This window comes from Oryctolagus cuniculus, chromosome 8, assembly GCF_051225735.1.
Source record: "Oryctolagus cuniculus isolate XC-2025 breed Fujian yellow rabbit chromosome 8, ASM5122573v1, whole genome shotgun sequence".
Classification (NCBI taxonomy): Eukaryota; Metazoa; Chordata; class Mammalia; order Lagomorpha; family Leporidae; genus Oryctolagus; species Oryctolagus cuniculus.
The window spans coordinates 22,054,244-22,196,804 of record NC_142874.1 but is presented as its reverse complement, the minus strand read 5'-3'; the positions used below and the strand labels follow the sequence as shown (position 1 = coordinate 22,196,804).

The 142,561-nt window shown below is 49.4% G+C and overlaps 1 protein-coding gene across 28 annotated transcripts; it reads left to right on the top strand.

Annotated features, from left to right (window-relative positions):
• The first annotated feature begins 25,129 nt into the window (after positions 1-25,129).
• LOC149124908 (rho GTPase-activating protein 20-like) lies at positions 25,130-107,293 on the top strand. Of its 28 annotated transcripts, none has more exons than XM_089302028.1 (18): positions 25,130-25,196; positions 54,133-54,244; positions 55,424-55,576; positions 57,333-57,527; positions 59,508-59,600; positions 67,575-67,739; positions 71,428-71,571; positions 74,032-74,073; positions 75,265-75,349; positions 81,768-81,845; positions 83,992-84,058; positions 89,274-89,453; positions 93,252-93,388; positions 94,615-94,776; positions 98,535-98,641; positions 99,432-99,627; positions 99,968-100,118; positions 106,849-107,012. In XM_089302028.1, exons 7-18 carry the CDS (start codon positions 71,546-71,548, stop codon positions 106,995-106,997), a joined length of 1,380 nt encoding a protein of 459 aa, XP_089158154.1. In that variant the 5' UTR covers positions 25,130-25,196; positions 54,133-54,244; positions 55,424-55,576; positions 57,333-57,527; positions 59,508-59,600; positions 67,575-67,739; positions 71,428-71,545; the 3' UTR covers positions 106,998-107,012. The 28 variants fall into 28 exon arrangements, 18 of the variants coding, with proteins under 18 accessions (XP_089158154.1, XP_089158152.1, XP_089158155.1 ...); XM_089302026.1 differs by having other exon boundaries at positions 25,182-25,298; XM_089302029.1 differs by lacking the exon at positions 25,130-25,196 and adding an exon at positions 25,483-25,597.
• Positions 107,294-142,561: the final 35,268 nt, after the last annotated feature.

The following is a 142,561-nucleotide window of genomic DNA, read 5'->3' as shown; positions in this document are numbered from 1 at the left end:
ATAGAGATTTGGGGCTGGCACTCTTTGGGATATCTTCCTTAGGAAGCACAAATATTGTTCTTTGGGGGCTGACAAAAAAGGGGAAAGAAAGGATTTCAAATGTGTGTTCTAACAATCAGTAGTGTTCCTGTAAGGTAGGCTGTGTGTTTTTTTTTTTTTTATTTTTCTCCACAAAGAAACCTTTTATTTAAGGAATACAGACTTTATGAATTTATAAGTACAATTTTAGGAATATAGTGATTCTTCCTACCATATCTACCCTCCCACTCACTTTCCCACTCCTTCTTCTCCCTCCTCTGCCTTTCCCAGGCCCATTCTCCACTAAGTTCCATTTATGATTAATTTTATACACAGAATATCAACTCTGTACTAAGTAAAGAGTTCAACAATTTGCATGGTGAAAAAAAAAAAAAAACCAAAAAACAAAAAAGCAAAGCAAACAGAAAACAATCAAGATAAGGGCTACTCAAAGTCATTGCATCTTGAAGTTAATTCCACTTTTCCTTTTTTTATTAATTTAATTAACTTTAACAAAGCACCCAAGAATTATACCTCTTTTGGGAACACTTAGATATGGTGATAATACAACTCTTTGAGGACAGAGGTCCTGCATGGGAAGTAAGTGCACAGTGACTCCTGTTGTAAATTTAATAATTAACATTCTTATGTGTGAGGTCAGTGATCACCTGAGGATCTTGACATGAACAGCCTAGGCTCTGGAAGCCTTTTGAGTCCACAGACTCCATCACTATTTAGACAGGGCCATAAGCAAAGTGGAAGTTTTCTCCTCCCTTCAGAGAAAAGTACATCTTTATTTGATGGCCACTTCTTTCCACTGGGGTCTCATGCACTGTAATCCTTCATGTAGGACATTTTTTGCCACAGTATCTTGGCTTTCCATTCCTGAAATGCTCTCGTGGGCTTTTCAAGCCAGACCAGAATGCTGTAAGGGCTGATTCTGAGATCAGAGTGCTATTTAAAGTAATTGTCATTCCATGAGTCTGCTGTGTGGACTGCTTCCCATGTTGGAACATTCCCTCCTTTTTAATTCTATCTATTATTAATACCAGACCATTAACACTTAAGATGGTATTTTTACCACCCAGCTTAAGGGGACTTACTTTAAAGTGTTTAAAGCTTAAGGGGCAAGTTTTTAAACTGTATTCTTAGAAGTAGCTCTGTAGGAATTAATGCAGAACTATACAGCTTTACAGTTACAAACTTCATATACTTCATATTTACAGGAACATGGTGATTCTTCCCACCATGCCTACTTTCCCACTCATACTCCCAATCTTGTTTCCTCCTCCCCCTCTTATTTTAACTCTTATATTTTACGGAGATCTATTTTTAGTTGACTTTCTACACACATGTTTAACTCTATGTTGATGGAAGTATTCAACAAATAGTATTAAAAAAGAAAAAAAACCAAAACTGTTCCTCAACTGTCAAGACAAGTCATTGCTTCTCAGAGTGTCAATTTCACTTCTACAGAGTGGGTGGGCTGTGTTTTGAGAAGGATCAGAAATTTAAGAAATCACCTGTGTTATTTGGTGCTGAGTTGTAAAGGTTGGAATATACCGCAGCCAAGTAAAGTCATGGAGTAATTAAAGGAAACAGGTGTATTTACTGCTTTTAATACTTTTTAAGGAATTCTCTTACTATTTCCTATGATGGTCGACTGAATTCATGTATTGCTTTTAAGTCAATGAATCAAGGAATTTTGCTATTTGGATATGGTCAGAAAATAATTGGATTTTTGGATTTAGCGTACTTGCATATAAATTCTATAAAAATGGGAGACTTCAAAAAGCTCTGGAAGAATGGAATTAAATGATGTGTTTCCATTAGAAATCCATGTCCTGTTTTTTTCATAATACTTATTTTTCATTAATTTCTGGGAGACTTCCCATAGGCATGAATTTCAACTTACATTTTACTTCAATTTTTACTAACTTTTTAAAAGTTTGTTAAGATTTATTCATGGAAAATAAATGAGGGCAATGTCAAAATGAATTTGTGGTTGATCCCTCCCCTAAGTTGGAGGCTTAATCGATTAGTTTCATTTAAAAGCAAAAAACTGCTATATCACAAGTTCAAGAAAATATAGTGAAAGCTTCCATCTGCACTGATTTAGCAACTTTTAAATGGCATTGACCCAAATCCACAAGCAACTGAGGCCCTCGCAGTTAATATCGTTCCTGCCTGGGAGAACACCTGTTGAACAACAGAAGCCAGGAGACGTTAGAGTCCTTGATTGGAGGTCACAGAGCTCAGATTTTCCAAGCTTCAATCCATAGCTTTACTGTACTTAGTGAGAGCAGGGTCTGTGCCATCCTGCTGTTTCACTAACTTATGATTGCACAAAGACTGAAGTACATACAAAGAGAAACTTCTGTCTTGATGTAATAAAGACTCTCAGAAACTGATAGGCACAGTAGTCCTGGCTGGATACAAAACTGTGTGTAGCTTTGCTTTGGTGTAGGAGGGGAGTTGAGGAGTAGGTGAAACCAAAAGGCTAGGGAGTGGACTTCAGTGTGTTGTGTACCTAGTACTTACTGCTGTTCTGATACTGACAGGGACTGTTTAAAAACTCAGTGCACATTGTGTTCTCTAAAAGCTAGTTTGCAAAGAATTGATATTGAGATGGATGTTTAATATGCTATATTTGCTTTGAGAATGTCAGTACATAGTGAATGTTTATATAATCCTTGGGGAAGAACTTTGCCAGGAAGTCTGATCAATAAAGACAGCTAATATAAATAACCTAGATCATAGATTTGCAGATGTGTGTGTGTGTATGGGTGTATGGGTGTGTGTGTGTATTTTGGGGGTTGGGTAGAGAAATCAGAGAAAGATGGCTTCATTAATCAATTTTGACTATTTACACAGTTCAGATTAGAAATTGCTCCTTTTTTGTTGATGAAAAGAAACAATTTATGTTTTCTTCACTTTATCTCATGAAAGAGAAGGGAAATGTAGTCTGTTGCTTGTGTCTGCAGGCAGAGCCCCTACATTTAGAAAACAGGCCATGCTGAGTCCTCTCCCCTAATCTATATCTCATACACATCTACATTACCTTAGAATCTTGATCTTATAGTGCTCACCATATTTGTAATAGCTTAACTAATATTTTTTAAAAATATTTATTTATAATCATATATTTGTAAAGATTTATTTTATTTATTTGAAAGAGTTACAGAAATAGGTAGAGACACAGAAAGAGAGATCTTCCATCCACCAATTCATTCCTCAAATGGTTGCAATGGCTGGAGCAGGGCTGATCTGAAGGCAGGAGCCAGGAGCTTCTTCTGGATCTCCCACATGGGTGCAGGGACCCAAGGACTTGGCCATCTTCCACTGCTTTCCCAGGTGCATTAGCAGGGAGCTGAAAGAAAAGTGGAGCAGCTGGGACTCAAACTGACACCCATATGGGATGCTGGCATCTTAGGGGCAGCTTTACCTGCTACACCATAGTGCTGGCCCCAATCCATTTTCTTGATTAGGTGGCTCATTATGTGTTGTACACTAGCCTCGACCACCTCCACCACTGCCAGTGTAGAAAATGGTGGTGTCAGCTATTCAAACTTGTCTATGCAGAATTGGCTTCAAGCTTGCGTTATAACTGTGTTCTTGTGCCAAATTTCTGCTATCATTATCATTATTAGTGAGAACCAAACCATTTTATAAATACTAAGAAAGAACTGAAACTTCACTGTGTTTTTCCAGTGTGGTAAAATAATGAATTATTTAGATGGCTTAATATAAAGTGTAGAATGAGTTTCCAAGCTTTGAATATGGTGCACTTTTTTATATTCCCACCATGGGAAAAAGTTCTGTAGATGCTGCGAGCTGAGGGGTTTTTTCTCCTCATTGTTTCTTCATGTTGTGAGCAAGAAGCCCAGTGTTTTATGCTCCCTTGCAGGCTGTGCAGCTGCAGATAATTAACACTATGTCTAGATCAGTGTTTCTGGCACCAATCGATGCTGCTGATATTAAAGAGAAAGATTTGGCATAATACAACAGAGAGGGTAAGGCTCAAGAAGTTGTAGGACAAAACTAGCCATGTTAATTTCTGCTTCATTTACACTGAAGAAAAAAAAATCAATAAGGAAATGCTTTTGGCCTCCTAAGAAGGCATTGCACAACAAGAAATGATAATATTTATCTAAAATGCTTCTTATCAATGATAGGTACCAAAAGAAATGGTTCCAAAATATCTCATGTACTTTTTGTGATTCATATTTTTAATAACCATATTAATTGAAAATTGAAATGTTTTTGTGGTTATTAACTGTGTAACTGTGTTATTTGCACTTCTATTGTTCTAATCTTGGAATATTTGAGGTGAGAAGAGTCAAACATGGGGGGTTTCCAAGATGGCGGAATAGCAACTGGACTGTCTGAATCACAAGGGGCAAAACTAATGTTTAAAAAGGGTTAAGGGGGCAGCACTGTGACATAGCAGGTAAAGATGCCACCTGCAGTGCCAGCATCCCATACGGGCTCTCGGATTCAAGTCCTGGCTGCTCCACTCCCAATCCAGCTCTCTGCTCTGGCCTGGGAAAACGGAAGATGGCCCAAGTCCTTGGGCCCCTGTACCCGTGTGGGAGACCCAAAAGAAGCTCCCAGCTCCTGGCTTCAGATCAGCCCTGCTCTGATCACTGCAGCCATTTTAGGAATGAACTGGCAGAAAATAGAGGAAGATACAAAAAAATGGAAAAATCTTTCATGTTGATGGATTGGAAGAATCAATATAATCAGATGTCCATGCTACAGAAAGCAATTTACAGATTCAATGTGATACCAAACAAAATACCAAGGGCATTCTTCTCAGGTATAGAAAAAACTTTGTTGAAATACGTATGGAAACACAGGAGACCCCCAAATAGCTAAAGCAATCTTATACAACAAAAACAAAGCCAGAGACAGCACACTACCAGATTTCAAGACATACTACACAGCAGTTATTATCAAATTAGCCTGGTATTGGTACAAAAATAGAAGGGTAGAAGAATGGAACAGAATAGAAACACCTGAAATCAATCCAAGCATCTACAAATTACTTATCTTTGACAAAGGAACTAAAATCAACCCCTGGGCAAGGACAGACTCTTCAACAAATGGTGCGGGGAAAACTGTATTGCCGTATGCAGAAGCATGAAGCAAGACCCCTACCTTACACCTTTCACCAAAATCCATTCAAAATGGATTGACTACCTAAATCTATGACCTGACACCATCAAATTATTAGAGAACATTGGGGAAACCCTACAAGACATTGGCATAGACAAAGAGTTCTTGTAAAGACTCCAGAGGCACAGACAGAGTCAACAAGTGGGATTATATCAAACTGAAAAGCTTCTGCACTGCAAAAGAAACAATCAGCAAGTGAAGAGACAGCTGACAGAATGGGAGAAAATATTTGCAAACTGTAAAATTGATAAAGGTTTAATAACCAGAATATACAAAGAGATCAAGATACTCAGCAACAATTAAACAAACAGCCCAATTAAGAAATGGGCAAGGCCGGTGCCGCGGCTTACTGGGCTAATCTTCTGCCTTGCGGCACCGGCACACCGGATTCTAGTCCCGGTCGGGGCACTGGATTCTGTCCTGGTTGCCCCTCTTCCAGGCCAGCTCTCTGCTGTGGCCAGGGAGTGCAGTGGAGGATGGCCCAAGTACTTGGGCCCTACACCCCATGGGAGCCCAGGAGAAGTACCTGGCTCCTGCCTTTGGATCAGCATGGTGCACTGGCTGCAGTGCACCGGCTGTGGCAGCCATTGGAGGGTGAACTAACGGCAAAGGAAGACCTTTCTCCCTGTCTCTCACTGTCCACTCTGCCTGTCAAAAAAAAAAAAAAAAAAAGAAAAGAAAGAAAAGAAAGAAATGGGAAAAGGACTTAAACAGACATTTTTCAAAAGAGGAAATCCAAATGGCCAACAGATACATGAAAAAATGTTCAGGATCACTAGCCATCAGGGAAATGCAAGTCAAAACCATAATGAAGTTTCACCTCACTCCAGTTAAAGTGGCTTTCATACAGAAATCAACAAACAACAAATGCTTGTGAGGATGTGGAAGAAAAGGTACCCTAACCCACTGTTGGTGGGAATGTAAACTGGTCAAGCCATTATGGAATACAGAGTGGAGATATCTCAGAGATCTGAATATAGACCTTCCACATGACCCAGTCATCCCACTCCTGGGAATCTACCCAAGGGAAATTAAATCAGCATATAAAAGAGCTATCTGTACCACAATGTTTATTGCAGTTCAGTTCACAATAACAAAGACATGGAATCAAACCAAATACCCATCAACTCAAGAAATTATGGGCTATTTACACCATGGAATACTACACAGCAGAAAAAAAAACCTGAAGTTCAGTTATTTGCAAGAAAATGAATGAAACTGGAAAACATCACACTTAGTGAATATATATAATATATATATATATAATATATATATATAATATATATATAATATATATAATATCAAATTGTAATGAACTGTTATAGTTGGCCTTGATGTAGTATTTTATTTAAAGCTATGTCTTCCTTTTCTTAATTTTTTATTTTTTTTGAAGATCTTATTTATATGAAATTCAGGGAGGGCTGGAGGGAGGGAGAGAGGGGGGGAGAGAGAGAGAGAGAGAGAGAGAGAATCGCTATCGAGAGGTCTTCCATCTGCTGGTCTGCTACCCAATTGGCTGCAATGGGCAGGCCTGAGCGGATCTGAAGCCAGGAGCCAGGAGCCTCCCCGGGGTGTACCGCATGGGTGCAGGGGCCCAAGGATTTGGGCCCTCTTCTGCAGAGAGCTGCACCGGAAGTGGAGCAGCCGGGACTCGAACCTGCGCCCATGTGGATGCAGGCGCTGCGGGCGGTGGCTTTACCCGCTCCCCCACAGCGCCGGCCCCTCCTGGGAGCCTTTCCCCGTGGGATCCAGCTGTCTGCTGCCATGCCTGGGAAAGCAGAGGGAGACGGCCCAAGGACTCAGGCCCCTGAACCCAGAGTGGAGCACCGGATACAGTCCCGGGCTTCTACTTCGGCCTGGCCCGGTCCCGGCCTTAGTAGCCACCTGGGGGTTGAACCCCCAGAGGGACGATCCGTGAGAGAGAGCAAGAGGCAAGAGGGCTCGCGATGCCCGGTGCTCTGCTTCTCTCCCCAAGCGGCTCCAACGGCCAGCGCCGGGCCAGGCAGAAGCCAGGAGGCTTGACCTCCATTCAGGGCGCCCAGGAGGCCGGGAGGCGTGGTCCCTGGGTCACAGGCTGGAGAGGCCGCCCCGCCTGCAGCCCTGGGGCTTCGGATGCTGGACACGGCCGGCAGCGCAGAGGTGCGTCCCGCGGCGCCACGGCGGCCGCCCATGGGGAGTACGCCTGCGCCCGGCGCTGTGACCCGGAAGTGGCCCCTTGTGCCCCGGAAGTGGCCCCTTGTGCCCCGGAAGTGGCCCCTTGTGGCCCGCGGCGCTCAGGTAGGAGTCCTCGCGGGTCCCGTCCGCTGCTGCCGGAGAGCCCGCGCGAGCCGTCGGGAGCCGTCCTGGACGCTGCCGGCGGAGCCTGCGGGAGACCCAGCGCCCCCGGGGTCAGGCCGGGCTCAGAGAGGCTGCGGCCTGAGGCTGCCGCGCCGTTTCCCGGGCGCGGTTCTCTTCTTCGGCCCTTCGTGGAAGCAGCGGCCTTCGCGGGCCCCTGTGCCGCCAGCAGACCGGGCCCCCTTGGCGGTGAGTGATGCGGGGGCTGTTGGGGTTTCCCGCTGCGAGTCTTCGCTGCCGGCGCGTGCCTGTTGCTCTCGGGTCCCGAAGGCGCGGGTGGAGTCGTGGTCTTGCTGTGCGGACGGTCGGTCGGGAACTTTCCCCAGTCCCACTGTGCGAGCAGCTGTGCCAGAGCAGAGGGGCTCCGTCTCCTCCTGGAGCGACCCCGCGTTCCCGTCTGTTTGCGTTTTGATGGCCCAGCCGCCCTGCTCAAGACCCCCGAGACTGCTGACGGGGAGGAATAAGAGCGAAAACGCTCGTCTGTTTCCTGGTCTAGGAGGACAGTTTCCGGTTAACTGGCATTTGGTGTGATGTTAGCGCTCGGTGGGTTTTCAGTGAGAGGCCATTGTCAAGCCGAGGTTTAGCTTCTGTTCCTGATTTGATGATTCCTTTTTTTTTTTTTTTTAATATCGCCAAAGCGGTGGGAGTTTTTGTGAAATAGGTTTTCTGTGTCTATAGGGATACTTTGTGGGCTTTCCCCATGTTTATTCTGTTCTGTGATATATTGATTGTGTATGGTAGCCATCCTTGCATTCCTGGAGTTGCACCCAGCGTGCTAAGCTTTGGTTGTGCTTCAGGAGCGCGTTTGGTAATATTTTGTTAAGGAATGTGACAGCGCAGTCATGGCAGATACGTATGTGCCGTTTTCTTTATGATGCATTTGTTTTGGATGTTGGGAAAATGTTGGTCCGAAGGGATGAGATGGAAGATTTTTCCCCTTCATCTCCTTTTTGGAAGGGTTTGCAAATCACGGGTTTTAACTATCCTTCCCACAGGAGTTCTGTGTTAATAGGCTAGGTGATGCATATAGTATCAAGTTCGATATAAACTCTAGTAGTTGGCCGTGATGTAGTATTTTATTTATAGCTATGTCTTCCTTTTTTTTTTTTTTATAAAGTTCTTATTTGTTTATTTGAAATTCAGAGTTACATGCAGAGAGAGAGAAAGAGAAAGTAAGTCTTTCATCTGCTGGTCCTCTCCAAATTAGCGCAATGATGGGAGCTGAGCAGATCCGGAGCCAGTATTCAGGAGCCAGGGGCCCGGTGGCAGGTTCTCAGAATGGAGCACCAGATAAAGTCCCTGGCTTCTGTTTCAGCCTGGCCCAGCACTGGCCTTTGTAGCCACCTGGGAGGAGGGCGAACCACCAGATGGGCAATCACTGAGAGAGAGCAAGAGTGCTTGCGATGCCCCATGCACTGCTTCTCTCCCCAAGTGGCTTCAAAGGCCAGCGCCGGGCCAGGCAGAAGCCAGGAGGCAAGAACTCCATTCAGGACTCCCAGGAGGGAAGGAGGCAGGATCCAAGTACCTGGGCCATCAGCGGCTGCCTCCCTGGTTCCCAACCTGGAGTAGCGGGATTGGAATCGGCTCTTGGGCACCCCACACTGGACGTAGCAGCATGCAGATGTGTCCCATGGTGCCATGGCAGCTGCCTGTGGGGAGTGAATTTGCGCCCTGCGCTGTGACCAGGAATTGTACCCGTAGGTACATCTCCTGCTCAGCCATCCTCAGATGGAAGTCTGCTCCTCATCTGTTCCTGCCCAAAAGCCTGTTCAAGTCTTGAGGAGCCGTCCTCGATGCTGCTTGCGGAGCCTGAGTGAGACCCAGTGCCTCCGGGGTCAGGCCTGAATCAGAGACACTGCAGCCCGGGACAGCCGCATCAGTTACCTTGCCCTTCTGGAAATGTGTAGGCGCGGGCCTCTTCTTGGGCAGCTTCTGGAAGTCTACCCCTCGGGCCTCGGCTCCTGTTCCAGAGGAGCAGAAACGCTCTTTGGTGAGTTGGGCGCGATGGCCTTGCTGTCGTCACGGGGTAGGTGGGGCCTGGGGTGCAGATAGCAGGCAAGGGGTGTGCATGTGAGGGGTGGAGGGGAGAGGAGGAGGAGAGAGGCGGCCAAGGGAGATTCGGGAGGAGAGAGGAAGGGGGGAGAAGGAAAAGGTGGCGTGAAGGTGGGGTGGCGTGGAAGGAAGGGGAAGGAAGGCGTGTGGGGCAGCGTCGAGGGAGGGCGAGTGTGACAGGAGTGCCGGTGGGCGGGTGGAGGCGGGGGTTGGGAGAGGAAGAACTTTTCCCACGGCCCGGGTTCCGTTTTGGGGGTTTCCTGGCCCTGGCCGGAATCAGTCTTGGCCGCATCCGTGAGAAGCGGCCTTGACTCCCGGCCTCTCTTCTCTGGGTGGTTCTGAACCGTAATGTGTGTGCGGGAAAACTGGCCTGGGGCACTCGAATTAACTTGCACGTAATCCGGTGAATTTTCACAGACTGCACACAAGGACTAGAAAGCAGAAGCTTAGAGAAACCCCAGGAATCCCTTTGTGCTCTGTTCCAGCCTGTCCAAGGTTCTGACACCTCATGGTAAGTACTGGATTGTTTTTTCTTTTTAAAGACTGGTGTGAAAGGCAGAGTTACTGATGAGGCAGTGGTGGAGAGAGAGTCAGTGTATGGGTTCACACCCCAGGTGGCTACGATGTCCTGGGGCTGCGCCAGGCTGAAGCAGAAGCCAGGTACTTTATCCAGGACTCCAGTGTGGGTTCGGGTGCCCAAGTCCTTGGGCCTCTTGCTCTGCTTTCCTGGGCTTGTTAGCAGCCAGCTGGATCACGAGTGCAACCACCTGGGCATTTGGGGGTGGGGGCGGGCCGAGCCGTGGCAGAGTGGATGAAGCTGCTGCCTGAAGTAGCAGCATCCCATATGGGTGGTGGTTCAAGTCCCAGCACCTCCACTTCCGTCCCAGCACCTCCGCTTCCATTCCAGCTCTGCTGTGGCCCGGCCCAGCAGTAGAAGAGTACCCAAGTCCTTGGTCTCCTGCAACTGTTTGGGAATCCTGGAGGAAGCTGCAGGCTCCTGCTTCAAATCTGCTCAGGCTGAAAATGGAGAGGAGTGGAGAAAGTTTACAGGTGGCACTGATGGCTTGATGGAAATGAAGGAGTGAGAATGATGCTAGGGTTTGACTTGAGCTGCTGGTGAAATGGTGGGTCAGTTATTGCAGGGGAAGATAGGGGGCCAGAGCAAGAGGTTTCATGGGGAAATCAGCAGTTTGGTTTTGATACATTGAGTTTCCTGTGTGTGTGGTTGTGGTTGTGTAAGGACAGATGTTGATGGAATGGTATGACTTTATTTTAGACGACTGGGATAGATTTAAATCCAGAGTGAATTTCTGGGAGCAGCTATTGCAGTTATGTAGGTGACACGATGAGACTCTGAACTGGGACAGTGGCTGTGCAGGGGGAGGATGTGCAAGGTCTGTGTGAAATAGGACCAGTTGGCCTTAGTGACAGTTCAGTTGTAGCTACTGGTACAACTTAACCAATTGAACTTAGGTAACATTGGTGGTTCAGGATAACTCTTAGTTCTAATGCTTGGTGATTAGTGGTGCCGGCCTGTCAGGAGAAGGAAGAAGGGAGTGAGTGAGCTCAGCCCAGGAGGTGTGGAGTTTTCCGCCTGTGGGCTCTCACAGGGAAGACACTGACAGGGAAGACACCTGGCAGCCTGCCTGGGCTGTGAGCATGGAAAGGGAGACTCACTGCTCCTAGGATGTCAGATGTGTGTATGATTGCTTTGGAACCTTAAGAGTTGCTGCTTTAGCTTCAGACTTAGTAATCTGGGGTTGCATTGAGAAAAACAGCATTGAAAGAAATGCTCCCAAAGGAAATTAGATATTGCATTCTAGGATCACAACACAGTTAGTGCTTTATGATCCACTTGTTCTGCAATCTTCTACTCTAAAGAAATAAAAATGCAAACAAACATTCACGTGCAAAGATGTTTAAAGTCACCTTAGTTGTAATGAAGAATGGGATAAATGCACAGAAGGTAATCCTCCATGTTAGCATGCTCATTCTAGTGAAGGGGTTATGGTGGCTTTTATCCTCTCCTCTTTGAATGATTGTGATTTACAGTTTTTCAAACCTGAGCATGTCTTCCTTTCTGATGAGGGAGGAAAAATGAAGTTAGGAATAATATATACATGGAAAAGAATAATATATAAGTAAGTAGCAAATTCTGCTGCATCCATAGAGTAAAATGTTAGAAAGCTTTTAGTTTTTTAAGATTGTATGGATGTAAGTAGGTATGTATGTATTTGAGAGGCAGAGTTACAGACAGTGAGAGGGAGAGACAGAGAGAAAGGCCTTCCGTCTGGTGGTTCACTCCCCAAATGGCCACAACGGCTGGAGCTGTGCCGATCCGAAGCCAGGAGCCAGGAGCTTCTTCCTGTCTCCGGCATGACTGCAGGGGCCCAAGGACTTGAGCCATCTTCCCCTGCTTTCCCAGGCCATAGCAGAGAGCTGGATTGGAAGAGGAGCAGCTGGGACTAGAACCGGCACCCACATGGGATGCAGGCGCTGCAGGCAGAGGATTAACCCACCCACCCACAACGGCAGCCCCGAAAGCTATTTCTTTTGTTATGAAAAGTTTTTAAGTAGGTGGGTAAATGCTTATAAAGTGTTAAGGATCACCTCTTAGTTGAGCCTGTGATTATATGAGCATATACGTCTTCTGTTGGCAAGCTGGCATCAAAAGGGGTTTTCGTGGGATTGATTTTGAATACTTGTTTTCTTATTTTCCAAAATAGTTTTAAATACATTTATTTTCCTTTTTCTTTTTTAATAGATTTTTTGACCTCTCTTTTAACTTGAAAAATTTTGTTCTATTCCTGTTGATGCTACCATTTGAGAAACTACACATATGCTCTACTGTACCAACATACACACATACTTCAGTTTTTCAACTTCTATTTAATAACTATAAATTTCCAAAGCACAATGTTTGGATTATAGCGGCTTTTCCCCCAGTAACATCCATCCCACCCGCAACCATCCCATCCCCCACTCCTTCTCCCATCCCATTCTTCATCAAAATTCATTTGCAATTCTCTTCATGTATAGAAGATCAAATTAGTATATACTAAGTAAAGATTCCAACAGACTGCACCCACACAGACACACAAAGTATAGAGTACTGTTTGAGTAGTAGTTTTAGCATTCATTCACAGAGTACAACACATTAAGGACAGAGATGTTACATGGGGAGTAAGTGCACAGTGACTCCTGTTGTTGATTTAACAATGGACACTCTTATTGATGACGTCAGTAATCACCAGAGGTTCTTGTCATGAGCTGCCAAGGCTATGGAAGTTCCTCTGGAGTTCACCAACTCTGATCTTATTTAGACAAGGCCAGAGTCAAAGTGGAAGTTCTCTCCTCCCTTCAGAGAAAAGTACCTCCTTCTTTGCTGGCCTGTTCTTTCCTCTGGGATCTCACTCACAGCATTCTTAAATTTAGGTCATTTTTTTCTTTTGCCAGAGTGTCTTGACTTCCCATGCCTGAAATACTCTCATGGGCTTTTTAGCCAGATCCGAATGCCTTAGGGGCTGATTCGGAGGCCAGAGTGCTGTTTAGGGCTTTGGCCATTCTATGAGTCTGCTGTGTATCCTGCTTCCCATGTTGGATTGTTTTCTCCTTTTTAATTCTATCAGTTAGTAGAAGCAGACAGTAGACTTGTTTATGTGATCCCTTTGACATTTAATCCTCTCATTATGATCAATTATGAACTGAAACTGATCACTTTAGACTAGTAAGATGGCACTGGTACATGCCACATTGATGGGATTGAATTGGAATCCCCTGGCACGTTTCTAGCTCTACCATTAAGGGTAAGTCTGAGTGAGCATGTGCCGAACTGTACATCTCCTCCCTCTCTTATTCCCACTCTTATATTTAACAGGGATCACTTTTCAGTTGAATTTAAACACCTAAGAATAATTGTGTGTAAATTAAAGAGTTCAGCCAATGGTAATAAGTAGAACAAACAAATACTAAAAGGAATAAAGTAGTAAGGTGTTCCTGGACAGTCAGGACAAGGGCTGATCAAGTCATTGTTTCTCATCTGAGATATTTCTATCACCAAACATTTTCTACCAGTGATATTCAACCTTTTTTTTTTTTTTAAGATGTATTTATTTATTCATGTGAAAGGCAGAATTACAGAGAGGCAGAGGCAGACAGAGAGGTCTTCCATCTGCTGGTTCACTCCCCAGATGGCCACAATGGTCAGAGCTATGCCGATTCAAAGGCGGGAGCCAGGACCTTCTGGGTCTCCCATGTGGGTGCAGGGGACCAAGGACTTGAGCCATCTTTTGCTGCTTTCCCAGGCCACAGTAGAGAGCTGGATCGGAAGTGGGGCATATGGGATTCGAACCGGCACCCATATGGGATGCCGATGCTGCAGGTGGCAGCTGTATCTGCTACGCCACAGCGCCAGCCCCTCAACCTCTATCGTTTTTACCTTCAGCTTTTGGAACGTTTTCGGCCGTCATTACTTCCAATATTGCCCCTGTTCCTTCCTTTCTTCTAGTATTCCTGCTTTGTGTGTGTCATACCTTTGTAATTGTCCCATAATCTTAGGCATTCCATTAGCGTTTTCCCCATTTCTTTCTTTGGTTTTTAGTTTAGGAAGTTTTTATCGATACACACCCGCTCACGGATTGTCTTCTCTCTAGTGTCTAGTCTGATAATGAGCCCCTCCAAGACATTCTTCGTTTCTGTCTCAGTGGTTGTTTTGATCTGGCGGCCCCTTTTGATTCTTTGAGAGTTTCCATCTATCTGTGTGCATTATTCACGTGGTCCTGTATATCGTCCAATTTTTCTATTACAGTTGTTTTAATAACCCAGTCAGACAGCTCCAGAATCTTTGCCATGGTAGGGCCTGATTTTGATGCTTGCTTGGTCTCTTCAGACTGCATTTTTCTTGCTTTAACTTTTTTTTTTTCTGAAAGCTGGACACAATGTATCAGGTAATAGAAAGCAAAGTAAGCAGGTCACTTAGTGTGAGGTTTATGTTCCTCTGGGTGGGAGTTAGGCTATTTAATGTTTGCTTTGCTGTAGTTATCAGAGGTTTCATTTTCCTTTTGGGCCTTTATTTTGGTGTCTCACACTCTTTTTTGGGGTTTCCCTAGAAATTCCTTCTTAAATAGAACCTGTGTCTGGTATAGATCTGGAGCCCGGGTGATGTGCTAAAGTATTGAAGGAAGAAAGCATGTATAATCTTAGGATTGAATATTTGGTTTCATTGGCCTACACCCCTAGCCTGTAGCTTTCACAATACTTTTCTAGCCTTTTTCTTTGCTCTTTTATCCCCTGTGTAAGACAGCAAGTCTTCCAGGGGCAGGAGTTGGTTAATTGCCCTTCCCCAAGGTCGATTAGGCTCTAAGGTAGAGTGGTCTCCTTGTTCTCAAGTGGAGAACATATAGGCAGGGCTATTTAAAAATGATGGCCTTTCCTCTCCCCTGCGGTCTGTATATGTATGTGTGGTGTACATGGCCCGTAATTTCTTTCTTCAGTCTTCAGGAGAGCGGCATTTTGGTTGATTGCCTATCTTTGCTGTTGTGAAATGAGCTGCAGTAAATATGACTCTTCCATATGCTGATTTCCTTTCCCTTGCCTATATTCCCCGGGGTGGAACGGCTGGTTTGTCTATATTCAGGTTTCTGAGGTTTCTCATACTGTCTCCCACAGTGGCTATACCAGTTTACATTCCCACCAACAGCGGAGCAGGCCGCCTTTCCCCCCCTGACATCCTCAAGGCTGTTGTAGTATTGCTGTGCATTTCCCTGATGGCTAGTGACCCTGAGCATTTTTGCATGTGTTTGTTGGCCATTTGGATTTCCTTTCTTGAACCATGCCTGCGGAAGTCCTTGGCCCGTTTCTTGAGTGGGTGGTTTGTTTTGCTGCTGTTGAGTTTCTTGAAAACCTCTGGTAGTGAATCCTTTACCAGCTGCATACTTTGCAGATAATTTCTCCCATTCTGTTAGTTGCCTCTGCGCTTTGCCGAGTGTTTTGCTTGCAGTGCAGAAGCTTCTCAATTTGGTTTTTTGCTTTTTGCCCTCTTCTATTCCTTTCTTTAATCTGTTGTGATTCTCAGCTAGTGGACATCCTTGGTTGAAATGGTCCCCAGAGCCTGTATTTTCTTTGTAGCTATGTGGACGGGATTGGTCCTAGACGTTCTTTCTGAGCCACGGCACTGTCTGCGTATACAAAGGCTGTTGATTTTCTATCCTGCCACTTTACCAAACTCTACTCTGAGTTTCGATAGTCTCTCAGTGGAGTCGTGTGGATCTCCTCTGTATGGAATCATGTCCTCTGCCAATAGTGATAGTTTGACTTCCTCCCTCCCAATTTGTATCTAAGGTTGAGAAAGGAGAGAAAAAGTACCAACGTGATAACGGGCACGTAGAAAATGCCAAGAGGGACCTCAGACGCTACATTTACGTATTCTATCGTGCTTTGTGGAAGACACGGTTTGTCCTAGTTCAAGCATGCTCCATCCATTAAATGCAGGCCTAGACTGTGGAGGGCGGAGGTTGGGGAGCAGACCTGTGTTCAGTGGAGAACTCTGTAGATCACAGGTGTCTCAAGTCCCTGTGCGAGTGGGTACCCAAGTGTCTGAATAAATAAACTACATTGATTTCCTCATGCGTAAGTCATAGATAATACCACACGGAATGTTTCTAAGGTAGAAGAGAAAGAATGGGTACCAACACCTTTTTTTTTTTTTTTTTTTTGACAGGCAGAGTGGACAGTGAGAGAGAGAGAGAGAGAGAAAGGTCTTCCTTTGCCATTGGTTCACCCTCCAGTGGCCGCCGCTGATCCAAAGGCAGGAGCCAGGTACTTATCCTGGTCTCCCATGCGGGTATAGGGCCCAAGGACTCGGGCCATCCTCTACTGCACTCCTGGGCCATAGCAGAGAGCTGGCCTGGAAGAGGGAGCAACCGGGACAGAATCCGGCACCCTGACCGGGACTAGAACCTGGTGTGCTGGCGCCACTAGGTGGAGGATTAGCCTAGTGTGCGCGCGTTGCCTGCCACCAACACCTTTTCTAAGAGTGAGTTAAATTCCTTTTCAAATTCTATGTTAATAGGGTAGGTAATGTATATAATATCAAATTGTAATGAACTGTAATAGTTGGCCTTGATGTAGTATTTTATTTAAAGCTATGTCTTCCTTTTCTTAATTTTTTATTTTTTTTGAAGATCTTATTTATATGAAATTCAGGGAGGGCTGGAGGGAGGGAGAGAGAGGGGGAGAGAGAGAGAGAGAGAGAGAATCGCTATCGAGAGGTCTTCCATCTGCTGGTCTGCTACCCAATTGGCTGCAATGGGCAGGCCTGAGCGGATCTGAAGCCAGGAGCCAGGAGCCTCCCCGGGGTGTACCGCATGGGTGCAGGGGCCCAAGGATTTGGGCCCTCTTCTGCAGAGAGCTGCACCGGAAGTGGAGCAGCTGGTACTCGAACCTGCGCCCATGTGGATGCAGGCGCTGCGGGCGGTGGCTTTACCCGCTCCCCCACAGCGCCGGCCCCTCCTGGGAGCCTTTCCCCGTGGGATCCAGCTGTCTGCTGCCATGCCTGGGAAAGCAGAGGGAGACGGCCCAAGGACTCAGGCCCCTGAACCCAGAGTGGAGCACCGGATACAGTCCCGGGCTTCTGCTTCGGCCTGGCCCGGTCCCGGCCTTAGTAGCCACCTGGGGGTTGAACCCCCAGAGGGACGATCCGTGAGAGAGAGCAAGAGGCAAGAAGGGCTCGCGATGCCCGGTGCTCTGCTTCTCTCCCCAAGCGGCTCCAACGGCCAGCGCCGGGCCAGGCAGAAGCCAGGAGGCTTGACCTCCATTCAGGGCGCCCAGGAGGCCGGGAGGCGTGGTCCCTGGGTCACAGGCTGGAGAGGCCGCCCCGCCTGCAGCCCTGGGGCTTCGGATGCTGGACGCGGCAGGCAGCGCGGAGGTGCGTCCCGCGGCGCCACGGCGGCCGCCCATGGGGAGTGCGCCTGCGCCCGGCGCTGTGCCCCGGAAGTGGCCCCTTGTGCCCCGGAAGTGGCCCCTTGTGGCCCGCGGCGCTCAGGTAGGAGTCCTCGCGGGTCCCGTCCGCTGCCGCCGGAGAGCCCGCGCGAGCCGTCGGGAGCCGTCCTGGATGCTGCCGGCGGAGCCTGCGGGAGACCCAGCGTCCCCGGGGTCAGGCCGGGCTCAGAGAGGCTGCGGCCCGAGGCTGCCGCGCCGTTTCCCGGGCGCGGTTCTCTTCTTCGGCCCTTCGTGGAAGCAGCGGCCTTCGCGGGCCCCCGTGCCGCCAGCAGACCGGGCCCCCTTGGCGGTGAGTGATGCGGGGGCTGTTGGGGTTTCCCGCTGCGAGTCTTCGCTGCCGGCGCGTGCCTGTTGCTCTCGGGTCCCGAAGGCGCGGGTGGAGTCGTGGTCTTGCTGTGCGGACGGTCGGTCTGGAACTTTCCCCAGTCCCACTGTGCGAGCAGCTGTGCCAGAGCAGAGGGGCTCCGTCTCCTCCTGGAGCGGCCCCGCGTTCCCGTCTGTTTGCGTTTTGATGGCCCAGCCGCCCTGCTCGAGACCCCCCGAGACTGCTGACGGGGAGGAATAAGAGCGAAAACGCTCGTCTGTTTCCTGGTCTAGGAGGACAGTTTCCGGTTAACTGATATTTGGTGTGATGTTAGCGCTCTGTGGGTTTTCAGTGAGAGGCCATTGTCAAGCCGAGGTTTACCTTCTGTTCCTGATTTGATGATTCCTTTTTTTTTTTTTTTAATATCGCCAAAGCGGTGGGAGTTTTTGTGAAATAGGTTTTCTGTGTCTATAGGGATACTTTGTGGGCTTTCCCCATGTTTATTCTGTTCTGTGATATATTGATTGTGTATGGTAGCCATCCTTGCATTCCTGGAGTTGCACCCAGCATGCTAAGCTTTGGTTGTGCTTCAGGAGCGCGTTTGGTAATATTTTGTTAAGGAATGTGACAGCGCAGTCATGACAGATACGTATGTGCCGTTTTCTTTATGATGCATTTGTTTTGGATGTTGGGAAAATGTTGGTCCGAAGGGATGAGATGGAAGATTTTTCCCCTTCATCTCCTTTTTGGAAGGGTTTGCAAATCACGGGTTTTAACTATCCTTCCCACAGGAGTTCTGTGTTAATAGGCTAGGTGATGCATATAGTATCAAGTTCGATATAAACTCTAGTAGTTGGCCGTGATGTAGTATTTTATTTATAGCTATGTCTTCCCCCCCCTTTTTTTATATAAAGTTCTTATTTGTTTATTTGAAATTCAGAGTTATATGCAGAGAGAGAGAGAGAGAAAGAAAAAGTAAGTCTTCCATCTGCTGGTCCTCTGCAAATTGGCTCAATGATGGGGGCTGAGCAGATCCGGAGCCAGTATTCAGGAGCCAGGGGCCTGGTGGCAGGTTCTCAGAATGGGGCACCAGATAAAGTCCCTGGCTTCTGTTTCAGCCTGGCCCAGCCCTGGCCTTTGTAGCCACCTGGGAGGGGGGCGAACCACCAGATGGGCAATCACTGAGAGAGAGCAAGAGTGCTTGCGATGCCCCATGCACTGCTTCTCTCCCCAGGCGGCTTCAAAGGCCAGCGCTGGGCCAGGCAGAAGCCAGGAGGCAAGGACTCCTTTCAGGACTCCCAGGAGGGAAGGAGGCAGGATCCAAGTACCTGGGCCATCAGCGGCTGCCTCCCTGGTTCCCAACCTGGAGTAGCGGGACTGGAATCGGCTCTTGGGCGCCCCACACTGGACGTAGCAGCATGCAGATGTGTCCCATGGTGCCATGGCAGCTGCCTGTGGGGAGTGAATTTGCGCCCTGCGCTGTGACCAGGAATTGTACCCGTAGGTACATCTCCTGCTCAGCCATCCTCAGATGGAAGTCTGCTCCTCATCTGTTCCTGCCCAAAAGCCTGTTCAAGTCTTGAGGAGCCGTCCTCGATGCTGCTTGCGGAGCCTGAGTGAGACCCAGTGCCTCTGGGGTCAGGCCTGAATCAGAGACACTGCAGCCCGAGACAGCCACATCAGTTACCTTGCCCTTCTGGAAATGTGTAGGCGCGGGCCTCTTCTTGGGCAGCTTCTGGAAGTCTACCCCTCGGGCCTCGGCTCCTGTTCCAGAGGAGCAGAAACGCTCTTTGGTGAGTTGGGCGCGATGGCCTTGCTGTCGTCACGGGGTAGGTGGGGCCTGGGGTGCAGATAGCAGGCAAGGGGTGTGCATGTGAGGGGTGGAGGGGAGAGGAGGAGGAGAGAGGTGGCCAAGGGAGATTCGGGAGGAGAGAGGAAGGGGGGAGAAGGAAAAGGTGGCGTGAAGGTGGGGTGGCGTGGAAGGAAGGGGAAGGAAGGCGTGTGGGGCAGCGTCGAGGGAGGGCGAGTGTGACAGGAGTGCCGGTGGGCGGGTGGAGGCGGGGGTTGGGAGAGGAAGAACTTTTCCCATGGCCCGGGTTCCGTTTTGGGGGTTTCCTGGCCCTGGCCGGAATCAGTCTTGGCCGCGTCCGTGAGAAGCGGCCTTGACTCCCGGCCTCTCTTCTCTGGGTGGTTCTGAACCGTAATGTGTGTGCGGGAACACTGGCCTGGGGCACTCGAATCAACTCGAGGTGATCGTACTGCTGTGGCTTGAACCGACGTCTCTATGAGACTACCTGCCAAAGCAGTGTCTCCATCCTCAGCCTCTACCATGGGATCTACATCTCCGTTTGCATTGCCTCTTAGACACACACTTGAGTGTTGCAGGTACCGCAGACTTCCTGTTCCATTCAAACCTGCTCCACACATTGCACTGATCTCTGTATTGGCGGCTCCATCTGACTTGCCTTCCAAGTTGGCAAGCTTGGCAGCACCCTCTTTACCAGCATCTGTCTCCTAGTAGTCACCGAATCTATGTCAGTGGTGGCTCAGGTCCTACACAAGCCCTCAGGCCGAGGCTGCCTGCTGCCAAGTCTCATTGCTCTCTGGATTCTTTCTTCCAGGCTTTTCTGCTTCAGGCCTGCATACCACCTGCATTTCCCTAGAAAGCACAGGGGACTGTCTGATCTTTTCTCATCTCCTCTTGCATACTTTCAAAAGCCCTAATTCCTTAGGGGGGCATTCCAAAGCCTTGTTCTCAGGTCTGTTCACAGCTTCCTTTTCCAAGCTGCACAGCCCCTGCTTCTGTCATGCCAGACTTGCCACTGCTCTGCAGATAGGCAGCCACTACTTGATGTTCCTCAGTGTTTTCAGCTTGAGAAAGTCGTAGCCATGTTTCAAAATATCCAACTCAAGGGTCTTCCTTCTCTGTGATACTTTTCTCTCATCCTCCCAGGCAGGGATACGTTTCCAGAACTTGCATAACACACTGCTTATCTTCGTAAAGCGCTTAACCCATTTTATCAGCATGTATTTGCTAAATACCTGTATCTCATAGAAGACTGTGAGCTTGTCCAGGGCAGGCCTTTTCTCTCTGCTTTCATTCCTGTAGTCCCTGGTACACAGTTGGTATTCAGCCTATGCAGAACTAACAATACACTCACTGGTGGGTCTTGGGACAGGAACTGATGGTTTATGAAGGGTCTGGTCTCAATAACAAGGGCACGAGGGCCAAGGAAGGAGACAGCAACAGAATCAGCATTCTTGAAGCACTTTCACTTGTCAGGGTTCTTAGTGTACCATCGTCTCATTTCTAAATAACAGCACAAGGAGGGAAAGCAAGAGTTTTATTTAATTATACCACATTGTACTGTTTAATCCTCTTCAAAGCTCTGTGAGGAAGGCACTGCTGATCCCCTTTGAAATAGGAGGCTAAAGGAGGTGGGGACCTGCCCTAGGCCATATATCAAAAACAGTAAAGCCCCAGTTTAAAACCTGCTCTGCTGTGTCCCTCCTGGGGTTGGAACCCCAGGTTCCAGTAGTTCTAGAGGTGGCGTATCAGAGAGGTGTAGCTCATAAAAACCAGTGGTACTTTTCTTTTGGGCTTGTCTTTGTATGGAGCAGAACCACAGGGACTTGTCCTATGTTACTAAGGACCCTTCTTAATAACTCTGTGGCCTCATGCTGTGATTTGTTAATATAGGTCCTGTGTCCTGGTTCCCACCAGTGGTCATCTTTCTTTGAGCTATCGGAGGAGTCTGAGGTGGGCATCTTGCCACCCGGGGACTGGAACTGACTTTTGAGAGGGACCCTTAGGTATGAAAGGAGATTTGCTGGTAGGGTTAAGACCAGAGGGTTTGAGGGGTCCACAAGGTCCCTGGCGATTAGTCTTTGTTTCTTATTTCTTTACTTTTGAGAGGGACCCTTAGGTATGAAAGGAGATTTGCTGGTAGGGTTAAGACCAGAGGGTTTGAGGGGTCCACAAGGTCCCTGGCGATTAGTCTTTGTTTCTTATTTCTTTATTTCAAAGGAAGAGAGAAATATTTCATCCCTTAGTTTCCTTCCCTAGTGCCCACAACAGCTGGAACTGTATCTGAAGCCAGGGCCTGGGAACTCAATCCAAGTCTCCTGTGTGAGTGGCAGGGATGTAAGTACTTGAGCCTTCACCTGCTGCCTCCCAGGGTGGATTAGCAGGAAGCTGGAATCAGGACTTCAGCCAGGACTTGATCCTGGGCACTCTAACATGGGCTGTGGGGATTCCAGCAGTGGCTTAGCCACTATACCAGAAGCCATTCCTTGATTAGTCTTCCGTTCCCTCCTTCACAGGGTGGCTGGCTGCTTGGGAGGGGTTTGCATCACCACTGCTAACAGGGCCTGCTGCATAATTTTGTGAGCGCCTTGTTCCTAAGGCAGGGATAAAGTGCCACTAAAGGTACTAAGTCATAAAGCTCTTTCCTTTCTCCCGCATACCTCCTTGGCTCAGCCTCATGTTCTTTGGACTCGCTTACAAACCGAGGATTTTGAGTCACCACCAGCAGAGGTTTACACCCAGTGAAGGCCCTTCTGAGTACCAGCGCTGTGTGTTGGCTCCTTTGTGACCATGTAGGCTGCGCCCGTGAGGTTGGCCTTGGCTGCTGAGTATAATCCATTGGCTGTGACTGTATAAGATTACATTGTATTCCAACATAAGCGGTTGCTATTTTGTATGATAATTCTGATATTTCACCATTAAAGCAATGCTGCAGGGAGCAACGTGGATTATCCATACCAGAGCATTCCTGGAACTGTTTTGATGACTTGTGTTAGTTCAGAATCAATAGGTCATTGCTAGCATTCTGCAGTAGGCAATGGCATTGCAGGCCAGCTCTCTCCCTAGCACAAGGCTGACCGCGTTGAAATTTACACAGGTGTTGAACAGATCTCCGCACCTGCAGTGTGGAAAAGACTAGAGCAGTGCCCTCTTGTGCCTGACTGCCCTTCTTTCTGCCTCTTTGCTTTGTACATTATTAAATGTGCTCTCAAACCTCTAGGACTCACAGCTGAAAATAAAGTAGGTTGGTGGACAGTCACAGACAGCACTGTCCACTCACCAGGCCCAGGTTGTTTCTCCTTAAGCACTGTACCAGATGCCCTACTCCACCCATTAATAACTCTTGTCCTTTCCGAGTTGTTAGCTGTGTCATAAAATTTCTAGATTTCTGAGGGGTTTTGTAAATCTTAAAGTAGAAGATAAGAACTTTTGCTGCCAGTGTTTTGGCTTAGCTGGTAAAGCCGCCCCCCATGATACCAGCGTCCCATATGGACGCTGATTCAGATTCCCAGATCCACTTCCAATCCAGCTCTCTGCTAATGCACTTGGGAGGGCAGCACAAGATAGCCCCAGTGCTTGGGCTCCTGCACCCACGTGGGAAAGCCAGAAGAGGCTCCTGGCCATTGTGGCCATCTGGGGAGTGAACTAGTGTATGGAAGACCTCTCTCTTTCTCTTTCTCTTTCTCTCCCTCTCTTTCTGTAACTGTGCCTTTAAAATAAATAAAATGTTTTTTTTTTTTAAAAAAGAACCTTTAACCATTCAAAGAAAGCCTCAAGTAGAAAGAAGAAGAATCTTGCAGACCCACAGTACTCACTGACCTAAAATCTTGCCTGAAATTCTTGTTGAAGTTTGCTGATATTTATAATTTCTGATGATTATAATTTCTGATGATCATCAGAAATGACACATACTGACTTGTGTGAAGTGAGCTAGTAGATATTCTTGGCCTGTGTAAAAGTCACGTCTGCTAGTTTTACAAGATGTAACTGCTATGCTCCTGAGCTACTCGAGAGCTGTTGGGTAGAGATGTTATTACTGGCAGAGTCGTCACACTGCACAGCCCCCGTGGGCATCGTTACGCCCTGTGACTGGCATTTCCAGGGCTAGTGCTGTGCACACTGGGGAGGCCTTACCCACAGGTGGTGTGGTGTCTGCACAATGTCTGCATGATGGTTCTCCCTCATTTGGATGGCTGGTAGGGTTCTGTTAGTACACAGCCCCTCAACTTGTGACTTTTCAAAATTGCTCAAGCACGCGTTTTTGAGTCACCTCGGAGGGGAACAGTTGGGGCCCTGGGGGATTGATTGCCCACTGTTCTAGAGACTAGAACAGACCTACCCTTGCCTCCTGGAACTTTCTCTGAGTTAGAAACCTCTTAGAGTTATTATAAATCCTTGAAATATTTTATTTCATGGTGTATCTTTAAGCAGAGGTATCTTACAATTAGTGCAGCAATCATAGACTTATTTTTATTATATTTTTATTAAGTAGGAGGGAGGAAAGCATTGTTGGTCAGCGCACATGGTGCTTAACGTGGAATCTGGAGGTGGAGATGGTGTTTTCTTACTTCAGAGTTTGTGATTTCCAACTCTTGCCAAGGGTAAACACTAGAATTAGGTCTAGGCTGTGGTTCTAGCTGGTATGCCTCTGTTTCCGATTTCATCTCGCTTCTGCTTGGCATCAAGATTTCCAGCTTTCCAAGGCTGGCCACAAATTCAAATCAAGTGTCTAAACCAGTAGTTAGAGGAAAAGATCCCGCAGTGGTAATGGTACTGCTAAATGAATTATTTGTTGTATATCAGACTCCTCATCACCTAGTTGAAATATCTTTGTGTTTTCTTGTTTTCTGCAATAAAAGTCATTCAGACTTACCGAAACTATACATTTGCATTCCTTCCACATGTGAGACAGTCTTTTTCTAAATCATTGGGCTTCTAAATTCCTGTGGGTAGGGGCTAGTGTTGTGCAGTGGGTCAAGCCACCACCCGTAATGCCAGCATCCCATACTTGTTTTCTTTCTGTAATCCAGTCGTTGAAAAACAAAACCACTCCCAATGCATGAGTCCTATAAAAGCAGTTTCACTTTATTTGAACACTCTAGGGAGAAAATCAGAGGAGTATGTACTGTACCTAAAGAGAAAAACTGTCAAATTTTAAATCGAATGGTGGAATAAATTCCATGGCAAAAGTGAAGCAAACAGCTGACCCGCAGCCCCACCGCACTGGAGCCTGGCCTCGCTGTCTACTTGGTACAGACAGCAGGAGCTCCGGAGAAGCCTGGAGCCACATCCCGTGTGCAAGCCTGTGTGGGCTTGGTCTTTGTTTTCTGATTGGTTGGTGCCTGAAGGGAATCCAATCAGAATTGACGCATGCTGTCGAATACCGAGTTTATAAAAAGGGTGCTCAGTGTTGCTGTTTCCCTTTTCTCTTCTTAGCATCCAGCGTCGTGGAGTTCTTTGTTGGAACATGTGCTGAGCACTGGCGCCAAGCCTTCGAACAAGGAGGTGAGCAGCCAAGAGCAACACCTGCAGGAAGGGCTGGGCTGCTGGTGTCGGAGGAGTGGCAGTAGGTTCCACAGGACCCTCAGGTTTGTCCCTCCTCGCCTGGTGAGTCTTCTTGAAATGTTTGTGCGTATCATATGCCGGCCCTGGCCACAGGCAGGGGACACTTGGGCCTTCAGGAGCCAGGGGAAAGGAAGGATAAATTGTGTATTATATTGTATGTTGTAAATTGAATGCTGTATATTCAATTTGTATTATATATTATAAATTTCATGTCACATGTTCTAAATAGGCTTTACATTGTATATCGTAAAATGTGTATGTGCTCGGAGGTATCACATACGGTTCCAGAAGGAATGGGCCTACCTGGCTGAATTGTCATGCCAGGATGGGTGAACCAGCAGGTGAGTCATCTTCTGTCGGGTGGGCACTTACAATGCCCAGCGACTGCGTTAATTTCCAGGTTTCTTGTGTTATTTTCTGGATTTATAGTTCTGCTTGGTGGATAGGAGCTGAGAAAACGGATCTAGTCATCCAGAAAGGAAGTTCCTGCTCACAGGCTTTGACTCCTGTTTTTCCTAATTTGCTAAGCTAGTTTATCTCAGTTTACATGGAAGGTTCTGCAACACAGCAGTGATAGCATTGACTGGGAAACCCCCCAAAATGGTTGTATATCGATGTCATTGCCCCACTGAATTGTAATTCTGCCTCTGTGATATCCAGTGTTGCCCTAATTTTATGAAAAAGTTCTTTAGCAAGATATTGTTAGATTGTCTTAACGAATGCGGCTATATGGGGAGACATACGATGTAAACTTCACATATCCCAGTCATATTATTACATTAGCTAGGACTGTGGGGACTCTGTTTATCATCAGAGGCAAGTAGATCAGAGGATGGCACCGAAAGTTTGAGAAGGAAGCATTATTCCCTAAGTATATTTGTTGCAGGTATAAAACTATAAGGTTCTGAATAACTCAATACAGGTTCTTTTTATTTCTAAGTTAGATTTTGAAATATTGAAATCACTTGGATTATGATATTTTTCGGTCGGAGAGGAGAGGGGTATTGTTTCTGCACAGTATCCACAATGGTTGCCATGCCATTGGTTGTGAAACTTTGGTTGACGAAATGAAATCCCTGTTAGTCCGTGTGTTTAAACAACACAGAATTTCAGAATCCCTAGGTATTGTGTTTTGTGGTTTGGTTCTTATAGTATGTGGAGAATCGAGTCTTCCTTCCTGCTGGTTAGCATTCACTAGTGTTGACATCCAAGGATCATTCCTTGATTTTCATTTTAGGAGATGCTGAGCAGGGACTAATCGGTAACAACCCCTTGAGGCGAGTCATCATGGATGTTCCAGTTTCCTCATTATCCACTCTTGGTGTTCCTCTTAGTCCTGATTATTCAAATCCAGATGTTGAAATGACCCCATGTTCAGTCTAAGTGTTTGTTCTCACTGGTCTTCTCATCCTAGACAGCCTCATCTCTGTACCGTGTTTCAGGAGGGTCTTGGCTTTTTCTCCCATTATTAGCTAGACCTGTTTATGTTGCCCACGGTTTTCTCATTTTGGCTATTTTCAAACTTGATTCCTTGATTCCATAATTCTTTTCCCTCACACACAACAAACCAGGAAAAATCTGTTCTCTTGTTTTCTCATGCTCCCAGTCCACACATGTTCTCTGATAACGTTCACCAGGCATCTCAAAGGCTGGCTGGTCCCCACACCCTTCTGGAAGCCACATGAATATGTGATTCTTTGGCTTTTCGCTTTTGTGTCTCAATTCCGTCACCTTTTCCACACCTCTGCTCCTGTGACCACCATAAAACTTTATCATCTCCCATAAGCCTAGCCTCTCCCTAGGCTAGCAACTACTAGTGTACTACTAACAGGAAGTTAAAATTTAGAAACTTTCTGGGGAAATTCCAAAATTAAAGTGGTTTACGCCAAACGTCTTAAGATGCTTTCCCTGTGTTTGACTAGAATCGTATCTATGGGGGGGGGAAACTAGATGGAGTGTTCACCTCACACAATGCCTTTGTTTTGTTTGTGAGTTATGTACACCTCAGTAATTATGAATGGGAAAACTAAAACTGACTTGCAGTTCAATGTTGCAAATATTTGGGAGTTCTGTAGTGAGAGAACAGGCATGGAGTCCAGGAAATCCTTCAATGAATTGGTATATCTGTGGTTTTCAGAGTGCTACTTTAAAGACATTTAAATTATGTTAACATTTTCTTGCAGTGTCACTGGTCGCCTACTGATGAAGCAGGCCCTGCATTTTCCATTCCATAGTTTAATTGGGCTAATTCACAACCTGCCTATAATAGTAGCTATGTTAAATGCACAGAGGAATGGGCACACATTGGTGGGAGAATAGCACATAGTAATTTAGGATTCTCGTTTCACTTTTCACTTTCCTGGTTTCCTTCAGATACATTTCCTTTCATGTTGTATTTCTGAGTTTTCAGTTTGAGGGAGGTGGGGTGGGGCGACAATGCATTATGTTACTTGGATATTGTCTTAAATATTCTCTTGATGGAATTCCCGAATCTTTATTTTCAAGATATAAATCTCCTGAAATTTAGTTTAGTCAAGTTGTGAATGTTCTTTTTAAGGATTTATGTATTTGAAAGTCAGACTTCCACAGAGATAGAAGGAGAGGCAGAGAGAGAGAGAGGTCTTCCACCTGCTGGTTCACTCCCCAGTTGGCTGCAAGGGCCGGAACTGTGCCAGTGTGAAGCCAGGAGCCAGGAACCTCTTCTGGGTCTCCCACGTGGGTTCAGGGGCCCAAGGACTTGGGCCGTCTTTCACTGCTTTCCCAGGCCATAGCAGAGAGCTGGATTGGAAGTGGAGCAGCCGGGACTTGAACTGGTGCCCGTGTAGGATGCCAGCACTTCATTTGGTGGCCTCACCCGCTATGCCACAGTGCCAGCCCCAATCATGAATGTTTTAGCATCATTTCTGTCCCATGAAGCCTACCAAAACCCCACAATATTAACCTAAGTTCCTTAACTTTTATGATGCATTTTAAGTATAGGAACCTATTTTTGAATGCTTTATTTTTTCCAGCCTTTTCACAGTGTAACTGAGAAACAAAAATTCTATCTATTCAAGGCACGTTCTCTGTGTTTCGATGTGAGTCTGATCTGCATATTGCATTTTCACACAAACCATTCGACTCTCCTGGTACTTACAGTACACTATGAAAGGATTAGTACAATGAGGCCACTTAACAAATTTATCACTTTTACCGTGTTTTGTAACTTTTTCAAATTTTATTTCTTTATGTATTTTCCCAGACAACTTTTATTTAAGGTATACATACTTTATGCATTCAATAATTGCAGCTTTAGCAGCTGTATTTATTGGTAGCAGTAATTCTTCTACCGTACCTGCCCTCTCATTGACACTCCTATGCTTTTTTTTTTTTTTTTGACAGGCAGAGTGGACAGTGACAGAGAGAGAGAGAGAGAAAGGTCTTCCTTTTGCCGTTGGTTCACCCTCCAATGGCCGCCGCGGCTGGCGTGCTGCGCTGATCCAATGGCAGGAGCCAGGTACTTCTCCTGGTCTCCCGTGGGGTACAGGGCCCAAGCACTTGGGCCATCCTCCACTGCACTCCCTGGCCACAGCAGAGAGCTGGACTGGAAGAGGGGCAACCGGGACTAGAACCGGTGCCCATATGGGATGCCGGGCGTCGCAGGTGGAGGATTAACCTAGTGAGCCACGGTGCCGACCCCTGTACATTTCTTTTGAAAGGCAGGAAACAGAGAAAAGGGGAGAGAGGGATAAAGAGAGTAAGGCAGAGACAGACAGGGTGAGCGAGAGGATGAGGGATATCTCATCTCATGCATTATTTCCCTCCTCAGATGTCCTCAGTGGCAGGGCTCTGCCCCAGGTCTCCCACTTTGGCACTGGGGCCCACGTCCTTGGGTCATCTTCTAGTGCTTTCCCAGGCACGTTAGCGGGGAGGGGAATGGTAAGTGGAGCACTTGGGACCTGGTCTGGTGCTTACACGCGATGCTGGCAGTGCCGGTGGAGGCTCAGGCTTTTTTTTACACCCCAGCTCTAGCCCCATCACCATATGTTTGTATCGTTTGACTGCCCTCTCTTCAGTTTCATGCTCCCAGTTCATCACAGACACCATCCTGCTCTCTGACTGTGTTAGTTGGACTTTGTATATTCCACATGGAAGTGTGATTGTGTAGTAGTGCTTATTTCTGTGTGTCTTGTTTCCCTCATGGTCATGTCCTATAGTTCCATACTTTTAGATCCATCTGTGACAAGTAGTAATATTTCCTTTCTTTTTAAGGTTTGGCGAGGATGCCACTGTGTGTGTATCCCATTTTTCCTTATGGGTCCATCAGCAAACATTTGGATTATTTCCATATCGTGGAATTGTGAATGATGCTGAAGTGATGTGGGGATGCGGACAGTTCATTGAGATGGTGATTTTCTTTTGGATTCATGGTCAATAAAGGTTGTTCCTTTTTAAATTGTATTTGAGGAACTTCCATATTGTTTTTCATAATGGACGGTACAGTGTACATTCCCTCCAATAATGTGTGTTCGTTTTCTCTATGTTGTGCCCAATACTTGTTATCTTTTAGCTTTTTAACAGTAGCCATTTAACAGATAGGAGATAATAACCATTGTCATCTTGGTTTGCATTTTGCTGATGTTAGCAATGTTCAGAACTTTTTCACATACCCACTGGGTACATTGTATGTCTTTGCTGGAAAACATTGATTCAGTCCTTTGTCCCTTTTTAATTGTATTCTTTGCTTCTTAGTGGTGCACATTCCTTGTATTACTCCCTTGATCGCACATCTGGTTTGCTAACATTCTCTCCTATTCATTGGTTTGCCTTTTCATTTCATTGATCCTTGCTTTACTAGTTTGTTGTAGTTTCATTTCCTTATATTTGCTCATGTGCTTAATTGTTAACACATGAGCAACCACTCTTGAGGCTAATGTCAAGGATTTTTCTATTTTATAAGTTGTAAGGGTTCAGATCTTCTGTGTGGACTCTCAGTTCATTTTGAGTTGATTTTAATATGTGGTGTGACAGTGCCGTGCCACAGTTTCAGTTTTGTACATGTGGATAGCTAGGTTGCTTCTGCCTCAGATGTGGGCCCTTACGTCCAGTGACTGCATGTTTGGCAGCCCTGGTGGGCCAGGGTTCCCAGTGTCTTCCGTTGGATCCGTTTAACCAGATGCTGTGGCTGGAGTTGAGCAGGAGCTTGGCAGAAGCTGGCAGAAGCCAGGTTGGCCCTTACTGCTGGCTCATGGTCTGAGTCCCGTGCCGCCGTCCTAGCTTCAGTGCTCTGATGTTCTGTTCTATCTGTGGTACTAGGTCCCCAGGTGACACTGGGCCTCATTGCACACTGGGGTTGTTAAGTGTACACTCAGCAGACCCGGGTACCCATATCTCAGGCAGAACCAAACTGAGTATCCACATACAGATATCTGAAGCTGTATTATGATGTGGCCCTTATGCCAGAGAAGACAGTGGGCTGGTTGAAGTTAGGGAGGTTGTGGGAGGCACACATGGGGGCATGTGTGGTGATTGGGGAGTAGGAGACCATGCAGTGATGGGGTCAAGACAGGGGACTGTGGCCTCCTCCTCTGGAAGCCAGGGCTATATGAGGCTATGTCAGAGTTTTTTGAAGGATGGATGTTTGGCCTAGTGGGAAAGACAATGCTCAGGATACCAGTGGCAGCAGTGATGGTTTAAGTAGTGGGATTCTTGCTACCACATTGGAGACCATCTCCCAGCTCAGCCTGGGTCAGATCAGCCCTTGTGGGCATTTGGGTAATGAACTGCTAGACGGGTGGGTATCTTTCTCTCTTTGTCTCTCCCCCTCTCCCCTTTATTGTTTCTCTGTGTTTTGCTTTTGAAACCAGTTGCGATATTAAAACGAGGTGGAAAAAAGGGTTTACGGATGATGCTGTATCCTAGTGGCAGTAGATCATTGAGTCATTTCCTAAAGTCACACAGTGGGCTGTGTGTAGCTCACAGTAATCTCTGTTAGATCTTTTATTAGCAAACCAAGTACACGAGCTCAAGGCTCTAAGCGTAAAATAATGTCCAAAGAGAAATGTAGATTTGATCAGTACAAATTTTATATAAGTATTGAAATGTCACACTAGCCCATACATATGTACAACTCTTGTGGATAAAATGTAAGTAAAAATACCAACATGTTACTTGGTGTATAAGGTTAAGGGGTTTTAAATGATTAATGTCACAACTAATATTATGGTATTAGAAAAAGGTTAATCAATACAAAAACATAGCCTGTAAATGACTGAATGGTTCTTTCTTGACGTGCTCAGTCAAAAGGCTATTATGCTGCATTTTAAGTTGGTGATGCATATTTATTTTAGATTGTTTCCTTTAATTAAGAAAATGGTAGTATGTTTTCACGTGTATGTGAAATTGAATAGCATCAGAGCAATACAATGAATACGAGATAAGCTTTTTTTCATAATTGAGATTTTATTGGATTTTGAGAATCCCTACAGAGACATTTCAGTTTGTATACTATTCTTAACAAACCAAAAATTTAGAAAGTAAGGGCTTGTCATTCTCTTTAAATCTTTTATTATTTTTGAAATAGTGTATTTTTTTTAACTTGCCTCCTAAGAGCTTTATATTTCACTCATAAAGAGTTCAGCTAGTAAGGAAGAATATAGGCAAGGGCCATAAAAATTATCAAACAAACGAAGTCCCATCTTTAGGATCAGTTGTATACTCGAATTGATCACTTTAACTAGTAAGATGGCATTAAGTGTCAAAGGGATCACATAAATAAGAGCAAGTGTCTGCTAATAGTAATAGAATTAAAAAGGAGAGAATGATCCAACATGGGAAGCAGGCCACACAGCAGACTCATAGAATGACAAATACCCTGAACAGCACTCTAGCTCAGAGTCAGCCGTTAAGGCATTCGGATCTGGCTAAAAAGCCCATGAGAGCATTCCAGGCATGGAAAGCTGAGACACTGTGGCAAAAAGTCACCCACATGAAAGATCTCTGGGAGTAAGATCCCAGGGGAAAGGAAGGGCTGTCAGAGAGGTCAGTACCTATCTCTGAAGGAAGGAGAGAACTTGCACTTTGATTATGGCCTTGTCTAAATCATGTTGGAGTTTGTGGACTCAAGAGGCTTCCATAGCCTTGGCAGCTCATGACCAAGAGCCTAGGGTGCTCACTGATGTCAAATATAAGAGTGTCAGTTGTTACATCAACAACAGGTGTCGCTGTGCACGTGCTCCCCATGTAGGACCTGTGTCCTTAAAGTGTTGTACTATGAGAATTAATGGTAAAACTAGTCCTCAAACAGTACTTTCAACTTTGTGTGTCTGTGTGGGTGCAGTCTGTTGAAATCTTTACTTTGTATAGAGTTGATCTTCTGTATGTAAAGATAATTAAAAATGAATCTCAATGAAGAATGGGATGGAAGAGGGAGTAGGAGTTGGGATGGTTTGTGGGTGGGAGGGAGGGTATGGGGGGAAGAATGACTATAATCCAAAAGGTGTCCTTACGAGATTTATATTTATTAAATCAGAGGTTTGTATAAAAATGTCAGCTACGCTCATACACAGTAAATTTTAAAACGATCATGAATTATTAAAATTATAGTAGCATATCATTCTTTTCTCTCTCTCTCTCTTTTTTTTTTTTTTTTTTTTTTTGACAGGCAGAGTGGATAGAGAGAGAGGAGAGAGAAAGGTCTTTCTTTTTGCTGTTGGTTCACCCTCCAGTGGCTGCCACGGCCGTCGCGCTGTGGCCGGTGCATCACGCTGATCCTGATCCGAAGCCAGGAGCCAGGTGCTTCTCCTGGTCTCCCATGCGGGTGCAGGGCCCAAGCACCCGGGCCATCCTCCACTGCACTCCTGGGCCATAGCAGAGAGCTGGCCTGGAAGAGGGGCAACCGGGACAGAATCCGGCGCCCGGACCGGGACTAGAACCCACGGTGTGCTGGCGCCTCAGGTGGAGGATTAGCCTATTGAGCCACGGCACCGGCCAGCATATCATTCTTAAGAATTTGTTTGACAAAGATATAAAAGAAAGTGTGACAAAACTGTATTTGCAGCAATACTGATACACACAGGCATTATTTTCTTTTTTGTATTTTTTGTTGTTTTCTCATTTTTTAAAAGAAAATTTTAGCTCCCATATATAAAGGAGAACATCTAATATTTGTCTTACTGTGTCTGGATAATGTCACTGAGCGTGAAGTCCTTCAGTTGCAACGATTTTGATAGAAATAACAGCGTTTTAATTTTTTTATGGTTCTGTAATATTCAGTTCTACATATATGCATCCAGTTTTGCCAGCACCATTTACTGAATAGATTGTACTTTTTTCCAATGTATAGTCTGGGCACTTTCATGAAAAATCAGTTGGCTCTCCCTGTGTGGATTAATTAATTAATTAATTAATTTTCCATGATCATGCTGCTTTGATTGCTATAGCTTTGTAGTAAGCTTTGAAGTCTGGTATTCTGACATGTCCAAGTTGATTTTTTTATTTTGCTAAGGATCATTTTGGCTGTTATTGATATTTTGTGATTTCTTATGGAATTTAGGATTATTTTCTCATTCTGTAAAAAAAATGTCATTGGTGTTTGATAGGAATTTCATTTAACTTGTAGGTTGCTTTATAGGTATTTTAATTATACTAATTCTTGCAATCCATGAGCAAGTTCTATTTTTTTCCATTTTGGGAGTCCTTGATGATTTATTTCTTCAATGTTTTAGAATTTTCATTGTAGATATCTTTTTACTTATTGGGGTACATTTATTCCTAAATGTTTTATTTTTGTCCCTATTATGTATGGGATTAATGTTTAAATTTCATTTTTGGCAAGTTGGTTATTAGAATATAAAGAAGCTACAGTATTTTGTATGTTGATTATGTAACCTGTGACTTTACTGAATTGGTTTTTCATCTTGAAGCATTTTTTGGTGGAGTGTTTAGATTTTTCCATGCACAACATCATGTATTCTACAATGTTGTTGAATTCAGTTATTGTTAATAGTTGTGTTGAGGAATATTTCATGTTATGAATATAAGAGCATGTCATAGAGGCTTAAAAGTTTACCTGTGGAAAATTTCTCTGTTGTTTTCCATGGGGGAATTAGAGTAGTACCTGGCAGACTTGTGGACTGACATTGCTGATGAAGTGCATGGGTTCACCCATTGGTTTATCACTGCTTTCTGTGCCCCCCCCGACTCCCAGTGAGACAGTGAGGCTTCTTACAAGGTTGTGTGCTGAGTGTTGCTGTCCGCAGCATATAAGTAACATGATCTCATGGGATCATTTCAGACATTTGTACCTGCACCTGGGTGATGCAGAGTCTTGTGTGCTGTGAGATGGTGAGTCTGGCTGCACCAGATGACTGCCGGCTGCCCCTCACATGCTGCCAGGCACCACCCAGGACATGTAAGAAAGTAGTTGCCTCCTCTGCAGCTGTCTCAGATGGTGAAGTGCCGTATCTCAGACACCAAGGAAGTCCACATAGAGGTACACACCTTGCTGTGGATGGAGACACAAAGCCTGCTCAAAGACTGGACAGGGACGCGTTGAGAAGGGCAACCTTGCCGTGTTCCTGACAGGAAGTAGTCTATAAATCACCGGGCAACAGAGTTGGCAGCTGGCAGCTCTCACGGAACTACATCAAGATCCTGTCCGACTTGTCTGGAAAGCACAAACAGATGGCGTCATGTTTGCACAGAGGGTGACCATAAACTGTCCCTTTTTCTACTGCAGTGGGTGTCCAGAGCATGTTAAACACCACACTACAGAAGGAGCCTCTATATTTCCGTGTATGGCGTACAATTAAGAAAAAAAGAGAGCTACTGAGGCTGTTAGGCATTCTTCAGTGACTATGTGCAGCCCCCACTCCTGAATGGCAAAGCTGCCCGTAGGACAGTCCCATACAAGGTACCTTGGACCCAGTGGAATTATTTATTCATTTGCTTAAGCGTTATTCATTGTTTCATTGAAAGACAAGAAGACAAATTTCCCATTGGCTGGATCACTCCACTTGAGTGGCAAGGGCCCAAATATCTGAGCCATCCTCTGTTGTTTCCCAGGGTATACATAAGCAGGAACCTGGATTTGAATGCATGACCAGGTGTTGATCCTCTGTAATTACTCTGTAATGGGATGCTGGCACCAAAGATGATGTCTTTAATTGCCATGCCAAATACAATGTATTGATGCGTTTATATTCTAATTTATTAGAATGGCAGTGTGAGATAGAGAAAAATGTTTCCATCTGTTGGCCTCAACCCCGGAGCCTGCAAACATTATGGAAGGGCTAGGCCAAAGTCGGAAGCCAAGAGCTCCATCCACTTCTCTCACGGGGGTGGAGGAGACCTAAGTATCTGACCCAATGCCTGCTACCCATCAGAGTGTACATTAGCAGGAAACTGGACTGCAAGAAGATTGTACGGAAATCCAGGCACTCTGATATGGGGCGTTGATAACCCAAATGGCATCTTAACAACTCTGTCTCAGTTCCTTGGCTATTGTTATATTGTAATGATTTTTTATTTGGAAAAAAAAAAAACATTACGGAGGGAGAGATATCGGGATATTGTCCAATCCACTACCTCGCTCTCCAAATGGCTGTGTCAGCTACAGATTAGCCAAGGTGAAGCCAGGAGCAGGAACTCCATCTTCTTCTCCTACATGGGTTGCAGAGGCCTGAGATCTTCAGACAGGATCCACTGTCTTTCCTTGCACCTTAGGAGGAAGCTGGAGTGGAAGCATAGCAGCTGGGGCATGACCCAGCACTACAATATGAAATGGAAGCTTTGTTAGCTGACGCCTTACCTGCAGTTCCACAACGTCAGCATTCCCGTCGTTATTTGTAAGAGCGGTCCCACCACAGGACCAAGCAAAATTTCTGGCCCTGTTGGCGTCCACTTCAGAAGTTCATCAAGCTATGCAAACGCTGCGCATCCTGGGAAATAGCAAGGTGGACACGTAGAGTGTTCACAGCCAGAGTTTCCTTCAACATCTCCCTGCAGTCCAGTGCTATGTAATCGAATGTGGTGCTCTCTGACTTGCTCTGATCCATTGTGTACATGATGGGACCTATTCTGAGCATCAACAACAAAGCCAATGGCTTTGCAGGCTGCACTGCTGCCTACTGGCTCACTTCAGGCAAGTCTCATGAGTTTCTCCAGACCCTCTGGACACCACGGATGCCTTCTAGACAGAAGACCACCAGAGATTCAACAATGGTAGGCTTCTTCTGCACACGAAGGTAAGCTGTCATCACCAGGCAACATTATGGATGGCAACCACCGTGTAGCAGGGTCACATTATAGAGCCTTGTGGATCATTGGGCACTAACTCCTACGGCATTGTGATCTTTCCCAGTAGAGTGCATCTGCCCAGCAATATTCATTGACAGACTATGGAGAGGACATGCCCTTGGGTCGACTGCCATGGCCATCATTAAGACAGGACCCAACCTCTTCCCATGAGTCCTTGTGTTGCTTCTGCCCACTGCTCAGCTGTCATTTCTGTTCCTTGGTATGGACAGCCTAACACTTCTGTTCTTCACCTAGATCAAGCCCAAGTCTTTTGTACTGATGTGGCATGCTTGCCTAGAGCCTGGACATTTACCACACACCTCCCTATATTGTCAGCACCCTAAAATAGCCACTCAGGCAAGACAAGTGGGGAATTGGCATAGCTGTCCCTGACGTAGTAGAAGTATTGTCTGAAATACGCTGAGTCATCTATTAACCCACTCATCAAGCACCTTCTCAAAGCTGGAGGATAGGATTGGAGGCATCCTGCAGATTACCACGACCTCAAGAAGGTCATGCCTCGCTTTGAATTCACCTTACTTGACATTACCAGGCTGCCCCTGAGAATTTTGCCATTATTGGTGTGGCAAGCATTTTATTGTGTCCGGTGGAGATTTGGGGCCATTTACTTTTTAACTTGAAGGCCAACACTGCACCTTTCTGAGACTTCTGTGGGCTGCCTCTGGTCCCCCAGGGCTCGTGGTCTGTGTTAACAGGCTCTGGCTGGCCTTCAGTTGTCATCTAGCATCCACCTGTGACACTATGTTGAGGACGTTGTTTCAACTGATAATCAAGAGGAGGAGGAAAAATGGGCCTCAAACATCAGCATCTGACGCCTTGTCCCAGTCAGTGTGGACCCTAGTCCCATAGGAGGTGAGAGCTTGCAACCTCAAATTTTTGGTGTACGTTTTGAAAAAGGAATTCAGAAAAATTCCTCAGCAAATCCCCATATAACTCCTTCTCCTCAGTGACTCGGTTTCAACCAAGGAAGCCCAGCACATTTTCACTTTGTGATAACACCAACATCCTCACCTCTAGTGAACCCTAAGACCCACCTATCTCACCAGTCACCCACAAGCATGCACCTTGGCGGATAGTTTGTGGTTCTGAGGCTCACATGGGTAAAGGACTTGAACTTAGCTGTGAGCTTTTAGTGACACTACTGTTTGACTCACAGAGAGTTTGGACTACCTCACTCAGCATCATGAGCTGTGTCCTGGCCTCCAGCCACTGGGAATCTCAAGTTAGATGGAAGTGGGCAGAACGTGTGATCATCCTACTGGTCCTTGAGCAGCCCACCCTCACTCAAGGCCATCTTGAAATTCACATGTCCACCAATTCTTGGGACATCACCAATTGCTAGTGGCCTTTGTGTGGCCTCAAACTGGATAGTCCATACCCTTACATTGGAGTACCCCCTTTGGTGGGACACTGTTGATATCTGTGCTACGGGCCTAACCTCACTGACCAACTCTCAGCTATTTTGATTGCCAAAATTCTACTGCCTTTTAATGTAGCAAAACCGCACTATGTATTATCTGCATCCTTGCTTTCATAGTGGAGTCTCCCTGGCTTATGTTATTTGGGACATCATAGGCCTGTCGACTTGGATTTCAGCTTGTAGCTTTCCTATTGTATCCACGTCAGTTGTGGAAGTTCCCAAGGAATACCTGCTGTGTAGACAAAACTGTCATTCCTCTTTGTTGCACGGTTGCACTTGGAGTGGTGATTATTCACATGCTACCTGGCAAGTGGATTTTATTGACCTGCTGTAGCAAATGGCACGTGCTTCCTGTTATGTAAGCCAACACCAGACTTCTCCTTGCTTCTTTCTTCGTGGCTGAAAATGTCATCAGAGTCTAAGTACTTCATCCCTGGTGCATTACACATGGGACCAAAAGTATCTGAAATACGTAGTTCCTGTCCAGTTGGTGTATACACAGCGATGGAGTTTCTAGTTCATGTGAAGGTTATTTTTTTTTAATTTTGAAGTTAACAATAATTGTACCTACTTAAGGGCTGCTGTATGATAATTTTGGTACATATCTGTAATGTGTCCTGATTAAAAATGGGGTGATCAGTATTTCCCTTTGTTTGTCAGTACTTATGATTGAAGTCTTGGGATTTCTTCTGTATGTTCATACAACACATACTCCATTATTGTGAGCTATCCTCTCCATTATTCTGTGTAACATTAGGAAGTTATTTCTTTGATCTTACTCTGACTTGGTACCCATCATCCAAACTCCTTGCATTTTCCCTCCAACCTCTTACATCCTTTATTAATTATTATATATTCAGATTGGTGTATTTTAAAGATTTATTTATTTTTATTTGAAAGGCAGAGCTGCAGAGAGAGGGAGAGACAGAGAGATGTTTTCCTTCTGCTCCTTCACTACCCAAATGGCTGCAACAGCTGCAGCAGAGCAAATTCAAAGCCAGGAGCCAGGAGCTTTTTGTGGGTCTCCCAAAGTGGATGTAGGGGCCCAAGCACTAGGGCCACTTTCCATTGCTTTCTCAACCCATAACCAGAGAGCTGGTTCAGAAGAGGAGCAGCAGGGGTAAGAACCAGTGCCCACATGGGATTCTGGCACCACAGGCAGAGCCTTAACCTACCATGCCACAGCACTGGCCCCCGATTGTTTTTAGCTTGTGTTTGTGAGGGAGTGGGTACAGTATTTGTCTTTCTGTGTCTGGATTGTTTTCACTTACTTCCAGTTCCATACTTCTTGCTTCAAGTGACAGGACTTCATTCTTTTCAAATGGCTGGATAGTATTCCATTTTGCATATATACAACAAACTCCTGACCACTTCGTCTGATGAACTCTCCGCTCATTTTGTTTGCCAAGATACTATTCCCTTTTAGTGAGACAGAAATGCAGTCTACTTTATCTGCATCCTTGCCCTCCTAGTGGGGACTGTGGTATGAGAATGAGTTTCTGCTCCCGAGCATATCTGATTTGGGGACATCTTATGCCTGTCAATTTGGATTTCTGATTGTGGTTTTCCTATTCCATCCAACCCAGTTGGAAAAGTCCCCCAGGAATGTCTGCTTTGCAGACAAAACTTAAATCATTCCTTTTTCTCCCACGGTGGCATTTGGAGAAGTGGTTACTCTCACATGCCGTTTGGCAGGTGGGTTTTATTGGTCTGCTGTTTCAAGAGGCAAGTGATTATCGTTGTTGATGGGCACACCAGATGCTCCTTGCTTTTTCCTTCATGGCTGAAAATGTGCTTCAGACATGGGACTGTAGATGTATGAACTGCTCCCTGGTGCTTCAGACACGGAGCTATAGATACACAGAACTACTTACACTTAGTTCCTTTCTGTGGGACATGTACCCAGTGGTGGTGTTGCTGGTGCACGGTATGGTTCTGTTTTCTGAAAATTTTGACATTAGCAATAATTTCACATACCTAGGGTCTACAGGATGATGTCTCGGTGCATGTCTGCACTGTGTCCTGTTGAAAAATGGGATAATCAGCATTTCCCTTTCTTTGTCACTATTTTATGACAGAAGGCCTGGAATTTCTTCTGTGTGTTCATGTAACATATACTAGGTTATTGTGAGCTAGTCTCCTCACTGTGCTGTGTAACGATAGGAACTTATTCCATTGATCCGACTCTGATATTGTGCCCCTCGTCGAAACTCCCTTCATCCGCCGCAGTGCCTGCCATCCTTTATTCATCATTATGCAGTCAGGTTCTTAGCTTGCATATGTGAAGCCGTGCACGTGTTATTTGTCTTTCTGTGTCTGGCCTTTTTCACTTAACATGATATCCTCCAGTTGCATACATTTTGCTGCAAAGGACAGGATTTCATTTTTAAATGGCTGAATAGTATTCCATTTGGTAGATACAAAACAAATTCTTGATCTCTTTATCAGATGATGGATTCGTTGGTTGATTCCATAATTTGGCCGTTGTTAACAGTGCTGCAGTAATCACGGTGGAGCAGGTGTCTCTTAGATCCAGTGATTTCATGTCTTTTGAATATATACAGAGTATTGAGATTGTCGAGTCATATGGCAGTGCTATTCTTAGTTTTTAAGAGATCTCCATGGTTTTTTCCTCAGTGCTTGTACTCATTTGGATTCCCACACTCAGTATAGGAGAGTTCTCCTTTCTCCATATCTTTGCTAGAATTTTTTACTTTTTCTTTTTGATAGGCATTCTAGCGTTATGAGGTGATATCTTTTTGGGGTTTTGATTTGCATTTCTTCTTTTTTTAAAAAAAAAGATTTACTTGAGAGGCAGAGTTACAGACAGAGAGGTAGGCACACAAAGGTCTTCCATACACTGGTTCAGTCCCCAGATGGCCACATTGGTGAGAGCTGAGCCCATCCAAAACCAGGAGCCAGGAGCTTCTTCCCAGGTGGTTGCAGGGACCCAAGCACTTTGGCCATCTTCCACTGCTTTCCAAGGCCATATGCAGAGAGCTGGATCAGAAGAACAGCCAGGACATGAACCAGTGCCCACATGGAACGCCAGCCCTGTGGGCGTAGGCTTAGCCTAGAATGCTGCAGTGTGGGCCCCTATTTTCATTTCTCTGATGGCTCGTAATAGTTTTTTTCATATATTTGTTGGTCATTTTCTTTTTTTTTTTTTCTTTTGAGAATTGTCTTTTTAGGCCCCTTGTGCCCATTTCTTAACTGTATTGGATGCTTGATTTTGAATTTGTTGAGTTCCTGATATTCTGGCTATTAATCCTTTGTTGGATAAGTAAGTAGTTTGCAAGTATTTTATCCCTTTCCATTGGTGGTTTATTCACTCTGTTACTGTTTTCTTTGCTGTACAGAAGCTTCAGAGTTTGATCTAGTTTTACTTTTGCTACCTGAACTTCTGGGGTTTTAAACAAAAAGTCATTGCCTCTGCCTCTTTTAAGAGGTGTCTCCCTATGTTGTATTCCAGCAATTTCATATTTTCGGGTCTTTGATCCATCTGAGTTGATTTTTATATGTTGTGAAAGACAGGCATTTAATTTCATTCTTCTATATATGTCTATCTAGTATTGTCAGCACCACTTATTGAAAAGACTTCGGGATTTTCATCAAAAAATCAGGTAGCTGTTATGTATGTTTGTATTTATATATTTTTTTCTCTTTTCATTGATCTTTGTATCTATTTTCATGCCAGTTTCATCCTATTTTAGTTACTATAACTTTGTGAAATCAAGTATTGTTACGCCCCCAGGTGTGTATAGGATCACTTTGACTTCTCTGGGCCTTCTCTGGTTCCATATGAATGTTAGAAGCTTTTTTTCTGACGGTTTAAAGAATGTCATTGGTATTTGGATAGGACTTGCATTGAATCTGTAGATTTCCTAGGGAATATGAAGATTTAAATGTTAATTCTTCTAATTCATGAACAGGGGATGTCTTCACATTTTCATGTGTCTGACGATTTATTTCAGCAGTGCTTTATAATTTTATTGTGATCTTTCACTTATTTGGTTGTATTTATTACTAAATATTTAATTTTTGTAGCTATTATAAATTTAGGTTTCTTTTTTCCTGTTTCCTATTTTTTATTTAAAATATACAAATTTCATATACTTCATATATAGAGGTTCAGGAAGATGGTGATACTTTCCACTCAACTCTCCATCCCACCTCCACCCTCCTTCCTTTTCCCTCTCCTCTTCCCATGCTTACTTTTTACAAAGATCTTAAACTAACCTTTTCAGAGGATCATTATTGGTGTGTAAGAATGCAACTTTTTTTTTTTTTAACATTGATTTGGTATCCTGTGACTTATTGGTTTATCACTTCCAACATATTTTGACTGCGGTGTTTTAAGTTTTTCCGTCTAAAATCAGGTCTTCTGAAAAAACAGGTATTTTGATTTCCTCCTTCCCAATTTTCATCCTTTATTTCTTTACTATACCTGAGTACTCTGGTGAGTACTTGAGATACTATATTGACTAAGAATGGTCTATGTGGAGTTCTTATCTTGCTCCAAAACTCTGGTGAAATATTTTCAGCTTTTTCCCATTCAGTATGATATTGGCTATTGTTTATCATTTAGCTTTGATAATTTTGAGCTATATTTCTCCTGTACCTTGTTAGTAGAATTTTTTTTTATCATTAAGGGATTTTGACGGGAGCATTCCCTTAATCTGTTGAGATGTTCATTTATTTTTTGTTGTTCGTTCTGCTGATGTGATTTCATTGATTTTTTTTTATAGATGCTGAACCACACTTGCATTCCTGTGATAAAACATACTTCGTCACATTACATGTTGTGTGTGTGTTTGTATATATGCATATATCATACATATGTGTATATATGTATATATCATACATATGTGTATATATCATACGTGTGTGTGTGTGTGTGTGTGTATGGTGTCTTTTTGATGCATTGTTGCATTCATCATGTTTGCAAAGACTCACAGCCTAGAAAGTGGTTGAAATAAGAAAGCTTGAAATCACTACCCATGCTTTTTCAATCCCAGAAAATCCAAAACATTTTCCCTAGGCCACAGAGTGACAGACTATACTAAAGAAAATATTCAAAACCTAATTCCAGGGACTGGCACCGTGGTGTAGTAGGCTAAACCTCCACGTGCAGCACTGACATCCCATATGGGTACCAGTGCATGTCCTTCCTACTCCTATTCCAATCGAGCTCTCTGCTATGGCCTGGGAAAGCAGTAGAAGATGGCCCAAGTGCTTGAGCCCCTGCACCCATGTGGGAGACCCGGAGGAAGCTCCTGGATCCTGGATTCAATTCGGCCCACCTTTGGCAGTTGTGGCCATTTGGGGAGGGAAGCAGTGGATTTAAAACCTTTCTCTCTGTCTTTCCCACTCTTTGTCTATAACTCTCTCAATTAACTACATAAATCTCCCCCCCACCAAAAAAAAAAAAAAACTGCTTCCAATGACAGTAAACTTTTCTGTATAGATAGAACAATGTGAAATTCCTTCTGTATGGATAAGAATAAGTTGCATGGTCTAGTTTTGTATTCATTCAATAAATGTTTGTTCATATATTTCAAACTGAACCATTAAAAATTCATAAATTGGGAATTTAAGTCAAATGAATACAGTCTCATATAAATTTCAGCCTGTCAATGGACTTCCTTGGATGCTGGAGACTGCCCCTCTGCACCTGGATTCTAGAATCCTTCGGGCGGGCACCCGTCATTCTCTTCTCTGACTTCTCTTTCTATTTACACTCCCCAGATCATTGAGATGATAAATAGCATAGGACTCAGGGGAGATTCTCTATCTCTCTGAATTTCAGATGTCTCATCTGTAGAATTATTTTTAAGTTTTTTTTTTTTTTAAGGTGGAAGTAATTTAAAGTATAGTACCATGATGTACACACTAGGTGCTCCAGAAATTAAAAAAAGTATGTTTACCTCAGGAAAATAAAATTAGGTTTAACTAGGAAACTGAAGGTCAAAGAAGGAAAACAAATCATCACTGAACAACAGAACAGCCATTGTAGTTTTTTTGTTTATAAGCTGGGTCCCCTTTTTGTTTTTGAAATCCTTCTTGTGATTCAGCTGACCTTTCCTTTTTTTATTTTAAGGGTTTTATTTTATTTTCAGTTAGTCTTAACAGATTCAATATAGTTCATAGATACAGTTCTTGGGAATAATAGAGGAAGGAGGAGAATGGGTGGGAGAGTGGATGGGAAGAAGGGTAGGGTGGGAGGTATCACTATGTTCCTAAATTTGTATGTGTGAAATACATGAATTTTGTTTACCTTAAATGAAATCTAATGAAAATGTTAAGTGAACAAATGTCATGTATTTAATATATATGCAGACTTAGGAGCATAGTAATGTTTCTTCCTGGTCTCCCACATGGTGGGCATAGGGGCCAAAAAACCTGGGCCATTCTTTTCTGCTTTCCAAGGCACATTAGGAAGGAGCTGGATCAGAAGTGGAACAACTGCTACTCGAACCAGCACTCATATGGGGTGCCAGTGCTGCAAGTGGCAGCTTAACTCCCTACACCACAAAGCCAGGCCCAGTTCCCCTTTCATAGCAGCTGTCACAGTTACAGTTTTCCATTTTTAGTGGGGTGATCGCATGAATAACCATCTCCGGTGCTCTTCTCTAGCATCAGGGTGTTCATAATGCACCCGTCATCCAGTATTTTGTGTGGTATGAACACTGTGAGTTTTTTAAGAAAGATTTTGTTTAATGAATACAAATTTCATAGGTACATCTTTAGGAATATAGCAGTTCTTGCCCCCATACCCACCCTCCAACCCCCCAGTCTCATCCCACCTCCTGCTCCTTTGCCTGTGCCATTCTTCATTAATGCTAACTTTTACTTATCTTTATATACAGAAGCCCAACTCTATATTAAGTAAAGATTTCAACAGTTTACCCTAATGCACACACACAAAGTATAAAGTACTGTTTGAAGACAAGTTTTACAGTTAATTCTCATAGTACAACTCATTAAGGACAGAGGTCCTACATGGGGAGTAAGTGCACAGTGACTCCTCTAATGTTGATTTAACAGTTGACACTCGTATTGATGACATCAGTAATCACCCGAGGCTCTTGACATGAGCTGCCAAGGCTATGGAGGCATTTTGAGTCCACAAACTCTGGCAGTATTTAGACAAGGCCATAAGCAAAGTGGAAGTTCTCTCCTCCCTTCAAAGAAAAGCTCATCCTTCTTTGATGGCCTCTTCTTTACCCTGGAACCTCATTCACAGACATCCTTCATGGTGATCATTTTTTTTGCCACAGTATCTTGGTTTTCCATGCCTGAAATGCTCTCATGGGCCTTTCAGTCAGATCCAAATGCCTTAAGGGCTGATTCTGAGGTCAGAGTGCTGTTTAGGGCATTTGTCATTATGTGAGTCTGCTGTGTGGACTACTTTCCATGTTGGATCATTCTCTCCTTTTTAATTCTCTCTATTGTCATTAGCAGACACTTGGTCTTGTTTATGTGATTCCTTTGACACTTCATCCTATCTATATGATCAGTTACACACCTAATATGATCACTTTGATTAGTAAGGTGGCATTAGTACCACCCAGCTTCATGTGATTTGGTGTCCCATGGCAAGTTTTTAGCTTTACCCTTAGGGGTAAGTCCATGGGAACTTTTTGCTGAACTGTACATCTCTTCTCTTTCTTATTCCATTTCTTATTTTTTTTAGCTGGGATCTATTTTCAAATGGATTTAAACATCTATGATTAATTCTATGTTAAGAGCTCAACCAGTGGCATTAAGTAGAAAAAGAGCATAGTGAAAACAATAAAAGCATAAACTGTTTCTCGACAGTCAAGACAAGGGCTGTTCAAGTCATTGCTTCTCTTAGTGTCAATTTCACTTCTAGAGGTTTCCTTTTAGGTGTCCTGTTAGTTGTCACAGATCAGGGAGAAAGTGATATTTGTCCCTTTGGGACTGGCTTATTTCACTAAGTATGGTGTTTTCAAGATTCCTCCATTTTGTTTCAAATGATGGGATTTTTTTTTTTACTGCAATGTAGTATTCCATAGAGTACATATCCCTTAATTTCTCTATGCAGTTTTCCATTGATTGGCATTTAGGTTAATTCCATGTCTTAGCTATTGTGAATTGAGCTGCAATAAACATGGAGATACAGATAGCTCTTTTGTGTGATGATTTCATTTCTCTTTGGTAACTTACAAGGAGTGGGATGGCTGGGTCATATGGTAGGAATATATTCAGACTTCTGAGGTTTCTCCAAAGTGTCTTCTATAGTGGTTTTCACCAGTTTGCATTCCCACCAACAGTGGATTAGGGTACCTTTTCCCCTACATCCTCACCAGCATTTCTTGTTTGCTGATTTCTGTATGTGAGCCATTCTAACCGGGGTGAGGTGAAACCTCATTGTGGTTTTGATTTGCAGTTCCCTGATGGTTAGTGATCCTAAACATTTTTTCATGTGTCTGTTAGCCATTTGGATTTCCTCTTTTGCAAAATGTTTGTTTAAGTCCTTGGCCCATCTCTTAACTGGGTTGTTTTTTGTTGTTATGGAGTTTCTTGATCTCTTTGTAGATTCTGGTTATTAATCCTTCTTAAGTTATATAGTTTGCAAATAATTTCTCCCATTCCTTTGGTTGCCTCTACACTTTCCTGACTGTTTCTTTCGCCATACAGGAAGTTCTCAATTTGAAGTAATCTCATGTTTAATTTTGGCTTTGACTGCATGCACCTCTGGGGTATTTTCCAAGTACTCTTTGCTTGTGCCAATGTCTTGCAGGGTTTTTCCACTGTTCTCTAATAATTTGATGGTGTTGGGTCATAGATTTACGTCTCCAATCCATGTTGAGTGGATTTTTGAGTAAGGGGATAAGGTAGGGGCCTTGCTTCATACTTCTGTGTATGGAAGTCGAGTTTTTCCAGCACCATTTCAGGAAGAGACTGTCCTTGCTCCTGGGATCAGTTTTTTGGCTCCTTAATCAAATATAAATTGGTTGTAGATGTGCAGATTGATTTCTGGTGTGTCTAGTCTGTGTGTTTCATTGTTCTATCCATCTGTTTTTGTACCAGTACCAGACTATTTTGATTATAACTGCCTTGGAGTATGTCTGGAAAACTGGTATCGTGCTGCCTCTGGCTTTATTTTTGTTGTATAAGCTGACTTGAGCTATTCGAGGTCTCCTGTGTCTTCATATGCATTTCAGCATCATTTTTCTAGATCTGAGAAGATTGTCTTTGGTGTTTTGATCAGAATTGCATTGAATTTTTAAATTGATTTCAGAAGAATGGACATTTTGATGATATTGCCTCCACCAAACCATGAACATGGAAGGTTTTTCCATTTTTTGGTATCTTCTTCTATTTCTTTCTGTAATGTTTTGTTATTCTCATTGGAGAGATCTGTGACATCCTTGCTTATATTTATTCCAAAGTATTTGACTTTTTGTAGCTATTATGAATGGGTTCGATCTTAGAAGTTCTTTCTCAGCTGGCATTGTTTGTGTATACAAAGGCTGTTGATTTTTGTGTGTTGAATTTATATCCTGCTACTTTACCAAACTCTCCTATAAGTTCCAGTAGAGTCTTGGTGGCATTTTTTTGAATCCCCTACGTATAGAATCATGTCATCTGTAGCTAGGAAATTTTGATTTCCTCTTTTCTAATTGGTATCCGTTTGATTTCTTTTTCTTGCCTTAAGGCTCTGGCTGAAACTTCCAGGACTATATTGAGTAGCAGTGGTGAGAGTGGCCATCCCTGTCTGGTACTGTATTCCAAGTTTTGCCCAATTTGCTTAGAGTTTTCGTCATTAATGGCTGTTGTATTTTATCAGATGCTTTCTCTGCATCTATTGAGATAGTCATACGGTTTTTGTCAGCATTTTTCTAATGTGATGTATCACATGGATTGATTTGTGAATGTTAAGCCATCCCTGCATACCAGGGATAAATCCCAGTTGGTCTGGGTGAGTGATCTTTCTGATGTTGGATTCAATTGGCTAGAAGTTGTTGAGGATTTTTGCATGTATGTTTTTCAGGGAAATTGGCCTGTAATTCTCTTTCTCTGTTGCATCTTTTTCAGGTTTAGGAATTAAGGTGGTGCTGGTTTTGTAGAATGAATTTGGGAGGATTCCCTCTCAACTGTTTTGAATAGCTTCAGAAGAATTGCAGTGAATTCTTCTTTAAATGTCTGGTAGAATTCAGCAGTGCAGCCATCCAGTCCTGGGCTTTTTTGTGGGGAGGGCCTTTATTAATGATTCAACTTCTGTCTTGGTTACGAGTCTGTTTAAGTTTCCTATGTCTTCATGCCTCAATTTAGGTAGCTTATATGTGTCTAGGAATTTCTTCTACATTTCCCAGTTTGTTGGTATACAGCTCTTTGTAGTCATTTCTGAGGATTTTGTTTATTTCTGTGGTGTGTGTTGTCCATTTCCTTTTTCATCTCTAATTTTATTGAATTGGGTCTTTTTTTTTGGTTAGTTGGGCAATGGTGTGTCAGTTTTGTTTATTTTTTTTTTAAGAAATTAGCTCTTCGTTTTGCTGATCTTTTATATTTTTTAATTCAATTTTGTTGATTTCTCCTCTAATTTTTTTCTTGTTTCCTACTAGTTTTGGGTTTGGTTTACTGTTGTTTTTTCCAGATCCTTGAGATGCACGTAGCTCATTTATTTGGTGCTTTTCCAGTTTTGTGATTTCGGCAGCTATTGCTATAAACTTTGTTTTTAACACTGCTTTGCTATATCCCATAAGTTTTGATATGTTATGTTGTTGTCTTCCTTTGTTTCCAGAAATTTTTTGATTTCTCTGTTGACTTCTTGTTTGACCCACTGTTCATTCAGGAGCATGTTGTTCAGTCTCCATGTTTGTATATGCTCTAGAGATTCCTGAGTTGCTGATTTCCAGCTTCATTCCATTGTGGTCTTAGAAGACACATGGTATGATTTTGATTTTTTTGGAATTTGCTAAAACTTCCTTTATGGCCTCATATGTGGTCAGTCCTAGAGAAAGTTTCATGCACTGCTGATAAGAATGTGTATTCTGCGACTGTAGGGCGAAAAGTTTTCTAGATCTCTGTTAGGTCCATTTGGTGTATAGCGTCGATTAAATCTGCTCTTCTCCTGTTGATGTTCTTTCTGGTTGATCTGTCCATTGCTTAAAGTGGAGTAGTGAAGTTCCCCATTACTATTGCACTGGAGTCTAAGTCTCCCTTTAAATCCTTTAACATTTCTTTTAAATAGCCAGTTGCCCTGTGATTAGGTGCATATATATTTATAGTAGTTACATGTTCCTGTTGAATTGATCCCCTAATCATTACATAGTGCCCCCCCTCTTAAAGATTTATTTATTTGATAAAAGATCTGTCTGCACTTCAGTGTTTATTGCAGCTCAATTCACAATAGCTAAAACATGGAATCATCCTAAATGCCCATCAACAGTAGACTGGCTAAAGAAATATGGAATATGTACTCTATAGAATACTATACAGCAGTAAAAAATGAAATTTGGTCATTTGAAACAGAATGGAGGAATCTGGAAAACACCATACATAGTGAAATAAGCCAGTCCCAAAGGGACAAATATCATATGTTCTCCCTGATCAGTGACAACTAACTTAGCATCTAAAAGGAAATCTGTAGAAGTGAAATGGACACTATGAGAAACAATGACTCGATCAGTGCTTGTCCTGACTGTCAAGGAAAAACTTACTGTTTTATTCCCTTTAGTATTTTTTTTCTACTTAATACTATTGGTTGAACTCTTTCATTTACACACAAATATTCTTAGGTGTTTAAATTTAACTGAAAAGTGATCCCTGTTAAATATAAGAGTGGGAATAAGAGAGGGAAGAGATGTATAGTTTGGCACATGTTCTCTCGGACTTACCCCAATGGTAGAGCTAGAAATGTTCCATGGGATTCCAAATCATTGCCATCAAGGTGGCATGTACCAATGCCATCTTACTAGCCAAAGTGATCAGTTTCAGTTCATAATTGATCAGAAAGATAGGATTAAATGTCAAAGGGACCACATAAACAAGACTAGTGTCATAAATAAGAGTGTCAATTGTTATATCAACAACAGGAGTCACTGTACACTTGCTCCCCATGTAGGATCTCTGTCCCTAATATGTTGTACTATGCAAATTAATGGTAAAACTAATCTTCAAACAGTACTATATACATTGTGTATCTGTGTAGGTGCAAACTGTTGAAATCTTAGTATATACCAAGTTGACCTTCTGTACATAAAAATAATTGAAAATGAATCTTGATGAAGAATGGGATAGGAGAGGGAGTGGGAGATGGGAGGAAGGTTATGAGGGGGAAAGCCGCTATAATCCAAAAGTTGTACTTTCAGAATTTATATTTATATTTAAAAATAAAAGTTTTTAAAAAAGAAAAAAGAAGATTGATTTATTTGAAAGAGTTACATAGAGAGAGGCAGAGAGAGAGAGATCGGGAGAGAGAGAGAGATCAGGAGAGAGCGGTCAGTCAGTCTTCCATCTGCTGGTTCACTCCCCAATTGGCTACAATGACTGGAGCTGCGCTGATGGACTTGGGCCACCTTTCTCCTGCTTTCCCAGGCCATAGCAGAGAGCTGGATTGGAAGTGGAGCAGCGAGGTTTCAAACCGGTGTCCATATGGGATGCTGGCGCTTCAGACCAGGGTGTTAACCCACTGTGCCACAGCACCAAGACTATCCTTTGTCTCTTTCAACAGTTTTTGTGTTAAAGTCTATTTTGTCTAATATTAGGATGGCTACACTACCTCCTTTTGGATTCTGTTGGCATGGCATATCTTTTTCCACCCTTACACTTTCAGTCTGCATGCATCTTTCTTGATGAGATGTGAATCTTGTAGGCAGCAAATAGATGTTTTTTTAAATCCATTCAGCCAGTCTGTGCCTTTTAATGGGGGAGTTGAGGCCATTTATATTCAAGGTGACTATTGATATGTAATCACTTTTTCCTGCCGTTTTTCCAAAAATATTCCCATTTTTTAGTTTGAATTTTCTTTGAGCTTTCACTGATTGATTTTCTTCCTTCACCTTCTTTCATAGTGATGACAGTGTTTCTGTGTGCGACTCATCCTTAAGCATTTTTTGTTGGGCTGGACAGGTGGCAACAGATTGTTTTAATTTCTCTTTGTTAGGGAAGGTCTTTATTTCATTTTCATTCATAAATGAGATCTTTTTGCAGGGTATAATATTCTGGGATGACAGTTTTTTTCTCTTAAGACTTGGACTAAGTTTCACCATTCTCTCCTAGCTTGTAGGGTTTCTGATGAGATGTCTGCTGTGAGTCTAACTGGAGATTCTCTGAAAGTAATCTGGCGTTTCTCTCATGCATGTTTTAGAATCTTCTCTTTAGGTTTTACTGTGGTGAGTTTGATTACAGTGTGTTGTGGTGAGGGTATTTTTTGGCCATGTCTATTAGATTTCCTGTATGTTCCCTGTACTTGGATGTCTTTTTATCTCTCCAGACTAGGGAGGTTTCTGTTAATATTTCCCTAAAAAGGCTTTCTAATCCTTTCTCTCTCTCCATGCCTTCAGGAACTCCTAGAACCCAAATGTGTGTGTGTGTGTGTGTGTGTGTGTGTGTTTATAGTATCCTGTATATTCCCAACCGTGTTTTTTAGGTTTCTAATTTCCTCTTCTTGTCTTTGGTTTGACTGTATTCTTTCCTGTGCTTTGTCTTCTAAGTCTTACAGTCTTTCTTCTGCTTCACCAATTCTATTGTTAAGGCTCTCAGTTGCATTTTTGTATTTGTTCTGTTGAATTCTTCATTTCGTTTGGATTTCTCCTTCTGATCTCAATTTCATGGGAGAAATTTCCTTTCATATGCTGTATGGATTTCAGTAGTTTGTGCGTTTGCTTCTGATTATTTCTGTGTAATCTTATGATCAATTTTTTGAGCTCCGTTTCTTGCATTTCTTCCATCTCATCATCTTCACAATCTAGCATGGAAGCATTGTGTTGTTTTGGGGACTTCATGTTGTCTTCCTCCTTCTTGTTTCTTGAATTGCTGCATTTGTTGTTTGGCATTTGTGGAGATACTCATTGTTCTTTTTTTTTTTTCCTTTTTTGCTCTGGTGTGTTTTATATTTGTACTGTGACTGTGTAGATAAGTGGAATGTCTGCTTTTGAATCTCTATAGAGGCTTGTAGTGGATGTGGCCGGAGAGCTCTGTTCAGTTCTCCAGGGTTAAGGGCATGCCTATGTTGACACACCCAGGTTGGGCATGATAAATCTCGCTCTCTCTTTTTTATCAGAAGGGAAAGTTTTTCTGCTCAGCTGAGCTCCTCTCCTTAATGGAGTCCAGTACCTCAGCGCTAGCCCCAGTGGCTATAATATTCATCCACTCTGTCCCAAGGAGCACACAAAGGATCTGTGCAGTCCTCAGTGTAAGTTCAGATTCTCCAGCGATGTCTCTCTCCAGGTAACCAGGAAGCCCTGAGCGTGTGGAGTCTCCCAGTGTGAGTGCCCAGAGTCCGAGCCATGCTCCCTCCCACACTCCCTCAGTTTTTTTCACAGTCCCAGTAGAGAAGCCTCACATAGTCACAGGCTCCTATCCCCCTGTTAGTTCTCCCCACCAGTCAGGGTCTGCACTCAACTAGTTGCTGGGCATGGACACGAGCTGGCACAGCTGTTACATATGTCCAAAATGACACCTGCTCATCGGCTTGTTACAGGATGCCATTGTAAAGTGATTGTCCTTTTTCATTTTCCTCCTCTAGTTTAGCCGGTACACTATCCCCCATGGGGTTCCAAGCTGGGTTCCCTCTAGGTTCTTCTTGCAGCTATTTTTGCCACTGGCTTGGGCTGCTGTAGTCTGGTCTCACCCCCCCCCCCCTTTCCAATGCTGGTGTGTAGGCTCTGCTGCTGGAGACCTGAGCCTGGGCACCCACACCATCTATGTATGTCCACCATGTCCCTTTAATTTTGGTAGTATTTCCTTTGCTGTTTTCTCCCTAACTCTTCTCTGAGACTATACTCTCTCCACTTGTTTTAAAGCTATCTTCTCCTGGGCTAGAGCAGTAGGCTCCCTCCCTACTCCGCCATCTTGGAACCCAAGACCAAGTACTGTGAATGTGAAAACCAGAGCTTGACCATGTATGGGGCAAGTTTTCTTGCTTTTGAAAGGAGATACAAAATAACAGTGGTGGAAATGTGCTGATGGTGGAATGTGGGGCATGAGAAGAGTGAACACAGAGTACCTGTGTTCAGTCCTGCCTCTGCCTCTGCTTCTAATGCAGTTTGCTGCTAATGCGCATTCTGAGAGGCATCCATTGTTGATTCAAATACTTGGACTCTGCCACCCTCCCAGGAGACTTGGCTGGAGATCCAGGCTTCTGAACTTGGCCAAGTGTAGCCACAGCTGCTGTGGGCATTTGGAGAGTGATCCTGCAGATGGAAAACCACTTTCTTTCCCTATAGATTTCAAAAATTAGAGATAATTGAACAATGTAAAGGAATATGTTGCTGTGTGTTATGGATTGGTTATCAAAGTATTCGGCTCAGGAACTGGTGGGAGTCACCTCATATATTAAAAGTGGTTGGGGTCAGGCTGGTGCCATGGCTCACTATCTAATCCTCTGCCTGCAGCACCAGCACCCGGGTTCTAGTCCTGGTTCGGGCGCCAGTCCAGTCCAGCTCTCTGCTGTGGCCCGGGAAGGCAGTGGAGGATGGCCCAAGTGCTTGGGCCCTGCACCCACGTGGGAGACCAGGAGGAAGCACCTGATCCTGGCTTCGGATCGACGCGGCGCACCAGCCGTAGCAGCCATTTGGGGGGTGAACCAACAGTAAAGGAAGACCTTTCTCTGTGTCTCTTTGACTGTTTAACTCTGCCTGTCCAAAAAAAAAGTGGTTGGGGTCCTTGAAAGATGGCACTTTGATATTGAGTGTGATCAGACTATGATGATGAACGGTTTGGCAGGAATAAGACTATCCTACTTTGGTAATTTCCTCCTAAATTTCCTTTTATTACCACATGAGTCCTAATTATTTGGAATTAGATTCATATGAAGTACCATTTGTTTCTCAGGTATGTTTTATGAGATATGAATTTTCTTCTGTAAACATTGCTTTGTCTCCTTTAGACTGGCAGAGGACAGTGCAGCAGCCAACACACAAAACTACAATTTGCACATGGCTAAAGTCCGTGGTTATCTTACAGCATCCTGGGCACTTGACATCCGTGAAGTGGGAATTGGGTCTCTGCAGCAGGTGCTGCTTCTTGCATTTCCTGTTCATTTCTGTAGAGAGATGGAGGAGCTCCTTTGCTTGAGGTGAGTTCACCTGGAGAGTCATCATGGCTAGAAAGGCTAGTGAGTCTGTCATTTATTTATCTAGGTAGGATACTTTTAACATAATCGCTTTTAGTCTATAGCATTGGATTTTGAACTTAACTATTCATATACGCGTGGTATACTAGATGGCCCATTTAATCAATTGTTCAGACACATTTTTACCTATAAAGGATGATTGCAGATGCTTTCCTAGATTGACATGTATCGTTATGATACTCATACTTCATTTAAATGTATGAAATTCCCAATATATTGTGTAAACTTCTGAAGGTCTCAGTCACCCTGGGTGGAGAATGCTCATGATTCCATGAACATTATACTGTTGAGCATCATTCTAGACATACTTTGCTATGAAATCAGAGCATTCCTCTTAGTTACTTCGGGAGTCTTTGAATAACTCCGAAGATACTTTCAGTTGATTAGATAAGTGTTAATTTACATCCCCCTTCCTCTCCTAACAACAGTTTTAAAGTATGCATTATTTTGAAATAAAAAATGTTATTTGGGTTTTGTTTAACAAATGTTGGATTGCAGTGCTGTTATACACCTTTAGTCTTTATGTATTTAAACAGCATGCTTAATACATTGCCTTCATCAATAGTGTCATAAGGTGTATTCTTTCTGTTATCACCTATTTTTTCCAAGGTCACTTTAAAATAAATTTTAGAATGTCTATTCTAATCTCTATTCTAAATCTTATCCATTTGATAATATTTTACTATAATTTTTTTTATATTTTATTTTTTCAATTTTTTTTTTAACAGGCAGAGTGGACAGTGAAAGAGAGAGAGAGAGAAGGGTTTTCCTTTACTGTTGGTTCACCCTCCAGTGGCTGCTGCGGCCGCTGCACTGCGCTGATCCGAAGCCAGGAGCCAGGTGCTTCTCCTGGTCTCCCATGCGGGTGCAGGGCCCAAGCACCCGGGCCATCCTCCACTGCCTTCCTGGGCCACAGCAGAGAGCTGGCCTGGAAGAGGAGCAACCGGGACAGAATCCAGCGCCCAGACTGGGACTAGAACCTGGTGTGCCGGCGCCGCAGGCGGAGGATTAGCCTTTTGAGCCGCAGCGCCGGCCAATATTTTACTATATTAATGTCTTAATAATAGATGTTGTCCTAAGGTCTTCATGTATGTAACTCATTTAATCTTCACCTTTATTAAGCAAATGCACATCCATTCATCAAAAATGACTTATTGAGCATCTGTGAGTGTGCAGAATACTGTGTGCCAAGTGCCAGGACGAATTCAGCAAGGTCCTGGCCTCTCTGGAACTTGAGATCTGAAAAGAGGAAAATACGTGACTGAGGATCATGCAGTAAGCAAACTGGTTCATTTAATTATGCATATTTTTCTGTTTGTAATTATGCAAGATTGTGGTTTAACCATAATTATAGCCAAATAATTATGGTATTAACCAAGATTACGGTTCTAATCCAATTGTGTGCTTTTTAAGAATAGGGGGGAATCTCTTGCATTCCTTCATCTCATAGTGCTAAACAAATAGATATCAATATGTAATGATGGTTACAGGAATGCTTTTATGAAACACCATAACCTGAGAGTTGTTGGAATTACCTAGTGGGATTTCAGGGGGCTAGAACAGATCACCCAACAAATGGAGTTTGCTGATAAGGGAATTACTCATACACAAATGGAAGTAGCGTTGATTAGGAGCAGTCAGACATCTAGGTTTCCAAATAGCCTCAGTGAGCTCTGTTAAGACTGAAACATTCAGTTGAACTCTAGGGCTGTTCAGTACCTCTAACACTTGAAACGTGGATTCAGAAGGAAAGCAGGCATGGTGTTTTAGTAAAACATGGAGATAAAAATTCTGGTAGTCTTTTTATGAAATATGTTAAAAAATTCTTCTAGAAAGCAGAGACTGCCTGAAACATTATATGTCAATTTGGTAAACAATGGCAATAATGAGATCTTCCCCAAAACACTCCATGACACTTTAAATGTCAGTCTTTCCTGTCTATATTTGGCAAAGCAATGATCTTATTATTACTACATATATGATTAATTATAGTAGTGCATCTAGAAGTGAAGTCCAGAAAGTAATGCCCTAGAATGAAATGTTGGTCTCAGTAGTAGGAGATGCCAACCAGTCTGTTGTTTCCAGCTCCTTCTGTAGCACCGGTTTTGCTTTAGCTGAGCCATTCACCTTTAAAACAGCCCAAACTGGGTTCAGAAAGGTAGCAAAAGGAATCACAGGAAAGGCTGAAAACCTGAGAGCAAGGGCAGCTTCTGGGTTCTCATTGCAAATGTGTGGACCCTGAAAATCGTTATGAAGTAAGGGAGCTATTGACGTTAGTGAGCTTGATCATTTCAGGAAAAGTGGCAATGAAAGCTCTGTATGCCTTTTCACATCATGAGGTGTTTCACTAGGCGTTCTGTGAAATGACATTTTTAAAGGTTGACATGCATTTTGTTCATTCCCTGTCAGCTAGCATCTTTAGCACAAATTCTTAGAGCTTTATATCATCTATGTGTTGCTGTACACTCTTGTGGGGTTTTCAATGTCCTATTTTATTTATTTAGTTGAAATTTAGAATGACTATGGACAGAGGGAGAGAGAGGGATGGAGAGAGAGAGAGAGGGAGAGAGAGAGAGAGAGAGAGAGAGAGAGAGATGTATACCTCAAAACCAGTGGTTCACTACCCAAATATCTACAATAGACAGCACTGGACCAAGTCAGATCAAGATCCTAGAACTACGGCAGGGCTTCCCACGTAAGTAGCTAGGGGCCCAAGTCCTTGGACCATAGTCCATTGCTTTTCTAGGTTCTCTAGTAAGGGGCTAGATAGAAGGGCAGCTGGATCTCAAATCAGCATTCCAATATGGAGTGTGGCATCACAAGTGGTGGTGGACTAATCCACTGCAACATCAAGCAAACTTGTCTCAACCTCCTGTGCTGGGAGGCTTCCCTTATGTAGAAGACATTTAAACCAAAAGCTGAGGAGTCACGGCTGACATCCACACATTGCTCTACACAGAAAATGCAGCATTCTAAGAGTGTGGTGGGCCACTGGTCTGGATTAGCTATCACTCAGTTTTTCTTATCATAGGTAGAGGAATGAACACCTGTTGCAGTTGAGCCCATCAACATCAGAAGTTGAGACTTAAACCACACCTGAACTTTGAGTGAGATGCTTTTCCTAGTGTTGTCAATCTGAGAAGCCAGCCTCTATGGGAAAGCTTAAGCAGAGTATACTCACCCATGAAATTTGGATTTTGCTACATTCAAACAGAGAATATCAACAGTAAGTATTTTTTGTTCTGTCTGTTTACTTTTTGAAAGTCCGAGTGATGCACATATGCATACATATACACATATATGCACACACGGAGGGGATAGAGAAAGAGAGGTAGGTAGATAGGTAGATAGATAGAGATATCAAAAATCTGTTCACTCCTCCAAATGCCTGCAACAGCTAGGTCTGGGCCAGGCTGAAAAAAAGGATCATGGATCTACCCCCGGGTCTCCCACATGGGTAGCAATGATCCATCAGTCTCACAGGTACGTTTGCAGGGAGCTGGATTGGAAGCAGAGCAGCTGGGACTTGTACCACCATTTTGACTTGGGCATCACAAATGGTGGCTTAACCCACTGTGACACCAGGCTGACTCAATGAGTGTTTTGTTTCTCATGCAAATTTGTAGATAGCTAGAGTGGGTCTCTTTCACAGTTCTCATTCTGCCATTGGAGGGCTAGTGGCTACCCTGGACTCTTAAGATTAACTCAGAATCATTCACACTACCTTTCGCCAACGTTTCCATATTTGCCATGTCTCATGGCCAAGCCAGAGAGTACAGTTGTCTCTCTGGTCCTTGAGGATCGGTTGCACTCACCTGTGGATAATAAATTCCAAAGATACTCACATTCCTTATGTATAATGGTATATTACTTCCATTTCATCTGGTCATATATTCCTGCATACTCTAGACCAACTCTGGATGACATTATAATATCTAGTACAGTGTAAATCGTTAACTATTTTGGGGGGAGGACTGACAAGAAAAAGAATCTTTACATGTTGTTATCTTTCACTTTACTTGGGTAGCCCGAAACTTTACCTTGTAGCCTGAAACTGTCAGAGACAATATTGTGTGAGTGAATGACCATGGGTAACGTTAAGTATTTGACCTGTTTTTGACCCAGTAGTTGTCATTTGCCAGCCTTGTAACAGATCACAATTTACTCTTGGGCACCACTATTGAAGACTCCCCTAGCTCAGAGAGTTGTTGATTTCTTTCAAGTTTAAGCTCTCTTGAAAAATATCATGATTTGTTTTCATCCATACCATCTCACGTTGGAGATTTCTCCAAATTTATGTCAATTCCATATTTTTCTAAACCACAGCTTGCCATTTCTTTGAGGTATTATCTGGGAGAATTTTGATCTGAAAACTTGGGCAGGAAGGTTTTTAAAAATGTAGTATTTTGCTTAGAGTGTATAAAAAGGCTCATAGTAGAACAAGGGTTCCACACCTGTCTTGTTAATCATTTTCTCACTATATAAACATACGTGCTGAACGGAAGCTGCCTTTATAATTAGAATGCAGTGAAGCTTCTTCTGATCATTATCACGACCCTGTTTTAAAATATAGGCTCAGAGACCATTAGCATCATAGGGTACATATTCCCACAGAGACATTTTTCCCTTCTGCTTCCATTTGCAATTTCATTTCAATTGTAGTGTTTAATATTTTCCCCATGTCTTGTATGTGAAAGAACAGAATGGTGGTAGAATGCTACGCTGTAACGCCTAAATTCCCAACCAGGTGTGACTAATGCTGTCAGGTTTAAATTAAGATGAATTTCTTCAAGCTCACTAAGACTGTGATATTCAGCTTTTCGAGTAGGAAGTTCACATGGGGGATTTCTCAATTCAAGAATATTAATACACTGAGTAACACACTGCTTTGTTGTTTCTAGGTTCTTTATTTGAGTAATTTCATTTAATGTCATGCATTACTGAGGAAGCTGAACTGTGGGCTTGATGGGTATCCCAGTTGTGCTGTAGTTTGACATTTCCATGGTCCCTCCCTTCATTCCCCAGCCAAGGAAGTTCATCCTGTGGCTTCCCAACAGCACATCCAATAAAGTGTTTCTGAACCATTTTCTTTTCACCTTTTGCATCCTTTGAGCAATTGAGTGTCCAGGACACAGGAGATTCCCTTCACATGCTTTCAAAATTTACCCATGTCTGATTGTGTGATTTCTATTTACACTTTCCTCAGGTGTTCCACTATTAGATGATTGACTAAAGAATGAAAGGAAACAGAAGACAGAAGCCTTTATCTTAATCTTTGTTTGCTTAAAGAATCCATCAGGTAAGATCTGTGACTGGTGTGAAACTCAATTTTCTATCTACTCAGAAAAGTATTCAAATGAGCATCAGATCCAGAGAGTCCTTGAGGAATTTGAGGAATTCTGTTTTGATTACTTGTAAATAATCTGTGAAATATGTGAAATTGTATTTCAAGTAATTTTGTTCACTATCACCATAATAAGCATTTATGTTGGAATAACTGTAGAATGGATACTCTCCTCTCTCTTTCAGATTTTTTATTTATATTTTGTAAAATTGGAACAGTAGGGATCCTTCCATTCTGCATCATTGAAAGCCAGCAGTATTTGCTGGTGCCTGTTTTTAAAGTGTACATAGAAAAGCTACCTTGTGTCTATGAGTGTTGACAATTGTGTTCCAGTCTGGCCAAAACCTTGTGACCCAGCAATAAGATCATAATAAACCATCTAGGTAGGAAAATGAGTTGACCTTCTGATAACCCAAGTCAACTTTTGTTACCATGTTACCTATTTTTGTCCTCTATCATTGGATCTATTTTTAAATAAGAGAAACATGGTGTATTTTTAGTTATTTGTATGAAATACATTTTCATCTATGTTTATTTGTGCACTTTGGTATGCAACTTGTCTCCACAAAGGGACTTAACCAGATCAAAATCTTTTTTTCAGTTGTCATTCATGTTCTGTGTTTGAAAGACAGAGAGGGTAACAAGTAGAGTTCTTCCATTTGCTGGTTCTTTGCTCAAGTTCCTGGAGTAGTGAGGGGGTAGATCAGGCTGATGCCAGGTTTAAAGAACTCAGCTCAGGTGTCCCACATTGGTGGCAAGGATCCAGGCACTTGAGCCAGCAGTCCTGCCTCCTAGAAGGAGTATATGTAGTAAGGTGGAATGGGCAGTTGATCTGGGACTTGATACTGGCACTGTGGTAGAAGATGCTGGCATCTTAACTGCTGAGCCAAACACCCGTTCTGAATCTATGTTGTCTTAGAATATTATCTGTGTACCCAAAACCCTGCAAGTATAAACTGGACAACCCCTAACCTAAGTCCATGCAAGAATACTATCTCAAACACCCTTGAAAACTGTCTACATATGGATATACTTGCTGGAAGCCAAGAGGTAGGTGTGTATTTCTTTGTGATAAAGCAGCTCTTCTGATACCCAGCGAGCCCCAGAGGGGGAACCATCCAGCAGAGCGGCAGAGAAACCCTATCTAGACACTGAGAGAATACTTCCAGGGTTTCTGGAGTGCTGTTTGTGGGTCAGGCAGGCATCAGGGATTGAATTATCTTATTCCATGCTTTATCTCACACTTCATCACAACACTTTGAAAGTCATTATCTTCTTTTTACAGATATAAGAACTGAGATGCGGAAATATGAAGTAGTTTGCCAAAACTCAAACATCCATAATCTATCTCCAGTCCCAATTCCAAAGACCCTACTATTTTACCATCTGCCCTTGCCTCCCAGAGGTGAGGTGACAGGAGAGGGTCCCCTGCATCAGCACACAAGCTTAGCTGCAAGAAGAATAGAATGCTATGTACATCTCATTCCAAGTTGGAGAAGTGAAGACCAGGCAGTTACAATATTTGTGTATCCAATTGCCAGTCTACTCTATGAAGACATAAGGAATGGAGTAACTAACACCCTGCTCCCTCAGCACTGTTTCAATAGGCAGTATTGTGAGAAAATCTTTTTCGTGAGACGTTGCCTTGAGTAGTTTATGAGCCCAGGGTATTATAGTCATAGCATCACTACATTTCTTCCATCATGATTTTCTTCTCTCATTCCTTTATGCATTTTTGTAGCCAAATTGTGTGTTTAATTTGTGTTTACCGTATTATCCTATCCCCCTCTACTCTGTTTCAATCAACTTGAGAAACAGACATGGGAACTAGGAGATCTGATTTAATGTGTATATTATCATCACCATTAATCGTTTCTTTAGGAAGGCTGAGTAGGATATGCTTTATCGCTTTATCCTCCATTTTGTGATTTCTTTTGCTCATTTCTATAAACTATGGGAATGATGATTAATATTGGGAGCCTGATTTTCCACTGTGATGTTGGAACTCTGCCTTGAATGAAAAGATAGAGGACAGATGCAGCTAGAAGCAGCATTTCAGGGTGCACTTAGATATTTTACAATGGTTTTGATTTGTTCAAAAATGTTCTCAAATAGTATTCATTTTATGGACTTAGTTTTGTGACAGCACTTCCAATTTGGTGTTCCAGAATTGACTCATCTCAATGAAGTACCTGCCCTGTGCCATGGTCCTGAGAGGTAAAATATGACTTCCTATTCTTGCCAGCAGAGGGCAGCAAGGAACACTGGAGCAGGTGCTTGATATCAGCTACTGAGGATGTTTCCCTTGGTGGAGGCAAAGATGAGGGTGTTCAGAGGACCAACATGAGAAAGGATAATTACAGGGATTCAGGAGGGAGACCAGAACATATGGGGAGTGTAAGGGTTCTCCCAAGGGCTCATAACTGCCAGCACAAGTAGACATCTGGAGAGTCATTGATTATAACCTTTTCTTGGTATTGACTGCTATTCCCAGCCTGTCTGATGCCAAGGTGTGGCTGGCTGCCTAAGGTAACAGGCAACTAAAAGCATATCTGGGCACTAATACAGACTGGCTGCCTGTGAGTTATCAACAAGCTGCCCACAGAGGCCGAGGGGTCCAGAAGCAGCCCTGTGAGGGTGAAGGATGAATGGGTGTGAGGGCTCACCAAATCCAGCTGCAGAAGATACTGAGGCCCCGGGTACATGCCAGGAAGATGATTCTGCAAAATATATATACATGCATATGTATATAATACCAAGGATATTTTCCCCTTGTCTTGGGGGTGGGGGGCACTGCTTAGCTATGGAAACACTGTGTGATTTAGGACTTAGAGAGTTCTCACTTTACCAACTGTTAGGTATCTGGCCCCCAGTCACACAACTTCACTGAGCTTCAGTTTCTCCACCTGTCAAATGGAATTACTAATTTTTACCCCAGAAGCTGATGTTGAGGCAAGGGGAGGCTATATATAAACTACCTTGCAAGAAGTTTGACGTTTTGTCGTTACTCAGTGGATTTGATTGCGTGACATATTCTCCCTCCTTTCTCTTTGGCCATGGACAAACATCCATGATAGTGTTCACTATTTTGGAAAATAATGTCTCCCTGTCTTTTCTAAGCAGCCTTGGTATTAAGCAAGAATTATTCTGTGAGTTAGCTTGCTAAATTTTCTATACTGTTATCCCATTTTATAGTTGCAGCAATCCTTTGAGGTGCACTATCATCTCTGTTGTGCAGGTGGAGACACTGAGACTCTTCTAGAATAACTCCTTTTACCAGCACCCTCTACATGGCGAATGCTGAAGGAGGGGGGGTTCAAAAACTACTTAGTTTGGTTGCAGCCCTCCTGCCAGTGTTGCTACAAAACCTTCTTTCCTGTGTAGATAGTTCATCACCATTTACTTTTTTAGAGGTTTAATTTATATATGTATGTATGTATGTATATATATTTGAGAAAATCAACTTTGAAGAACCCAAGCATAGTGCATCCTTTGTGAGCACTTAGACATTACTATAGCTTATGAGACATAGATAACATCCTCCACTTAATACATTAAAATGAAGTAAATCTTTGCAAACAAGTTTTACTATTAACTCTCATAATCCAACAATTTGAGGACAGAGGTCCTGCATGGGAAGTTAATGCACAGTGACTCCTGTTGTTAATTTCACAATTAACACCCTTATGTGTGATGTGAGAGATCACCCATTTAAACACTTAAGGGGGGAAATTGAATAAAAGAATTTTGTGTTTGTGATATGTTAAAATAACCTTATAATTGACACAGCATCACATTGATACTATCTCTCCATTTGGTATGTAGGGCCGAAAGGTCAGTGTTCAATGACAGAAGTGAAAATAGACTGCTATGGTCAGAGTTCTTCCCCCACCCACCCAGTTCTCCTGTTGAAGCCCTTACCTCCTTCTCTTTGTGTGCCATGCAAGGACACAGTGTGAAGATGGTTGTCTATAAGCCAGGAAAAGAGGCTGAGTCAGTGGGGCCCCATGCTCTTGGACTTTTCAACCTCCAAAACCGTCAGACAAGTAAACTTCTTTCTTTGACACATTACCTAGCCTAAGGGGTTTTGCTACAAGAACAGAAAATGGGTGAATCATGTATTCATTTTAATGTTGTACATACTATTTTTGTATAAAATATTATATAATTATACTAAAATATGCAAAGAAATAATATTGCACTATAGCTTTGAAATATATTGCCGCTTGGGCAAACTGGAGGGAAGGTTGCTGAAATCTCTCTGTGTTTCTTACAACTGCATGCAAATGAACCATCATCTCAGTTTAATTTTGAAGAATTGAATGATGGTGCCAAAATCTAGAAAACCACTATATCAGTTTGAGAGTTTGTCAGTTATGGCATGAGCCTTAGAACCTTGACATCACAATGATGGGTGATCTTGACTACTGCGGAACCCACAGTCTTCAGGGACTTGTTCATGGTCTCTGTTGAATAGTGTCGACAGAGTCTAGAGTTGTAACACATGGAAAGTAATGTTGTCAGAGCTTCTGGAAGTCATCCGCCAGTCCCCAGCGCAAGGTAGCCTTTTCCTGTACTACTTGTGATCATTTAAGCAGACTGGTCACCCCAGGAGGAGTTCTGTCCTGTTTTCCTTAAAACAGAGGAAGTAATTCCTGACTTTGGTGCTGGTTTCATGAGAAGCTACTTTTGTTCTTTGGTTTAGTGCTACTGAGCTCAAAAGAGCAGGCTTTGTACTGTCAGGGGAGACACTTCCTTGGCTTCATGGCAAAGAGTTTTCTCTGAAAAGATCTCGAAAGAGGCTGTCCTGTTTATGAAAGAGTTTTGTGTTCTGCTCAGTCTAACTGGTTTTACCTATTATGGCCACAGAGCCCCATTGGTACATGGTCCCAACTCAACCAGTTATATCTAAGCCTGGGTGATGTTAAGAAATGTTTGTGGATGTGTCCAGCATTATTTCATGTTGTCTAGCACTTCTCTCCCCTCGCCTCCCAATTTGAACACTAATTTAGATAAGATAGGAAGCATTTTACTAAGTGGGAATCAATGTATCCCTATTATGTAAATTGTCATGCTAACAGGGGACCACATTACAATGACTTCTTTACCAATCGCTGTGTCATTTTGTTTTACATGTGATAGGCTGAAAATTGCCTTGTGTTCCCTCTTCTGAAACCATGTTTTAAGAGCTTGGTGAGTGACAGCTGTGGTGTCCATCTTAGTGTTCTTTCCAGAGGGCAGTGTGGTAGTTGAATGGAAATACTCTTTAGAGATGTAAACTGCTTTAGAATATCAGGGGTATGTGATTTAATTTTCCTTTGAAAAGGCAGAAGACATGCCTGTTGCTTTTACTTAGAATGAATTAGCAGCAGATAAGTATGGAGAACTTCACAGTTGAAGATTGCTTTCGATATTTTACTTTAACTTGCACTAAAACCAGGCAGATTGATACTATTGTTCCAGATTACATGTTCTCTTTTATGATACATGCTCCCTTTCATACACAGCCAGTTAGAAACAGTCAGACTCTGAAATTTTCAATAATCTTCAGTACTTTCTTTTTTTATTCTTAAAATCTATCTATTAAGGGATACAAATTTTCATAAGTGCAACTTTAGGAGTATAGTTATTCTTCTCACTATATCAGTCCTCCCACCCACACTCCCATGCCTCATCCCCCTCACTCTCCCCTTCCCAGTTCTATTCTCCATTAAGATTCATTTTCAATTAACTTTGTACATAGAAGACCAACTCTATATTAAGGAAAGATGTCAACAATTTTCACACATACACACACGCACACATATGCACATACACAAACTGTTTGAAAACTGGTTTTACAGTTAACTCTCAATACAACTCATTGAGGACAGAGGTCCTGCATGGGGAGTCAGTGCACAGTGACTTCTGCTGTTAATTTTTTTTTTAACTTTTATTTAATGAATATAAATTTCCAAAGTACGATTTATGGATTACAATGGCTTCCCCCACATACCGTCCCTCCCACCCACTACCCTCCCCTTTCCCACTCCCTCTCCCCTTCCATTCACATCAAGATTCATTTTCGATTATCTTAATATACAGAAGATCAGCTTAGTATACATTAAGTAAGGATTTCAACAGTTTGCTCTCACACAGAAACATAAAGTGAAAAATAATAGATGATATTTTTTAAATGATGATGAAATCAGATCAGACCTATTGTCATGTTTAATCCCAGTGAGAGTCAAGTTGGGAGTTGATAATTTTTTTTTTTTTTTACAGAGGATCAGTTTAGTATACATTAAGTAAAGATTTCAACAGTTTGCACCCCCATAAAAACACAAAGTGAAATATATTGTTTGAGTACTCGTACCAGGGGATTCCAATTCTGCTGTTAATTTAACAATGAACACTCTCATGGATGACGTCAGTGACCACCCGAGGCTCTTGAAATGAGCTGTCTAGGCTATGGAAGCCTTTTTTAATAGAAAACGTTTATTTCATAAATACAGATTTCAAAAGGAAAACTTTTGGATTATAGCGGTTTTTTCCCCTATGGACAAGGCCATAAGCAAAGTGGAAGTTCTCTCTTCCCTTTAGAGATAAGTGCACTCTTCTTTGATTGCCACTTTTTTCCACTGGGGTCTACAGAGATCGTTCGTGTAGACTATGTTTTTGCCACAGTGTCTTGGCTTTCCATGCCTGAAATGCTCTCACAGACTTTTGATCCTCAATACTGCCAAGTGCACACCAGCAGAATCTTTCGTATGCACATTTCTGCTAACTGTGTATTCCACAGAATTTCAGCTTTTTCTTTCTCATGCTCCTCAGACGTGTTGCAGCCTTCGCTTATTGCTGATTGCAAATCCGCATTCCAATTTTTAGATGCTTATGGCAATGGCACCTAGTCTCAGGAAGCAACATTCTTTTTGTTAAAATAATAGAGGTACAACAATGACCAGAAACGGAGAGATTGAAAACCACAGGAATTCCTTGTTACGGACCTGTAGGGCACAGGTTTATTTGGGATTCTCTGGGTCCACTTCATAGGGTCCTCTAAGCTTGGTCCACATGTTGGGAGATTGCTCTGGGCTAGGATCTGCTTCTGAGCTAATTCAGAACATTGTTTGAATCCCCTTACTTGTAGTTGAGGTACCTTCCTCCTCCAGCTGTCACCTGGGGGCTGACTACATCTAGTCTCATGTTTCTGTGTAGCTCCTGCCCATATGACAGATTCATTCTCCCTTGCCCTTCAACTCTTTCTGGCTTCCCCTTCTGTGCCATGTCCTGAGTCAGTGTAGATGATAATCTCTGATTTGGGGACCTCTTGGGGGTTAGTTTAGGCCTCCTAAACTAGGGAATGTACTCTCCCTATTTGAAGGTTCATCACATTCATTCTGTCTTCACAGTCTCTTTTTGCAGATAGCACAGTCATAGGCTGCAATCATTAGGGTGTGCGGCTTTTGGATGGGTTGTTTTAGAACCCTCTGTGTACCACAGACTTTGTGGAAAACATCCCTTCCATCATTCCACCAGCAGTTGTCCATGGTTACCAAGACCTCCGTGTTAGTAAGTCCAATGATGAGTCCTCAGTAACCACCTGCCTTACCTTCCATAGCGTTTGATGGGAGCGATGGCTCCCTTCTTGTTATCCTCTCAGTTCTCCACTTACCTGACACCTCTTGGTCTGAGCGGCTGTCTTCTTTGGCACTCCTGTAAGACGATACTTGCCCTAGGTTCTCCCTTGGATGTGTTCCCTGTCCAACTCTCTCAGTGCCACCTGCTCTTTGAGACCTGTAAAACCTGAAACCCCATTGGCATCTGTAGTTGGAGAGCCTTGTCTGAGGAATTGAGATGACAGTTTTATCATGTGTCACTCCTAATGACCGGCATCAAACTAGTCTGTGACCATTGACTAGCTACTCTTTGGTGTTTGCTGTTGAGCAGGGACGATGATTTTCAAGAGGCTGGGACTTCAGAGGATGCAAGTGCTTCAAAGGGACGTGAACGAAGACTACTGGTGCACGGTCCGATAAAGTTAAGAACGGGTAATAAGAAAACAAAGCATCAGGCTTTTTTGTACAAGGACGTACTGAAAATCTCGAACATTCGGTAGGTGCATATGCTGCATGCTGTCCTGATCATCGTGAAATATATTGTCTCTAACGAAATTCATTTTCATGCACTCTTTCTCAGCAAGTAGCATGTTTTTACTTTGTTTTTGCCAGTGATTTCATTCTTCACTTATTAAACAAGTAGTCATGGAAGTTTTATTCTGTATTGTGCCCCTGTAGACAGTGGAATCAAGAATGGGAGAGACAGGGTTCCTCTCTCTCTCTCTCTCTCTCTCTTTGAACATTTATTTATTTATTTTAAAGGAAGAGTTAGAGAGAGGTAGAGGCAGTGAGAGAAAGAGAAGGGCGGGGGAGAAAGAGACACAGAGACAGAGACAGTCTTCCATCCGCTGGTTCACTCTCCAGATGGCAGCAAATGCCGAAGCTGCACCAGTTTGAAGCCAGGATCCAGGATCCAGGATGCAGGATCCAGGAGCTTCTTCCAGATCTTCCACATGGGTACAGGCGCCCAAGGACTTGGGCCATCTTCTAATGCTTTCCCAGGCCATAGCAGAGAGCTGTATTGGATGTTGAGCAGCCGGGACTTGAACTGGCACCCACATGGCATGCTGGCACTGCAGGCAGTGGCTCTACCTGCTACGCCACAGTGCTGGTCCCAGGATTCTTCTTTCTTGAGTCTTGCCTAGAGATGATCAAACTAAGAAAGAGACAATTGAAGATTGTAATAATGTGCATCTGATAGTAGGAAATAAACAGTGCCATGTGGAGAGTGTCAGAGAAGAGTCCCACTAGGGTGCCTCTGTGAGATGCAACATTGAAACCATTCCTCTGGTGTGAGAAGCAGCCACCTGTTCTATAGACTGGGTGTCCCGATTTGCCTGGCTGAGGGGACTGCAGGCCATCGTGTATGCAGCTTGACCCTTTGGGAGCAGGGCTTCAGCAAGGCTGATGTTTCTGGAGCTCATTGTAATTGACCAGGTCAGAGGTGAGACTGAATAAGTGCTCAGGGTTCTGGTCACAGAGGATCTTGACAGATCCCAGTAAGGGGTTGAGAAATGCCTTTGAAGGGGTTTCCTTATGGAAATGGCCATATCAGGTAAATATTGTAGTATATCATTGTGGCTGCTGGGAGATAATGGATTGGAGAGCTGGCAGCAATATAGGAGGGAGACTATGTCCTGGAGATGATAACCCAGATCACTGATACCAAGGGCCCCAACTTGGGAGGGACAGTGAAAGCAAAAGGTACAGGAGGCAGATTTGGTGTGCCGGTTGGAGATAGACACAAGTGGTCACTCCCACTGTCAGCCTTGAACACAAATGCAACCAGTACACAGCCTGGAATAAGGCAACTGCTTAATACACGTGTGCAGGGAAGGAGTAGGCAGGAATAGACTGATCTGGACATCTGCTTATCTGCTCCACCTGTGTTTTCATAATTTATGAAATATTATATAAGACAAAGACTAGTTCCACAAACAAAATCTCACCAGGAAGTGAGTAAAGAAAAATAAAAGTTGCCAGTGCTGCCCTCCCCTTGGCTTCCAGTTCTGCCCTGTCCTAGAGCAGAGAAGCAAGACTCAGGCCCAGTTTTATAAAATGCAGTCTCATCTTAGTGACAATCATATGAGGTATGTTGGATCAGGGGTGTGTTAAGCGCAATCTGTGTGTTCAGGATATCTTGTACCTCCTCTTGCCTAATCCTTGCTTTCACTATCTGAGATGGGTCTGTATTCTTGTTTTCCAACAGGCTCTGATGCTAAGAGAGCCCCAGTGGCTGCCTCAAGGTCACCACAGTAGTCGTGGGTCCATGATTTTTTTTTTTTTAAGATTTATTTTATTTATTTGAAAGTCAGTTAGAGAGAGATGTAGAGACAGAGAGAGAGGTCTTCCCTCCATTGGTTCACTCCGTAGATGGCCGCAACAGCCAGAGTTGTGCCGATCTGAAGCCAGGAGCCAGGAGCTTCTTCCAGGTCTCCCACATGGGTGCAGGGGCCCAAGGACTTGGGCCATCTTCTACTGCTATCTCAGGCCATAGCAGAGAGCTGGATTGGAAGAGTAGCAGCCGGAAGTAGAACTGGCGTCCATATGGGATTCCGGTGCTTCAGCAGGCCAGGGCTTTACCCACTGTGCCACAGCGCTGGTCCTGTGAGCCCATGTTTAAAACTAGATCTCTTTATTATAGTACCGGCTCTCACCCAGCTGCCTCAACACTTTGTATTCTTTTGGATCCCATGGCAGATTTTATGACAATTTCATTTCAATCGCTTTAAATCATAGGGAGCCCTGTGGCCAAATCCTTGAACATCCTCCTTAAGGCTTAGAGCTCTTCACGTCTACCACTCACCTGAGAGTTAGATTTGTAAATGAACAAGGCAGCATGCCAGAGGGCGAAAGTGGGGTGGACCAAACCAGTACTGAGCAATATCACTGCTGAAGCTGCGATATTGTCACCTTGTGCTCTCTGCAGAAAAAAATGGGAGGTGTTTTCTTCCCTTATGGATAAGACGTTGAGCACTTGGACTAAGGTACATTTTGTTTTGTGATTTTATTTTGGCTGCAGTCTGTAGGACACAGTATTTTTTTAAGCCAGAATCTGTGGGGCAGATGATCTGAACCAAATCTTAAGAAGGAAATTTGAGCTGGTGTCATGGCTCATCTGGCTAATCCTCCGCCGGCAGCGCCGGCACCCCGGGTTCTAGTCCTGGTTGGGGCACCCAATTCTGTCCTGGTTGCTCCTCTTCCAGTCCAGCTCTCTGCTGTGGCCCGGGAAGGCAGTGGAGGACGGCCCGGGTGCTTGGGCCCTGCACCTGCATGGGAGACCAGGAAGAAGCACCTGCTCCTGGCTTCGGATTGGCAGAGCACCGGCCATAGCAGCCATTTTGGGGATGAACCAACGGAAGGAAGACCTTTTTCTCTCTCTCACTGTCTAACTCTGCCTTTAAAAAAAAAAAAAAAAAAGGAAATTTGAAAGAAGCTGTCTTTAGAGAAGGAGTGGAGAGGGTCCCCCCACCCCGCCAGGATCATTTTGAATATTTATAGCATCTTTCACGGGCTGGAGAAAATCATCAACTTAAAAATTTAGCCTGTCACGGATTTATTGAATTTTGAATCCAGCTTGCAGTTAGTTGCCTTGGCAGTGCCAGCCTCAGTGACTTCACAGGCTTTGTACAGCCCAGGGACCAGACATTCACCATCCCAGCTTTCAAGATGCAAAATTTGTATAAGAATTAAGATTCAAAGGTATTTGTAATATCTGAAACTAAGGTTATTCCAAGATTATGTATGTATAGTCTATCTCTGTGAAGAAGAAAATTTTATAAATAATTCATCCATGATTTAATCTTTGTTCAACCCCTCAGCCACTCTGTTGAAGTCAATCAGATGTGCATGACCAGAGAGTGAGTGATTCTCTTAAGATGTAACACCTTTAAAATACAGAGTATGGCCTCAAGTCCATAGTCAGCATTCAGAAACAGACCAGTCCACCTGTTGCCACTGGCTGCCGTTAATCTTGTGTGTGTGGGCCCCTTGTGGGCCAGCCTTCACTGAGCACATGATTTTGTCCAGGTCCACCTGACTCTTGCCTGTGCTGTGCACTGAGAGGGAATAGATGGATGTGAGCTTTTCTTGGTTATGGAACATGGAGGATTGGGGTTTGCTCAGGAGAGGATGTGCTCTCATTACATTTAAGAAAAAAACATCTTGCTTGATGATCTTTTTAGGTACAGCAAAAATATTTACTACAAATATGTCATCCCTGTCAATGAAATATGGATTTCCAAATGCATTGTTGAGGAAGGTGATACCAGTGCCTCCAGGTGCCTGAATATTGGCTGGCCCATGGCGAATTATAGGGCCAAGTTCTTGTAAGTATCACTGCTGAGTCTTGTAATTTTACTTTGATATAGAAGGATATAACCCTTATTGCCTTTTCTAGCAAAGATAGAGAAATGCACCTAAATTTTCTTCCAAACTTGTTTTTTTTTTTGGGGGGGGGATTGGTAAGCATTTTAATTTGACCCTATAATAATCTGCTGCCTCATGCTTTGACTTCCAGCCATGGCACTTGTATGACACATATTTTCCCCAAGAGGTTTTTATGTGCCAATATGTGTGGAGAGAATGAAATGGGAACTGTTGGAATGATTTGCTTTGGTCTGAAGCAATGGTTTTCCAAGGGCTCCATGAGCTACTTGGGGAGTGGGTATTTTGGATTAATAAAAATAGATTTGAGAGAGCAAGGCTCTGGGGCCCCTCTCCAATATCCTCCAGCCTCTAGGTCTAGGCTTTTGTGTGTTTCAACTAGTAGAGTAGATCAATTCAGCTTGAAAAAGTCCTTTTATTCTCCCAAAGTAATGACCTAAAGAAATAATACTTGATATACAAATTAAATTATATCCTGGGTTGCTAGAATTGCTATTTGGTGTCTTCAGTGATACGGCCACCTGAAACAAAGATTTGATTCATGCGATGTGGGTGAGTTTTCCAAGGCCCACTTTGAGGCTGGTATGAGGAAAGGAAACGGGGCTCCATTTCCTAGACATCTTGTGTGTCTGTTTTTGTGTACGCAGGTACCTTGCAACCTCTGCCTGCTGCTCTGAACAGGCACAAACCCAATGTCCTGTGTGTTTTCCACATAGACAGTTCATCCCAGGTGCTTGGTGCTCTTTTTTGCTCTCCTCCTCTCCTCACTCCCTCCAGGTCTGTCAGGTCATATTGAAGTTGATACAATGGAGATATATCCAAACTGTTAATCAACTCAGTTCTGTGATGGAACTGCTTGCAAATATTACTGAGAACAAAGCCATGCTTGTACCACTGTCTGCATGTCTTCTTTGCCATGACAAATTTTCTCCCTAGGTTCTCAGATTCTATTGCTTAATGTCTTCTTAATCTTGCAGGTGATAGGAAGCTGCCTATTTGTGGTGCCTTTGATGAGGAGTTCCACTAGACAGTTTTTTGAATGAGGGAGAAGCGTGGGCACGAGGTGGACATAGGCTATATTGGCTGTGAAGCTATGTAAACACATACAACACATTTACAACAATGCCCAGCACCGAGTACATTTGCTGTTGGCTGTTATCACTCTTATGCAAATTGGCATAAGTAACCCGTGGTGTTCAAGTCCATATGAAGGTGGAAAGCCAAGGAAATGTCCACTTTGCTGTGGAAGCATGTCCTGAGAAGGCATAGAAATGCCGCGTGGGTGAGCTCTCGCTGGTAGAAATAGGAAATGTGGCAGCCCCTGCAGAAAAACCTGTTGCTTCCGTGAGTTCAATGTAGGACGACTGAGCAGGACTGAGCAATTCCACTGTGGAATATAGGTCCAAGAAAAGTGTAAACATACATACACTCTGTTTGTTCCTAACTCTGACTTTTGGGCACAAATGTTCCTAGCAGTGTTGTTCATTAGAGCCAGAAGTTAGCAACAAATTACATGTTCATGACCTGATGAATGGATAGTTATGACATGGTGTAGGATCTGGGGGTGGTGGAGAATAGCGTGTGGCTGCTTACTAGAGATTAGGGTTTACTCTCGGGATAATGAAAATATTCATGAGCAAGGTATTACAGGTGCTGCCGGCACAGGACCCAGTCATATAAATGGTCAGTTTTATTTTCCATGTAGTCAATCACTCCCCAGCTGTTTTGAATGCTAGTAAATTATAAGCCCATGTATGTTTGCGACTGCAGATCTTTTTCACTTTGGATTTCAAATACATTAATGATGTAGCAGAAAGGATATAAAACATTAGTCACCAAACACTAGGTGCTTTGACATCCTTCAGCACATCATAGCACTAAAATAATTTTCTAGGTATTTATTTGACATCTGACAATTCTGCAGCCTCTGTGAAGTACAGTGGTATGGATTTCCCCCCTAAAGTGAGCCCAGAGCATTCCATTCACATGCCCAGTCTCTTCAGTGTGACATAATCTGATCATAATGCTTTTTCCATTTGAATAGCACTTCAAGCTACAGGAGCACTCTGAGGTTTAATGACCTCCACTTTCGATGGTGGAGACTGAGACTCCTGTCAGTTCAGTGACTCCTGTGATCACTGAGCTAGCATCCCATAGTTGCAATCCAGGGTTTCATTTCAAGTCAGCTTCTCCTTCCCTTGAAGAACTCTTTCCCATCGCTGTAATGTTGCTGTACAAGAGCAGACTCCACCCAGAGCCCTTGTGTGAGAGGGCACTACTTACGCCTGAGTCCCCGTCACCCACACTTGCCTGCTGGTGTGTTTGTCTGCAATGGTAGTCTTAATCAGATGGAATTAGTCTTTTATGTAGCTTACTATTTTCTCTGACTTCTCTGCTTGCAGTTCGAAGACATTTATGGAAAAATGGGAACGTCTGCTGGACAGGTATTTCTCTAGCATACACATTTTGAATCTTTCGTTTGTGATAGGAGGCATAAATCTCTGCAAGCAGTGCCCCTACATGATTCCCACTTAAAAATGCTCTTCCCACTTGAAAATACTCTTAGATGATCTTGCAATCCTTGGTTTCTCTACATGTGCTGTAAGTCATGTTCCCTCATTCACATGAATGTTCTGTTCACTGTTGAAGAAGTTCAAGATGTATCTTTCATCTTTCCCTCCATACAGCCTATGGATCAGAGCTAACAATATTCCCAATATGTATTAAATGTCTATAAATGTAGCTAGTACTGAGCTACTCAGTAGCTGAGTGGATCTACTCAGTGCTCTACTGAGTGAGTCTGAAAGCACCTGTTGCTTCCTACACTTGAAGCCATGAAGGCGGTCCAGATAGGAAAACGTTGAGGGGTGGATCTGCTGCCCAAACCACACATCAAGACACTCCCTGTTATTTTCCAGGCCATGCCGTCTTTCCCAGAATTATTTTCCTACTCATCTGGTTTTGTTGTTGTTCTTGTTTTGGCTTTTTAAAGATTTATTTATTTATCTGTTTGAGAGGTAGAGTTACAGAAAGAAGGAAAGGTGGAGGGTAAGCTCTTCCATCCACTGGTTCACTCCCCAAGTGGCCGCAATGGCTAGAGCTGGGCTGATCTGAAGCTAGGAGCCAGGAGCTTTTTCCTGGTCTACTGTGGAGCTACAGGGGCCCAGGCCTTGGGCCATCTTCTACTGCTTTCGCAGGCCATAGCCAGGAGCTGGATTGGAAGAGGAGCAGCCGGGCCTGGAACCGGTGCCCATATGGGCTGCCGGTGCCACAGGCGGTGATGTTACCTCGTATGCCACAGCGATGCCACTCCTCATCTTTTGACCTTGCTGAGAAGTTCTACAAATCTAAATCTAAATAATATAAAAGTTATTTATAGATGAATATAAATATTTATATCCTGTAAGTATGCTATAGATATCTGTGCACAGAAATGCATATGTATGTCTCTGTATCAGTATATGTATTAGCTACCTCAAACAAGAGTTTCGTGTGTGTGTGTGTGTGTGTGTATATGTGTATATATAGGTACATATCAATGATGAGAAATATATAGAACATTTTGCCACATGAATTGATTTGAAGAGAAACATTAGCTAATTCATTAATTTTTGTTTCTTAATGATTTTGATTAGGTGTATAACTGAGTCGAAAGAGAAAGATCAAAAGCAGACGACAGTTCTACAGATAGAGTCAGATACCGTTAGCAACGTTCCTTATGTAAGTGTGTTTTGGACTCAACATTTTAAATTCCAATTTCCTGACTTTGACTGAAAGAGAGGTAGAGACAATGGGGATAGAGGTTTTAGGTAGAGAAACAGATAGAGATCAAGAAGTATGGGAAGAGGAACAATATAATGGAACAGAGGAGAGGAGAGAGGAGGGGATGAGAAGAAGAGGGAGGAGAGAGTGAGATTGGAGTGACAGAGAGAGATGGGAGAGTGAGAGTATTCCGAAGGGAACATGGAGAAATATATCTTCACCTACACATGCAATTTTTTTGTGTACATAAAAAAGTAAATGTTAGGTTATATGAAGCATTGGGAATCCACGATAACTCAGTGCTTATGCTTAGAAAGACTATTTCATGTTAAATATCCACAGAGTTTCACATTTTCATAAAGTGTTTTTCCCAAGCCAGTATTCTGGGAATTAAATATTTCTCTTCATTTGTCACTACTTTCAAACAGTGTTTTTGTTTGTTCCCAGTTTTTCAATATTTATTTCATGTTAAAATATTTTTATTTATTTGGAAGGAATTTTAAAACCCTGAAATGTGTGAAAGAGTGATAGGACTATCACATCCAAATGTGCTGATTTGATGACATCTTGTCCTATTTTTGTTCCATAATTTATTTTCTCTGTCTGTCTCTTGATGTGTGTCTGGATATGCTTCTTTCTGAAGGCAGTTACATATGCTGCATGCCTTTATCTTCGAATACCTGTGTATTCCCAAGATCAAGATATAGTTTAGATAAACACCATACAGTCCTCACCTGGAAATGGAACATTGGTATAAATACTATTGCCACCTGTTGTTCATTTCATGTTCCAATTGATTGTTTGCTCTAGTAATGCTCCCTTTGTGGAACAGAATCCACTCTCTGAGTTAGGTGTTGCATTGAGCTGGTTACGTCCCACACCAAAGTCTGTCAGGATTGAATTAAACTTGGAGGGGTGAACCTTTGGAGAGATCGGTGTGTGTCTTCCTCATTTTTGTATGTTGTAGGGAAGAATATCTTCAGTTGGATCACATTTGATTTCTAAAATCATGACACACTAGCGCAGATCTTCATAACGGTGACCATGATAACACTGATACGCTATTTGACTTTTTTCTTTACAGCAGCTTCAGATCACAAAACATGGTATTCGCAGTGGAAAAAGCCTAGTCCAGCACAGCCATTTCCCAGCAGCTAATCAGAGCCAGGCATCTTTTATGAGTTGTTTTCCATAACCAGAGGAATTGCTTGAAGAAGTTGAAGTGGAGTTCTCCTGTAGGGAGGAGCACCCTTGTCTCAAGCTGCTTTGGTTTTAGTTATGGCAAATGGTTGCTCATCCTGGAATTTTTCAAAATCAATTTCATTTATGTATGGTTTTCATAAAATAATCATACCTAATGCTATTCATTCACACTTGAAAATCTGAGTTTTCTCTAATTTTCTCTTGATTTTATCTTACGGAAACTTGCCATTTCCTGTAGTAAAGTTCTGGTGCCAACCAATTTTCTAATTTGCTTTCATCCAAAAATGTGTAGATTTCAGCTTCACTTTAAAAAAAAAAAAGATTTATTTATTTTATTTATTTGAAAATCAGACTTACACAGAGAGAGGAAATGCAGAGAGAGAGAGAGAGAGAGAGAGAGAGAGGGGGGGGGGTCTTACATCCGATGGTTCACCCCCCAATTGGCTGCAATGGCCAGAGCTGCACGGATCCGAAGCCAGGAGCCAGGAACTTTTTCCAGGTCTCCCACACAGGTGCAGGGGCCTAGGGACTTGGGCCATCCCACTGCTTTCCCAGGCCACAGAGGAGAGCTGGACTGGAAGCGGAGCAGCCAAGTCTTGAACCAGCGCCCATATGGGATGCCAGTACTTCAGGCCAGGGCATTCACCCACTGCACCACAGCGCCAGCCCCTCAGCTTCACTCTTGAAAGGCACTTTTGCTGAACCTGGAAAGAATATCCTAGCTAATATTTCTCTCTCTACGCCTTGCAGATATTCCACTGTGTTCTGGTCACGATGCTTTCTGATAGCTTGAGTGATCCATGGTGACTGTCTTATTTGCCTATTTTTGTGTCCCTGCTTTCAGGATCTGTGCTCCTTCTCTGACTTACAGTAATATGACCACAATGTGCCAAAACATGGCTTTCTTTGAATCTATTTTGTTTGATATTTTCTGAGTTCCTTTAATTTGTAACTTTTTAAAAAAGATTTATTTATTTACTTGAAAGTCAAATTACACAGAGGGAGAAGGAGAGGCGCGGAGAGAGAGAGAGGTCTTCCATCCACTGGTTCACTCCCCAGATGGCCGCAACGCCTGGAGGTACTGCAATCCGAAGCCAGGAGCCAGGAGCTTCCTCCGGGTCTCCCACGTGGGTACAGGGGCCCAAGGACTTGGGCCATCTTCTACTGCTTTCCCAGGCCACAGCAGAGAGCTGGATGGGAAGTGGAGCAGCCAGGACTTGAACTGGCACCCATATGGGATGCCGGCATACAGGCAGCGACCTTACCCGCTATGCCACAGCACCAGCCGCTAATTTGTAACTTTTTATTTTTGTCAAATTTGGGGAAATTTCACAGTGACTGCAAACATTTTTTCCTTCCTGTAGGCAGCAAATAGATGGGTTTTGTTTGTTAATCCATTCAGCCAGTCTGTGTCTTTTAACGGGGGATTTGAAGGCATTTAGATTGAAGATGACTATTAATAAGTAACTACTTTTCCCTGCCATTTTCCCAAAAATATTCCTGTTTTTTACGTTGAATTTCCTTTGAACTTTTACTGAGGGATTTTCTTCCTTTACCTTCTTTTGTAGTGATGACCATGTTTCTGTGTGCAACAAATCCTTAAGCATCTTTTGTGGGGCTGGACGGGTGGTGATAAATTCTTTGAATTTCTGTTTGTTATGGAAGGTCTTTATTTCACCTTCGTTCATAAATGAGATCTTTGCAGGTATGATATTGTTGGATGACATTTTTTTTCTTTTAAGCCTTGGAGTATATCTGGCCATTCTCTCCTAGCTTGTAGGGTTTCTGATGAGATGTCTGCTGTGAGTCTAACTGGAGATCCTCTAAAAGTACCATGACATTTCTCACATGCACATTTTAGAATCTTCTCCTTCTGTTTTACTGTGGTGAGTTTGATTACAATGTGGCATGATGAGGATATTTTCTGGTTATGTCTATTAGGAGTTTCATGTGCTTCCTTACTTGGATGTCCCTTTCTTTCTCCAAATTAGGAAAGTTTTCCGTTACTATTTCATTCAAAAGGCCTTCTAATCTTTTCTCTCTTTCCATGCCTTCAGGAACTTCTAGAACCTGTATGTTGGGTCACTTTATAGTATCTTGTAGATTTCCAACAGTGTTTTTTAGGTTTCTAATTTCCTCTTCTTGTGTTTGGTTTGACTGTATTCTTTCCTGTGCTTTGTCTCCTAAGTCTTATATTCTTTCTTCTTTTTTTTTTTTTTTTCTACAGGCAGAGTGGGCAGTGAGACAGACAGAGAGAAAGGTCTTCCTTTGCCATTGGTTCACCCTCCAATGGCCGTTGCGGCCGGCACGCTGCAGCCAGCGCACCGCGCCGATCCGAAGGCTGGAGCCAGGTGCTTCTCCTGGTCTCCCTTGGGGTGCAGGGCCCAAGAACTTGGGCCATCCTCTACTGCACTCCCAGGCCACAGCAGAGAGCTGGCCTGGAAGAGGGGCAACCGGGACAGAATCCGGTGCCCCGACCAGGACTAGAACCTGGTGTGCTGGCGCCGCTAGGTGGAGGATTATCCTATTGAGCCGTGGTGCCGGCCCATATTCTTTCTTCTTCACTGATTATGTTGTTAAGGCTCCCCACTGCATTTTTAATTCATTTTATTATATTCTTCATTTCATTTTGATTTCCCTTTAAGGTCTCAATTTCATGGAGGAAATTTTATTTCATGTCCTGTACAGATTTCAGTAGTTTGTGCATTTGTGTCCGATAACTTCTGTGTAATCTTACGATCAATTTTTAAACTTCCATTTCCTACATTTCTTCTGCCTCAATGTATTCACAATCTACTGTTGAAGGGTTTTACTCTTTTCAGGGTGTCATGTCGTGTTCCTTATTCTTGTTTCTTGAATTGGTGGGTTTGTTGTTTGGCATGTGTGGAGATACTTGTTGGTTTCTTCCTTTTCTTCTTCTTCTTCTTCTTCTTCTTTTTTTTTTTTTTTTTTTTTTTTTTTTTTGGTCTAGTGGATTTTATCTGTGTACTGTGGCTCTGTAGATAAGTGGAATGTCTACTTTAAGTGAATATCTAGCTTGTAGTGGGTGTGATCAGGGAGCTCTGTTCAGTTCTCCAGGGTTAAGGGCATGTCTGAGGTGATACACCCAGGTTTGGCACAGTAAATCTCTCTCTCTGTTTTTTATCAGAAGGGAAATTTTTTCTGCTCAGCTGAGCTCCTCTCCTTAATGGAGACCAGTGCCTTAGCGCTAGCCCCAGTGGCTATAATATTCATCCACTCTGTCGCAGGGAGCACACAAAGGATCTGTGCAGTCCTCAGTGTAAGTTTAGATTCTCCAGCGATGTCTCTCACCAGGTAACCAGGAAGCCCTGAGTCTCCCAGTGTGAGTGCCCAAAGTCCCAGCCTCACCGTGGATCCTGCCTCACACCCTCAGTTTTTTTCACAGTCCCAGTAGAGAAGCCTCACAAAGTCACAGGCTCCTATCCCCCTGTTAGTTCTTCCCACTAGTCAGGGGTCTCCACTCAACTAGTTGCTGGGCATGGACATGAGCTGGCACAGCTGTTACATATGTCCAAAATGGCACCTGCTCTATTGGCTTGTTACAGAATGGCATTGTAAAGTGATTGGGGAAAGAGAAATTGTGTCCATACTTTTTTTTCTCTTCTAGTTTGGAAAGTACACTTTCCTCGTTGGGGCTGCAAGCCAAGTTTTCTCTAGGCTCTCTTTGCAGCTTAATCACCAGTGCCTTGGACTACTGCTAGTACTGTCTGGTCTCACCTCACTTTCCAATGCCAGTGCGTAGGCTCTTGGCTGCTGGGCAGGCTCTCGGCTATTGGAGTCCCAAGTTGTGGGCATCCGTGCCATCCACAGGAGGTCCACCATGTCCCTCTAATTTTGGTAGAGTTTCCTCTGGCATTTTCTCCCCAACTCTTCCCTGAGACTACACTCTTTCCACTTTTTAAAAACTATCTTCTCCTGGACTAGGGCAGTAAGCTCTAATTTTTTCAATCATACCTTTCTTCCTTTTTCAGACTGACTGTTTCCAATTGATGTATTTTCAAATTCATTGTCTTCCATTTGCCATCTCACTTGTGCTTTTTAGTCCACCCACTGCATTGTTCTTTCAGATATTTTTCACAGCTAAAGTTCCCATTTTGAAATATCTTCTGTTTTTGTGCTGGGACAGCCTCTACTTTTTTTATTTTTTTTTTTCATTTTCAGCACATTTGTTTTAATGTTTTGGAGCACATAGCTGCTTTTGTTGCATAATTTTCATATGAAACTCTTAGAGATCTGGTCACATTTCCCTGGCCGTTATATATGGAGTAACATCTCATATGGAAAAGAAATGAAACTCATTTCCATATTTTCTAATTATTGAATAGTTTAAGTTACATGCTTATAAGCAGCTCCATCTATGTGTTCATAGAGAGAACAGGACCAGAAAAGAAGGCCCATACCCTTGTACTGCTTATTTTGAATTTAATGATTTCCATATACCATGAAAATCCATTATGTTACAAACCAGATAAATTGGAAAAAGATGAGTAATCCTTCAAAAGAGTTTTTTTCCTTAAAAAATTCTGTGAAAGTGTTCATGTACAGTTTTAAAATTCTATGGGTATCTCAAAAAAGAACTCAGATGTCTAGAATTTTCAGCCTTGAATTCTGGGTTCATGGTCTCAATACATTTTGACAATGAAAATCTAAAAAGGGTGATCTGACTAGGAGAAGGTATTCCCTACATAGTGGTTTATGGAGCAAGAATGCCTGTGAGAGCCAGTTCTTACTCTCATTTGACGAGGACTGAATATATGGTATGCAAAGAAATCAATCTAAACATAAAAACACAACTCATCAAGAGAAGGAGAGAGACTGACTCCTTGTTGAACTATTCCCTGCATGATGGAAATAGTCTTTGGGTGTTGGGCTCTTTCTGAATTGAGGTTCTTTCTGTTTGGGCCTAAGCAGTTATATTTTTAGTATCATAACTCCTCTATTAGAAACATGTTAATTAATTGAAATTCTTTCTTCTGGCTTTGTGTTACGTAAAGTAATAAAAATCAGTTATCATTAAGGTTTGGTGCTTCATATGTATTTTGCTTTGTCATTACTCAAACTTTACCCTGAAACCAAGAGTTTCATAATTATGTAAGCATATACTTTAACATTCTCCTGTATCAGCAGTTTTTTCTTCTTTTCCCTTTTACAGTCTGGAATTATAACAGTTACCAATTTAGACACAGTGAGTGACGTTATCCATATGGCACTACCAGTGCTAGGATTAAGTGTAAGTAATCTGAAAGATACTTTGAGTTAAATAACAACTTTGGTTTTTGAGATGAATGTATTTTCCCTTTGATCCAGATACATGCACACATGCTTACAGTGTATATTTGTAAAATACAGTTCCGGGCAAAGAGACCAATTGTAGGCAGCAATATATTTTGTCCCCAGAACCATGTGCACATGTGGGAATGGAAAACGTCGGAGATGTATTTGTCTATGTATGGGTATTGCTCTTCTGTTCCGATTTTAAATTTCATGTGAACTGAAAGCCATAATTTAATGAAATTGGAGTATAATTTCAGATTGCTATTGTCATGTATTTTATTTTTTGTGTGTGTATATATATAAATGTATATATATATATATACACACAAAAATATCTTACATGCTTCCTAATAACCTTGTCTGTTGGATTGCTATTTCTGTATATTCTGGTTTCTCCAATCCCACACCTATCATCTCAGTGTACACAAACCTAATAGACATGTCTAGTTGAATTTTTGTTTTAATTTTTGAGGGTCGGAGAGGACAGAGATAGCAAGAGGGATGAAGACAGACACAGAGAGAGGAAGACACAGAAATACATAGAGAGGGTGCTCGCCTCTGTTGGTTCAATCTCTGGATGCCCACAGCACCTAAGGGTGGTCTGAAACTAAGGTCTGGATGCAGGAGTACGATTCAGGTACCCCACGTGGGTGGCAGGAACCCAGTTACTTGAGAATTCATAGCTGCTTCCCAGAATGCACATTAGCAGGGAGCTGGAATCAGGACCTAGAACTTGGATTGGAACCCAGCTATTGTGGCGTGAGTCTCAGGCATCTTCAAACCACCATGCTAAAATCTCACTCCTTATAAATTTGGACATGAAGAACACCTGCATAAAAGCTGTATGCCTTAGATGCTGATTCAGGGAATGATATATCTGGTGCCTCTAATAAATTATTAAAGAGCAAGATAAGAGTTGAATGAAAGCTTGCTCTTCGGGGAATGTGTGTGCACACCACATACATGTCTTTTTTAAAAACTTGTTTTATTTGAGAGACATAGACAGACAGAAGAGTTTATGTCTATGGTTTCACTCGACAAGTGCCTACAGCAGCAGTAGAGCTGATGCCTGGAGCTGAGAACTTAATCCAGGTCTCTTGTGTAGATGATAGAAAGCCAGCTAAATCCAGTAAAACACAGCATTCTTCAAAGAGACTGGAGATAGCTGAGAGTGGAATGATCAGGATTAGACTTACCTTTACTAGTGAAGTGGCATAAATATGATTCTTTATTCCTTAGGTCACTTGGGATAATAGCATTGTGATCCTTGTCAAAAGTCATATGGCATGAATCTGGGGTGTAGTCTTGGAGGCTCAGAAAGGGACCGAAGTTATTTCGGTCAGTCCTGTTAACTCGAATAGCATTGGCACTGGTCCCAATTATTTTCTTGTTTGGAAATGTAGAAATGCTAAAGAAATACATCCTTGATCTGGCTAAAAAGCCCATGAGAGTTTCTCAGGCATGGAAAGCCAAGACACTGTGGCAAAAAAAATGACCTAAATGGAAGATCTCTGTGAGTGAGATCCCAGTGGAAAGAACAGGCCATCAAAGAAGGAGGCACCTTTCTCTGAAGGGAGGAGAGAACTATCACTTTGACTCTGGCCTTGTCTAATAAGGCCGGAGTTTGTGAACCCAAGAGGTTTCCATAGCCTTGGCAGCTCATGACAAGAGCCTCGGGTGATTACTGACGTCATAAATAAGAGTGTCAACTGTTAAATCAATAATAGGAGTCACTGTGCACTTGCTGCCCATGTAGGATCTGTGTTTTTAATGTGTTGTACTATGTGAATGAATGGTAAGACTTATCTTCAAACAGTACTTTATGCTTTGTATGTCTGTGTGGGTACAAAGTGTTGAAATCTTTACTTAGTATATACTAAGTTGATCTTCTGTATATAAAGAGAATTAAAAATGAATCTTACTGAAGAGTTGGTTGGGAGAGGGAGTAGGAGATGGGATGGTTTGCGAGTGGGAGGGTGGTTATGGGGGGAAAATGCTTTCAAAATTTATATTTATTAAAGTTTTCTAAAAAACAAAAGAAATACATCCTTGAAGTATGCCCTGACAAAGACTTGTGATACTTAGTTCTTTTTGTCTCTAAGGGCTCAGAAATGGACTACCAATTGTGGGTCTATTCAAACCAGAGAAAGACCTCTTACCCGCTCATTGGTAAGTGTCCAGCAAAATAAAAAATGAAATGTATTGCTTCAAAATGGTAACTATTAATTTCCAGACTATGCATTGTTTGTTCTTAAGCTTAAATATCTTTACAAGGGAGAAAACAACCTCATGTAGTCAGTACTCATTTATAAAAGGAATTGCCAAGTGTATACTCTACCCTGGGTGCCTGACAACATATCTTCATACAGCAATTTAAGTTGTAGTTGGAAAAGAAACTGAAGTTTTATTCTCTGCTTTTCCATGTGGATAGCACAACTGTCTTGGAATAGTCCTTTTTTTTTTCTTTTTTTGTAATGAAATGAAAATGGGGTCGAATTTCATCTCTCCAAACATTTGATTGATGCCCATATACTGGTTTGTATTCCCCTTTCCATTTCTAGTCTCATAGGTAATCTCTATTTTTAAGTCTTGCAAAATCTGTCAGGTCTATGTCCAAGTATACCACTCTCCCTCCTCCTTCCTTTCTTATTCTTTCTTTTAAGTTTTATAATAACATACTTTCAGTTTACTTTAAAATCATATGCTTAACCCTCCACTAAGTAAAAAATTTACCAGTAGTAAGAAAGAACAACAACACTGTTCTAAATAGTAGAGGAACAGGTTATTATTTACAGACAAGGGCTTTAAACAATAATCACATCTCAAAATGTGAATTTTACTCATATACATTAAATTTTTGTACTCTATTTGGTACCACAGATCAAGGAAAGCATATGATATTTGTCTTTTTGGGACTGGCTTATTTAACTAAATATAATGGTTTTCCGATGCATCCATTTTCTTGCAAAAGACAGAATGTTGTTCTTTTTTGTGGTTGAATAGTATGTATATAGCACATTTTCTTTATCCAGTCATTGGTTGATGGACAGTTGGGTTGATTTTATATCCTAGCTATTGTGCAATTGAGCGACAATAAACATGGGGGTACAGATAACTCTTTCGTGCACTGATTTCCTTTCCCTTGGTAAATTCCCAGGTGTGGGATGGCTGGGTCACATGATAGGTCTATTTTCCTGTTTTTGAGGAATCTTCATACTGTGTTCCATAATGGCTGTATTAATCTACATTTCCACAGATGTGTATTAGGGTACCTTTTTCCTACGTCCTCACCAACATTTATTGTTTGTTGATTTCTGCATGAAAGCCAATTTAATTAAGGTAAGGTGAAACCTCATGGTGGTTTTGTTTGCATGTCTCTGGTAGCTAGTGATCCTGAGGATTTTTCTTGTGTCTCTTGGCCACGTGAATGTCCTCTTTTGAAAAATGCCTGTTCAAGTCCTTTGAGCATTTTGTAGCTGGGTTGCTTGTTTTGTTGTTGTTGAGTTTCTTGAGCTCTTTATAGATTCTGGATCTTAATCCTTTATCTGTTGTATAGTTTGCCAGTGTTTTATTCCATTCTGTCGGTTGCTTCTTCACTTTGTTGAGTGTTTCCTTTGTAGAAGCTTCTTACTTTGATGTAATCCCATTTGTGTATTTTTGCTTTGATCTCCTTGCTTCCAGGGTCTTTTTCAAGAGGTGTTTGCCTATGCCAGTGTCTTGCAGAGGTTCTCCAATGTTCTCTAGCAGTTTGATGGTATCATGTCATAGATTGAGATTCTTGATCCATTTTGAGTGGACTTTTGTATAGGGTATATAGGTATATAGGTAGGGTTCTTACCTCATACTTCTGCACATGTATATACAACTTTCCAGCACCATTTGTTGAAGATACTGACCATTCTGTAGGTATTGATTTTAGCTCATTTGTCCAAAGATTAGTTGGTTGTACATGTTGGATTGGTTTATGAAGATTCTATTCTGTTTCATTGATCTATGTATTTATTTTAGTGTCAGATCCAAGCTGTTTTGATTATAGTAGTATGCTTTTTTAAAAAAAGATTTATTTATTTATTTACTTATTTGAAAGTCAGAGTTTCACAGAGAGAGGAGGGGCAGAGAAAGAGAGAGATCTTCCATCCGATGGTTCACTCCCCAGTTGGCCACAACGGCCGGCGCTGTGCTGATCCAAAGCCAGGAGCCAGTAGCTTCTTCCAGGTCTCCTACGTGGGTGCAGGAGCCCAAGGACTTGGGCCATCTTCTGCTGCTTCTCCAGGCCATAGCAGAGAGCTGGATTGGAAGTGCAGCAGCGGGGTCTTGAACCGGCATCCATATGGGATTCCGGCACTTTAGGCCAGGGTGTTAACCCACTGCACCACAGTGCTGGCCCCTGTAGTATGCTTTTAAATCTAGTATTGTAATGCTCCCAGTTTTGCTTTTGTTGTTTAGTATTGTTTGAGCTTGTTGGGCTCTCTTGTTTTTCTGTATGAATTTTAGCATCATAGTCTCTAGATCTGAGGAGAATGCCTTTGGTATTTTCATTGGATCACATTGAATCTGTAAATTTCTTTCTGTCATATGGACATTATGATGATAAGTCTTCTGATCCATGAACATGGAAGATTTTTCCATTTTTCTCTGTTTTCTATTTCTTTAATGCTCAATAATTTTCATTGTAGAGATCTTTCACCTTCTTGGTTCAGTTTATTTCAAGGTGTTGACATTTTTGTAGCTATTGTGAATGGGACTGATCTTACCAGTTCTTTGTCAGGCTTGGCATTGTCTGGGTACACAAAGTCTATTACTTTTTTGCATTGATTTTATATCCTGCAACTTTACCAAGCTCTCTTATGAGTTCCAGTAGTCTTTTAGTGGAGTTTCTGGTTCCCCTGTGTTTATGAATGTGTGTGTGTGTGTGTGTGTGTGTGTATACATGCATGCATGTCATCTGCAAACACATATATATTTATTGTGAAATTATGTCAAGAAGTTATTTGAGCATGATTAAAAATTAAGATAATCACATTCAAACTCCTAAAAGGTTTTTTGATGAACAAACATGTACAGTTCAGCCATTCTTTTTGTTGAATTTTCTAGCACTTGATCTTGAGGTTGTTGATAAAAACATTATACTTCTCCTAAAATAGTTGTTGAATTAACCTATATAAAGAAGAAACCATTCATGAATCATCATGTGTTTCAGTGTCTCTCATAGAAACAAGCCCTGGAAAGGAAGGGAGGCATACTATTTGTCATAGACTTTGTAATATAATGCTGGTGATTTCTATGAAAATCAAACAGTATTACTTACCTGGGCAATCTTCCTATTCTTCTTTCAACAGTCATGTAAAGGAACTAATGTGTAATTTATAATGTTTTCAAGTCACTTACAAAATTTGAAAATAAAGTTTCTGTTCTTTCTGAATGTACTTTGTCAGTCTCAAAATTCAGGAATTGCTAAATACATCTGAGGACAAAAGCCAACCACCGATTTTATGATGTTTCTCCTTAATTTTGACATCTTTGTAACAAGATAGCAATAGAGGCCGGCGCCATGGCTCACTAGGCTAATCCTCCGCCTTGCGGTGCCGGCACAGCGGGTTCTAGTCCCGGTCAGGGCGCCGGATTCTGTCCCGGTTGCCCCTCTTCCAGGCCAGCTCTCTGCTGTGGCCAGGGAGTGCAGTGGAGGATGGCCCAAGTTCTTGGGCCCCGCACCCGATGGGAGACCAGGATAAGTACCTGGCTCCTGCCATCGGATCAGTGCGGTGCGCCAGCCGCAGCGCGCTGGCCACGGCGGCCATTGGAGGGTGAACCAATGGCAAAAAGGAAGACCTTCCTCTCTGTCTCTCTCTCTCTCTCACTGTCCACTCCGTCTGTCAAAAAATAAAAAAAAATTAAAATAAAGATAGCAGTAGAGTTAGTGTGCAAATCAAATACTGTAAATGAATTTATTGAGTAGATGGCATTTGTTTATGCAAAATGTTTTTTCTGGAGGATGATTTGGACCCGAACAATGGCATGCACTGTGACTGGCTCCAAGAAATCCTAAGAGTGTATCTGTCGTTGGTGACTCCTAGCGGTCATTATGGATGTGTGTTTAATATGCTCTCAGTTCCTGATCATCTTTTTCTGTCCTGGTTATGCCGATGGTTTGGTTTTGTTAATATTGCAGTTGTAGAAGCTTCTTTTACCATGAAAGAGACAAGTTGCTATAATTCTTGCTCTGAACAGGGTATTAATGTCCCATGAAATGGAAAATTTAACTAATATGTCAGAAATTGAATAAAGGGAGCTTTCACTTTGTTGTTGAAAAGAAAATCCCTTTGACAGCACAGAATCGTGAAAACATGTTCGAAGTTTAGTTTTTGAGAGGCAAAAATAGACACAGAATGTTAAATTGCTAGTTCTATCCTTAAAGGTCCACGAAGATTGGAGGTGTCCTAGGGCAAGGGCCAGGAGCCAGAAGGCAGGTCATCAGTCCAGTCTTGCACATGAGTGGCAGGAACATCAGTGTTCAAGACAACAGCTCTGCATCTTAGGGTCTGATCTGCATTTGCAGAGAGCTTCAGTCAGGATCCATGATCAAGGACCAAACCAGGTGGTCCAATGTGGGACAGAGGTGTCTTCATGGACATCCCAATTGCTAATACCCACCAGGAGCAGAGGATCTTGAAAATTTCTTGGGTTGCCAGCAATTTAAAAATGAGAGAGGAAAGCAATGACATTACATGTACTCCGTGAACATCAGTTGGTAGGATGGCTCTGGGTCTCTAACACTCTGCAGCACTCCCTCAGCTAGTGAGCTGTGAGGGGCTCCCGAGAGGGCCAAAGTAGGAGGGAAGTGTAACAGCAGACCATGGCCCCAGTGCTCTTGAGAATCACAGGCTATAAAACTGACAGAGAAATGAAGTCTCTTTTCATGATCTAACATCGTGGGAGAGAGATTCTAGGTTACAGCAACTCATGACATATATGGCCCAATCATTTAAAAAATGCAGACCACTGATGTTTACTCATGTTTACTCATATGAGGACGTTAAAAATCTAGTTGGAGTCAAGGCAGATTTTAGCAGGCCTTCTACTTTACAACGGAAATAACAAGTCATCAGTGTGCAGTGCACTGAGGGATCTTGGTCTTCTAAGCTAGGCAATGGGCTACTACTTCTGTTTGCGTTGGAAAGGTCCTCTGCCTGGGTGCCTGCTTTATGCAGTGCCTCCCCAGAGAGAGCACACCTGATGCTCACTCCCAAGACACAGCTCTCTTCCTTGCAGAAGCCCCAGGAGAACTTGAGCTGTCCCCGGTGCTGTACCCACACTGACAACAAGGCATGTTTGATCATACCTGTCACCATCAGCCTGATGTGTATTGAGATTTTTCTCTGCCTAGGGCATGAGTGTCCATATGCTATCCAAGCAAGCTACCATCGAGCTGCCTTTCATAATCAGGAACCGGGGAAGTCCACCTCCGCCCTGAGCATGGAGGATCCCGTTCTGGAGATCTTGTCTGATGGAGGGATCCAGTTCGTGTTGAAGCCCAGGCACACGGCTAAAAGGCAGCGCCGGTGCGGTAAGTCTAATTTCCAGCAGGGTTCTGCTCTCTGCTCATCCATGCATTCCTGAGAAAAAAATTCATGACAGAGAGCTGTTCTCCATGAGGGAGGAGGTGTGCATAAGTACAGGGACCCAGTACTCACCAAGAACCAGGCTTAGAGAAACTGTTCAAAGTCAGAACCCATCTCACTTCCAGGAGGATTGTGGTGGTTCTTCTACATTAGAACTTTTGTCTCCTCTGGATACCCTGAGCATTTGCTCCATAAAATAATGCATGCACAAACTTATGTGTCTGTAGAGAGAAGTTTCTTGTGGCCTGGCATCATGGTACAGTGGGTTAAGCTGCATCCTGCAATCCACATCAGAGCATTGGCTTGAGTCCTGGCTCTCCCAGTTCGGATGAAGCTCGCTGGCTTTATCAGAATGTGCCTGGGAAGGAAGCAGAAAATGACCCAAATACCTGGGTCCTTTGTCTCGCATGTGGGAGACCCAGGTGGAGTTCTAATCTCCAGCCCTGTCCCTGGTTGTTGTGGCCATTTGGGAAAAAAACAAAGTGATGAAAGATGTCTTTCTCTGTGTGTTATTCTGTATTACAAATAAATCTTTACAATGAAGAGCATCATGTGTGAAGGCCTGGAAATGAAGACTAAGCATTCCAGAGGGTAACCCTGAACCTGGAGTGAGAGCAGGAAGTAATCAATGTACTGCATGCCTTAGACTTACCTTATATGGAAGATCTCCAGGATGGTGAGAAACTGTGGCATTGAATTTGGATCTCTTCTGGCTTGGGCTGAAGTGGCTAGGGGGTTGCTTCCTGAATTGATCTCTTCATTATGCCCACGGCATGCTGACTTCCTCCAGGCTTCAGATGCATATCTAGACCAGACATGGACTGAACAGTTACGATCAGGGATGTTTCAGCTTTTTGCTTTCCAGTCTCTCCCTACTTGTCAATATTCTTTTGAGAGACCTTTCTCTGAAGAACAGTTTTTAGTAAGGTGGGAAATATTGTGGCAAGAATATAATGATTTCCACTGTGAATGGTGTTCGTACTTTTCTTGTGAGGATATTCTGTGATTTATATAGCTTATAAATGTGTTTTTGGTTGTAATTTTGAGCATATAGCAATATTCTATAAATGTTGCTCCTATGCAAGATTGTGAATCTGAACTTTGTAAACATCCACAACCCCCATTTGGGCAAGAGAATGCCACCACCAGAAGTATCGCCAGGAGTGTCAGAAAGGCTCAGTGTTTTTGAAGTGAGCTTGTTGAATTATGCAACGTGTCTCATGGAAAATGGCTGCTGTTTCCATTGGTCACAGAAGCAGCATGCGCTCTCAGTAAATAATGTACCTTATGAAAGCCTCAGCTAAGCACCGAAAGTATTTTTGTTTGAGAAAGATTGTAATGGCACTCATCTCTCTCTGTTCCCATATGTTCTGGATGTATAGATTCATATCAAGGTATGGAGCATGATGCTTCATTGCTTAGCTGTGTGACAACTAAGTAGTGGATTATGTCCCAATAGATTTTTAAATAATGAAATCAGGTGAGTCCTAGGTGTACCAGGTTGCGCACGAGTTAAACCATGTATTCTTGCCTGTTTTAAAGAAAGAGTTGGATATGGTAGTATGTATGAGCAGCCTCCTGCATTTGAGATGGCATTTGCTTTTTTCTTGTCTCCTTTTAAAAGGTGGAATTTTGAATGCTTGGTGTTGGATTACTTTGTGACTGCATGCTATCTGGAGAGTACTAACTAACCAGAAAGAGAATGGAGATAAAGTTTACTTTAGGGTGAGGAAACTGATGTGTGGGATCCCTTACACCATTTGATTGTAAATGATTACAGAAGAAAGTAATTCTCTTCACGGTTGTGATGAGTTGTGTGCCATGCTGAGTAATACATTATATTAGTGCAATGAGGTGTAGATAGCATCATTCTTAAACAAGTTGAGTCAAAGGAAAGTCCAAAGAATTGAGTAACTGGACTGGCTGATGAAGTGGCACATCTTGGAGCCTATCCTGGCTTCCTCAGTGATATAGCACCATGAGGATTGCCCTCCCTTGTTTGTCTGATGGTGATGCATTCAGGGGCCCAGAAATGCCAAGAAGATGGCTGATGAATGATATTTGGGGAGGGGGCCGGTGCTGTGGCACAGCGGGTTAAAGCCCTGGCCTGAAGCGCAGCTGTCCCATATGGGCACCAGTTCTTGTCCCGGCTGCTCCTCTTCCGATCCAGCTCTGTGCTATGGCCTGGGAAAGCAGAAGAAGATGACCCAAGTCCTTGGGCCCCTGCACCCATGTGGGAGACCCAGAAAAAGCTCCTGGCTCCTGGCTTCGGGTCAGCATAGCTCTAGCCGTTGTGGCCATCTGGGGAGTGAACCAGTGGATGGAAGTCCTTTCTCTGTCTCTACCTCTCTCTGTAATTCTGTCAAAATTAATCTTAAAAAAAACAAAAAAACAAAAAAACAAAAACAGATTGTTTTTGGCAACTTCACCCATCTGTCTATCACACTGCACCTTGACTCCTCTGGTGCCTTTTATGATATTCAGCATAAATCGGTCATTTAAGAAGAAAAGTTTAGGTGCCTTCTTAAGAAAACGTGCACAGCTGAGCAGTAGATACTCCAAACTCATGTTTTCCTTGGTGATCCTCTTTTCTGTGGAAAATTCCTCTTCAGCGTTCAGTTGGCAGAGCTTGATGGGTAGCTAAAATATAGGCTGTATAGCTTGGCAGGGTGGCACAAGGAACAAGGCCCCACGGGATCCTGCCACTCATTTGGGAACCAAGTGAAGAAGGTGAAATCAAATCACCTGGGGAACAGGTTAAGCTTTGTAACCCTGAAGAGTGAGGGAGGTAGAGGCTGGTTGAGTGATATCAGGGAGCTTGTGTCATGAAGTGCAGATCTCTTTGATGGGAGTGAGTTGCTGGTGCTTGGGCATTCAGACTACCAAACAGGAAATCTCATAGGGAAAGGTGACTTAGCATGAAGTAGATTATGAGACTCCACTTAGTTTGAATGTCAACTGTATTTTTTTGCTTTTCAAATGAGTTCTGACACCTGACTCCACTGGGTAAACTTAAGAGGATGTGTATAACTCAATGTGAGGTGTCTCATTATGCAAAAAAATAAAAAGCAAAAACTGTAGGTAGCACTGCCAGAATTGAACCTGAGCAGCTTCCTCAAGTCTTTATATTTCATTTCTGGTTGATGAATTGATTGTTTGATTTGAGAGACCATCACACACATGCACAAGAGAAGGAGAGAGAGAGAGAGAAAAGAAGAGAAGAGTTGAGTTGAGTTTCCTATCCTCTGATTCACTCCCTAAATGTCAGCCGTGGCCATGGGCCAGGGACAGAACTGGAATCTGGTATTTACATCATGTCTCCTTTGTGACAGGCAGGACTAGAGCTGGAATTTGGGAACTTATTCCATGTTGTGCTTGTGAGAGGTAGGAACCCAAATTTGTTAGCCATGCATACTGCCTCAGAGGGCCTGCATTTGCAAGAAGCTGGAATTGGGAGCCAAAGATGGACATCAGGTCCAGATGCTCTGATATGAGCCTAGGGCATCTTAACAATTAGGCTAAACACCTGATTCTAACTGCCAGCTTATAGGAAATTGGGAAGAAAAGTTCATGAACGTCACGTGGATGGTACTAGCCAATTTCAGATCGTAAGCTCTTGTACACCACAAATGGATCAGTTTCTGTCTTTTCTAAGGCTGGAAACAGTCACCTGTCAAATGGAAAGGGTGGAAACAGAATCTGTCAATGATCCTCTACAGCTAATGGTCTCACTTTCTCCTCAGGCTTTCCCACAAACTGTCTGTCTTGCTGGGGCATTACCAGAAGCCATAATGACCTGCCCCAGGACTCCCCTCCTGCTATTTCGGTGCCAACACTCCTGAGAGTGTCTGGTGTTGAGGACCTGACCCTCACACTCTGGGTAGGTATCATTTTGATCTTCTGAAGCCCTCCTCAGGAGTGAGCGTTCTGAGGGCTTGGTGTCATCATCCAAAAGTGTTTCAAATGAGGCCATCATTTGTCAGTCCCTGGCTTTGGCTGACATGCCTTCTTAATGTGACCTCAAAGAAGAACAGTCAGCTCAGTTATCGTGGTCTTACTTCAAAGGCAACAGGAGAAAGAACCGTTCCGTTTATTCTGCTGGTTTCAGCGATGTTACCCAGTCACCTGCTCACACACAGCAAAAGGAATGTTTCTGAATCTCTTGGAGTCGACATCCCCCCATGTTCCCCTTTTAGCCTCTTCCTTGAAGTGTTCCTTCATTTCCTTTTTGTCTAGATGACTCAAACTTAGAACTCAACGTCCCTCACTGTGGGCGTGGTTTGTATTTCAGATGATAAGATGGATCACCTGCCATTTATGTATCCTTCTATCATAAGAGAATGTGTCAGAGGAAAGCCACAGAACGTGGCCTATGTTATTTCCCAGGAGGGCATTTAAGAGTTGGCACATTGATTGTCCAGCACATCTACATACACTATGCTAGATGTAGGGCATTTTTTGCGAGGTGGGGAGGAATGTATCAAGTTAGTTCCATGCTAGATGGTGCCCCAGCCCTTGCAGCATTCACAAGTTGAAGGAGTTGCTAGGATCCTCATCACTGTGACATCATTCATGGATAAAAGGAAAGCATGAGTAAGGTGATGTCCTATGCCCAAGGTCTCATGAAAAGTAAGGGACCTAATAGATGACAGATTCCTGGAGATACCTGACTGTGACACTCCTGTTCCCCTCTTGGCATGAAGATGAGGCAGAAGGACATGAAAGTCAACAAGTTTGGCAACAAGTGTGGCAACGAGATTTTCCTAGTTGGGAAAGGCCATCAGTACTAGGAAATAATGAGAACAGCATGGTAAAACAGGAGAGAGTGATTCACTAAAAGCTTGAAGCAGAGAAGTTTGGTGTACAAGTTTCATTCCTTGAAAAGGAAACTAGGTTAAAGCCAGCATTCAAAACAATTTAGTGGGTGGACACAGATCAGATGGATGGGTTGAACATATATTTAGAGACACTGAACAAAATTTTCTTCCCTCACTTCAGCTGCTGCTGTGTCAGTTCCCATACTCTTCTCTACAGGGGGCTAGCTTTTGTTCTGGGCTTGTGGATATGAAATGTCCTTTAATTAGCTTTCCTTTTTCTTTTCCACAGGAAGTGATTCGTATTATCAAGCAGAAAGGGCCAAAGACAGAGAATATTTTTCAAAAAGTTGGTGACATAAAGTCATTTATAGCCCTAAAGGAAAGATTTAACACAGGAGATAGAGGCGACTGGGGCAATGAATCGCCACTTGTGTTAGCAACACTGTTAAAGGTAGGGGGATTCTGGCATCATCTATGCACAATATGGAAGCTGTGTGATGGGTTTCATTCCTCGTGACATCTCAAGAAGAGCAGTAGGCCTAATCAGTTAAGCGTCTGAGAAACTGAAAAACACATCAGAAACTCCAGGTTGTAGGCAGCTACTCCCTTCATTGGACAGACTCTGCTTGTTAGATAGCTTTCCCAGTCTTCAGACTCCATGCTTGCTGTCCTCATCTGAATGCTCCATGTAGAATTATGCTAGCATAGTTATAATTGCCCAAGCATCTTCCAAATAAACCCTGGTTATTCATATAGAATTTTGGCCAGTACAAATCTCCTGCATTTGCCAGATTTGACAGTGTCTTCCTAATGACATCAGAGTTTCCCAAAGAAACTTTATTTGAAATTTTGAAAACCATTCTAGGTGTTTTCCACAATAAGCAAACATTGCTCTTAAAATGAATTAAAAATACATACAAATGCCAAGAAAATTCCATTCTTTTCATTGCCATTCTTTCCCCTGTCTCTTATGCCTTTGCTTCACACGTGGTGTCAGGACTCTGCTATTTGGAGCTGCCTTCATTTTGACTACTGTTGGCATCTTATGTTCATTTCCATTGTACTTAAGCCAATACTCCTAGTTATAGTTACATAGTAACGAGCCCCAGCACAAAGCTCAGCTTGTGAATCTGACTTTGAAAGTGTTGCAGCAGGCAAAGCTAGGTTAGAAGTTTTAAAATGTTGGGCCTGTGTTTGGCATAGCAGGGTATGCTGGGGGTTGGAATGCTGGCGTCGTATATCAGAGCCCCAATTCAAGTCCTGGCTGCTGTGCTGCTGATCCAGCATCCTGTTAATGCATCTGGGAAGGCAGTGGAAGATGGCCAAGGTACTGAGGTTCTTGCCTCCCATGTGAGAGGCAAGGATGATGCTCTTGGCTTCAACCAGGGTCTGAACTGGATATTGCAGCCATTCATTTATGTAGGATCTCTCTCTGTCTCTCTTCCTCATTCATGAACAGTGTGCGTGTATGTGCATGTGTGTCTCGCTCTCTGTGCCTCTGCCCATTGAGCACAGAATTCTCTTTTTTTATTTATTTGAAAGTCAGAATTACAGAGAGAGGAGAGGCAGAGAGAGAGAGAGAGAGAAGTCCTCCATGCGATGGTTCACTCCCCAATTGGCCGCAATGGCCAGAGCTGCAGCGATCTGAAGCCAGGAGCCAGGAGCCTCCTCTGGGTCTCCCATGTGGGTGCAGGGGCCCAAGGACTTGGGCCATCTTCCACTGCTTTCCCAGGCCATAGCAGAGAACCTGGCCGGAAGAGGAGCAGCCGGGCCTTGAACCGGCACCCATACCATATGGGATTCTGGCACTTCAGGCCAAGGCGTTAACCTGCTGCGAAACAGTGCCATCCCTGAGCAAAGAATTCTAAAATCCAAGGTGATGCAAAATACACATGTATTTCAAAATTGTATGGTAAAATCACAAGTATCCAGGTACATTTCTGTAAGGGAAAATTGAATTGTTGGTCATTTCAGCAGCTGTGAAACAAAAATCTGGCAATGCCGTAATCACTACAAAAAATATCCTTACATTCTTTGAAACGCTCAGTACACTTGCTCTTTCCTTACCCTCCATCAATGCTTGGCCACATGTTAAATGGTTACACTTCTGTAATGACTTCTGGGCCCACACGTACATCACTCAGATCATAAAAATATACACTAGGTTAGACAGTCACATGTTTGTGTTGTTTCTGTTGTACATGAAGTTGATGTCATTTTTCAACAAGATATAGTGGTTACCCCTCTGAGGACTTTGGAGTCTGATTTTTGATAAATACCATGGGAATCACCTGGAGAGTTGGTCCAGGCTAAACATAAATACAGTCATGGAGTTGGATTTGCCATTGAGCTCCCTAGAAGCAGAGGTGCAACAGCAAATCGTCTTCACATGATCTCCTTGGCTCACAGTGTGACTTCCACAACATGCCCCGTCTAGTCATCCTGCAGCACAGGGAAAGCCAAGAGAGGACACATACCCCACGTGCATGGAAGTAAGTACCCAGCAGACAAAGCTGCTCCTGAGCCATCCCAGACTTCCCCATCATTCAGAGCTCCACACATACTGGACATACTCCTTGGGAAACAGTCAAAGGCTGTAACTACAGTGGGAGAGTATTGGACGCCAGTGACATAGTCAGGGTATAAGAGGGCTTGGATTTTGTCCGTTTTCTTCACTGTTCTATCCCCAGTAGTCCAAACTGGATATGACATAAATGACTACTCAAGAACTACTAGAATGAGTGAGCAATGTCTGGATTATGAACACAACACTTACTGAGAGGCATTTCCTACACTCACTGCTATTGAAAAGTGTCATGGGCCATATAGTGAGACCAGTGGAAAGAAAGCTAGCAAGGGGATATGAACTGGAAATATAAATCCCACCATCTTCTGGTTATATTTGTAAAGAGTTGATCAATGAGCTAGTGAAAAGGAAAGTAGAATGAGGCTATTAGGAGAGTATTTTGCCCCAGGGAACAGACATAGTCAAAATGTCCAGTCCTTACTTCCTATTTTCTGTGAGTACATGTGTGTATATTTAGTTCATTTGGTTCGGAACCTTTGCTGCTAAGACTTAAAAGGATTAGTCTGAAATCAAAATGTGAAGTATGTATGTTTACATGTCCACAGTGTATAATATGATTTAGGATGACCCATAAGCAGATTTGTCAGTTTGTACTATTTTGCTAAAATATAGGCAAAGAAGACTATATAGATTTGTTTTATATATTTGAATGGCAGAGTGAAAGAGAGAGACACGTATGGGTCTGGCAGTGTAGCGCAGTGCATTTACCTACTACCTGCAACACAGACAACCTGTATGTGCACTGATTTGAGTCCCAGCTGCTTGGTTCTGGTTGAACTTACCACGAATGGACATGGGAAGGCAGCCAAAGATGGCCCAAATACTGTGGTCCCTGCCACTCACATAGCAGAGCTGGGTGGAGTTCCTGGCTTCCGGATTCAATGTGGACATTTGCAGAGTAAATTCGTGTATGGAAGATTCCTCTCTGTCTCTGTTTCCCTCACTGTCTCTCTGTTTCTTTCTCTCTCTCCTCTCTCCCTCTCTCCCTCTCTCCCTCTCTCCCTGTGTGTGTGTGTGTTTCAACTCCATCTTTTACATAAATAAATAAGCTTACAATGACACAAACACACACACATGCTCATACAGAGATGTCAATCTTCCACATGTTTTCTGAGTGGCCCAGGTTGGGCTGGGCCAACCTGAAGCCAGAACCGAAAACTTGTTTCAGGTCTCTGAAGTAGGGCAGAGCCCCAAGTACTTGGGCAGTTACCCACTGCTTTCTCGGGCACTTTAGCAATGTGCTGGATCAGAAGTAGAGCAGCCAGGAATTGAAGTGACCCTCTGATAAGAGTTGATGGCATCCCTGGCAGCAGATTAATCCACTATGCCATAATAACTACCCTCCAAAAGATGATTGAGACAATAAGATGAGGTTTTTCTTCCCTTCCAAAACTTCTCAGACTGTGTACACCTCTAGAGTAAGTCAGAAGAAATGGAAGCACCCGTTTCTGCATGTACACAATGGTGGGAATTAGAGGCCAAACTCTATGGAGGTCACAGTTTGAATGTCTAGAGAAAAAGCGGAGATTAAATGAAATATTGCAATTAAATGTTTTCTTTGTACTTTCTCAAGTCTATATTTGCCAACAAATTGATATAACTTCTTTTTTAATCTCTATAAGGAGTGTCTTCGAGCCTTTCCTGGCACTCTCTTTTCAACCGACCTCTATGATCAGTGGCTGGATGTTCTTGATAAAGGGAATGACGAGGAGGCCAGAGACATCCAGAGGTGATTCTATATAATTGGTACTGCATTCCAGACATGCCTCAGAAGGCAACCGACATAGTCTGAGAAAAAGATTTTCTGCTCTCGAGCATGAACCACTAGAAGAGTGCACATTGTGAAGAGGGTTCTTGTAGTCCCACACACCACAGCCAGAATCAGAAGACATGTAGACTCTACCATTGTCATTGAGTTCTTATTTCTCCCCAAATGTTATTATGGAGTTGTTGATATTGTACACATTCTGAATGTATGACATCGGTGGGGAGGAAGTCCGCTGGTGTCAGAGACATGCTACAAGAACAGTTGACCACTGGTCTGACCGTCATATTGTCAGAAGCAACTAAGTGCAGATCTCTGTGTGTGCTTATAGAATTGAAGTCAGTCAAGCGCTTTTGTATGTATTCATGCCCGGGATGTGTTTGTTCCATCACTGCTTTAGACTCTTGTCTTGAGGCAGCATTCTTGTACTATTACCTTTCAAAGAAGGGCAATGCTTTCAATTAATTGCTGTTGAATTTCCTCAGTAAGCTCTCACCTGAGAACATTCTGTAACACAACATCTGTTTTTAATATACCTGTGTTCAATTAGATATTTACAAAGTTATCCCAAATGAAAACACATTGTGATTTCAGCAAAAAAATCATAGGAATTTTTTTTAAGACTTACAGCTCCTTTTGTCTGTATTTTCATTGGATTATGTCAATGGCATTAAAACTACTGTATTTCCTTTTTTTTATCTACAAATTCCTGAGGAAAATGACTTGTTATAAGACTGCATTTTTTTGTGTTTAGGCTTTTAGCCCATCTGCCCAGAACTAACACAGCTCTCATAAGACACTTGTTTTCATCATTATATGCAATCTCATGTAATGCATCATACAATCAGATGACTACATCAAAGTTAGCTTTGTGCATCACCCCGAGCCTTCTGTGTGTCTGGCGATCTACTTCAAGAAGCCCAGCCCTCGAAGATGAAATAAGGAGAAAGGTAATGAGTACCCTGTTTGTTTGTGTTGGAAAAGTGAAAGTCAGGATTTGCATTCTTGCCAAAGAAGCGAGTGATATCAAAATATTAGCCATTCAACTAGGCCACAAAATATGTTGGTCTTCTAATGAGAAATGTTTTTGGACAAGTTACATAGTATTCTTGGAAGTGTAACTGTCATTTATGAGATAAAACTGGTTCGTATGTGTTACTGTCAAGTGCAAATTTTTGTTAGAATCCAGAATTTCACATTTTTGTGATGTTCACGGTTCACATAGGACTTGTGACTCCTAAATAGGCCAAGTGGAAAAGAGCACCCCATGTTCATCCTTTTGTGTCACAGCTTTCCCTCGTGGAGTTTCTGATTGCAAGTTATCCCAGAATATTTGCAGTTGACCAGAAGTCTAAGAAGAGCTGTATGAAATCCAAAAGAAACATTGGAGAGAGTACCCGGCAAGTCATCGCCACTGCGGGGCAGAGTGCTGCCAGCCCAGGTGAGAGTTCCCTGCGGTGGGATCTTAGGGCCAGCGTGCCAGGTTCTCTGGGAGAATTTCACTCCTTTGCTAAGAACCAGACCGCAAGCCTGCCAGGTGTCACAGGAGAAGCTTGAGTGATGTCCTGTAGCTCAGGGCTAACCCCAAGAGTAATGCCGCCCCTCCCATGACTCCACCTGCTCTGTCTTCACAAGGGTAGCACAGATCAGGAGGTTTTATGGTGTCCTGAGACCAAAGCACAGATAAGATGATGTACTTGACTTACCACGCCACTCTTGCAAATGATGTGTGCATCAGAGAGATCGTGTGTTGATCTAGTCTATGGAACCATTTTCTAACCAAATGTAAGTGTAGCCCTTACAAATGAGAGTGCCTCATGTGCTGAGGAAACGTGGACTTAAAGTAGTATGTGACTTCGCTGCTAAACATATTCAGATGAATGCACACTTTTTCATTATAGGTATTTATGATACAACTAGAAACAGTGTGTGCATAGACAAGTTCATTCTTTGAAATGCATTTCCACATACACTTCTGAGTTACTCTCTCCCATATAATCAGTGTGTTCCTGTTGAAGCATCGGCGAGGCTTGGTACTCTGTGGTAGCTGACACATCCCAAGTCCCAGTGCTCTTTGAAACCCTTTGAAAGGGAATAGTGTTAGGGATGACCAGAAAAGACCTCATGTCATAGAGGCTTCTTGCCAGTGTTCCAAATTTGGTGCCTTCATGTACCAACGTGTCACCTTTGTATGTTGTGTACATAAATAGTACTCAAAGTTAAAAATAAAAACCTTAGAATAAATGAAGGATAGGGATTTGTTTTGCTCAAGAAAGTAGTACATCTATAAATCATTTTTTCATTAATTGTTCTTTCATAAACTTGTCTTCATGATGTCTCAGAAACTGCAAGACAATCTCCAATATGAGTCAATGATGTTATTCTATCCTTGGCTCCCTGTGGAAAACTAATGGGTACTTTTCCAAAGTACAAGATTCTTCATTTAAATGATTTCAAGGATTAAACCTCAAACTTTCAATTCAAAACAAGAATTGGTTTGATTCACAATGAGTATTCAACTTGGGCATCATTTTCTCAGAGACATACTTTGATATACTTAGTTTGATGATGTCTCAGAACTTAAAGAAACCCACATTGGGAGCAAATGATATTTACATTCCAAACCAATTCTTCTCCTGCAATCAGATACTGAAAAGTGACTGAAAATAGACTAACACTACTTTTGTTTTCTCGTCAATGGAAAAGATGACACTGTCACCGGAGTCTGAACCCATTAAAGGTATGGTGTCTGGCCAGAACTTTCCAAAGGAAAAAGAAGTCAAGCTTGAGCTTGTAAAGGGACCACCTGCGTCTTCTGTCCTCGCAATCTGAGTTACTGAAGAGTACCAAGAGCGTGCTTCCTTTAAATGTCCCTAAAATTCCTTTCACCTAACGCCAAAGGATAGTTTATAAAAGGTTTGCGCCTTGTTATCGATGTGCTTGAAATCTTCAGTTTCTTTCCTGGAAGGATAGAATTCCTTGGTAGAAAATTGCCCACGAGGCACCTACCCTAAGACAAACGTTTTGAATCCAGTTATTCTGTAACTGTCTCACAGTTGCAAAATTCAATCATTGATTTTCAAGATAGATTTTCAGTATTTCTGTCCTTATCCTTTTTGCGCCTCTTAAAGTAATTCTCATGTTTTGTATATAAGTGGAATTTAAATAAAAATAAAACACCTGAAATGAATTTAGAAAGGAATTTTCCTGCTCAAAATATTGAAATGGCCAATAGACAGGTGAACAGATGCTCAGGATCACTAGTCTGCAGGGAGATGCAAATCAAAGCCACAATGATTTTTCACTTCAGCCCAGTTAGATGGCTATCATCCAAAACTCAAAAAGCAATCAATGCTGGTGATGATGTGGGGAAAAGGTACCCTAACCCACTGCTTGTGGGAATGTAAACTAGTAGAACCATTATGGAAGACAGTATGGAGATTCCTCAGAAATCTGAAAATAGATCTACCATATGACTGATCCATTCCACTCCTGGGAATGAACCCAAAGAAAATGAAATCAGCATGTGAAGTGTCATCTGTACCCCCATGTTTATTGCAGCTGAATTCACAACAACTAAGATGTGGAGTCAACCCAGATATCCATCAACTGATAATGGAATTAAGAAAATGTGGTATATACACACTGTGGAATACTCCTCAGCCATAAAAAGAAAAGAATGAAATCCTGTCTTTTGTATAGAAATGGATACAAGTGGGGACCATTAAGCCTAATGATACAAGCCAGTCCCTAAAAGACAAATATATTTATTTTCTCTGCTATGTGGCAGGTGATGTAGAATACAAAAAATACTTAGGAATAAAATGGATACTTTGTGATATGATTGCTCTTCTTAGGCCTTGTGTATACTTGTGTGGAACTGTAGTCTTCCGACTTTGTTACTTGTTGAATATATGGTTAGTGATAAATTAAGCCTGTGACTATAGAGTGGACTGAAAGCTTTTCTTTGTAAAACTTAAAGGAAAAGTAGGGAAGAAAAGAGGGGGTTGAGAGAGTGAGAGGGGGAGGGGGGAATTATGATTCTCTTCTTAGAACTGTAGCTGTGAAATACACGAAATCTGTTCTCTTTATATTAGTAACAATTCTAAAAAATGATTCAATTTGTGCAGTGGGTTCTCATCGTATCTATTTTCCTTTTCTTCAGTCTAACACTCTCCCAACTGAGCTATTTTGGCTGCCCCCAGTACGTTTTCTTTTTCTTTTCTTCATGAGGTCTCTGAAACCTCAGGAAAATCCCCTTTATGAGTACATGAAGTTGAGATTTCAGAGTTGATTTTACTTGTACCTTACACTGAGATGAGTCTGTTTTCTGAACATATTCTAAGACAGCTTTAGATTTTTCCACAGTGGAATCAATAAAACCAACATGAGAATCGGATCCAATGTCAAAGAATGTGACTGACCCAAACCCTCCACTTGGCAAAAAGGCTAGGCCCGAGTTTCAGATTGGCCTGTGCGTGCCTTCTGAACCTTGTCTTCTGAGTTACTGAAGAGAACAATTGGTGTGGTTCCTAAGCATGTACTTGAATCTTCCTTGCACTGCCTTGAACGCCTGCTACAAACCAACTTGCCAAAATGTATAATTTTCCTAACTGGAATTGAACTCCTCCATTAATAACTCTCTTGCTAGAGAATGACCAGTGTGACTACCAAACTAAGGCAATGGTTTTGACTTCATATTTTTCTTGACTTGGCTTCCACGGGAACACTGACTATGCCGTTTGCCTTTATTTTTCTTGTGCTTATATTTTCTGGAAGGAAAATTACAGTTCAAAATGATATCCAAGGACAAACAGGAAACATGTAAGAGAATTTAGAATAGGAATCTTTTTTTCTTGAGCAAAAGGAAGTTCACACAGCATTTTCCCATAATGCATGTTTGCATGTATCTCCTTTCATGTGCTTGTATCGTATTTGGATTCAGAATAACTTCATTACCAGTTATCTGATGTTGAGAAGGGTCTGCTGTTGGAAAATGTACTATGATAGGTTTTGTTTTTCCTTCAACATGAAAGTTCACACTTCACTTGGAGTGTGGCACAGTGTAAGATGTGGTGACTGAACAAAATCGTCTACTGGCAAATAATGCCAAGCCCGAGCTGGCCAGGGCCCACATCTGTCTTTTGACCTCTGCATTCTGAACACTGGATGTGTTCAGTTAGCAGAATTACTTAGGATTTCATTTTATGTTCTCTGCCCATCTTTTAATGTGACATTAAGAGCTTCTTTTTCACAAATGTTTGAATGTGTGTTTCCTAACTAGCTTGACATCTTCAGTTTCTGCCTTGGAAGGGCAGATTCCCTTGAAAGAAAATTGCTGATGAGGCACAAACACTGAGACAACCATTTGCTTCTGCTGGAATCATGACTGCTTCACAATCGTACACCAAATCAGCACTCAATTTGCCGAGACTTTCATTTTCTGTATCCTCACACGTTTGCTACCTCAAATCGTAACTCCAAAGTTTGGTAGACTAGTGCTACTCAAATAAAAATAATATATCTGCAATGAATTTAGAAAATCTTTTGTTTAGCTCCAAAAGAATTCCGTCTTTGCATCTTGTACTCATGATATGTATTTCCCTCTCCTTTCCTTCACGAGGTCTCAGAAACCTCAAGGAAATCTCCATGATGATTGCCTGATGCTGGGGTGTTAAATCGTTGCCTTGACCTCTCATAGGGTCTGTTTTCCAAAGTTATCCCAAGACAACTGTAGATTTTTCTTCAATGGATTAAATAAAATCTACCTGAGAATTGGACCCAGTGTCTGGGAGTGTGACTGGCATAAACACTTCCTTCACTGGGCAAGGAGACCAAGACTAAGCATGGAATGAGCCCACCTATGTCATTTGTCCTCTGTCTTCTGAGTTACTGAAAATAACAGTTGTCAGGGTTTTTGAGGATTTTATCCCATCTTTCCTAAAATTCCTTGAAACCTCCTCAAGAACTAACTTGCCGAAATGGTTGAGCAACTTTCCTAACTTGGATTGAAGTCGTCTTTTGCTGTGCAGGAGGGATAAAATGCCTAGAGAGTGAGTCACCCTTGTTGTCTCTATGCCAAGACAGTGGGTTAGCAAAGTGGCACATTTTCCTTGGCTCTCACCGGGATACTGGCCATTTCCCTAATTACTGGATCTTTTCATTTCATCTATGCCTATCCTCTTACTTTTCTGAAAGGGGAAGGGCAATTCTTAGCACAGAAATGAGCTGAGGAAGGGCCCATCTGTATAGAGTCACAGGAATTGGTTCCATAATCACTGGAATCATCAAGACTTGCCAGTAGGACAAGGGGGAGGTCAACTTTGTCTCTCTCAGCACCAAGAACAAGGTCCTGGCTGTCACACTCTCTGGCAAGACTGAAATTGAACTCTCGGTGCACCAAAGATATACAGATAAAGAAACCCATATTCAGCTCAAGCCCAACTTCTATCCTTATGAACTGCAGCAGACTATACCACTGCAACACTCATAGACACAGTTACCATTGATGAATGTTGATGAACGCTGAGAGCCTAGACTCCTAGAGCAGCTTCACTCCAACACAAAGCAAAAATCCAAGTGCTAACCCTGCATTTGGCTAAACCATGAACTCTTTTCAATAAAAACTAATTCATAAAGAGGAGAAATGAAGAAACATTTCTATGCCCAGACATGCTGCTTTTCTCTGACAACTGAGATACTGAATTAGAGAGATGGCATGGTGGTTTTGCATTTTCACCTTTCATCCCTAAATGCTTGGAGCCATCCACCAAATACTGAATTTACCAATTATATGAGGGCAAGGCTAATGGCACTTGAGGTTTTCAGTTGCAGTGAAGGAGGGAAAAGATTAATTCACAGAGACTGTCACCAGGATCCCTAATAAGAAAGTGAACTGGGCATCATATTGTACTTTGTTGGCTCCCTAGCACAACAAATAGACAAATGATAGTTAAAAGAAATTTCATTACATCTGTGACTTACAGTGTTACCGCCTGAAAAGCGATGCACTAATTGAAACATGGAACGAGTGGGTTCCCCAATCCTGCCTAAGACATTTATATTTGTTTTCTATGGAGTTTGAAACCCAACATGACAATCATTTTTTTTTTGCTTCGGCTGGTCTCAGAACCCCGGGAAACGTGTCCACGAAGCATGGCTGTTGCCTGACGTGAAGTCATGGATTTGATCTCTGCTGCTGGAATGAGTGTGTTCTTAAAGCATGCCTAAACACTTTGAGATTTGTCTGACATGGAGTACATGAACCCAACATGAGCCTGAAAGAGTGCCCTGAATGGGACAGGCCCCAATCCTCCACTAGGGAAAAAGACCGGACCAAACAGCGGTGCGGCCACGCTTGCCTTCTGCCCTGTGAGTGAGCACAGAGGAGATTGTGCAGCTGCATAAGAATTTCTCCCACATGGCGGGAGCGTCAACGAGGGAGTGACATGACTAAGCATGTGCTGAACATGGTTCATGAGAACTGGGGTTGGCAGTAGTGTCCTGCAGGGACCAGAGAATTCCTAGAGGTATACTCACGTAGCCCCTCAGAGGGGACTGTGGTCTGGGTGAAATAAGGTTCTTTGCTCCCACTGGAACACCAAGGTGGCACTTGCAAGTTCCTGCATCCTTTCACTTCACATGCTCTTTAACGTTCCGATTTGTTGCAAAGTGATTCCTTCTCAAGAAATAAGTGGCTCTGCTCTCAGGCTGTGAAGGAACCTTGGATATGTGCCCAGGAAGGACGTGTCTCCTGGGAAAAGAGTGCCAGAATGCTAGTCAGGTTAACTGAGATTACAAATTGTACTTCCCATTACACCCAGAGCGTACATACACCACTGGTGCATGAGGGTCTCCACATGGCTTGAGCCCTTTAGACACTGTACAGGTGGCCAAACAAAATGGAGAGAGGGGTGAAATCAAACCATGAGCGACCCAACTACTCGACCCTGACACAGGCCCAAACCCACCCCCAATCCCGCTAGTTTCCCTGGGAAGAGAACCGTCCAGCGGGCCATGGCTGGACTGAGCCCGTGCCGGACATGGTGCTCAGTTGCCATCCTGGAGGGACCAGAGGATTGCTCACCCTGGTTTCCTAGGCGGAGGCAGGTGTGTTGTCGGCAAAGACCCTCACTCAGGCCAAGTGTGTGATGTCTCTTCTTCTTCCGCAGACGCCGAGCCCAGCACCCGGGAACCTGTTCCGGACGTGCCGCTCCCAACCATGACTCCCAGCACCGAAGCTGACCACGACCACGGTAGGGGCCCGTGTGCCTTGTGTCCTCTGCCCCTGGGAGCCCGCTGGGTTGCCGGGGCTCCTTGAGCGAGAACGGGCTTTCCTATTGCCTCCGGGACCGGGAAGGTGTCGCCATGCGATTCCTTGTCCCGAAACGCTGGCCTGTGCTCTGGAGCTGCGGGGACGTCCTCGGGGCTCTGCCCGGGAAGGATGTGCTCCCTGGGGAGAGAGGGGCCGCGGTGCGAGTCAGGCGCTCCGAGACGGGGCCGTGTGTCCTCCCGGGTGCTCTGGTTGGCTGCACGCTGCCTGGGCCTGTCCGCAGGTTGTCCGTTTCTCTGCGTGGTGGTCTGCTGACCCGTGCGGGAGGGGCGTAGGCTTCCCCGCCCCCCACGTCTGCTCCCGCCATGACCCCGGGGGTCTGGTGCAGCACTCCCAGCCCGCATGCCTGGCGTGGCCACGGAGGCTGCGAGTGCAGAAGCCTCATGGGACCCGGCGTGGAGTGCCCCACTGCCCCTGGTGGCCCAGTGTGCGCAGCGGACTTAGGCGCGGGCACGCTGGGCTCCGCGAGGGTGGTGCTCTGTGCCTCTGCCTCTCCTGAGACGTCCTTGCCTTCCTCTTGGCGTTGGCTGGTCTCCGAGCTCCCGGGACAGCGTCCAGGAGGCGTGGCCGCTGCCTGAGGACAAGTCCTCGATGTGCCCTCTGACGCTGGCACGAGCGTGTTCTGGACCCGTGCCGTGCCCCCAGGCAGCTGGGGAGTTGTCTGCCTTGTAGTCCGGCGGGCCACCAGGAGAATCTGACCCAGTGTCCTGGATGGGCCAGTTCCCAGTCGTGCGCTCGCGGGCCCGTCTGTCCTGCGTGCCCTGAGTGGGCGCAGATGAGAGAGGGCGCGGTTGCTCCGTCCGCATTTCTCCCCTCTTGCCCCCATGCGGGGAGCCGTCCAGCGGGGCCTGGCTGGACTGAGCCCGTGCCGGACACGGTGCTCCGTTGCCGTCCTGGAGGGCCCAGAGGATTGCTCGAGGTGTGCCCACCAGGCCCCTCCCCTGAGACAGGGGGCTGGGTGCCGTCAGGTTCTTTCTTGGCTGCCCCTGGAACCCGGAGGTGGCCCTTGCCTGGTTCCTGGATCCTTTCACTTCCCCTTCCTCGTCGCCTTGCCGTGTGGAAGGCAAGGGCCGCTCTTGGCCCGCCAGCCCTGGCCAAGGAGGGGAACCCACTTGGAGGGTGGGGTGGCACCAAGGCCTTGCGCGGCCCAACGCACAAGGGGGGACGGCGCGCCCTGCTGCGGGCCCTCGCCCTGGCCCCGGTGCCACCAGTTTCCCTTGGTCGGGATTCTTTGTGGCCTAGGCAGGCAGGCGCCCGTGCTGTCTCCGCACTGACCTAGGCACCCACCCACATGAGGCGTCGGGAGGTGTGGGGCCGGGAGAACATTGCTCTGCCTGGTTTCCTAGGCGGAGGCAGGTGTGTTGTCGGCAGAGACCCTCACTCAGGCCAAGTGCGTGATGTCTCTTCTTCTTCCGCAGACGCCGAGCCCGGCACCCGGGAACCCGTTCCGGACGTGCCGCTCCCAACCATGACTCCCAGCACCGAGGAGGCTGACCACGACCACGACCACGACCACGACCACGACCACGACCACGGTAGGGGCCCGTGTGCCTTGTGTCCTCTGCCCCTGGGAGCCCGCTGGGTTGCCGGGGCTCCTTGAGCGAGAACGGGCTTTCCTATTGCCTCCGGGACCGGGAAGGTGTCGCCATGCGATTCCTTGTCCCGAAACGCTGGCCTGTGCTCTGGAGCTGCGGGGACGTCCTCGGGGCTCTGCCCGGGAAGGATGTGCTCCCTGGGGAGAGAGGGGCCGCGGTGCGAGTCCGGCGCTCCGAGACGGGGCCGTGTGTCCTCCCGGGTTCTCTGGTTGGCTGCACGCTGCCTGGGCCTGTCCGCAGGTTGTCCGTTTCTCTGCGTGGTGGTCTGCTAACCCGTGCGGGAGGGGCGTAGGCTTCCCCGCCCCCCACGTCTGCTCCCGCCATGACCCACCCCGGGGGTCTGGTGCAGCACTCCCAGCCCGCATGCCTGGCGTGGCCACGGAGGCTGCGAGTGCAGAAGCCTCATGGGACCCGGCGTGGAGTGCCCCACTGCCCCTGGTGGCCCAGTGTGCGCAGCGGACTTAGGCGCGGGCACGCTGGGCTCCGCGAGGGTGGTGCTCTGTGCCTCTGCCTCTCCTGAGACGTCCTTGCCTTCCTCTTGGCGTTGGCTGGTCTCCGAGCTCCCGGGACAGCGTCCAGGAGGCGTGGCCGCTGCCTGAGGACAAGTCCTCGATGTGCCCTCTGACGCTGGCACGAGCGTGTTCTGGACCCGGGCCGTGCCCCCAGGCAGCTGGGGAGTTGTCTGCCTTGTAGTCCGGCGGGCCACCAGGAGAATCTGACCCAGTGTCCTGGATGGGCCAGTTCCCAGTCGTGCGCTCGTGGCCCAGACCAGACCCGGGCTGGTGTGTGGAGCCAGCCACGCGGGCCCGTCTGTCCTCCGTGCCCTGAGTGGGCGCAGATGAGAGAGGGCGCGGTTGCTCCGTCCGCTTTTCTCCCCTCTCGCCCCCATGCGGGGAGCCGTCCAGCAGGGCCTGGCTGGACTGAGCCCGTGCCGGACACGGTGCTCCGTTGCCGTCCTGGAGGGCCCAGAGGATTGCTCGAGGTGTGCCCACCAGGCCCCTCCCCTGAGACAGGGGGCTGGGTGCCGTCAGGTTCTTTCTTGGCTGCCCCTGGAACCCGGAGGTGGCCCTTGCCTGGTTCCTGGATCCTTTCACTTCCCCTTCCTCATCGCCTTGCCATGTGGAAGGCAAGGGCCGCTCTTAGCCCGCCAGCCCTGGCCAAGGAGGGGAACCCACTTGGAGGGTGGGGTGGCACCAAGGCCTTGCGCGGCCCAACGCACAAGGGGGGACGGCGCGCCCTGCTGCGGGCCCTCGCCCTGGCCCCGGTGCCACCAGTTTCCCTTGGTCGGGATTCTTTGTGGCCTAGGCAGGCAGGCGCCCGTGCTGTCTCCGCACTGACCTAGGCACCCACCCACATGAGGCGTCGGGAGGTGTGGGGCCGGGAGAACATTTCTCTGCCTGGTTTCCTAGGCGGAGGCAGGTGTGTTGTCGGCAGAGACCCTCACTCAGGCCAAGTGCGTGATGTCTCTTCTTCTTCCGCAGACGCCGAGCCCGGCACCCGGGAACCCGTTCCGGACGTGCCGCTCCCAACCATGACTCCCAGCACCGAGGAGGCTGACCACGACCACGACCACGACCACGACCACGGTAGGGGCCCGTGTGCCTTGTGTCCTCTGCCCCTGGGAGCCCGCTGGGTTGCCGGGGCTCCTTGAGCGAGAACGGGCTTTCCTATTGCCTCCGGGACCGGGAAGGTGTCGCCATGCGATTCCTTGTCCCGAAACGCTGGCCTGTGCTCTGGAGCTGCGGGGACGTCCTCGGGGCTCTGCCCGGGAAGGATGTGCTCCCTGGGGAGAGAGGGGCCGCGGTGCGAGTCCGGCGCTCCGAGACGGGGCCGTGTGTCCTCCCGGGTTCTCTGGTTGGCTGCACGCTGCCTGGGCCTGTCCGCAGGTTGTCCGTTTCTCTGCGTGGTGGTCTGCTAACCCGTGCGGGAGGGGCGTAGGCTTCCCCGCCCCCCACGTCTGCTCCCGCCATGACCCCGGGGGTCTGGTGCAGCACTCCCAGCCCGCATGCCTGGCGTGGCCACGGAGGCTGCGAGTGCAGAAGCCTCATGGGACCCGGCGTGGAGTGCCCCACTGCCCCTGGTGGCCCAGTGTGCGCAGCGGACTTAGGCGCGGGCACGCTGGGCTCCGCGAGGGAGGTGCTCTGTGCCTCTGCCTCTCCTGAGACGTCCTTGCCTTCCTCTTGGCGTTGGCTGGTCTCCGAGCTCCCGGGACAGCGTCCAGGAGGCGTGGCCGCTGCCTGAGGACAAGTCCTCGATGTGCCATCTGACGCTGGCACGAGCGTGTTCTGGACCCGGGCCGTGCCCCCAGGCAGCTGGGGAGTTGTCTGCCTTGTAGTCCGGCGGGCCACCAGGAGAATCTGACCCAGTGTCCTGGATGGGCCAGTTCCCAGTCGTGCGCTCGCGGGCCCGTCTGTCCTGCGTGCCCTGAGTGGGCGCAGATGAGAGAGGGCGCGGTTGCTCCGTCCGCATTTCTCCCCTCTTGCCCCCATGCGGGGAGCCGTCCAGCGGGGCCTGGCTGGACTGAGCCCGTGCCGGACACGGTGCTCCGTTGCCGTCCTGGAGGGCCCAGAGGATTGCTCGAGGTGTGCCCACCAGGCCCCTCCCCTGAGACAGGGGGCTGGGTGCCGTCAGGTTCTTTCTTGGCTGCCCCTGGAACCCGGAGGTGGCCCTTGCCTGGTTCCTGGATCCTTTCACTTCCCCTTCCTCGTCGCCTTGCCGTGTGGAAGGCAAGGGCCGCTCTTGGCCCGCCAGCCCTGGCCAAGGAGGGGAACCCACTTGGAGGGTGGGGTGGCACCAAGGCCTTGCGCGGCCCAACGCACAAGGGGGGACGGCGCGCCCTGCTGCGGGCCCTCGCCCTGGCCCCGGTGCCACCAGTTTCCCTTGGTCGGGATTCTTTGTGGCCTAGGCAGGCAGGCGCCCGTGCTGTCTCCGCACTGACCTAGGCACCCACCCACATGAGGCGTCGGGAGGTGTGGGGCCGGGAGAACATTGCTCTGCCTGGTTTCCTAGGCGGAGGCAGGTGTGTTGTCGGCAGAGACCCTCACTCAGGCCAAGTGCGTGATGTCTCTTCTTCTTCCGCAGACGCCGAGCCCGGCACCCGGGAACCCGTTCCGGACGTGCCGCTCCCAACCATGACTCCCAGCACCGAGGAGGCTGACCACGACCACGACCACGACCACGACCACGACCACGACCACGACCACGGTAGGGGCCCGTGTGCCTTGTGTCCTCTGCCCCTGGGAGCCCGCTGGGTTGCCGGGGCTCCTTGAGCGAGAACGGGCTTTCCTATTGCCTCCGGGACCGGGAAGGTGTCGCCATGCGATTCCTTGTCCCGAAACGCTGGCCTGTGCTCTGGAGCTGCGGGGACGTCCTCGGGGCTCTGCCCGGGAAGGATGTGCTCCCTGGGGAGAGAGGGGCCGCGGTGCGAGTCCGGCGCTCCGAGACGGGGCCGTGTGTCCTCCCGGGTTCTCTGGTTGGCTGCACGCTGCCTGGGCCTGTCCGCAGGTTGTCCGTTTCTCTGCGTGGTGGTCTGCTAACCCGTGCGGGAGGGGCGTAGGCTTCCCCGCCCCCCACGTCTGCTCCCGCCATGACCCACCCCGGGGGTCTGGTGCAGCACTCCCAGCCCGCATGCCTGGCGTGGCCACGGAGGCTGCGAGTGCAGAAGCCTCATGGGACCCGGCGTGGAGTGCCCCACTGCCCCTGGTGGCCCAGTGTGCGCAGCGGACTTAGGCGCGGGCACGCTGGGCTCCGCGAGGGTGGTGCTCTGTGCCTCTGCCTCTCCTGAGACGTCCTTGCCTTCCTCTTGGCGTTGGCTGGTCTCCGAGCTCCCGGGACAGCGTCCAGGAGGCGTGGCCGCTGCCTGAGGACAAGTCCTCGATGTGCCCTCTGACGCTGGCACGAGCGTGTTCTGGACCCGGGCCGTGCCCCCAGGCAGCTGGGGAGTTGTCTGCCTTGTAGTCCGGCGGGCCACCAGGAGAATCTGACCCAGTGTCCTGGATGGGCCAGTTCCCAGTCGTGCGCTCGTGGCCCAGACCAGACCCGGGCTGGTGTGTGGAGCCAGCCACGCGGGCCCGTCTGTCCTCCGTGCCCTGAGTGGGCGCAGATGAGAGAGGGCGCGGTTGCTCCGTCCGCTTTTCTCCCCTCTCGCCCCCATGCGGGGAGCCGTCCAGCAGGGCCTGGCTGGACTGAGCCCGTGCCGGACACGGTGCTCCGTTGCCGTCCTGGAGGGCCCAGAGGATTGCTCGAGGTGTGCCCACCAGGCCCCTCCCCTGAGACAGGGGGCTGGGTGCCGTCAGGTTCTTTCTTGGCTGCCCCTGGAACCCGGAGGTGGCCCTTGCCTGGTTCCTGGATCCTTTCACTTCCCCTTCCTCATCGCCTTGCCATGTGGAAGGCAAGGGCCGCTCTTAGCCCGCCAGCCCTGGCCAAGGAGGGGAACCCACTTGGAGGGTGGGGTGGCACCAAGGCCTTGCGCGGCCCAACGCACAAGGGGGGACGGCGCGCCCTGCTGCGGGCCCTCGCCCTGGCCCCGGTGCCACCAGTTTCCCTTGGTCGGGATTCTTTGTGGCCTAGGCAGGCAGGCGCCCGTGCTGTCTCCGCACTGACCTAGGCACCCACCCACATGAGGCGTCGGGAGGTGTGGGGCCGGGAGAACATTTCTCTGCCTGGTTTCCTAGGCGGAGGCAGGTGTGTTGTCGGCAGAGACCCTCACTCAGGCCAAGTGCGTGATGTCTCTTCTTCTTCCGCAGACGCCGAGCCCGGCACCCGGGAACCCGTTCCGGACGTGCCGCTCCCAACCATGACTCCCAGCACCGAGGAGGCTGACCACGACCACGACCACGACCACGACCACGGTAGGGGCCCGTGTGCCTTGTGTCCTCTGCCCCTGGGAGCCCGCTGGGTTGCCGGGGCTCCTTGAGCGAGAACGGGCTTTCCTATTGCCTCCGGGACCGGGAAGGTGTCGCCATGCGATTCCTTGTCCCGAAACGCTGGCCTGTGCTCTGGAGCTGCGGGGACGTCCTCGGGGCTCTGCCCGGGAAGGATGTGCTCCCTGGGGAGAGAGGGGCCGCGGTGCGAGTCCGGCGCTCCGAGACGGGGCCGTGTGTCCTCCCGGGTTCTCTGGTTGGCTGCACGCTGCCTGGGCCTGTCCGCAGGTTGTCCGTTTCTCTGCGTGGTGGTCTGCTAACCCGTGCGGGAGGGGCGTAGGCTTCCCCGCCCCCCACGTCTGCTCCCGCCATGACCCCGGGGGTCTGGTGCAGCACTCCCAGCCCGCATGCCTGGCGTGGCCACGGAGGCTGCGAGTGCAGAAGCCTCATGGGACCCGGCGTGGAGTGCCCCACTGCCCCTGGTGGCCCAGTGTGCGCAGCGGACTTAGGCGCGGGCACGCTGGGCTCCGCGAGGGAGGTGCTCTGTGCCTCTGCCTCTCCTGAGACGTCCTTGCCTTCCTCTTGGCGTTGGCTGGTCTCCGAGCTCCCGGGACAGCGTCCAGGAGGCGTGGCCGCTGCCTGAGGACAAGTCCTCGATGTGCCATCTGACGCTGGCACGAGCGTGTTCTGGACCCGGGCCGTGCCCCCAGGCAGCTGGGGAGTTGTCTGCCTTGTAGTCCGGCGGGCCACCAGGAGAATCTGACCCAGTGTCCTGGATGGGCCAGTTCCCAGTCGTGCGCTCGCGGGCCCGTCTGTCCTGCGTGCCCTGAGTGGGCGCAGATGAGAGAGGGCGCGGTTGCTCCGTCCGCATTTCTCCCCTCTTGCCCCCATGCGGGGAGCCGTCCAGCGGGGCCTGGCTGGACTGAGCCCGTGCCGGACACGGTGCTCCGTTGCCGTCCTGGAGGGCCCAGAGGATTGCTCGAGGTGTGCCCACCAGGCCCCTCCCCTGAGACAGGGGGCTGGGTGCCGTCAGGTTCTTTCTTGGCTGCCCCTGGAACCCGGAGGTGGCCCTTGCCTGGTTCCTGGATCCTTTCACTTCCCCTTCCTCGTCGCCTTGCCGTGTGGAAGGCAAGGGCCGCTCTTGGCCCGCCAGCCCTGGCCAAGGAGGGGAACCCACTTGGAGGGTGGGGTGGCACCAAGGCCTTGCGCGGCCCAACGCACAAGGGGGGACGGCGCGCCCTGCTGCGGGCCCTCGCCCTGGCCCCGGTGCCACCAGTTTCCCTTGGTCGGGATTCTTTGTGGCCTAGGCAGGCAGGCGCCCGTGCTGTCTCCGCACTGACCTAGGCACCCACCCACATGAGGCGTCGGGAGGTGTGGGGCCGGGAGAACATTGCTCTGCCTGGTTTCCTAGGCGGAGGCAGGTGTGTTGTCGGCAGAGACCCTCACTCAGGCCAAGTGCGTGATGTCTCTTCTTCTTCCGCAGACGCCGAGCCCGGCACCCGGGAACCCGTTCCGGACGTGCCGCTCCCAACCATGACTCCCAGCACCGAGGAGGCTGACCACGACCACGACCACGACCACGACCACGACCACGACCACGGTAGGGGCCCGTGTGCCTTGTGTCCTCTGCCCCTGGGAGCCCGCTGGGTTGCCGGGGCTCCTTGAGCGAGAACGGGCTTTCCTATTGCCTCCGGGACCGGGAAGGTGTCGCCATGCGATTCCTTGTCCCGAAACGCTGGCCTGTGCTCTGGAGCTGCGGGGACGTCCTCGGGGCTCTGCCCGGGAAGGATGTGCTCCCTGGGGAGAGAGGGGCCGCGGTGCGAGTCCGGCGCTCCGAGACGGGGCCGTGTGTCCTCCCGGGTTCTCTGGTTGGCTGCACGCTGCCTGGGCCTGTCCGCAGGTTGTCCGTTTCTCTGCGTGGTGGTCTGCTAACCCGTGCGGGAGGGGCGTAGGCTTCCCCGCCCCCCACGTCTGCTCCCGCCATGACCCACCCCGGGGGTCTGGTGCAGCACTCCCAGCCCGCATGCCTGGCGTGGCCACGGAGGCTGCGAGTGCAGAAGCCTCATGGGACCCGGCGTGGAGTGCCCCACTGCCCCTGGTGGCCCAGTGTGCGCAGCGGACTTAGGCGCGGGCACGCTGGGCTCCGCGAGGGTGGTGCTCTGTGCCTCTGCCTCTCCTGAGACGTCCTTGCCTTCCTCTTGGCGTTGGCTGGTCTCCGAGCTCCCGGGACAGCGTCCAGGAGGCGTGGCCGCTGCCTGAGGACAAGTCCTCGATGTGCCCTCTGACGCTGGCACGAGCGTGTTCTGGACCCGGGCCGTGCCCCCAGGCAGCTGGGGAGTTGTCTGCCTTGTAGTCCGGCGGGCCACCAGGAGAATCTGACCCAGTGTCCTGGATGGGCCAGTTCCCAGTCGTGCGCTCGTGGCCCAGACCAGACCCGGGCTGGTGTGTGGAGCCAGCCACGCGGGCCCGTCTGTCCTGCGTGCCCTGAGTGGGCGCAGATGAGAGAGGGCGCGGTTGCTCCGTCCGCTTTTCTCCCCTCTCGCCCCCATGCGGGGAGCCGTCCAGCAGGGCCTGGCTGGACTGAGCCCGTGCCGGACACGGTGCTCCGTTGCCGTCCTGGAGGGCCCAGAGGATTGCTCGAGGTGTGCCCACCAGGCCCCTCCCCTGAGACAGGGGGCTGGGTGCCGTCAGGTTCTTTCTTGGCTGCCCCTGGAACCCGGAGGTGGCCCTTGCCTGGTTCCTGGATCCTTTCACTTCCCCTTCCTCATCGCCTTGCCGTGTGGAAGGCAAGGGCCGCTCTTGGCCCGCCAGCCCTGGCCAAGGAGGGGAACCCACTTGGAGGGTGGGGTGGCACCAAGGCCTTGCGCGGCCCAACGCACAAGGGGGGACGGCGCGCCCTGCTGCGGGCCCTCGCCCTGGCCCCGGTGCCACCAGTTTCCCTTGGTCGGGATTCTTTGTGGCCTAGGCAGGCAGGCGCCCGTGCTGTCTCCGCACTGACCTAGGCACCCACCCACATGAGGCGTCGGGAGGTGTGGGGCCAGGAGAACATTTCTCTGCCTGGTTTCCTAGGCGGAGGCAGGTGTGTTGTCGGCAGAGACCCTCACTCAGGCCAAGTGCGTGATGTCTCTTCTTCTTCCGCAGACGCCGAGCCCGGCACCCGGGAACCCGTTCCGGACGTGCCGCTCCCAACCATGACTCCCAGCACCGAGGAGGCTGACCACGACCACGACCACGACCACGACCACGGTAGGGGCCCGTGTGCCTTGTGTCCTCTGCCCCTGGGAGCCCGCTGGGTTGCCGGGGCTCCTTGAGCGAGAACGGGCTTTCCTATTGCCTCCGGGACCGGGAAGGTGTCGCCATGCGATTCCTTGTCCCGAAACGCTGGCCTGTGCTCTGGAGCTGCGGGGACGTCCTCGGGGCTCTGCCCGGGAAGGATGTGCTCCCTGGGGAGAGAGGGGCCGCGGTGCGAGTCCGGCGCTCCGAGACGGGGCCGTGTGTCCTCCCGGGTTCTCTGGTTGGCTGCACGCTGCCTGGGCCTGTCCGCAGGTTGTCCGTTTCTCTGCGTGGTGGTCTGCTAACCCGTGCGGGAGGGGCGTAGGCTTCCCCGCCCCCCACGTCTGCTCCCGCCATGACCCACCCCGGGGGTCTGGTGCAGCACTCCCAGCCCGCATGCCTGGCGTGGCCACGGAGGCTGCGAGTGCAGAAGCCTCATGGGACCCGGCGTGGAGTGCCCCACTGCCCCTGGTGGCCCAGTGTGCGCAGCGGACTTAGGCGCGGGCACGCTGGGCTCCGCGAGGGTGGTGCTCTGTGCCTCTGCCTCTCCTGAGACGTCCTTGCCTTCCTCTTGGCGTTGGCTGGTCTCCGAGCTCCCGGGACAGCGTCCAGGAGGCGTGGCCGCTGCCTGAGGACAAGTCCTCGATGTGCCCTCTGACGCTGGCACGAGCGTGTTCTGGACCCGGGCCGTGCCCCCAGGCAGCTGGGGAGTTGTCTGCCTTGTAGTCCGGCGGGCCACCAGGAGAATCTGACCCAGTGTCCTGGATGGGCCAGTTCCCAGTCGTGCGCTCGCGGGCCCGTCTGTCCTGCGTGCCCTGAGTGGGCGCAGATGAGAGAGGGCGCGGTTGCTCCGTCCGCATTTCTCCCCTCTTGCCCCCATGCGGGGAGCCGTCCAGCGGGGCCTGGCTGGACTGAGCCCGTGCCGGACACGGTGCTCCGTTGCCGTCCTGGAGGGCCCAGAGGATTGCTCGAGGTGTGCCCACCAGGCCCCTCCCCTGAGACAGGGGGCTGGGTGCCGTCAGGTTCTTTCTTGGCTGCCCCTGGAACCCGGAGGTGGCCCTTGCCTGGTTCCTGGATCCTTTCACTTCCCCTTCCTCGTCGCCTTGCCGTGTGGAAGGCAAGGGCCGCTCTTGGCCCGCCAGCCCTGGCCAAGGAGGGGAACCCACTTGGAGGGTGGGGTGGCACCAAGGCCTTGCGCGGCCCAACGCACAAGGGGGGACGGCGCGCCCTGCTGCGGGCCCTCGCCCTGGCCCCGGTGCCACCAGTTTCCCTTGGTCGGGATTCTTTGTGGCCTAGGCAGGCAGGCGCCCGTGCTGTCTCCGCACTGACCTAGGCACCCACCCACATGAGGCGTCGGGAGGTGTGGGGCCGGGAGAACATTGCTCTGCCTGGTTTCCTAGGCGGAGGCAGGTGTGTTGTCGGCAGAGACCCTCACTCAGGCCAAGTGCGTGATGTCTCTTCTTCTTCCGCAGACGCCGAGCCCGGCACCCGGGAACCCGTTCCGGACGTGCCGCTCCCAACCATGACTCCCAGCACCGAGGAGGCTGACCACGACCACGACCACGACCACGACCACGACCACGGTAGGGGCCCGTGTGCCTTGTGTCCTCTGCCCCTGGGAGCCCGCTGGGTTGCCGGGGCTCCTTGAGCGAGAACGGGCTTTCCTATTGCCTCCGGGACCGGGAAGGTGTCGCCATGCGATTCCTTGTCCCGAAACGCTGGCCTGTGCTCTGGAGCTGCGGGGACGTCCTCGGGGCTCTGCCCGGGAAGGATGTGCTCCCTGGGGAGAGAGGGGCCGCGGTGCGAGTCCGGCGCTCCGAGACGGGGCCGTGTGTCCTCCCGGGTTCTCTGGTTGGCTGCACGCTGCCTGGGCCTGTCCGCAGGTTGTCCGTTTCTCTGCGTGGTGGTCTGCTAACCCGTGCGGGAGGGGCGTAGGCTTCCCCGCCCCCCACGTCTGCTCCCGCCATGACCCACCCCGGGGGTCTGGTGCAGCACTCCCAGCCCGCATGCCTGGCGTGGCCACGGAGGCTGCGAGTGCAGAAGCCTCATGGGACCCGGCGTGGAGTGCCCCACTGCCCCTGGTGGCCCAGTGTGCGCAGCGGACTTAGGCGCGGGCACGCTGGGCTCCGCGAGGGTGGTGCTCTGTGCCTCTGCCTCTCCTGAGACGTCCTTGCCTTCCTCTTGGCGTTGGCTGGTCTCCGAGCTCCCGGGACAGCGTCCAGGAGGCGTGGCCGCTGCCTGAGGACAAGTCCTCGATGTGCCCTCTGACGCTGGCACGAGCGTGTTCTGGACCCGGGCCGTGCCCCCAGGCAGCTGGGGAGTTGTCTGCCTTGTAGTCCGGCGGGCCACCAGGAGAATCTGACCCAGTGTCCTGGATGGGCCAGTTCCCAGTCGTGCGCTCGTGGCCCAGACCAGACCCGGGCTGGTGTGTGGAGCCAGCCACGCGGGCCCGTCTGTCCTCCGTGCCCTGAGTGGGCGCAGATGAGAGAGGGCGCGGTTGCTCCGTCCGCTTTTCTCCCCTCTCGCCCCCATGCGGGGAGCCGTGCAGCGGGGCCTGGCTGGACTGAGCCCGTGCCGGACACGGTGCTCCGTTGCCGTCCTGGAGGGCCCAGAGGATTGCTCGAGGTGTGCCCACCAGGCCCCTCCCCTGAGACAGGGGGCTGGGTGCCGTCAGGTTCTTTCTTGGCTGCCCCTGGAACCCGGAGGTGGCCCTTGCCTGGTTCCTGGATCCTTTCACTTCCCCTTCCTCGTCGCCTTGCCGTGTGGAAGGCAAGGGCCGCTCTTGGCCCGCCAGCCCTGGCCAAGGAGGGGAACCCACTTGGAGGGTGGGGTGGCACCAAGGCCTTGCGCGGCCCAACGCACAAGGGGGGACGGCGCGCCCTGCTGCGGGCCCTCGCCCTGGCCCCGGTGCCACCAGTTTCCCTTGGTCGGGATTCTTTGTGGCCTAGGCAGGCAGGCGCCCGTGCTGTCTCCGCACTGACCTAGGCACCCACCCACATGAGGCGTCGGGAGGTGTGGGGCCGGGAGAACATTGCTCTGCCTGGTTTCCTAGGCGGAGGCAGGTGTGTTGTCGGCAGAGACCCTCACTCAGGCCAAGTGCGTGATGTCTCTTCTTCTTCCGCAGACGCCGAGCCCGGCACCCGGGAACCCGTTCCGGACGTGCCGCTCCCAACCATGACTCCCAGCACCGAGGAGGCTGACCACGACCACGACCACGACCACGACCACGGTAGGGGCCCGTGTGCCTTGTGTCCTCTGCCCCTGGGAGCCCGCTGGGTTGCCGGGGCTCCTTGAGCGAGAACGGGCTTTCCTATTGCCTCCGGGACCGGGAAGGTGTCGCCATGCGATTCCTTGTCCCGAAACGCTGGCCTGTGCTCTGGAGCTGCGGGGACGTCCTCGGGGCTCTGCCCGGGAAGGATGTGCTCCCTGGGGAGAGAGGGGCCGCGGTGCGAGTCCGGCGCTCCGAGACGGGGCCGTGTGTCCTCCCGGGTTCTCTGGTTGGCTGCACGCTGCCTGGGCCTGTCCGCAGGTTGTCCGTTTCTCTGCGTGGTGGTCTGCTAACCCGTGCGGGAGGGGCGTAGGCTTCCCCGCCCCCCACGTCTGCTCCCGCCATGACCCCGGGGGTCTGGTGCAGCACTCCCAGCCCGCATGCCTGGCGTGGCCACGGAGGCTGCGAGTGCAGAAGCCTCATGGGACCCGGCGTGGAGTGCCCCACTGCCCCTGGTGGCCCAGTGTGCGCAGCGGACTTAGGCGCGGGCACGCTGGGCTCCGCGAGGGTGGTGCTCTGTGCCTCTGCCTCTCCTGAGACGTCCTTGCCTTCCTCTTGGCGTTGGCTGGTCTCCGAGCTCCCGGGACAGCGTCCAGGAGGCGTGGCCGCTGCCTGAGGACAAGTCCTCGATGTGCCCTCTGACGCTGGCACGAGCGTGTTCTGGACCCGGGCCGTGCCCCCAGGCAGCTGGGGAGTTGTCTGCCTTGTAGTCCGGCGGGCCACCAGGAGAATCTGACCCAGTGTCCTGGATGGGCCAGTTCCCAGTCGTGCGCTCGTGGCCCAGACCAGACCCGGGCTGGTGTGTGGAGCCAGCCACGCGGGCCCGTCTGTCCTCCGTGCCCTGAGTGGGCACAGATGAGAGAGGGCGCGGTTGCTCCGTCCGCTTTTCTCCCCTCTCGCCCCCATGCGGGGAGCCGTGCAGCGGGGCCTGGCTGGACTGAGCCCGTGCCGGACACGGTGCTCCGTTGCCGTCCTGGAGGGCCCAGAGGATTGCTCGAGGTGTGCCCACCAGGCCCCTCCCCTGAGACAGGGGGCTGGGTGCCGTCAGGTTCTTTCTTGGCTGCCCCTGGAACCCGGAGGTGGCCCTTGCCTGGTTCCTGGATCCTTTCACTTCCCCTTCCTTGTCGCCTTGCCGTGTGGAAGGCAAGGGCCGCTCTTGGCCCGCCAGCCCTGGCCAAGGAGGGGAACCCACTTGGAGGGTGGGGTGGCACCAAGGCCTTGCGCGGCCCAACGCACAAGGGGGGACGGCGCGCCCTGCTGCGGGCCCTCGCCCTGGCCCCGGTGCCACCAGTTTCCCTTGGTCGGGATTCTTTGTGGCCTAGGCAGGCAGGCGCCCGTGCTGTCTCCGCACTGACCTAGGCACCCACCCACATGAGGCGTCGGGAGGTGTGGGGCCGGGAGAACATTTCTCTGCCTGGTTTCCTAGGCGGAGGCAGGTGTGTTGTCGGCAGAGACCCTCACTCAGGCCAAGTGCGTGATGTCTCTTCTTCTTCCGCAGACGCCGAGCCCGGCACCCGGGAACCCGTTCCGGACGTGCCGCTCCCAACCATGACTCCCAGCACCGAGGAGGCTGACCACGACCACGACCACGACCACGACCACGACCACGACCACGGTAGGGGCCCGTGTGCCTTGTGTCCTCTGCCCCTGGGAGCCCGCTGGGTTGCCGGGGCTCCTTGAGCGAGAACGGGCTTTCCTATTGCCTCCGGGACCGGGAAGGTGTCGCCATGCGATTCCTTGTCCTGAAACGCTGGCCTGTGCTCTGGAGCTGCGGGGACGTCCTCGGGGCTCTGCCCGGGAAGGATGTGCTCCCTGGGGAGAGAGGGGCCGCGGTGCGAGTCCGGCGCTCCGAGACGGGGCCGTGTGTCCTCCCGGGTTCTCTGGTTGGCTGCACGCTGCCTGGGCCTGTCCGCAGGTTGTCCGTTTCTCTGCGTGGTGGTCTGCTAACCCGTGCGGGAGGGGCGTAGGCTTCCCCGCCCCCCACGTCTGCTCCCGCCATGACCCCGGGGGTCTGGTGCAGCACTCCCAGCCCGCATGCCTGGCGTGGCCACGGAGGCTGCGAGTGCAGAAGCCTCATGGGACCCGGCGTGGAGTGCCCCACTGCCCTGGTGGGCCAGTGTGCGCAGCGGACTTAGGCGCGGGCACGCTGGGCTCCGCGAGGGTGGTGCTCTGTGCCTCTGCCTCTCCTGAGACGTCCTTGCCTTCCTCTTGGCGTTGGCTGGTCTCCGAGCTCCCGGGACAGCGTCCAGGAGGCGTGGCCGCTGCCTGAGGACAAGTCCTCGATGTGCCCTCTGACGCTGGCACGAGCGTGTTCTGGACCCGGGCCGTGCCCCCAGGCAGCTGGGGAGTTGTCTGCCTTGTAGTCCGGAGGGCCACCAGGAGAATCTGACCCAGTGTCCTGGATGGGCCAGTTCCCAGTCGTGTGCTCGCGGGCCCGTCTGTCCTGCGTGCCCTGAGTGGGCGCAGATGAGAGAGGGCGCGGTTGCTCCGTCCGCTTTTCTCCCCTCTCGCCCCCATGCGGGGAGCCGTGCAGCGGGGCCTGGCTGGACTGAGCCCGTGCCGGACACGGTGCTCCGTTGCCGTCCTGGAGGGCCCAGAGGATTGCTCGAGGTGTGCCCACCAGGCCCCTCCCCTGAGACAGGGAGCTGGGTGCCGTCAGGTTCTTTCTTGGCTGCCCCTGGAACCCGGAGGTGGCCCTTGCCTGGTTCCTGGATCCTTTCACTTCCCCTTCCTCGTCGCCTTGCCGTGTGGAAGGCAAGGGCCGCTCTTGGCCCGCCAGCCCTGGCCAAGGAGGGGAACCCACTTGGAGGGTGGGGTGGCACCAAGGCCTTGCGCGGCCCAACGCACAAGGGGGGACGGCGCGCCCTGCTGCGGGCCCTCGCCCTGGCCCCGGTGCCACCAGTTTCCCTTGGTCGGGATTCTTTGTGGCCTAGGCAGGCAGGCGCCCGTGCTGTCTCCGCACTGACCTAGGCACCCACCCACATGAGGCGTCGGGAGGTGTGGGGCCGGGAGAACATTTCTCTGCCTGGTTTCCTAGGCGGAGGCAGGTGTGTTGTCGGCAGAGACCCTCACTCAGGCCAAGTGCGTGATGTCTCTTCTTCTTCCGCAGACGCCGAGCCCGGCACCCGGGAACCCGTTCCGGACGTGCCGCTCCCAACCATGACTCCCAGCACCGAGGAGGCTGACCACGACCACGACCACGACCACGACCACGACCACGACCACGGTAGGGGCCCGTGTGCCTTGTGTCCTCTGCCCCTGGGAGCCCGCTGGGTTGCCGGGGCTCCTTGAGCGAGAACGGGCTTTCCTATTGCCTCCGGGACCGGGAAGGTGTCGCCATGCGATTCCTTGTCCTGAAACGCTGGCCTGTGCTCTGGAGCTGCGGGGAGGTCCTCGGGGCTCTGCCCGGGAAGGATGTGCTCCCTGGGGAGAGAGGGGCCGCGGTGCGAGTCCGGCGCTCCGAGACGGGGCCGTGTGTCCTCCCGGGTTCTCTGGTTGGCTGCACGCTGCCTGGGCCTGTCCGCAGGTTGTCCGTTTCTCTGCGTGGTGGTCTGCTAACCCGTGCGGGAGGGGCGTAGGCTTCCCCGCCCCCCACGTCTGCTCCCGCCATGACCCACCCCGGGGGTCTGGTGCAGCACTCCCAGCCCGCATGCCTGGCGTGGCCACGGAGGCTGCGAGTGCAGAAGCCTCATGGGACCCGGCGTGGAGTGCCCCACTGCCCCTGGTGGCCCAGTGTGCGCAGCGGACTTAGGCGCGGGCACGCTGGGCTCCGCGAGGGTGGTGCTCTGTGCCTCTGCCTCTCCTGAGACGTCCTTGCCTTCCTCTTGGCGTTGGCTGGTCTCCGAGCTCCCGGGACAGCGTCCAGGAGGCGTGGCCGCTGCCTGAGGACAAGTCCTCGATGTGCCCTCTGACGCTGGCACGAGCGTGTTCTGGACCCGGGCCGTGCCCCCAGGCAGCTGGGGAGTTGTCTGCCTTGTAGTCCGGAGGGCCACCAGGAGAATCTGACCCAGTGTCCTGGATGGGCCAGTTCCCAGTCGTGTGCTCGCGGGCCCGTCTGTCCTGCGTGCCCTGAGTGGGCGCAGATGAGAGAGGGCGCGGTTGCTCCGTCCGCTTTTCTCCCCTCTCGCCCCCATGCGGGGAGCCGTGCAGCGGGGCCTGGCTGGACTGAGCCCGTGCCGGACACGGTGCTCCGTTGCCGTCCTGGAGGGCCCAGAGGATTGCTCGAGGTGTGCCCACCAGGCCCCTCCCCTGAGACAGGGGGCTGGGTGCCGTCAGGTTCTTTCTTGGCTGCCCCTGGAACCCGGAGGTGGCCCTTGCCTGGTTCCTGGATCCTTTCACTTCCCCTTCCTCGTCGCCTTGCCGTGTGGAAGGCAAGGGCCGCTCTTGGCCCGCCAGCCCTGGCCAAGGAGGGGAACCCACTTGGAGGGTGGGGTGGCACCAAGGCCTTGCGCGGCCCAACGCACAAGGGGGGACGGCGCGCCCTGCTGCGGGCCCTCGCCCTGGCCCCGGTGCCACCAGTTTCCCTTGGTCGGGATTCTTTGTGGCCTAGGCAGGCAGGCGCCCGTGCTGTCTCCGCACTGACCTAGGCACCCACCCACATGAGGCGTCGGGAGGTGTGGGGCCGGGAGAACATTGCTCTGCCTGGTTTCCTAGGCGGAGGCAGGTGTGTTGTCGGCAGAGACCCTCACTCAGGCCAAGTGCGTGATGTCTCTTCTTCTTCCGCAGACGCCGAGCCCGGCACCCGGGAACCCGTTCCGGACGTGCCGCTCCCAACCATGACTCCCAGCACCGAGGAGGCTGACCACGACCACGACCACGACCACGACCACGGTAGGGGCCCGTGTGCCTTGTGTCCTCTGCCCCTGGGAGCCCGCTGGGTTGCCGGGGCTCCTTGAGCGAGAACGGGCTTTCCTATTGCCTCCGGGACCGGGAAGGTGTCGCCATGCGATTCCTTGTCCCGAAACGCTGGCCTGTGCTCTGGAGCTGCGGGGACGTCCTCGGGGCTCTGCCCGGGAAGGATGTGCTCCCTGGGGAGAGAGGGGCCGCGGTGCGAGTCAGGCGCTCCGAGACGGGGCCGTGTGTCCTCCCGGGTTCTCTGGTTGGCTGCACGCTGCCTGGGCCTGTCCGCAGGTTGTCCGTTTCTCTGCGTGGTGGTCTGCTAACCCGTGCGGGAGGGGCGTAGGCTTCCCCGCCCCCCACGTCTGCTCCCGCCATGACCCCGGGGGTCTGGTGCAGCACTCCCAGCCCGCATGCCTGGCGTGGCCACGGAGGCTGCGAGTGCAGAAGCCTCATGGGACCCGGCGTGGAGTGCCCCACTGCCCCTGGTGGCCCAGTGTGCGCAGCGGACTTAGGCGCGGGCACGCTGGGCTCCGCGAGGGTGGTGCTCTGTGCCTCTGCCTCTCCTGAGACGTCCTTGCCTTCCTCTTGGCGTTGGCTGGTCTCCGAGCTCCCGGGACAGCGTCCAGGAGGCGTGGCCGCTGCCTGAGGACAAGTACTCGATGTGCCCTCTGACGCTGGCACGAGCGTGTTCTGGACCCGGGCCGTGCCCCCAGGCAGCTGGGGAGTTGTCTGCCTTGTAGTCCGGCGGGCCACCAGGAGAATCTGACCCAGTGTCCTGGATGGGCCAGTTCCCAGTCGTGCGCTCGCGGGCCCGTCTGTCCTGCGTGCCCTGAGTGGGCGCAGATGAGAGAGGGCGCGGTTGCTCCGTCCGCATTTCTCCCCTCTTGCCCCCATGCGGGGAGCCGTCCAGCGGGGCCTGGCTGGACTGAGCCCGTGCCGGACACGGTGCTCCGTTGCCGTCCTGGAGGGCCCAGAGGATTGCTCGAGGTGTGCCCACCAGGCCCCTCCCCTGAGACAGGGGGCTGGGTGCCGTCAGGTTCTTTCTTGGCTGCCCCTGGAACCCGGAGGTGGCCCTTGCCTGGTTCCTGGATCCTTTCACTTCCCCTTCCTCGTCGCCTTGCCGTGTGGAAGGCAAGGGCCGCTCTTGGCCCGCCAGCCCTGGCCAAGGAGGGGAACCCACTTGGAGGGTGGGGTGGCACCAAGGCCTTGCGCGGCCCAACGCACAAGGGGGGACGGCGCGCCCTGCTGCGGGCCCTCGCCCTGGCCCCGGTGCCACCAGTTTCCCTTGGTCGGGATTCTTTGTGGCCTAGGCAGGCAGGCGCCCGTGCTGTCTCTGCACTGACCTAGGCACCCACCCACATGAGGCGTCGGGAGGTGTGGGGCCGGGAGAACATTTCTCTGCCTGGTTTCCTAGGCGGAGGCAGGTGTGTTGTCGGCAGAGACCCTCACTCAGGCCAAGTGCGTGATGTCTCTTCTTCTTCCGCAGACGCCGAGCCCGGCACCCGGGAACCCGTTCCGGACGTGCCGCTCCCAACCATGACTCCCAGCACCGAGGAGGCTGACCAAGACCACGACCACGACCACGACCACGGTAGGGGCCCGTGTGCCTTGTGTCCTCTGCCCCTGGGAGCCCGCTGGGTTGCCGGGGCTCCTTGAGCGAGAACGGGCTTTCCTATTGCCTCCGGGACCGGGAAGGTGTCGCCATGCGATTCCTTGTCCCGAAACGCTGGCCTGTGCTCTGGAGCTGCGGGGACGTCCTCGGGGCTCTGCCCGGGAAGGATGTGCTCCCTGGGGAGAGAGGGGCCGCGGTGCGAGTCCGGCGCTCCGAGACGGGGCCGTGTGTCCTCCCGGGTTCTCTGGTTGGCTGCACGCTGCCTGGGCCTGTCCGCAGGTTGTCCGTTTCTCTGCGTGGTGGTCTGCTAACCCGTGCGGGAGGGGCGTAGGCTTCCCCGCCCCCCACGTCTGCTCCCGCCATGACCCACCCCGGGGGTCTGGTGCAGCACTCCCAGCCCGCATGCCTGGCGTGGCCACGGAGGCTGCGAGTGCAGAAGCCTCATGGGACCCGGCGTGGAGTGCCCCACTGCCCCTGGTGGCCCAGTGTGCGCAGCGGACTTAGGCGCGGGCACGCTGGGCTCCGCGAGGGTGGTGCTCTGTGCCTCTGCCTCTCCTGAGACGTCCTTGCCTTCCTCTTGGCGTTGGCTGGTCTCCGAGCTCCCGGGACAGCGTCCAGGAGGCGTGGCCGCTGCCTGAGGACAAGTCCTCGATGTGCCCTCTGACGCTGGCACGAGCGTGTTCTGGACCCGGGCCGTGCCCCCAGGCAGCTGGGGAGTTGTCTGCCTTGTAGTCCGGCGGGCCACCAGGAGAATCTGACCCAGTGTCCTGGATGGGCCAGTTCCCAGTCGTGCGCTCGCGGGCCCGTCTGTCCTGCGTGCCCTGAGTGGGCGCAGATGAGAGAGGGCGCGGTTGCTCCGTCCGCATTTCTCCCCTCTTGCCCCCATGCGGGGAGCCGTCCAGCGGGGCCTGGCTGGACTGAGCCCGTGCCGGACACAGTGCTCCGTTGCCGTCCTGGAGGGCCCAGAGGATTGCTCGAGGTGTGCCCACCAGGCCCCTCCCCTGAGACAGGGGGCTGGGTGCCGTCAGGTTCTTTCTTGGCTGCCCCTGGAACCCGGAGGTGGCCCTTGCCTGGTTCCTGGATCCTTTCACTTCCCCTTCCTCGTCGCCTTGCCGTGTGGAAGGCAAGGGCCGCTCTTGGCCCGCCAGCCCTGGCCAAGGAGGGGAACCCACTTGGAGGGTGGGGTGGCACCAAGGCCTTGCGCGGCCCAACGCACAAGGGGGGACGGCGCGCCCTGCTGCGGGCCCTCGCCCTGGCCCCGGTGCCACCAGTTTCCCTTGGTCGGGATTCTTTGTGGCCTAGGCAGGCAGGCGCCCGTGCTGTCTCCGCACTGACCTAGGCACCCACCCACATGAGGCGTCGGGAGGTGTGGGGCCGGGAGAACATTGCTCTGCCTGGTTTCCTAGGCGGAGGCAGGTGTGTTGTCGGCAGAGACCCTCACTCAGGCCAAGTGCGTGATGTCTCTTCTTCTTCCGCAGACGCCGAGCCCGGCACCCGGGAACCCGTTCCGGACGTGCCGCTCCCAACCATGACTCCCAGCACCGAGGAGGCTGACCACGACCACGACCACGACCACGACCACGACCACGACCACGGTAGGGGCCCGTGTGCCTTGTGTCCTCTGCCCCTGGGAGCCCGCTGGGTTGCCGGGGCTCCTTGAGCGAGAACGGGCTTTCCTATTGCCTCCGGGACCGGGAAGGTGTCGCCATGCGATTCCTTGTCCCGAAACGCTGGCCTGTGCTCTGGAGCTGCGGGGACGTCCTCGGGGCTCTGCCCGGGAAGGATGTGCTCCCTGGGGAGAGAGGGGCCGCGGTGCGAGTCCGGCGCTCCGAGACGGGGCCGTGTGTCCTCCCGGGTTCTCTGGTTGGCTGCACGCTGCCTGGGCCTGTCCGCAGGTTGTCCGTTTCTCTGCGTGGTGGTCTGCTAACCCGTGCGGGAGGGGCGTAGGCTTCCCCGCCCCCCACGTCTGCTCCCGCCATGACCCCGGGGGTCTGGTGCAGCACTCCCAGCCCGCATGCCTGGCGTGGCCACGGAGGCTGCGAGTGCAGAAGCCTCATGGGACCCGGCGTGGAGTGCCCCACTGCCCCTGGTGGCCCAGTGTGCGCAGCGGACTTAGGCGCGGGCACGCTGGGCTCCGCGAGGGTGGTGCTCTGTGCCTCTGCCTCTCCTGAGACGTCCTTGCCTTCCTCTTGGCGTTGGCTGGTCTCCGAGCTCCCGGGACAGCGTCCAGGAGGCGTGGCCGCTGCCTGAGGACAAGTCCTCGATGTGCCCTCTGACGCTGGCACGAGCGTGTTCTGGACCCGGGCCGTGCCCCCAGGCAGCTGGGGAGTTGTCTGCCTTGTAGTCCGGCGGGCCACCAGGAGAATCTGACCCAGTGTCCTGGATGGGCCAGTTCCCAGTCGTGCGCTCGTGGCCCAGACCAGACCCGGGCTGGTGTGTGGAGCCAGCCACGCGGGCCCGTCTGTCCTCCGTGCCCTGAGTGGGCGCAGATGAGAGAGGGCGCGGTTGCTCCGTCCGCTTTTCTCCCCTCTCGCCCCCATGCGGGGAGCCGTCCAGCAGGGCCTGGCTGGACTGAGCCCGTGCCGGACACGGTGCTCCGTTGCCGTCCTGGAGGGCCCAGAGGATTGCTCGAGGTGTGCCCACCAGGCCCCTCCCCTGAGACAGGGGGCTGGGTGCCGTCAGGTTCTTTCTTGGCTGCCCCTGGAACCCGGAGGTGGCCCTTGCCTGGTTCCTGGATCCTTTCACTTCCCCTTCCTCATCGCCTTGCCATGTGGAAGGCAAGGGCCGCTCTTAGCCCGCCAGCCCTGGCCAAGGAGGGGAACCCACTTGGAGGGTGGGGTGGCACCAAGGCCTTGCGTGGCCCAACGCACAAGGGGGGACGGCGCGCCCTGCTGCGGGCCCTCGCCCTGGCCCCGGTGCCACCAGTTTCCCTTGGTCGGGATTCTTTGTGGCCTAGGCAGGCAGGCGCCCGTGCTGTCTCCGCACTGACCTAGGCACCCACCCACATGAGGCGTCGGGAGGTGTGGGGCCGGGAGAACATTTCTCTGCCTGGTTTCCTAGGCGGAGGCAGGTGTGTTGTCGGCAGAGACCCTCACTCAGGCCAAGTGCGTGATGTCTCTTCTTCTTCCGCAGACGCCGAGCCCGGCACCCGGGAACCCGTTCCGGACGTGCCGCTCCCAACCATGACTCCCAGCACCGAGGAGGCTGACCACGACCACGACCACGACCACGACCACGGTAGGGGCCCGTGTGCCTTGTGTCCTCTGCCCCTGGGAGCCCGCTGGGTTGCCGGGGCTCCTTGAGCGAGAACGGGCTTTCCTATTGCCTCCGGGACCGGGAAGGTGTCGCCATGCGATTCCTTGTCCCGAAACGCTGGCCTGTGCTCTGGAGCTGCGGGGACGTCCTCGGGGCTCTGCCCGGGAAGGATGTGCTCCCTGGGGAGAGAGGGGCCGCGGTGCGAGTCCGGCGCTCCGAGACGGGGCCGTGTGTCCTCCCGGGTTCTCTGGTTGGCTGCACGCTGCCTGGGCCTGTCCGCAGGTTGTCCGTTTCTCTGCGTGGTGGTCTGCTAACCCGTGCGGGAGGGGCGTAGGCTTCCCCGCCCCCCACGTCTGCTCCCGCCATGACCCCGGGGGTCTGGTGCAGCACTCCCAGCCCGCATGCCTGGCGTGGCCACGGAGGCTGCGAGTGCAGAAGCCTCATGGGACCCGGCGTGGAGTGCCCCACTGCCCCTGGTGGCCCAGTGTGCGCAGCGGACTTAGGCGCGGGCACGCTGGGCTCCGCGAGGGTGGTGCTCTGTGCCTCTGCCTCTCCTGAGACGTCCTTGCCTTCCTCTTGGCGTTGGCTGGTCTCCGAGCTCCCGGGACAGCGTCCAGGAGGCGTGGCCGCTGCCTGAGGACAAGTCCTCGATGTGCCATCTGACGCTGGCACGAGCGTGTTCTGGACCCGGGCCGTGCCCCCAGGCAGCTGGGGAGTTGTCTGCCTTGTAGTCCGGCGGGCCACCAGGAGAATCTGACCCAGTGTCCTGGATGGGCCAGTTCCCAGTCGTGCGCTCGCGGGCCCGTCTGTCCTGCGTGCCCTGAGTGGGCGCAGATGAGAGAGGGCGCGGTTGCTCCGTCCGCATTTCTCCCCTCTTGCCCCCATGCGGGGAGCCGTCCAGCGGGGCCTGGCTGGACTGAGCCCGTGCCGGACACGGTGCTCCGTTGCCGTCCTGGAGGGCCCAGAGGATTGCTCGAGGTGTGCCCACCAGGCCCCTCCCCTGAGACAGGGGGCTGGGTGCCGTCAGGTTCTTTCTTGGCTGCCCCTGGAACCCGGAGGTGGCCCTTGCCTGGTTCCTGGATCCTTTCACTTCCCCTTCCTCGTCGCCTTGCCGTGTGGAAGGCAAGGGCCGCTCTTGGCCCGCCAGCCCTGGCCAAGGAGGGGAACCCACTTGGAGGGTGGGGTGGCACCAAGGCCTTGCGCGGCCCAACGCACAAGGGGGGACGGCGCGCCCTGCTGCAGGCCCTCGCCCTGGCCCCGGTGCCACCAGTTTCCCTTGGTCGGGATTCTTTGTGGCCTAGGCAGGCAGGCGCCCGTGCTGTCTCCGCACTGACCTAGGCACCCACCCACATGAGGCGTCGGGAGGTGTGGGGCCGGGAGAACATTGCTCTGCCTGGTTTCCTAGGCGGAGGCAGGTGTGTTGTCGGCAGAGACCCTCACTCAGGCCAAGTGCGTGATGTCTCTTCTTCTTCCGCAGACGCCGAGCCCGGCACCCGGGAACCCGTTCCGGACGTGCCGCTCCCAACCATGACTCCCAGCACCGAGGAGGCTGACCACGACCACGACCACGACCACGACCACGACCACGACCACGGTAGGGGCCCGTGTGCCTTGTGTCCTCTGCCCCTGGGAGCCCGCTGGGTTGCCGGGGCTCCTTGAGCGAGAACGGGCTTTCCTATTGCCTCCGGGACCGGGAAGGTGTCGCCATGCGATTCCTTGTCCCGAAACGCTGGCCTGTGCTCTGGAGCTGCGGGGAGGTCCTCGGGGCTCTGCCCGGGAAGGATGTGCTCCCTGGGGAGAGAGGGGCCGCGGTGCGAGTCCGGCGCTCCGAGACGGGGCCGTGTGTCCTCCCGGGTTCTCTGGTTGGCTGCACGCTGCCTGGGCCTGTCCGCAGGTTGTCCGTTTCTCTGCGTGGTGGTCTGCTAACCCGTGCGGGAGGGGCGTAGGCTTCCCCGCCCCCCACGTCTGCTCCCGCCATGACCCACCCCGGGGGTCTGGTGCAGCACTCCCAGCCCGCATGCCTGGCGTGGCCACGGAGGCTGCGAGTGCAGAAGCCTCATGGGACCCGGCGTGGAGTGCCCCACTGCCCCTGGTGGCCCAGTGTGCGCAGCGGACTTAGGCGCGGGCACGCTGGGCTCCGCGAGGGTGGTGCTCTGTGCCTCTGCCTCTCCTGAGACGTCCTTGCCTTCCTCTTGGCGTTGGCTGGTCTCCGAGCTCCCGGGACAGCGTCCAGGAGGCGTGGCCGCTGCCTGAGGACAAGTCCTCGATGTGCCCTCTGACGCTGGCACGAGCGTATTCTGGACCCGGGCCGTGCCCCCAGGCAGCTGGGGAGTTGTCTGCCTTGTAGTCCGGCGGGCCACCAGGAGAATCTGACCCAGTGTCCTGGATGGGCCAGTTCCCAGTCGTGCGCTCGTGGCCCAGACCAGACCCGGGCTGGTGTGTGGAGCCAGCCACGCGGGCCCGTCTGTCCTGCGTGCCCTGAGTGGGCGCAGATGAGAGAGGGCGCGGTTGCTCCGTCCGCTTTTCTCCCCTCTCGCCCCCATGCGGGGAGCTGTCCAGCGGGGCCTGGCTGGACTGAGCCCGTGCCGGACACGGTGCTCCGTTGCCGTCCTGGAGGGCCCAGAGGATTGCTCGAGGTGTGCCCACCAGGCCCCTCCCCTGAGACAGGGGGCTGGGTGCCGTCAGGTTCTTTCTTGGCTGCCCCTGGAACCCGGAGGTGGCCCTTGCCTGGTTCCTGGATCCTTTCACTTCCCCTTCCTCATCGCCTTGCCATGTGGAAGGCAAGGGCCGCTCTTGGCCCGCCAGCCCTGGCCAAGGAGGGGAACCCACTTGGAGGGTGGGGTGGCACCAAGGCCTTGCGCGGCCCAACGCACAAGGGGGGACGGCGCGCCCTGCTGCGGGCCCTCGCCCTGGCCCCGGTGCCACCAGTTTCCCTTGGTCGGGATTCTTTGTGGCCTAGGCAGGCAGGCGCCCGTGCTGTCTCCGCACTGACCTAGGCACCCACCCACATGAGGCGTCGGGAGGTGTGGGGCCGGGAGAACATTTCTCTGCCTGGTTTCCTAGGCGGAGGCAGGTGTGTTGTCGGCAGAGACCCTCACTCAGGCCAAGTGCGTGATGTCTCTTCTTCTTCCGCAGACGCCGAGCCCGGCACCCGGGAACCCGTTCCGGACGTGCCGCTCCCAACCATGACTCCCAGCACCGAGGAGGCTGACCACGACCACGACCACGACCACGACCACGGTAGGGGCCCGTGTGCCTTGTGTCCTCTGCCCCTGGGAGCCCGCTGGGTTGCCGGGGCTCCTTGAGCGAGAACGGGCTTTCCTATTGCCTCCGGGACCGGGAAGGTGTCGCCATGCGATTCCTTGTCCCGAAACGCTGGCCTGTGCTCTGGAGCTGCGGGGACGTCCTCGGGGCTCTGCCCGGGAAGGATGTGCTCCCTGGGGAGAGAGGGGCCGCGGTGCGAGTCCGGCGCTCCGAGACGGGGCCGTGTGTCCTCCCGGGTTCTCTGGTTGGCTGCACGCTGCCTGGGCCTGTCCGCAGGTTGTCCGTTTCTCTGCGTGGTGGTCTGCTAACCCGTGCGGGAGGGGCGTAGGCTTCCCCGCCCCCCACGTCTGCTCCCGCCATGACCCACCCCGGGGGTCTGGTGCAGCACTCCCAGCCCGCATGCCTGGCGTGGCCACGGAGGCTGCGAGTGCAGAAGCCTCATGGGACCCGGCGTGGAGTGCCCCACTGCCCCTGGTGGCCCAGTGTGCGCAGCGGACTTAGGCGCGGGCACGCTGGGCTCCGCGAGGGTGGTGCTCTGTGCCTCTGCCTCTCCTGAGACGTCCTTGCCTTCCTCTTGGCGTTGGCTGGTCTCCGAGCTCCCGGGACAGCGTCCAGGAGGCGTGGCCGCTGCCTGAGGACAAGTCCTCGATGTGCCATCTGACGCTGGCACGAGCGTGTTCTGGACCCGGGCCGTGCCCCCAGGCAGCTGGGGAGTTGTCTGCCTTGTAGTCCGGCGGGCCACCAGGAGAATCTGACCCAGTGTCCTGGATGGGCCAGTTCCCAGTCGTGCGCTCGCGGGCCCGTCTGTCCTGCGTGCCCTGAGTGGGCGCAGATGAGAGAGGGCGCGGTTGCTCCGTCCGCATTTCTCCCCTCTTGCCCCCATGCGGGGAGCCGTCCAGCGGGGCCTGGCTGGACTGAGCCCGTGCCGGACACGGTGCTCCGTTGCCGTCCTGGAGGGCCCAGAGGATTGCTCGAGGTGTGCCCACCAGGCCCCTCCCCTGAGACAGGGGGCTGGGTGCCGTCAGGTTCTTTCTTGGCTGCCCCTGGAACCCGGAGGTGGCCCTTGCCTGGTTCCTGGATCCTTTCACTTCCCCTTCCTCGTCGCCTTGCCGTGTGGAAGGCAAGGGCCGCTCTTGGCCCGCCAGCCCTGGCCAAGGAGGGGAACCCACTTGGAGGGTGGGGTGGCACCAAGGCCTTGCGCGGCCCAACGCACAAGGGGGGACGGCGCGCCCTGCTGCGGGCCCTCGCCCTGGCCCCGGTGCCACCAGTTTCCCTTGGTCGGGATTCTTTGTGGCCTAGGCAGGCAGGCGCCCGTGCTGTCTCCGCACTGACCTAGGCACCCACCCACATGAGGCGTCGGGAGGTGTGGGGCCGGGAGAACATTGCTCTGCCTGGTTTCCTAGGCGGAGGCAGGTGTGTTGTCGGCAGAGACCCTCACTCAGGCCAAGTGCGTGATGTCTCTTCTTCTTCCGCAGACGCCGAGCCCGGCACCCGGGAACCCGTTCCGGACGTGCCGCTCCCAACCATGACTCCCAGCACCGAGGAGGCTGACCACGACCACGACCACGACCACGACCACGACCACGGTAGGGGCCCGTGTGCCTTGTGTCCTCTGCCCCTGGGAGCCCGCTGGGTTGCCGGGGCTCCTTGAGCGAGAACGGGCTTTCCTATTGCCTCCGGGACCGGGAAGGTGTCGCCATGCGATTCCTTGTCCCGAAACGCTGGCCTGTGCTCTGGAGCTGCGGGGACGTCCTCGGGGCTCTGCCCGGGAAGGATGTGCTCCCTGGGGAGAGAGGGGCCGCGGTGCGAGTCCGGCGCTCCGAGACGGGGCCGTGTGTCCTCCCGGGTTCTCTGGTTGGCTGCACGCTGCCTGGGCCTGTCCGCAGGTTGTCCGTTTCTCTGCGTGGTGGTCTGCTAACCCGTGCGGGAGGGGCGTAGGCTTCCCCGCCCCCCACGTCTGCTCCCGCCATGACCCACCCCGGGGGTCTGGTGCAGCACTCCCAGCCCGCATGCCTGGCGTGGCCACGGAGGCTGCGAGTGCAGAAGCCTCATGGGACCCGGCGTGGAGTGCCCCACTGCCCCTGGTGGCCCAGTGTGCGCAGCGGACTTAGGCGCGGGCACGCTGGGCTCCGCGAGGGTGGTGCTCTGTGCCTCTGCCTCTCCTGAGACGTCCTTGCCTTCCTCTTGGCGTTGGCTGGTCTCCGAGCTCCCGGGACAGCGTCCAGGAGGCGTGGCCGCTGCCTGAGGACAAGTCCTCGATGTGCCCTCTGACGCTGGCACGAGCGTGTTCTGGACCCGGGCCGTGCCCCCAGGCAGCTGGGGAGTTGTCTGCCTTGTAGTCCGGCGGGCCACCAGGAGAATCTGACCCAGTGTCCTGGATGGGCCAGTTCCCAGTCGTGCGCTCGTGGCCCAGACCAGACCCGGGCTGGTGTGTGGAGCCAGCCACGCGGGCCCGTCTGTCCTGCGTGCCCTGAGTGGGCGCAGATGAGAGAGGGCGCGGTTGCTCCGTCCGCTTTTCTCCCCTCTCGCCCCCATGCGGGGAGCCGTCCAGCAGGGCCTGGCTGGACTGAGCCCGTGCCGGACACGGTGCTCCGTTGCCGTCCTGGAGGGCCCAGAGGATTGCTCGAGGTGTGCCCACCAGGCCCCTCCCCTGAGACAGGGGGCTGGGTGCCGTCAGGTTCTTTCTTGGCTGCCCCTGGAACCCGGAGGTGGCCCTTGCCTGGTTCCTGGATCCTTTCACTTCCCCTTCCTCGTCGCCTTGCCGTGTGGAAGGCAAGGGCCGCTCTTGGCCCGCCAGCCCTGGCCAAGGAGGGGAACCCACTTGGAGGGTGGGGTGGCACCAAGGCCTTGCGCGGCCCAACGCACAAGGGGGGACGGCGCGCCCTGCTGCGGGCCCTCGCCCTGGCCCCGGTGCCACCAGTTTCCCTTGGTCGGGATTCTTTGTGGCCTAGGCAGGCAGGCGCCCGTGCTGTCTCCGCACTGACCTAGGCACCCACCCACATGAGGCGTCGGGAGGTGTGGGGCCAGGAGAACATTTCTCTGCCTGGTTTCCTAGGCGGAGGCAGGTGTGTTGTCGGCAGAGACCCTCACTCAGGCCAAGTGCGTGATGTCTCTTCTTCTTCCGCAGACGCCGAGCCCGGCACCCGGGAACCCGTTCCGGACGTGCCGCTCCCAACCATGACTCCCAGCACCGAGGAGGCTGACCACGACCACGACCACGACCACGACCACGACCACGGTAGGGGCCCGTGTGCCTTGTGTCCTCTGCCCCTGGGAGCCCGCTGGGTTGCCGGGGCTCCTTGAGCGAGAACGGGCTTTCCTATTGCCTCCGGGACCGGGAAGGTGTCGCCATGCGATTCCTTGTCCCGAAACGCTGGCCTGTGCTCTGGAGCTGCGGGGACGTCCTCGGGGCTCTGCCCGGGAAGGATGTGCTCCCTGGGGAGAGAGGGGCCGCGGTGCGAGTCCGGCGCTCCGAGACGGGGCCGTGTGTCCTCCCGGGTTCTCTGGTTGGCTGCACGCTGCCTGGGCCTGTCCGCAGGTTGTCCGTTTCTCTGCGTGGTGGTCTGCTAACCCGTGCGGGAGGGGCGTAGGCTTCCCCGCCCCCCACGTCTGCTCCCGCCATGACCCCGGGGGTCTGGTGCAGCACTCCCAGCCCGCATGCCTGGCGTGGCCACGGAGGCTGCGAGTGCAGAAGCCTCATGGGACCCGGCGTGGAGTGCCCCACTGCCCCTGGTGGCCCAGTGTGCGCAGCGGACTTAGGCGCGGGCACGCTGGGCTCCGCGAGGGTGGTGCTCTGTGCCTCTGCCTCTCCTGAGACGTCCTTGCCTTCCTCTTGGCGTTGGCTGGTCTCCGAGCTCCCGGGACAGCGTCCAGGAGGCGTGGCCGCTGCCTGAGGACAAGTCCTCGATGTGCCCTCTGACGCTGGCACGAGCGTGTTCTGGACCCGGGCCGTGCCCCCAGGCAGCTGGGGAGTTGTCTGCCTTGTAGTCCGGCGGGCCACCAGGAGAATCTGACCCAGTGTCCTGGATGGGCCAGTTCCCAGTCGTGCGCTCGTGGCCCAGACCAGACCCGGGCTGGTGTGTGGAGCCAGCCACGCGGGCCCGTCTGTCCTCCGTGCCCTGAGTGGGCGCAGATGAGAGAGGGCGCGGTTGCTCCGTCCGCTTTTCTCCCCTCTCGCCCCCATGCGGGGAGCCGTGCAGCGGGGCCTGGCTGGACTGAGCCCGTGCCGGACACGGTGCTCCGTTGCCGTCCTGGAGGGCCCAGAGGATTGCTCGAGGTGTGCCCACCAGGCCCCTCCCCTGAGACAGGGGGCTGGGTGCCGTCAGGTTCTTTCTTGGCTGCCCCTGGAACCCGGAGGTGGCCCTTGCCTGGTTCCTGGATCCTTTCACTTCCCCTTCCTCGTCGCCTTGCCGTGTGGAAGGCAAGGGCCGCTCTTGGCCCGCCAGCCCTGGCCAAGGAGGGGAACCCACTTGGAGGGTGGGGTGGCACCAAGGCCTTGCGCGGCCCAACGCACAAGGGGGGACGGCGCGCCCTGCTGCGGGCCCTCGCCCTGGCCCCGGTGCCACCAGTTTCCCTTGGTCGGGATTCTTTGTGGCCTAGGCAGGCAGGCGCCCGTGCTGTCTCCGCACTGACCTAGGCACCCACCCACATGAGGCGTCGGGAGGTGTGGGGCCGGGAGAACATTGCTCTGCCTGGTTTCCTAGGCGGAGGCAGGTGTGTTGTCGGCAGAGACCCTCACTCAGGCCAAGTGCGTGATGTCTCTTCTTCTTCCGCAGACGCCGAGCCCGGCACCCGGGAACCCGTTCCGGACGTGCCGCTCCCAACCATGACTCCCAGCACCGAGGAGGCTGACCACGACCACGACCACGACCACGACCACGGTAGGGGCCCGTGTGCCTTGTGTCCTCTGCCCCTGGGAGCCCGCTGGGTTGCCGGGGCTCCTTGAGCGAGAACGGGCTTTCCTATTGCCTCCGGGACCGGGAAGGTGTCGCCATGCGATTCCTTGTCCCGAAACGCTGGCCTGTGCTCTGGAGCTGCGGGGACGTCCTCGGGGCTCTGCCCGGGAAGGATGTGCTCCCTGGGGAGAGAGGGGCCGCGGTGCGAGTCCGGCGCTCCGAGACGGGGCCGTGTGTCCTCCCGGGTTCTCTGGTTGGCTGCACGCTGCCTGGGCCTGTCCGCAGGTTGTCCGTTTCTCTGCGTGGTGGTCTGCTAACCCGTGCGGGAGGGGCGTAGGCTTCCCCGCCCCCCACGTCTGCTCCCGCCATGACCCCGGGGGTCTGGTGCAGCACTCCCAGCCCGCATGCCTGGCGTGGCCACGGAGGCTGCGAGTGCAGAAGCCTCATGGGACCCGGCGTGGAGTGCCCCACTGCCCCTGGTGGCCCAGTGTGCGCAGCGGACTTAGGCGCGGGCACGCTGGGCTCCGCGAGGGTGGTGCTCTGTGCCTCTGCCTCTCCTGAGACGTCCTTGCCTTCCTCTTGGCGTTGGCTGGTCTCCGAGCTCCCGGGACAGCGTCCAGGAGGCGTGGCCGCTGCCTGAGGACAAGTCCTCGATGTGCCCTCTGACGCTGGCACGAGCGTGTTCTGGACCCGGGCCGTGCCCCCAGGCAGCTGGGGAGTTGTCTGCCTTGTAGTCCGGCGGGCCACCAGGAGAATCTGACCCAGTGTCCTGGATGGGCCAGTTCCCAGTCGTGCGCTCGTGGCCCAGACCAGACCCGGGCTGGTGTGTGGAGCCAGCCACGCGGGCCCGTCTGTCCTCCGTGCCCTGAGTGGGCGCAGATGAGAGAGGGCGCGGTTGCTCCGTCCGCTTTTCTCCCCTCTCGCCCCCATGCGGGGAGCCGTGCAGCGGGGCCTGGCTGGACTGAGCCCGTGCCGGACACGGTGCTCCGTTGCCGTCCTGGAGGGCCCAGAGGATTGCTCGAGGTGTGCCCACCAGGCCCCTCCCCTGAGACAGGGGGCTGGGTGCCGTCAGGTTCTTTCTTGGCTGCCCCTGGAACCCGGAGGTGGCCCTTGCCTGGTTCCTGGATCCTTTCACTTCCCCTTCCTTGTCGCCTTGCCGTGTGGAAGGCAAGGGCCGCTCTTGGCCCGCCAGCCCTGGCCAAGGAGGGGAACCCACTTGGAGGGTGGGGTGGCACCAAGGCCTTGCGCGGCCCAACGCACAAGGGGGGACGGCGCGCCCTGCTGCGGGCCCTCGCCCTGGCCCCGGTGCCACCAGTTTCCCTTGGTCGGGATTCTTTGTGGCCTAGGCAGGCAGGCGCCCGTGCTGTCTCCGCACTGACCTAGGCACCCACCCACATGAGGCGTCGGGAGGTGTGGGGCCGGGAGAACATTTCTCTGCCTGGTTTCCTAGGCGGAGGCAGGTGTGTTGTCGGCAGAGACCCTCACTCAGGCCAAGTGCGTGATGTCTCTTCTTCTTCCGCAGACGCCGAGCCCGGCACCCGGGAACCCGTTCCGGACGTGCCGCTCCCAACCATGACTCCCAGCACCGAGGAGGCTGACCACGACCACGACCACGACCACGACCACGACCACGACCACGGTAGGGGCCCGTGTGCCTTGTGTCCTCTGCCCCTGGGAGCCCGCTGGGTTGCCGGGGCTCCTTGAGCGAGAACGGGCTTTCCTATTGCCTCCGGGACCGGGAAGGTGTCGCCATGCGATTCCTTGTCCTGAAACGCTGGCCTGTGCTCTGGAGCTGCGGGGACGTCCTCGGGGCTCTGCCCGGGAAGGATGTGCTCCCTGGGGAGAGAGGGGCCGCGGTGCGAGTCCGGCGCTCCGAGACGGGGCCGTGTGTCCTCCCGGGTTCTCTGGTTGGCTGCACGCTGCCTGGGCCTGTCCGCAGGTTGTCCGTTTCTCTGCGTGGTGGTCTGCTAACCCGTGCGGGAGGGGCGTAGGCTTCCCCGCCCCCCACGTCTGCTCCCGCCATGACCCCGGGGGTCTGGTGCAGCACTCCCAGCCCGCATGCCTGGCGTGGCCACGGAGGCTGCGAGTGCAGAAGCCTCATGGGACCCGGCGTGGAGTGCCCCACTGCCCTGGTGGGCCAGTGTGCGCAGCGGACTTAGGCGCGGGCACGCTGGGCTCCGCGAGGGTGGTGCTCTGTGCCTCTGCCTCTCCTGAGACGTCCTTGCCTTCCTCTTGGCGTTGGCTGGTCTCCGAGCTCCCGGGACAGCGTCCAGGAGGCGTGGCCGCTGCCTGAGGACAAGTCCTCGATGTGCCCTCTGACGCTGGCACGAGCGTGTTCTGGACCCGGGCCGTGCCCCCAGGCAGCTGGGGAGTTGTCTGCCTTGTAGTCCGGAGGGCCACCAGGAGAATCTGACCCAGTGTCCTGGATGGGCCAGTTCCCAGTCGTGTGCTCGCGGGCCCGTCTGTCCTGCGTGCCCTGAGTGGGCGCAGATGAGAGAGGGCGCGGTTGCTCCGTCCGCTTTTCTCCCCTCTCGCCCCCATGCGGGGAGCCGTCCAGCGGGGCCTGGCTGGACTGAGCCCGTGCCGGACACGGTGCTCCGTTGCCGTCCTGGAGGGCCCAGAGGATTGCTCGAGGTGTGCCCACCAGGCCCCTCCCCTGAGACAGGGAGCTGGGTGCCGTCAGGTTCTTTCTTGGCTGCCCCTGGAACCCGGAGGTGGCCCTTGCCTGGTTCCTGGATCCTTTCACTTCCCCTTCCTCGTCGCCTTGCCGTGTGGAAGGCAAGGGCCGCTCTTGGCCCGCCAGCCCTGGCCAAGGAGGGGAACCCACTTGGAGGGTGGGGTGGCACCAAGGCCTTGCGCGGCCCAACGCACAAGGGGGGACGGCGCGCCCTGCTGCGGGCCCTCGCCCTGGCCCCGGTGCCACCAGTTTCCCTTGGTCGGGATTCTTTGTGGCCTAGGCAGGCAGGCGCCCGTGCTGTCTCCGCACTGACCTAGGCACCCACCCACATGAGGCGTCGGGAGGTGTGGGGCCGGGAGAACATTTCTCTGCCTGGTTTCCTAGGCGGAGGCAGGTGTGTTGTCGGCAGAGACCCTCACTCAGGCCAAGTGCGTGATGTCTCTTCTTCTTCCGCAGACGCCGAGCCCGGCACCCGGGAACCCGTTCCGGACGTGCCGCTCCCAACCATGACTCCCAGCACCGAGGAGGCTGACCACGACCACGACCACGACCACGACCACGACCACGACCACGGTAGGGGCCCGTGTGCCTTGTGTCCTCTGCCCCTGGGAGCCCGCTGGGTTGCCGGGGCTCCTTGAGCGAGAACGGGCTTTCCTATTGCCTCCGGGACCGGGAAGGTGTCGCCATGCGATTCCTTGTCCTGAAACGCTGGCCTGTGCTCTGGAGCTGCGGGGAGGTCCTCGGGGCTCTGCCCGGGAAGGATGTGCTCCCTGGGGAGAGAGGGGCCGCGGTGCGAGTCCGGCGCTCCGAGACGGGGCCGTGTGTCCTCCCGGGTTCTCTGGTTGGCTGCACGCTGCCTGGGCCTGTCCGCAGGTTGTCCGTTTCTCTGCGTGGTGGTCTGCTAACCCGTGCGGGAGGGGCGTAGGCTTCCCCGCCCCCCACGTCTGCTCCCGCCATGACCCACCCCGGGGGTCTGGTGCAGCACTCCCAGCCCGCATGCCTGGCGTGGCCACGGAGGCTGCGAGTGCAGAAGCCTCATGGGACCCGGCGTGGAGTGCCCCACTGCCCCTGGTGGCCCAGTGTGCGCAGCGGACTTAGGCGCGGGCACGCTGGGCTCCGTGAGGGTGGTGCTCTGTGCCTCTGCCTCTCCTGAGACGTCCTTGCCTTCCTCTTGGCGTTGGCTGGTCTCCGAGCTCCCGGGACAGCGTCCAGGAGGCGTGGCCGCTGCCTGAGGACAAGTCCTCGATGTGCCCTCTGACGCTGGCACGAGCGTGTTCTGGACCCGGGCCGTGCCCCCAGGCAGCTGGGGAGTTGTCTGCCTTGTAGTCCGGAGGGCCACCAGGAGAATCTGACCCAGTGTCCTGGATGGGCCAGTTCCCAGTCGTGTGCTCGCGGGCCCGTCTGTCCTGCGTGCCCTGAGTGGGCGCAGATGAGAGAGGGCGCGGTTGCTCCGTCCGCTTTTCTCCCCTCTCGCCCCCATGCGGGGAGCCGTGCAGCGGGGCCTGGCTGGACTGAGCCCGTGCCGGACACGGTGCTCCGTTGCCGTCCTGGAGGGCCCAGAGGATTGCTCGAGGTGTGCCCACCAGGCCCCTCCCCTGAGACAGGGGGCTGGGTGCCGTCAGGTTCTTTCTTGGCTGCCCCTGGAACCCGGAGGTGGCCCTTGCCTGGTTCCTGGATCCTTTCACTTCCCCTTCCTCGTCGCCTTGCCGTGTGGAAGGCAAGGGCCGCTCTTGGCCCGCCAGCCCTGGCCAAGGAGGGGTACCCACTTGGAGGGTGGGGTGGCACCAAGGCCTTGCGCGGCCCAACGCACAAGGGGGGACGGCGCGCCCTGCTGCGGGCCCTCGCCCTGGCCCCGGTGCCACCAGTTTCCCTTGGTCGGGATTCTTTGTGGCCTAGGCAGGCAGGCGCCCGTGCTGTCTCCGCACTGACCTAGGCACCCACCCACATGAGGCGTCGGGAGGTGTGGGGCCGGGAGAACATTGCTCTGCCTGGTTTCCTAGGCGGAGGCAGGT

Excerpts from the sequence above, each read along its gene's own strand:
- LOC149124908 (XM_089302016.1), top strand. The coding sequence starts at position 60,945 with ATGCGGAAATATGAAGTAGTTTGCCAAAACTCAAACATCCATAATCTA. Across the intron at positions 99,628-99,967 it reads AAGATGAAATAAGGAGAAAG|CTTTCCCTCGTGGAGTTTCT; the intron begins GTAATGAGTACC and ends TTTGTGTCACAG. Across the intron at positions 100,119-106,848 it reads GCAGAGTGCTGCCAGCCCAG|ACGCCGAGCCCAGCACCCGG; the intron begins GTGAGAGTTCCC and ends CTTCTTCCGCAG.